The sequence below is a fragment of the Lissotriton helveticus genome, chromosome 5_1, assembly GCF_964261635.1.
Source record: "Lissotriton helveticus chromosome 5_1, aLisHel1.1, whole genome shotgun sequence".
Taxonomy (NCBI): Eukaryota; Metazoa; Chordata; class Amphibia; order Caudata; family Salamandridae; genus Lissotriton; species Lissotriton helveticus.
This window is the reverse complement of record NC_136065.1, coordinates 2082219357-2082363535: the sequence shown is the minus strand read 5'-3', so window position 1 is coordinate 2082363535 and position 144179 is coordinate 2082219357. Positions and strand designations below refer to the sequence as shown.

General features: G+C 47.3%; 1 protein-coding gene across 2 annotated transcripts; it reads left to right on the top strand.

The window, feature by feature from the left end:
- Nucleotides 1-28315: 28315 nt before the first annotated feature.
- Nucleotides 28316-109100, top strand: LOC144756331 (decapping and exoribonuclease protein-like). Of its 2 annotated transcripts, none has more exons than XM_078646048.1 (8): nt 28316-28450; nt 56438-56810; nt 68276-68481; nt 69732-69942; nt 75251-75383; nt 92615-92632; nt 93146-93240; nt 106004-109100. In XM_078646048.1, exons 2-8 carry the CDS (start codon nt 56455-56457, stop codon nt 106122-106124), a joined length of 1140 nt encoding a protein of 379 aa, XP_078502174.1. In that variant the 5' UTR covers nt 28316-28450; nt 56438-56454; the 3' UTR covers nt 106125-109100. The 2 variants fall into 2 exon arrangements, with proteins under 2 accessions (XP_078502174.1, XP_078502171.1); XM_078646045.1 differs by having other exon boundaries at nt 28324-28446.
- Nucleotides 109101-144179: the final 35079 nt, after the last annotated feature.

Here is a 144179-nt window from a genome sequence, read left to right as displayed (position 1 = left end):
GTGTCTCGGCGCATGTGTGAACTAGCAGGACCACGGTGATAGGATTCATTGGTCAAACAGCCATGTCTTTACGAGCCTACGGAAACTTAACAAGTTGGGTGCATTTTTGATATTTAGTGGAAGAAGGTTCCAGAGTTTTGGTACAGCCACTAAAAAGCGACGGTCTCCCCAAGTTGCCGTTCTGGTACGAGGTACAGGTAGTAGGCAAGTATTGGCAGATCTCAACAGTCTTTTGGGGGTGTAGACCTGGAATGCCTCAGTCAAGAATTTAGGTCCTATGCCGTGCACTGCCTTATAAGCAATGCAGAGGGCCTTGAAGTTGATGCGGCTCTCTACTCTAAGCCAATGGAGCTGGCGGATAGCAAGAGTGGTAGGTTGGCGGCGAGGGATGTTTAGCAGAATTCTGGCAGCCGCGTTCTGTACTGACTGTAACTTCACCAGCACCTGTTTCTGGGTGTTAAGGAAGAGGGCATTTCCATAATCAATTTTGGAAAATACCAGAGTGGTAACTAAGGTCTTCCCAGCAGAGGTGGGGAGATAAGGCAGCAGTTTCTTTATTTTCTTTAAAATAAAGAAAGCAGAGGAGACGACCTTGTTGACATGGAGGTTGAATGTTAATTTGCTGTCAAAGATGACTCCCAAATTTCTTGCTTTTACCACAGGGACGGGTGGAGAGCCCAGTTGATTAGGCCACCAAGTGGGGGACCATTCTGGAGCAAGATTGCCAAAGGTCATAACCTCGGTTTTACCCGAGTTAAGCCTTAGGCAGTTGGAGGACATCCATGTACTAACAGCAAGCATGGCCTCCTGGAAGTTAGCTGCCACTGCTGTGCCGTTTTTGTGGATCGCCAGCACCAGTTGGGTATCGTCTGCATAGGAGGTTAATCGTACCCCATAGGCCTTTATTACCCTCGCTAAGTCCGCTACATAGATGTTAAATAGCGTGGGACTTAGCGAGGAGCCTTGGGGTACTCCACAAGGTAGTGCAGAGACGGGAGAATAGAAATTGCCCAACTTGACTGTCTGGGTGCGGTCGGCCAGGAAGGATGAAATGAGGTCTCTGGCCAAACCGTCTATCCCCAGAGCTGTGACACGGTCGACCAAGATAGCATGGTCGACCGTGTCAAATGCTGCAGACAAATCCAGAAGAATCAAGATGGCCACTCCTCCCTGATCCATAATGGTTCTGATTTCGTCAGAAGCTTTTATTAAAGCGGTCTCCGTCCCATGTCCCTTCCTGAAGCCAAATTGCATTTCGTCTAAGAGTTGGTGAGTGTCGACGTACTCTGAGAGCTGTTTGTTCATCAGAGTTTCGCAAATTTTGGCCGGGAAGGGGAGACAGGCAATAGGTCTATAACTGACCACGTCAGAGGGGTCCAGGGAGGGCTTCTTCAATAGAGGCTTAATCACTGCCTTCTTCCACGGGGCTGGAAAACAGCCGGTATGAAAGGCCGTGTTGCAGATTTCCATAAGTGGGTGGGAAATCACCTCACTTAGATTGGCCATCACTGGGGGGGGGACAAGGGTCCAAAGGGGATCCTGACTTAGTGATAGAGATAAGTCTGCTGATTTGATCTTCTGAAGTATCGGCGAAGTCCAAGAAAGGGTCATGATTCATATGACCCTTTCAATGAAAAGAATTTAGATCCTGAAATTGACTGGAGAATGTCCTGAATCTTTGGTAATGGATGACAGTTTATGATTATGTTTTTATTTAAGGACCTCAGGTCCACACATAACCTGATGTCACCAGTTTTCTTTTTCTTTGACACCACGATAGCGGATATCCATTCAGACTCATCCGCCTCCTCAATCACCCCTTCCTTCGTCAATTTCCCAAGCATTTCTCTCAACTCTTTTCTAATGGACAATGGTATGGTTCTTACCTTGTGCTTGCTAGGCATGGCACCTTCTTTCAGCTTGATGTCGTGGCTGAAACCTTTCACACACCCAATTTCATTTTTAAATACCTCTTTATGCTTTTCAAGAGTAGTTGTTAAATCTGCATTGTTCTCCTCAACACTTATACTATTCATCCATTCATCCCTCAAGACAATCGGGTCTTTAGCTCCAGGTATCAAGATGACACCCAGCTGGGCTAGATCTCTCCAACCTACTAATATCCTCCCCTTTTCAGCTACGTATATTTTGGTATCAATAACTCTTCCCTTAAAGTTAACCGTGTCATTGAAGTATCCTAACATATTTATATCCTTCTCCCCGAACGCTTTTGGGTTGACATCAGATTCCATTAGTTTAACATTCTGCCATTTTTCTTCAAAAAGAACATCAGAAATGGTTGTTATGGGTGCCCCTGAATCAGCAGTAAACTTTAGTTCCACCTCACCTATTTTTACATCACCAACTGGACCCTTTATCCTACCTTCCTCCATCTCAACATACAGAACAATATCTGCACACATTTCTTCGTCAAAACTACCCACCGTATTTATGTTCACGCTATTACCCATCCTTTTAGTTTTGCATAAGGTAGAATAATGTCCATACTTTTTACATTTGATGCATTTTTTACCGATTGCAGGACAACTTTTGTGATCGGCTAGATGCTCGCTAGACCCACATCTGAAACAGCTTAGTTGCTTACCTCCTATCTTCCTCTCACCCAAATTCTTTTCATAAATTTTAACATCACCCTTCCTTTTATCCTGTAAATAAAATACATTTGTGTTATTCCCTGCCACTGACAACTCTTTAGTAGATACTAGCGATCTTTCGATTCCCCTAGCAATATCTATGACTTCTTGTAATGTAGGTCTCTTGCATGCCAACAGTCTTTCTTGCACCTTTTTTGAATAGCAATAGAAAACAATTTGGTCTCTAATGTACACATCAGTCATTTCTTCGTATTCGCATTCCACAGCAAGAATCCTCAAACATGCAATATACTCATCGATTGTTTCCCCTTCTTGTTGTTTCCTCAGGGCAAACTTATGTCTAGCAACCATTATATTGTTCTCCTCATCGAACTGTTTTTCCAGCCTTTTTAAGGCTTCTTGGTATTCATTCAGTGGCACAAATGTTCCTGGTGGACTCTCATATTCGGGCAGGCTGTCAAATACATCCTGGCCAGCCTTCCCTAATAACCCAAACAACAGTGAGCATTTTCTTTCATTGTCAAACGCTTTCCCATCAATAGATACTATATAATTCTCAAATGCCCTTTTCCACTTCATCGTGGGTTTCCCAGGCTCCTCTAAAAAACGTGGAGGTGCACATATGTTGTTGCATTCTGCCATATTTCCACAGATTTTTTATTTTAATTTCCTCAAATTGGCCTCTGTGCTTATATGGAATTAAATGCTCTTGCTATCGATGTTTATATAGTGTTTTAAATGTATTGCTTACTTGGTTTCCAAACACTCGGTTTTATCCTGCAGTTTATTTCCTTTCCATGCGCCTATCGTCTAATATTTATTTTCCTTTGACAAGTATAATTTTCAAAATGGCCGCACGCAGCACACGTTTGATGACGTGTCCTGCCTTGATCCAATGATTTTACACTCCCGGCATGCTTCACGCGGCGCAGCTGAGGTGATTAACTGACTGCACTCTCAGCTGTTGCTCTGACAGGAAAGCGCGCCAAATCCATAGACAATAACTCGCCAGTTACTCCAGTGCAGTCACGTAGGATTTCCTTCAGCCGTTCGCAGATCCACGCAGCCAAGCTCACTTAATGCGCATACTTAGATTCCTTCACAACGCTCTTTTAGACTTCACTGTCACAATCTGCGCACTGCTGGCTTATTTAAATCTGCCTCGTTTATGCGCCGGGCTCTTCTTTCAATCGGCCATGCCATACACAGCTGTGTACTTACTCCGTGAGTTTTGATTCGAATGTTCTATATACTCCCTCGCTTTTAAGTTGGATCACAAGCTTCTTCAATCAAACTTGCCGATCTCGGCACTTCATCCGCAGGCCCCTTTACGGATACCACGTCCTCGTCTCCAATTGTAGTGTGGAAGCACGACAATCAAAGGTGTTGTCAAGGATAATTTATTACTTGCGTAAAAGGGCCCGCAGGAGCGGGGATAAGAACACTATACGCCACGGGAGTCATCTGTCAACTGTCAGATGGTTGCCGTGACGTCATATAAATACATAGTGAACATTCCATGGTGACACCGGATGATGTCAGGCCATGGAAAAGGAAAACATACTGTGATGTATAACCAAACACCTCGCAACACAACATTAGAAGATACAACACTCCGCTAAGTAAAAAGGGTACAATATCAAATCATACACGGTAACGTGTGGCGCCAAGTCACCACCACGCTCTGCTATGGATTAGTTCCAGAAAACTCCCAAGCTCGTTAACCCCACGAGCAGACTAGATTCCGCCTCTAGTCAAGACACGGTAATGTGCGGCAATAGAAAGACCACCGCAACATCCCGCTCTAAATATCACCAGCACCGTAGCAAATGTCGGCCAGTAATCCGTTAGCTATACTCACGGATCCGCTGATGCTGAGATTTTCCAGAGCAGCCCCAGATCCATCCGCCAGTACGTCGTCGCTCAGCCGAGCAAGCGCGGAGATTCACAAAACCGAATTACGCACATCGACCTCCGCCTCATGACGTCTGAAGTACTTCCTCTGCCCCCACTGCATCATGGGAATTTGTTGGTAGTTTGTAGTGCAATGTAGGTGCCGTCACGGAAGAATCCTGACATCCATGGCTCCCGCCACGGAATACCATCCCAGGGTCTTCCTTCTTCCGCTCCGAAGAGCACCAGGTGCAGCATGTGCGGATCTCCATAGAAACGGATATGCCCCCACAGGAATTCAAGCTAGCCTGCTTGATGAGGGGTGTTACCCCCAAAACCGGTCCCAGGATTCTTGCTTCCTGTCCAGGGAAGACCTGGCTTGGCAGGTCGGCTGGACTGTTATAGGGTGACCAGGCATCTCTGATTTGCAAGCTAATTAACAGACAAGCTACTGGATTTAAAAATGGCATTTTATTTATGTTCCTACTGCCTGTTCTGTAATTCTCTGCTGAGGCGCGCAGTCATTCCATGCGGTTGCTTGAAGTAGAATGGTAGTTCTTCTATTTTTGTGAAATGTCCCGGCTTTTGGCTTTAAAGTTCTAGTCACACTAGACTGTTCCCATGAGGCACAGCTTCAAGACCGTATTGCATATGGCTGGGTCTGAACTGGGCTGGCTAAGTGAGCTAAAGAAGGACGATGATCCAACTCAGATCTGTGACTGGGGGTGAACGTCTGAAACGTTTCAGCGCTCCGTCCATCATCTTGTGTTTGCTTTCTTTTCCCACAGCAACGGCAGCCATTGAACATCTCAGCGATGACCTCGCCCACTCCAGGTAGATGCAGCCATCCATGTGCCAAGGAGAGGGTGACTGTGGCGCTGATTTGACTCCCGCACCACATGCATGGGGCTAATTAATGCAGTCCGTGCCAGCCCGTATCACACCTGTGCCCTAGGCCTCACAAACGCTCAGGTCACAGGATGGCAGTAGGGCCCAGCAATCTTTGCCTGAAGCCCCAAATGGTTCGATTTGTGCCCCACTCTATGGCCGTCCTGGTGGGGGTCTTCATGGCCATCACAGTAGATAGTGGGCGGCAAGATGGTGCAGGATAATTATGGGCTGTCCGGGAGCAAAGAGACTCATGTCCGATTGGTCATACTGCCTGGCCATGACCTCCAACCACTTTACCTCCTTAACAAAGACTGTCAAATTCTTGGGTACGTTATAGCCAACTGACTGATGACATGTCTCGCTGCTCCATATGGACCATAATAACTAAGGGCCTCATTATGATGGCCGGGGGACTGACACCGACAGGCTGTCGGTGGCGGTCCCTCGGCCATCATAACCGGCATCTCCGTACGCCATATTACAATGGCTTCTAGATGGGTGGCGATTTGAAACACCAACTGCCATGGTCCTGTCGGACCGTCTTAATCCGACTGCCTGTCGGACCGCTCTGTAGTCCCAGAATGGTGACGATGCGTGTCAGGCACCGCCGTAGTGTGGTAAATAAATAAATAATACCTCTATTTTTGAATGGATGAATGAATAACAGATAGCTCAATAAATAAGAGTCAAGATTCGAGGTAGTAGGAGTTTGCAGGTTTAATACAGCATAAAGGACAGGAACAGGACAACCTGCACGGACAAGATCTGGAATGAGCGCGCTTCCTTCTAATAACAATACACAAGTATATATACTAAAACAATTGCATTACAGTGCATACAATAGGCGGAGCAGTGGGTGTGGTCAATAGCAGTCGCGAAAGATAAGGGTGAAAGTAGGTGTAACAGGAGGCGTATACATAGACATGTGATGTAAACGTAACAGAATATGTCATAAATGGGGCGGAATCATGGAGGGGGCTACCTAAGGAGCCGGGACCTCTAACCTAATGGTGCGCGCAAACTGACAATGACGTGTTACTAGGAGAAGCTGGGGGCTATGAACTCTGTGCTAGGAGCAGAGACTGAAGTCTGGAGAGTCAGGGCGACATGTACCTAAACCCTATCTAGTATCTGGTGTTTAGAGAACATGTTGATAGAATCCAAAAGTTATCGGGGTAAAGGCTAACAGACTCTAAGACTGGAGCATGCATTATTCTACATGTAGTGCGTGATGAAGAATATTAAATGACCATTAAATGCAGTATTTCTCTTACATGGAGACGTAAAGGCTAGACAATGACGGAAACTATTGATGCGATTCAGTAGCTTAGGAATGCAGAGAAGGAGGGCTGGACTGATAACTAGAATCATAACATACTCTTGGCAGACTCGTAGGCAGAGCCAGGCTGAGCCGGGCACTGTGAGGCAGGAAGTAAGTGAAGGGTCGGGAATACAGGTGGGGGCTGTATTGCTCCTCAGCGAGGGTTCAGGAGACAGGAGCTGAATCTGGTGTCCGGGCCCTTTTGAGGCCTAGAAACGGGGACTTTACAAATGAAATAACGTGCACACTGAGAAACGTGGCAACGCAACTTTACATAGGCCTAATACTCGTAGCTTTCAAGAGAATTGGAAACTAGTATACTAGTGATGGACACAACTGTAATTGCGTCTTTAATCAAACATGGGGAATACATATGCATATTAATCATGCACACATAACATAAGATGGAGGACACGTAGGGACACAGAACATGGCAAAATTTACTTTTCCACATTCCCTCCTTGTCACTACGTTTCCATCAGGAAACATCAATATTCATGATACCATCTATCATTTCATACAGTATCATTTGCTCGTCTCGAATTTTCTTGGAACTGGATTTAGAACGGGACTCGGGACTAGGAATACAAGAGGTAGCACAAATGCCGCAAATCGCAGGGCCACATTGTAAACAGAGGCAGCAACTGAATATGATCGCTACTGCAATACCCAGAAATGACAATACTTTCCATCCCCAGGCGGAAATTGTATTCCAGAACCAACCGGACCATGTCCAGGTGCCTGGATTTTGGTGTAACATATGGGCAATATTATGGAGTCTAGTTATAGCTGAATAAACAGACGGCGCGTTATTAGGAATGAAAGTGCAGCAACTAGATCCGATGACTCTACATGCCCCGCCCCTATCGGCCAGTATGACGTCAAGGACGAGACGATTCTGGAGCACAACAATTCTCATAAAGGATTGCTCTTCGGTTAAGTTACCTAGAGCAGAAGTAGTCTCAATCACTACTGCTTCAAGTGTTCTGGTTAATCTACGTATCAGTTTACTATTCACGACAGTACCTAAGTAGGGGAAGACACCTTTATTGATATCTATGTATTGTTCTAGAGCAGTTTCAGTATAATCGACAATCGGGAGGTCTCGCTTGTGTCTAGTATGTACTAGGTGGGAATTCCTATGATAGTCAGGTGGGGCTAGGAAAACTGGTGGCAGTAGGAAGGCAATGTAACAGGTTCCCTCCCAATCGAGGGGCAGACGAACATATGCGGTCTGACCACAAACAAAATAAGAATGACGTGAAGCTTTGAAAATAGATTTCCCACTGTCACTATACTTGACAATAGTAGTACAATCACTATGGCCTACATGTACGGAACCATTATTTCGGACACATAATTCACCTTTGACTGGTAATACTGAAATAGCAGGTAAGTCTGGAGTAGAATCAGACTGGACATTCAGGACCATAAAATTCGAAGAATAATTACCCAAATTATAAACTTCATTTTCTAGATCTAACCCTGTTCTGTGGGGAAGACCTTGCTTGTCTGGAAAACATGTACTATTAAGAAAAGACATATCTGTTGAGGATGAAGTTAACGTGGACCATGCTCCACACGAACCATTATGTGAAAATGGATAAGGAAAGAGTGGCAGAACTCCCTTCGGTGTCTGGAATGGGGGGAGTCGACCACACACCCAACAATTAGTGGCATTGCTGGTCTGGTGTGAATAATGTAACATGCGGATGAAGGAATTATTACGCATAGCAAGACGATAAGAGAGTTCATGAGGAGGCAGATCACTAAACGTGTGCTCTACTGTAACATTAGAAGACTTATTTACATGAGAAACTGGAAAACACAAATAAAAGGCATAACTTGTGCAGGAAATCATAATGCTGAAATATAGCAGAAAACATAAAATAATAGTGCAACTTTTAGAGTTCTCACTAACTCTCTCTCTGTGGGGGTCTATTTTATTCATGTCAGAAACCGGTCTAACCGTTTCACCTAGGGGAGGACTTAGACAATCAAACTGGCTGACTTATTTTACTAGACCTTAATTTAAGCTTATACTCCTGCTGCGGAGTTTTCTCTAACAGGGAAGGGTTCGTGTCAATGTCTTTTGCGGGACAGTCCTTAAGAATAGTACTTTGGTAATCTTTAGAATCCTCGGAAATGTTCTTTGAAACAGGTTTCAGTCCATAAAACTTCTTTATATGCGACAGATGCACCCAGCCTTTTCTCCCCTCCAACTTCACGGCTGTACGGGTGGTTAGGAGGACCAACTTCGGCTCCCGCCAGCGGGGCTCCAGCGGACTTGAACGATCAAAGTTCCTGACAAGAACCATGCATCCGGGAACGATTTCATGCGGTGCCACCTCGGTATTGTCTGGAAATGCGGCGGCAACCTGTGAACGACAAGAGTGTAGGGCAGACATCAAGGAAGCTAGGTAATCTGTCAGCATATTACTTGAAACATCGGTAATACGTCGGGGTCTAGGTGTACCCCACATGTTAGGGGGGCGGCCGAATACGACCTCGTACGGGGACAGACCTGATCTGGAATGTGCGACCATGCGCATATAAAACAGAGCAACTGGCAGAGCTACTAGCCAGTCCACACCTTTCTCTTTACATACTTTTGCAATTCGAATTTTCAGGGTCTGATTATGTCTCTCTACGAGACCGGCTGCTTCAGGATGGCGTACACAATGGAACTTCCACTGGTACCCTAACAAAAGTGTAAAAGGCTTACTGTAGTTTGGTGTAGCTAGAACTGGAGCTTGGCATAGAGCTTTCTTTAACTCATTAAAACTAAGTGTATGTTCAGATGTCCGAAGGAGAACAGTCGATACGGCTGCCTCCTGTGTCGTTAACTGTATCAGTGGCTTGGCTAGAAATGCATACTGAGGAATCCATTGTCTGCAGTAAGAAGTAAGGCCGATAAAAGCACGTACCTCCTTCTGGGTCTTGGGCTGAGGAAGACTCGCTATTAACTGGATACGGTCAGGTGTCAACTGCCTACCCCTCTTGGACAGTAAGTGGCCTAAATAGATCACTTGCTGGACACAGAATTGAAGCTTTGAAGGGGACACCTTGTGCCCCATCTCGGCAAGGAAATACAAGACTGTAAGGGATGCTCGCTCGCAAGCACGTTCAGAACGGGCTGTGATCAGTAGATCATCGACATACTGGAGCAGGGCAGTGTCAGTTGGCATGTGAATGTTGTCTAGTTGTCTTTTAAGTGCTTGACTGTAAATACTTGGACTTTCTGTGAAACCTTGAGGAGCTCGTGTGAACATATAGCTCCTTCCATTTAAACAAAATCCGAAAAGAAACTGGCTGTCTGGATGAATGGGGACACTGAAAAATGCGTTCTTGAGGTCTATGACTGTAAAAAATGTGGCTTCAGAATCAATGGCTGTCAATAGGGAAGAGATATCTTGGACAACTGGGTACTGGGGAATAATACATTTATTGAGTTCTCGAAGGTCAATCACTAATCGATATACTGGGGGTGCATTTGGATCAGTACGTTTCATGACTGGAATGATCGGAGAATTACATACATTGGAGTCAGTTTCTACAACTACTCCTTGAGCGATGAGCTCGTCAATAATTTTGGATAAGGCTGCTACAGCCTCAGGTGGCAATCTGTACTGTCTAATTCGTGGCAGGACTACACCTGGCTTGAGAGTCACACGATGGGGTGTGATTTGCATATAACCAACATCAGTTGGACCTTGCGCCCATAAATGCTGCGGAACATTGGACAATCTCGGATTAAAATCTCGTAATACATAGTGACCCTTGAAGTCACGTAAGAACAATCGTATTCCCTCTGGGGAGCAGCAAATAACTGCACCTAATTCTTTCAGTGTTTTAATTCCTAATAAATTTTCTGGGCATGACTTCGTAAGTAACAGATCAGTAGTGCGGGACAATGGACCTACTTCTAGAGTAACTGGCTTAGATATCTCGTTTACAATAGGCTTTCCTGAAAATCCAAGGGAAACATTTCTAGAGCCTGAGAGCGGAGCCCCTGGAACCTCGGCGTGACTGATGGTGGTCCTACTTGCCCCTGTATCAATTAGAAACTTTCTGTCTTTCCCTAATACTTGACTATGAACATAGGGACCTTCTTGGTCTACAGGTATCTCGATGAGAGGCAAGCCTACCTCCCTCTCTAGGCTGTTTCATGAATACGGTTGATACTCTGGATACTCGGACTGTGCATACTGGTACATCTGCTGTGTAACATGCTGTGTTGCAGCAATAGGCTGCGGTGCTGTAACTGTCTGTTGTGCATTCTGTGGCTGAGAAGTCTGTGAAACTTGTTCTTGTCTAGGCGGACGTGGTCTTTCTTTAGTCTTACCAGTAGCTATATTATGTTTCAGAACTGCACACTCGTTTATATAATGACCTGGCTGTTTACAATAATTGCATGCCCCTTTAACGGGAACTGCAGGATGACTGGCTTGATTCGTACCCCTCTTCTGACCGTCTTGAGGAACAGATTGTGCAACTAGTACTTTCATTTTCGTGTCTTTCATACGTTTCCTTTCATGTTCTTGCTCTTCTCTGATTCTATTCTGGTGATACTGAAGCATCTGCAACATCTGGGACGGGGTATTAGCTTGCCAGGTACTTTCGACTTTCAAAACTCGGTTCTTAACTTGTGGACTTGAATTCTCGACTAATTTAGTAACAAAAAGATGAGGGTATGACTCGCTACTTGTCTTGAGGCCACTGTTGATACTAAAGCATTTCTCGAATCTAGAATAAAAATCACTAGTGTCTTCATCTTGTTTCTGTTTACAGGCTCAGATTGCATCCCAGTCTTCCTTTTTAGTGGCTAATAATCTTGGCAAAACTTGTATTAATAGTTCTGATAATTCTTTACATTTCTCTCCAAGACCGGTACCTGGTACTCGTATCTTGTCTTCAGCTTCTAGAACTGCCCAGTCGATCTTTTTCTCTCCCACCTCCCATTCTTTTTCCTTGAGTTTTTCATATACCCCTGCGGGCAACAGGACCTTTAACATTTTAATTATATCTGGATACGTGTATTTTCCCATACGGAGCATGTCTTTTAATTCTCGGTGGAACCCTGCTGGATCTTTATCATGACAGGGAATTAATTTCTTCATCTCTAAGAGTTCCATCTTTGTAATCGGAGTGTAAACAAACACTCGTTGCATTTCACCATCTGCTGTCCTGACTGGGTGTACTTCTCGTAACGGATTCTGTCTGTCTATGTAAAAGGGTTTACTTTCTGGGGGTGACACATGAACAAAATGCGGGTTCAAAAACGTTATATATTTGTGGCGCTGTTCTAGAATGACACTAATTAAATCGGTACCTAGACCTTTCCATCTATACTGGAGTAACTCGTTCAGGACATCATGTAACGGACCTGGATCAGAATGTTGACCCTCATACAAAGTAATGAGGTGCTGGATCATATACATACCCACCAGTCGTTGCTCGGCTGGGGGCAGTTTCAGAAACATTTGTGCCACTATTTCGTCTGGAAAAGTGGTAGAATCAGTAATCCATCGGACTGCTGATCGGGCTAGTTCTTGTTCATGCATTGTACTTAACTCACTATAACCGATTCGTGATTTCAGAATGTGATCGGTAGCTTGAAATACTTGTTCTAGAGAACCTTGTTCTGGTGCTGGATGAGGAACAGTTTTCTTGTAATCTAGACGTGAATGTCGGTCGGAAAGTCTAGTTCTACCTACATACGCTATTCTGGCAGGATTTTCGTCGTCTACCTCTTCGGTAGAGTCATTTTCTTTCTCGCTTACTTGTGCTGCTTTACGTTGTTCGTGTAACTTTAGTATTTCCTTACGAATTTTCTTGTACATACTCTCTATACTACTGATAGTCTTGTGCTTACCCTCGGCTATATTATCACTCCACCTTGTCAGGATTCTCATTTCGGCCGGATCTTTGGTCGGGTAATCTTGTTCTCTTATTAAACAATTAATCAAAAACTTTAATATCATGAGCTGGATCTCAGCTTTCCTTTGAGACATGGCTTCGCCAATACTTTCTGGATCATCCCCTGTACGGATGAAACGATATATTCTGTCTAGGTCTCCTTTCATATCCGGTAGGGTGTCTAAATACCCGGTCACCCGTCTTACACGGATGGAATATATTACTGTACTATCATCACCTGCAACTGGATCATAACGGCATTCAGTAAGAGCTCGTCGGATGTCTGCAACGGACTTATATTTGGGCGTACGCTGTAACGCACATTCATGTAACTCGGCCAACGTTCTACGTTGGTGTGGCGGCGGGGTACCAGGAGGACCTCCTCCTGCGGCCCCTAAACTGGAATCGTCGACTGATGCTCTTCGTGCTGGCAGAGTGGGAAATTGTAATGTAGGCTGGACCGGGGGTACCGTAGCAGGTACTCCAAAAGGTGCCCAGGTGTCTGGAGGAGCAGGATTTACATTATTTACAGGAGCTGGCGGAACAGGATTTGCATATTCCGGGACTGTGTCGTCCAAATAGGATGAGATAAAAATATCAGCTGCGGTCGGTTTGTGACGTAGCTTGGTCGGAACTAATGGTGGCGGAAAATTACTGGATGCCTCCGGGGTCGCTTTTGGCAAGCCCTCGGCAAGAAGAGGGTACATACCCTTAATAAGGGCGTTCCTCTGTCTGTCTGACTGTTCGGTTTTAACTCGTTCACCTATCTCGATTAGTTCCTTTTCTTGGGCTTTTTCTGCGGATTCTCTACTTAATTCTGACTTTCTGATTTCTTTTTCGGTTCTTTTATGAGATTCTTTACGCCATAACTCGATGGCATATTTCTGTGACTGTCTGGCTTTCTTTTTCCATAATGCTTCTTCTACTCTCATGATGCACTCGGCATCCCACGTACCTGATACGGGCCATCTATACTTTTCTTCTAACTCTTTGGTATACTCTACCCATAAATCTAGATATAATATGGCACTTATGCCATGCTTCTGATACATAAAATGACCTGGACTGTCCCTAGGCGGGACAGGAACTGCTGCTTCTAGCAGACCTTTTCTAGTTTTTAGCTGACGTAGTTTAGAGAATAAAGGCATAACTGAACTGTAATCTAGACACAATACAATACACAATGAACACGATAATTACTCCACATTCATACCACGACATTAAAATACATGAAGAACATTTAAAATAACAGTTCGAACAGAATACTACCTGGAATACTGAAAACAGAATACATGAATCTTCTCGAGAACAGAACTGACTAGAACAGAAACTAGATGCACTGCTAAAACAGTACGAAACTTACCGGTCTCATAAAGAGACACGTCAGGACCCGCATCCACCGAAGTGGACACTTCGTTTTGGGTCTGTGTACCACCAAAACCCACGGACCAGAGACAATTAAATTGACCCTGTCTAGATACTATCCCAGCAACGGTACTCACCGGGCAGCAAGAACGGAAGGCCTCGGACTGGACTGGACTGCTTCGACGCCGGACGGACGAACTTCGGACTTCTGTTACGGGTGGGCCTCCGGATACCTCGGACCTTGGACTCTCGGCTTGGGCTCTGGTCGGGACTCGCCGCGTTCCTCCACCGCCTCGTCTGGATGCTGGACCGCCACCTCCGTCTCCTCCGTGGGCCTGAGGGATACTTGAAGCAGAAATATCTGCACGTGCACGGTATGGCTCCGTCACGGCTGCAGAGGGTCAGGGGGCCGGCGTGGCTTCACCGGCGCGTGGGGAAAGGGCAAGTCCCTATTCGGGCGCCATTATGTGGTAAATAAATAAATAATACCTCTATTTTTGAATGGATGAATGAATAACAGATAGCTCAATAAATAAGAGTCAAGATTCGAGGTAGTAGGAGTTTGCAGGTTTAATACAGCATAAAGGACAGGAACAGGACAACCTGCACGGACAAGATCTGGAAGGAAGCGCGCTCATTCCAGATCTTGTCCGTGCAGGTTGTCCTGTTCCTGTCCTTTATGCTGTATTAAACCTGCAAACTCCTACTACCTCGAATCTTGACTCTTATTTATTGAGCTATCTGTTATTCATTCATCCATTCAAAAATAGAGGTATTATTTATTTATTTACCACAGTAGGATTACAATATCCCTTTCTGACGGTCGTTCTCCGGCAGTCAACCCGCATCAAAACGGCAGGCAGAAACATATTTGGGGGCCCAAAGTGGGGTACTCTTACCATATGGGCCTGGGACAAGGGCCCCCATATCCCTGTACCATGTGGCAGGCACCACACGGTGCCTGCCACGTACTGCAGGGATATGTGTGTGGTGTGTGTTAAGTCTTGCGGCGGGTGCTGCAGAGCACAGCACCCGCCACAATACAAAAAATGGGCAATGCAACCGCCACAGTAACAGAGGGTGGTCCCAAATATGAATGGATGGCAGACAGATAAAAGTCAATCCGCAATCCTATTGACCCCCTTAATTCTGCCCAGAAATGCATTCCTGAACTTTAGACGCTTGATACTGAAACCCTTCAGGTGTGCCCCCTTGCACAGCAATTTCACTTTGCATTGAAAAAGCATTGAACAGTTTGGGGGGGATCTACCTGATTAATGTGCTAAAGAGAATGGGCCTAGGATCGGAAATCATGCAATGAATTGGGCTAATTTACTGCGTCCCGAAGGCCTGAGTCTACCTAGGTCAGAAGATTTCTGACGCCTTCAACATAAGCAGGGGCACCAGGCAAGGGTGTCCATTGTCCCCTATCATATTTGCCCTAGCTGTGGAGTCCCACGTGGGCCTCTTCCAGCAGAGGGGTCTTAGGTGGGGGATGCTCAGTGGTAACTCCTGGTAGGGCATTTTGCTATATGCAGGTGACAAGCTAATCTGTTTGCGTACTGTGCAGAGGGATCTCCCCCATGTGATGGATATACTAAAGTAGTTTGGAGTAGTGTCTCGATTAAAACTGGGCTGGCCAAAATCATGTTTGTCTTCCCTCAGGGGGTTTGTCAAGGGCCTAGAGTGGAATTCTGCCAAATACAGGACCTGAATGGCGATAAAACCCATTTAGATACCTGAGATTCAATTTATACTACACTGACGATGATCTCACGCAGGGGAACCTGGGTTTGGTGATGACAAAGGTGCATCACTCCTTGGACTTTTGGAAGTCCTTTCCTCTCTCCCCAATTGGCAGGATGGCAATAGCCAAGATGCTGATGATGCCCAGATTGCTATATCACTTTTCCTCGCTCCTGGTAGTATTGCCCAGGAGCTTCTTCAAAGATTTGGATAGTGTTCTATCTAACCTGAAATGGGGTGGCATGGTGAGCAAAAGAATGATGGATTTAACCCAGATCTCTTGACAGGGGATGAATGTTTTGATTTGTTCTGCATTCCGTCCATCAATTGTGTCTTTTGCTTTCTCTCCTGAAATGAGGGTCGGCATGAAAAGAGAGGTCTTGCACAAACTGTATAACCCCCTGGAGAGGCAAGGGGTGGTGTCCCACACTATGAGCTATGCTATGCAGCAGCACAGCTGCAGTGGCCCACTCGGTGCTGTCAAGGGCCTCCAACCCAGTGAGGACAAGCATACTGAGGGAATTAGGTGGACAACCGATTATAAGATTGTCTGGTGGACCCACAAAGGGACACCCGCTCTGCAGGCAAACTGATAGCAGTGCTGCACAAGAGCATACAACCAAAGACTTCCACTGTGGGCACTGCCAGTGTATTATAGGTGAGGCTTCCTGTTTCCGTTTTTACTGATTTTTACAGATAAATACAGACAGAAAACCATGTATTTTCCTGTCTGTATATATTTTTAAACATGGATAAAAACGGAAATTGGATTGTTGTTGAGCGATTCTAAATGCTGTCAATCATAACTGCCAGGCCAAAAGCTGTGCGGATTGACAGGCAATGGGATTAAAATAATAAGGATTTTAGGAAAGAGCCTAGGTTTGCACATCCTTGATACTAAAATTAAATTTTTTCTTATAAGTGCATATTTTACAATCTGAGTGTGTATATATCATTGAAACCTGTCAGGCGTTTAGGTACAAGTGTACATTAACTAGTTAAATAAATGCAGAAATGTACACATTTCAGCTTCTTTTTTCCCAAAACTTAAAATAAATATGGATAAATGCAGGTAAAAGTAGCAAAAAATAAAAATGGATAAATATAGACGGAAATGACAAAAATATAAATACCATAAAACCGGGAGCCCAAATTATACGTTGGTGACCGCCACAACCCTAGACCATGGATGGAGGCGGGACTGGCCAATGTGGGCGACAGGTACAGCATGCAGATGACTTTTCAAGAGGTTGGGGATCACTTTGGTACCAATGGGGGAAATTCATGACGTACAATTCTCTGATAAAAACCAATCTGAGCTGTGTAGGGACCAGATCATATAGAACCACAAACATCTGATACACTACATATTCAGCACGCGCTGAGAGATCCGTTTACCTCAGTGCTCCTTTACCAACGGGGCAACCCACTGCCGAAGAGTTCCAGAGAATCAGGGTGCCTACTCAGAGAAAAGGGGGGAGTCTGAGTCAGGGAGCCCTCACAGCTATCCATATGACAATACGGCCCATCCTCTCCAAAGCTGGAGACACGTGCGCGAAAGGGAGAAGTGTAGGGCTGGGAGCTTACCATATGCCTCCCCAAAAAGTGCAGCCCAACAAGGTCTCCAGCTACTTTGGGGCCTCCAACACAGGGGACAGTCAGGAGCCAGAGCGTAATCAGGAGGCAGGGGGGATCGCGCTCACCCGGGAAGATCTCCCGGCAACGCTTCGGGACTTTAAGAGAGAACTATGGAACAACATCAAAACAGACATAAGTACCTACTTCGACCAGAATATAAGGGTGCGCAGCCTGGAGGAGGGCCGCGAAGGAGCAGATCTGGAGGAGTACATGGTGGGCTTCTTCAACAGCGTCATTGGCGAGGGATCTCGAGAAATTCATCTGGAGCGTGTTCACAGGGTGGACCTGGCACAGCAGGGAAGGAATCAACGCCCAAGAGACATCTTGGCTAAATGTGCCTCCTTCATGACTAAGGAAATGGTACTCCGCAAAGCTCGAGAAAGCATCAAGGTAGACTATCAGGGGCGTCCTGTGCGCTCTCTCATGACATCGCCCAGGCCATGCTGATGAGGTGCCAACAGGGCACTCCCAAACCGACCCTGCTCCTGCTCACTCTCCATGCCATTTGACTCAGAGATCTTTCCATCGGCAGCTGAGACCTTGACATTTTGACTGACGCCCGGTGGAGCTACCTCGCGAGCTAAAGGGGAGATTGGCTATGGATTTCCCTCCTTGACCATCACCTACCCAGCCGGTCTTTGGGCAAACTCTCCTGTGTCTCTCTACTGGACTTTTCTCCCTTCTCCTCTTCTCCATACCCCACCCCCTCCTCTCTACTCTTCTCCTCTTTCCAGCTATTGACATTTGCCCTCACCCGTACTTGCTCATAGTTCCCACCCTGTCTATCCACTGAACTTTCTTCTGTGATTTTTCCCTCATCAGTTGAGACCTAGCTATCTGACTGATGCCTGATGGAGCTACCTGTTTAGTTATTGGGAAGACGGGCTGTGGATTCCCTCCTCAGACGTCACCTACCCAGTCGGTCTTTGGGCAGACTTCTTTCGTCTCGCCTACTTCGTCTCTCCTGCTGTGTTTTCCCTCATCCTCGCCCTTCACACTTCCCCATTCCCCCTCCTCTCTATTTGTCTCACCTTTCTTTCCTCTCCCAATTTGTTGCTTAATTTTTGACGCAATGTGTATTTGTTTTCATTCTCTGTAACAGTGCGTAGCCTAATGTAAAGTGCTCTGATACCTACAGGTCTAGCCAGCACTATATATAACTCATAATAACGTTCCTCAAAACTTCTGATGGACCTCTGACGACGCCCCCTGGGCAGTTACCAAAACTGTTTGTACTCACCTTGATGCACGAGCAACCTTGGCGGATGCCCAGTGGAGCTGTCATATGCAGCTAAAGGGGAGTCTGGCCCTGGTTTCAACCCCTCGGCCGTCACCTACCCAGCCGGACATCTGACATTATTTTGCTTGTTTTTCCCGTTGTCTATTCCCCCCTCTGCCCCTCCTCCGCCCCCTGTGACGCTTTGATTTAAGTGAAGTAACTATGTAACCTGTAACTCGCTGTAACTCATGTAAAGCACTCTGATACCTCTGGGTCTAGCCAGCGCTATATAAAACTTTTAAAATAAATAAATAAATAAGTACTTAGTCATGGTGACAATAGGAGCTCAGTCACATTGATATGTGGTGACCTTCTGGGGTACACAGATCCGACTACTTTGATTCCTCAATAAATGGGCCCTTTGCATCAAGACCTGACCGGCAGGCAATGGACATCCTCCTTGGAATACGTAAAAGGATACTGAGGAATCCCCGCCTCAAATACACTCAATTCATCTATTTACATCACACGTTGCTAACACCCAGGTGGGTCATACGTATGTTCCTGGGGATGTCCTCGATGCCCATGCCTGTAAGCCAATTTCTACCATAGGGTATGGACTTGGCGGAGGTCGCACAGTTCTGGTCCCAGACAGCAGCAATAACCGGCAGAAATAACTGGTAAACTGCAATGAACATGGACCCGGTCACATGTTCATTGGGGATCCTGTCAAATACCAAAATGAATAAATATGCCATAAAATTTATAGATTAAGCAAACGTCTTGATCAAGAGACGAATAGCGATAGCACGAACATCCCCTTTTGCCCCATTAATGAGAAATTGGATGTGCGACCTCTCCTAATGGGCCACTGCGGAGAGTTTGGGCAGGAAAAAACATTTGTGCCCCCACACGGCAGGAGATTTTCTGCTCCCACCAGGTGGGAGCTCAGGAGCCTTTCCTGCCTGAACTCTTACAGGATGGGAATCAACGGTGTCCTGGAGGATCGGGTCCCTGGGACACCGTCACTAAGCAGGCCCTGGAGGGTGTGATCCTGGTGGCCATACCATGGCTTTAGGAGGCTGGAGCCGCAAACCCTCCTCCCAATAGAAGTTTAAACAGTCTGAGGACTGGGTTCCTGGGGCATTGATAAGGCTTGGAGAGGGGGTCTCATGCCCCTATCCTCCTAACACATGACTCAGCCCCAGGGGATGGGGTGCAAGGGGGCTGGAAATGTCCCGGGGATGGGGCTGTATTCACATCTTTACAAAGGAATCTGTATCTGGAAAAGTGTCCATGGGGCTAAGAGAGGGGTCCGTACACACCCTCCCCTTCAGAAATAATCCCAACACCTTGCCTGGACCTGGCCCACCCGAAGGGCTGGGAGGGGGTTTAAAAAATGGCACATTATAAAAAAAAATTGTTGATCTGCAGATGCTCCCAAGATTTGCAGTGACGTTTTTTTTATCAATCCAGCTTCGGCCCTTCTATTTGTTTTTTTTTTAAACCTTTTTTCATGACAGGAGAAGTTCACAAGTTCCAAAATGGCTGCTGCCACATCTTTATTGATATGATAACAGCCTATCAGATCTTATCTTAAGATCTGTCAGGCCCGCCGATTCTCTATGGCTTGATATATGCATACATTTTGACCTGTACATTTTTTCAAAAACTACTGAATGGATTTGCACCAAATCACAAAAAACACACTTTCTGGATCAAGATTTAGCTTTCTGCCAAATTTGGTGTAATTCCGTTCAGCCTATTGGCTGTAGCTATGTCTAATTTTCCTATGGAAAATTGCATGGGGAAAAATCGTTTTAGGACCTTCCCTTTCTCTCAGCCCCCAGCTTGACCAATCACCCTGAAAATTTTAAGTAAGTAAAGTCAGGCAAGAGGAACCTTCAGCCTAAGCAAATACTTCTGTAGACAACAGAACAACGTGCATTCCAGGAGCTTTTCTAATGCAAAAGATTTAATTTAATGACGCTCTAGCAACCCTACGTGTTTCTGACCCACCAGACGTTGATCACGGGTAATAGTGTTGCCGTGAAACAACTCAGGTGTAATGCACAGGAAAATCACAGAAATTGAGAATGGTGCAGATATCACAACAATAAGTGAACAGCATAGGCGCCATCTTGGAATGTGCTACTCTATATCTAGAAACAATACATATATGATCTAATGAATTCATAAATTGTAATTCAGATAATAAACAAGGCGTTCCAAAAATAGTGCCCAAATAAAGTATTGCAATTAAATCAAACTTATGTGAATATGATGTGTCATCAAGGAGACACTATTCCAAAATAGAGCTAGAACTAAATAGACAAATCATATAGTTCATGATGGTCTGGCCATATCACAAAAGAATTAAACAGACAAGTTACAATAATTTGTCATCAAATGAAATATCTAAAAAACACTTTTTTCAGAAAAAAGTTTTGGCAGAAGAATATTAGCATCTTCACGAAAGTCAATATAGATCAATGCTTTTTCACAATACCCGCCCAAGTGGGCAATAGTTTGCAGACACAAAACAATATCATACCAAGAATAAATACTCAAAAACAAAACCCAAATGGCAAGACATAATTAATATTATATAAGAATAATCAAATAATAAAACAACTCTTAGCTCTCAGTCATCTCCTCTCAATCTTGGTCCGTGGACCTGTGTGGATTAAATACACAATTAAAAAAGGCATAAACAACCAAACTTAAACCAAACAAACATGGGATTGAAAAAGACGGAAGGCAATAGCAGATAAAAAGAGACAACTGATAGCTTAAATTAGAAATTTATATATAATCAAGGTGTATTTTTAGTTCTTCTTCCGTATTCAAACCATGTGGAATTTTGGATTCCTGCATGTAGGGCTGTCTCCCTGGGCACTAGTTCTAATGCGGTTTTAAACCAGCTTAATTTTCGTGAACAAAAGATTCTTCTCTGGTGTTCTTTGAAATATCAATTATGTTAACATAATTGATATTTCAAAGAACACCAGAGAAGAATCTTTTGTTCACGAAAATTAAGCTGGTTTAAAACAGCATTAGAACTAGTGCCCAGGGAGACAGCCCTACATGCAGTAGAGCTGCAACTTAAACATTTGTATTTACACTTCCGGTGGTAAGTGAGTCCCAGGTGCACAGCAAAGCAGTAGAAACGTTTTAAGGAATCACATAGGCAGTGCACGACTTACACCAAGTAATTTGAATTTTGGATTCCAACAGTGGAATATGTGTACTATTTTACTTTTCTTCTTGCATTCTCCGAGGTAGGAAACCGCAGTGTTCCCTGCAGTGGGATGGGATTGCATGACACTGTGATTCAGATTCTGAGGATAGAGGATAGGGTCCCCAGAGCCTATCTTGGGGGAGGAGGGCCCCTTGCATGCAAGTTTTTCCCAGTGCGTAAATTAAAGGTTTAAGTTATAACTATAACTTTATAATTTCTGATGTTTGTGTAGTTAAGTTATTTTGTATAAAATAGTAAATCAAGTTTTCTCAACTATAACTAATGTAAAACCTTTGTTTTTTTCATTGGATTTCAAAGTTTGATTTTTAATAAAAATGTGTTTCAAATCATAGTGAGGAGTATTGTCAAGTGAAGTGTCATAGAATACAGTGGAGGAGAGTGTCGTGAAGTGTTGTACAGTGGAGTGTCATAGAGTGTCATGTCGTACAGTGTTGTGGTGTAAGTGTCATGACGTAGAGTCTTGATGCGTACAGTGTTGTGATGTAGAGTGTTATGGCGTATAGTAGAGAAGTGTAGACTAGAGTGGCCTAAATTTGAGTGGTATAGTGTGGAATGGAGCATCGTAGAGTAGAGTACAGTGGCGTAGAGAGTAGTGGGTGTCATAAAGTAGAGTGGAGTGGTGTGTCATAAAATCTTATGTCAGAGGTTGTCTTAGAGTAGAGGGGTGTAAAGTGGAGTGGCATAGAGTGGAGTGGTATGTCGTAGAGTGGAGTGGGGTGTCGTATAGTGGAGTGGCATGGAGTTTCATTGAGTGGAGTTCCATAAAATGTAGTGATGTTTCATAGAGTAGTTGGCGTGCTTGAGTACAGAGCAGTGTCATGGTGTAGAGCATTGTGGCATAGAGTGGAGTGGCATACAATGTTGTGGCACAGATTGGAGTAGTGTGGAGTGACATAGAATAGAGTGGCGTAGACTATAGGAACATAGAGTTGCATGTCGTACAATGAAGTGGCGTGTCGTGGAGTGGAGGGGCATAAAGTGGCGTGTCTTAGAGTGGTGTGTCAAGGAGTGTCATCGATTGCAGTTGCCTGTTATTCAGTGGTGTGTAGTAGAATGCCTTACAGTGTAGGAGCATACAGTGGAGTGGCATATCATAGAGTAGAGTGGTATATCGTACAATAGAGTGGCGTGGGGTGGAGTATCATAGCGTGGCATGACGTATTATACAATGGAGTGGTGTATCATAGAGTGGACTGGCTTGGCATGGAATGGCATGGGATAGAGTATCGTATAGAGGAGCACAGAGTGGAGTAGAGTGTTGTAGTGTGGAGTTGCTTACAGTGGGATGGTGTAGAGTGGATTTTCAAACAGTGTTGTGTCGTACAGTGTTGTTTTGTAGAGCGTTGTGTCATACAATATTGTGGCATAGAAATTGCGGTGTAGAGTCTTGTGGCATAGAGTGGAGCGACGTAGAGTGGAGAAGCATAGAGAGGAGTGGTACAGAGTGGAGTGGATTGGCATGTTGTAGAGTACATTAAAGTGGCGTGTTGTAAAGTAGAGTGGAGTGGCTTGTCATAGAGTGGCATGTCATACCGTTTTGTTTGTGGTTTGGCACCTTTGCGCACTCAGCAGCAATTAAAATGGAGAACCATGGACTCTGCTCACAGACCAGGAGACATAAAAGAACCCACACGTCAGTCACTACAGAAGAGATTGCACTCAGATAAATCAGCAAAGTAATCACCTTCATCAAGGATTTCAGATCCTTTTTCAACCTGCAATTTTAGAGAAAACACATTGTCCAGCAGGCTGGAGAATGGCAGTAACACTGTTGCATACTAAACAAGCACTGGCATTGCCAATAGGTCTCGCAGTAGGAAAGTTGGAGCTATTGGTTTTGTAAATGACAAAGCCCTTTATGTTTTTAAAATGAAAAAAAAATAATAGGCATTGTTATTTGCAATTGTAATAGCTCCAACTTTCCTACTGCGAGACCTATTGGCAACGCCAGGAGAGGGGTGAGGGGATGAGTACGTTACACATGGTAAATTACGCATCTGAGCGTGCCTTGCGTAAGAAGTTTTCACGATACCGTGACTGGCACTCCCTTGAGGCTAGTTAAGGCAGCATCCTCGGCGCACCACCGCGTGGTGGCGCTATTCATGAAGAAAAGGCCCGAAAACTGCCCTTTAGTGGTTGAAGAGCGCTGCAGCGGCAAGGTCGTATTTTGCCTGGCGTGATGAACACCTTGGCTCTGTTCTTGCTGATTATATTCCTGCAGCTCTTTCCTAAGAGACCCGCCTTTTCCATGAAACGTAGGCATATGTACAGTATGCACATAAAACGCGCCCGTATGCTGAGACAATGTACGCAACGCTTACCTTGCACATGCCTAAGTTCATTACTGGTGCAAGCTCACACTTAAAATTCAAAAAGCACAATAAATCTGTTACGTAGACCCTTTTTAAACTCGATGAATCAATGCACTTCATTCCATTACCCGTGGTATCGTTGCCAGGCCCGGGCCACCATGATATATTTATTTATTTATTACGGGAGCTATGTAGCGCCAACATCGTCACTTGGGCAGCTCAGCGCTTTACATCACACATGGAGAAATGAAAATCGCGGACCGTAAGAGAGAATGAAGGCGTTAAGCGGGCTTCATTTCTGCATCGGGTTTCTGAACCGTGTGAATGTTACAGAAGCATTTGTCACATGTTCGGCCTTGTATTTTTGCTAATTATTGCGGCGCACTTATGTATTTATCAGTTCACTTATTTCTGAAGCACATCTTTACAGCACTGAGTTGGGGAAGCAGCTTAGTTGTTCCGGATGTCTGTTATTCGACTTGCAAGTAATGAAGTGCAAGCCTCAGTGTTACAAAACGGGAACTCTACCTAAGAAGACTTTAGCTGTTGGTTTACCCACAGTGGCAGGGAGTAATACTATACGTGAACCACTTACTGGTGGGGAGTGGCTGATCCCGTGCACGGGATTGGCAAACAGTAATCGGTTTTGCATCTCGCATGACTCGAAACAACAACATCTCGTGCTCATTTACGTCGCTGACGCAACTTCTTAGAGTAGCACGGGGGGAGGAGAATGAAGACATTACCTTAATGCACATTGCCTGCCACATGATGTTTTCTCGGCGGTCTTGCCAGACGTACATGGGCAATTCATGGGGGAGAGAGCGGAGGGGGATGGTGTGTGGGGGCCGGCCTGCCTGTCGGCCAGCCATGATTAATTAGGGGAGGAGAAGCCTTAGGGGAGGAGAAGCCGCAGAGCGCTGAGTTGGGGAAGCAGCTTAGTTGTTCCGGATGTCTGTTATTTGACTTGCAAGTAATTAAGTGCAAGCCTCAGTGTTACAAAACGGGAACTCTACCTAAGAAGACTTTAGCTGTTGGTTTACCCACAGTGGCAGGGAGTAATACTATACGTGAATCACTTACTGGTGGGGAGGGGCTGATCCCGTGCACGGGATTGGCAAACAGTAATCGGTTTTGCATCTCGCATGACTCAAAACAACATCTCGTGCTCATTTACATCGCTGACGCAACTTCTTAGAGTAGCACGGGGGGAGGAGAATGAAGACATTACCTTAATGCACATTGCCTGCCACATGATGTTTTCTCGGCGGTCTTGCCAGACGTACATGGGCAATCCGTGGGGGAGAGAGCGGAGGGGGATGGTGTGTGGGGGCCGGCCTGCTGGCCGGCCAGCCTGCCATGATTAATTAGGGGAGGAGAAGCCTTAGGGGAGGAGAAGCCGCAGAGCGCACGCTGGGCGAAGCCCTTTGATGTGCTGTGCGGCCGTGAATGCGCGTGCTTGTTTGCTCATGTGATTCACATGAACTTCAAGAAAACCGCAGGAACGAAGCCCGTGGTTTCACGAGGATTTTGAGCACTTGAATTCTCGCTCCCTCAATGCGCTTGCGCGCATTGTAGGTCACGAGACCTAAAAAGTTGAAGAGGTGGGGCCAAACGGGCAGAGCTTGTAGGTGATGTGGCTCCTTTGCATACTCAGCAGCATTTAAAAGAGAGAACCCTGGACTCTGCTCTTAGACGAGGAGACGACAAAAAAGAACCCATTCATCTAGGACAGTTAGTATGGAAGAGATTGCGCTCCAATAAATCAACAATGCTTTCACCCCCATCAAGAATTTCAGATCATTTTTCAACGTGCAATTGTAGAGAAAACACACTGTGCATCACTGAAAAATTGCATGTACACTGTTGCATACTAATAACGTGAAAGGACGGGCCAAACGGGTGGAGCATGTAGGTGATTTGGCACCTTTGCATACTCCCCAGTAATTAAAAGGGAGAGTCGCGGATTCTGCTCTCAGACCAGGAGACGTCAAGAAAGAACCCACACTTCTTGGACAGTCTCTCCAGAAGAGATTGCGTTCCATTAAATCAACAATGCATTCACCTCCATCAAGGAGGCATCGTTCTTCAATAAGCAACTGGAAGGGAACAAAGTGGCATACTACTAACTGGAAGGGGCGGGGCCAAATGGGCAGCGCCTGTAGTTAATTTGGCACCCTGAAATAAAAGGGAGACTCTGCTCTCAGACCAGGAGACAGGAAAGATCCCACTTCTTGGACAGTCACTACAGAAGAGATAGTGCTTCAATAAATCAATGCTGCAGTCACCCCCATCAAGAATTTCCGATCCTGTTTCAACTTGCAATTGTAAAGAAAACAAACTGTCCATCATTAACAGGGGAGGGGAGCCATGCAGCCCCCTTCTACGAGCCGTTTTCGTTCCTGGGGGCCCCATCACCTGAGGCCCAATATGTTAATTAAAGGGAAGGAGGGCAGTGTGGGCCCCCTCCTCAATCCTTAAAAATGCCCAGGAGACCCCATCCCCCAGGGCCATTTTCTTAAATTGGTGGTGCCCTGGCGCCCACCTAGGGCACCTACAAGCAACAGGTTGTGGGCTGTGGGGGGAGCCAAGTGAGACAAGAGGGCCGTACCCCCCGCTGCCACACCTGACTCCCTGCATACTGCAGTAGCTGACATTGCTCCTGCCCACAGGGATCAGCTGCATATGCTGCTCGCTCTGGTGAGGAGCAATAACTTGATCTGTTTCCCTGCCCGCATCAGGGTAGACAGGGAAACAGATATTAAGTCTGCTCCCAGCTGGCAGGAGCATTTTTAAAGCTCTCGCCTGCTGGGAGCAGACTCTTTTTCAGACGGAGCAAACAAAGGTTTCCTTGTTCTCGCCAGTGCGGGCAGGGAAACCACTGTGTCCCAAAGGTTGGCACCCTGGGACACAATATGTGAGCTGACCATGGGCAATAGGGTCCCCGGGGCCATTAACGCATCAGGGAGAGGGGACGCATGCCACTTCTCTTTTGTATTTAGTCACAGCCCTTGGGGGCCCCAGTGCATTTTTTATGATTTGGAGAGGGGGCCACAAGTTATCACGGTCGTTATCACGACTGCGTTGTGATTCCACATACCATTACTCCGCAAGTCTGAACAACGACCTGCGGAGGGAGAGGTGTTGGATTTAAAATCCATGCACCTTCCCTAGTGTCCGCACAGACTGGAGTTGGAATAGTAAATTATACTATTCCAACTTCCAGCGCCCCCCGCTCCGCAAGTGATGACTTGCGGAGTAATGGGATAACGACCGCGTTGTGATTCCCTGCGGAGAAAAAGAATGCGGGATTTCAACATATATTAATTTTTTCCCCATTTAAATGGGTGGTCCGGCTTAGCAAAATTGTTCACGGATTCCTTTTACATATAACATGCTTCGTTCGCCTGTTCGTTGTGTTTTTGGCTTTACAGGTTACAACTTGCAAGCCACAACAGGTGCGCTGTATCTGCCCTTTCAGCGGCGGCAGCTCAGGCCAGTTCTAGGGAAGGTGCAAACTCGGGCGATGTGGCCTCTTTAATTTGCGGCAGTGCCACCGCGCCCTTCTCAATGACAACTCCGTCTCCACAAAGAAAGAAGGAAAGAGTCCACTCCCCGGGCAGGGTATTTATTTAATTAACGGACTTGATACAAATACGTTAATAATAAATACCTGTAATTCTCAAAGCGTTTCAGACTTCCTGGACCTTTATATATATTATAGTAGGCAGATGTTATTTATTTGTATGTGCGTGCGTAACCATAACAAATGAAGATAGAAAGATAGATAGATAAATAGACAGACAGACAGACAGACAGATAGATAGCTGGCTAGCGAGATAGATTGATTGATTGTTTGATAGATAGGCAGACAAACAGCCGGCCGGACGGATGGACGGACGGAGGGACGGATGGATGGATTTTTAAATTCTACTTTCCATGGTTGTCCTGTCCCGGTTTCTGCTATTAATAATCTGGACGCCCTGACCGGGAATAGGGTGTGTCGGGGGGAGGAAGGGGGGCGTAGGGAGGTGTGTGTGGTGGGGGGGGGGGGGGGCGATAACGCCATTGCTAGCGGGGTCGGTTTCGATTCTCTGAGAGAAGGTGGGGCTCCGGTGATCCTAGAGCAGAGAAATGAAACTCAGCTTGGAAGAGTGGGAGGGGGTATGTGGGGGCAGCAGACAGCCCCCAGCATGCAGTGCCTGGGGCTGGGCTCAGAAGAGAGCCCTGCTGCGGAGACGGAGCCTCGGAGCCGGACATCTCTTGTAAGTAAGTGGACCCTGCAGCTCCGGAGCGCCTCGAGGCACACCTGCCATAGAACAGGTGCTGCCGCCTCTGAGCGCTTCGAAGCCAGTCAAAACCCTTAGCACCGCGCCCCGAGGCGAGTCTAGTATGAAGTTGACCCCGGATGCAACCCCCGAGTGCCTTGAAGCCATCCAATCTACAGAGATAACGGTAGAACCCCCTTAGCGGCTTGAAGTCTTTCTGGCGTGGTAGAGCGGTGTTCATTCAAGAGAAAGGACAAGGCGCCGAATTTATTGGCAGGATAAAGAACTCCCCGTGCACGAACACTAGTGAGCTATACTGAAGTTAGCTGCTGCTGCTACCCCACCCCCACCCTTTGGCGGTATCAAGGGTGAAGGTGATAGGAGGTTAGGACTGCACTTGGTGGGTATGTGCGAGAGGTTGCACTGGGTGTGTGCGTGAGAGGTAGCATTGGGTGTGCTTTAGGTGTGTGCGTGAGAGGTTGCACTGGGTGTGCACTAGGTGAGTATTTGTGAGAGGGTGCATCTTGTGTGCAGTAGGTGAGTATGTGTGATAGGATGCATTGTGTGTGCACCAGGTGAGTGTGTTTTGAGAGGATACATTGGGTGTGCACAAGGTGGGAATATGTGAGAGGGTGCTTTGGGTGTGCACTAGGTGAGTATGTGCGGGAGGTTGTATTGGGTTTGCAGTAGGTGAATATCCGCGGGAGGTTGCATCGGGTGTACACTACACGGCTGAGTATTTGTGAGAGGGTGCATCAGGTGTGTACTAGATCAGCATGTACGAGAGAGGATGCATTGGGTGTGCACTTAGTAAGTATGTGTGAGAGGATGCATCGGGTGTGCACTAGGTGAGTATGTGCGAGAGGGTGCATTGTGTGTGCACTAGGTGAGTATGTGTGAGAGGGTGCATTGGGTGTGCACTAGGTGAGTTAAGCGAGAGGGTGCATTGTGTTTGCACCAGGTGAGTGTGTGTGAGAGGGTGCATTGGGTATGCACTAGGTGAGTTAAGCGAGAGGGTGCATTGTGTTTGCACCAGGTGAGTGTGTGTGACAGGGTGCATTGGGTGTGCAGAAGGTGGGAATATGTGAGAGGGGGCTTTGGGTGTGCACTATGTGAGTATTTGCGAGAGGGTGCATTGTGTGTGCACCAGGTGAGTGTGTGTAAATGTGATGTAAATGTAGTGTACTTGTATAGCGCACGAATCGACCCCAGCTGGGATATCTCGGCGCTTGTACGAATAACGCTGTGGAACCCTTCCTGGCTTTTCCCTGTGAAGTGCCCACTCCTGGGCACCCCTAAGGGGAAGCCAGGCATCCTAGCGTTGTGGGGGCCGTTGTGGAGATTAATCAAGCAAGAGGGTGCATTGTGTGTGCACCAGGTGAGTATGTGTGAGAGGGTGCAATGGGTGTGCGCAAGGTGGGAATATGCGAGAGGGTGCTTTGGGTGTGCACTAGGTGATTATGTGTGAGAGGATGCATCAGGTGTGTACTAGGTGAGTATTTGTGAGAGGGTGCATCGGGTGTGCACTAGGTGAGTATGTGTGAGAGAATGCATTGGGTGTGCACTAGATGAGAATTTGTGAGGGGGTGCATCAAGTGTGTACTAGATGAGTATGTGTGAGAGGGTGCATTGTGTGTGCACTTAGTAAGTATGTGTGAGAGGATGCATTGGGTGTGCACTAGGTGAGTATGTGCGAGAGTGTGCATTGTGTGTGCACCAGGTGAGTGTGTGTGAGAGGGTGTATTGGGTGTGCGCAAGGTGGGAATATTTGAGAGGGTGCTTTGGGTGTGCACTAGGTGATTATGTGTGAGAGGATGCATCAGGTGTGTACTAGGTGAGTGTTTGTGAGAGGGTGCATCGGGTGTGCACTAGGTGAGTATGTGTGAGAGAATGCATTGGGTGTGCACTAGGTGAGTATTTGTGAGGGGGTGCATCAGGTGTGTACTAGATGAGTATGTATGAGAGGGTGCATTGTGGGAAGAGGTGTGGCGCCGCGGCTAGGGCGACTGACTCCGGCTTCTGGGGATCACGGTTCGATCCCGGCAGATTAGCCCAGCACCATGTGACTCTGGGCAATAGCTTGCTTAATCTTCCCAACGGCCCCCAGCGCCTAGAGACCCTTACGGGTGATTGTGCGCTTTACAAATGTGGATTAATATTATTATTATTATTGTGTGTGCACTTAGTAAGTATGTGTGAGAGAATGCATTTGGTGTGCACTAGGTGAGTATGTGCGAGAGGGTGCATTGTGTGTGCACTAGGTGAGTGTGTGTGAGAGGGTGTATTGGGTGTGCGCAAGGTGGGAATATGTGAGAGGGTGCTTTGGGTGTGCACTAGGTGATTATGTGTGAGAGGATGCATCAGGTGTGTACTAGGTGAGTATTTGTGAGAGGGGGCATCGGGTGTGCACTAGGTGAGTATGTGTGAGAGAGTACATCAGGTGTGCACAAGGTGAGTATGAGTGAGAGGGGTGCATTGTGTGTGCACCGGGTGAGTATGAGGGAGAGGGTGCATTGGGTGTGCACAAGGTGGGAATATGTGAGAGGGTGCTTTGGGTGTGCACTAGGTGATTATGTGTGAGAGGATGCATCAGGTGTGTACTAGGTGAGTATTTGTGAGAGGGTGCATCGGGTGTGCACTAGGTGAGTATGTGTGAGAGAGTACATCAGGTGTGCACAAGGTGAGTATGAGTGAGAGGGTGCATTGTGTGTGCACCGGGTGAGTATGAGGGAGAGGGTGCATTGGGTGTGCACAAGGTGGAAATATGTGAGAGGGTGCTTTGGGTGTGCACTAGGTGATTATGTGCGAGATGATGCATCAGGTGTGTACTCGTTGAGTATGTGCTACAGAGGGTGCATCAGGTGTGCACTAAGTGGGTATGTGTGAGAGGATGCATCGTGTGTGCACTAGGTGAGTATGTGTGAGAGGATGCATCAGGTGGGCACTAGGTGAGTATGTGTGAGAGGATGCATCGGGTGTGCACTAGGTGAGTATGTGTGAGAGGGTGTATCGGGGTGCACTAGGTGAGTATGTGTGAGAGAGTGCATTGTGTGCACTACGTAAGTATGTGTTAGAGAATGCATTGGGTGTGCACTAGGTGAGTATTTGTGAGAGGGTGCACCAGGTGTGTACTAGATGAGTATGTGTGAGAGGGTGCATTGTGTGTGCACTTAGTAAGTATGTGTGAGAGGATGCATTGGGTGTGCACTAGGTGAGTATGTGCGAAAGGGTGCATTGTGTGTGCACCAGGTGAGTGTGTGTGAGAGGGTGCATTGGGTGTGCGCAAGGTGGGAATATGTGAGAGGGTGCTTTGGGTGTGCTCTATGTAATTATGTGTGAGAGGATGCATCAGGTGTGCACTAGGTGAGTATTTGTGAGAGGGTGCATCGGGTGTGCACTAGGTGAGTATGTGTGAGAGGGTGCATCGGGTGTGCACAAGCTGAGTATGAGTGAGAGGGTGCATTGGGTGTGCACAAGGTGGGAATATGTGAGAGGGTGCTTTGGGTGTGCACTATGTGAGTATGTGCGAGAGGGTTCATTGTGTGTGCACCAGGTGAGTGTGTGTGAGAGGGTGCATTGGGTGTGCACAAGGTGGGAATATGTGAGAGGGTGCTTTGGGTGTGCACTAGGTGAATATGTGCGAGATGATGCATCAGGTGTGTACTCGGTGAGTATGTGCTAGAGAGAGTGCATCAGGTGTGGTGGGTATGTGTGAGAGGATGCATCGGGTGTGCACTAGGTGAGTATGTGCGAGAGGGTGCATTGTGTTTGCACCAGGTGAGTGTGTGTGACAGGGTGCATTGGGTGTGCAGAAGGTGGGAATATGTGAGAGGGGGCTTTGGGTGTGCACTATGTGAGTATGTGCGAGAGGGTGCATTGTGTGTGCACCAGGTGAGTGTGTGTGAGAGGGTGCATTGGGTGTGCACAAGGTGGGAATATGTGAGAGGGTGCTTTGGGTGTGCACTAGGTGAATATGTGCGAGATGATGCATCAGGTGTGTACTCGGTGAGTATGTGCTAGAGAGAGTGCATCAGGTGTGGTGGGTATGTGTGAGAGGATGCATCGGGTGTGCACTAGGTGAGTATGTGCGAGAGGGTGCATTGTGTTTGCACCAGGTGAGTGTGTGTGAGAGGGTGCATTGGGTGTGCAGAAGGTGGGAATATGTGAGAGGGGGCTTTGGGTGTGCACTATGTGAGTATGTGCGAGAGGGTGCATTGTGTGTGCACCAGGTGAGTGTGTGTGAGAGGGTGCATTGGGTGTGCACAAGGTGGGAATATGTGAGAGGGTGCTTTGGGTGTGCACTAGGTGAATATGTGTGAGATGATGCATCAGGTGTGTACTCGGTGAGTATGTGCTAGAGAGAGTGCATCAGGTGTGGTGGGTATGTGTGAGAGGATGCATCGGGTGTGCACTAGGTGAGTATGTGCGAGAGGGTGCATTGTGTTTGCACCAGGTGAGTGTGTGTGAGAGGGTGCATTGGGTGTGCAGAAGGTGGGAATATGTGAGAGGGGTCTTTGGGTGTGCACTAGGTGAGTATGTGCGAGAGGGTGCATTGTGTGTGCACCAGGTGAGTGTGTGTGAGAGGGTGCATTGGGTGTGCACAAGGTGGGAATATGTGAGAGGGTGCTTTGGGTGTGCACTAGGTGAATATGTGCGAGATGATGCATCAGGTGTGTACTCGCTGAGTATGTGCTAGAGCAGGGGTCTCCAACCAGTAGCTCGGGAGCTACTGGTAGCTCACCAGCACCCTCAAAGTAGCTCTCAGAGGTGAAGCCAAACCAAGCCAATCTCAGAGATTCTGTGTATATTAACCCTTTAAGTGCTGCCGTCGGCCAACGGTCGTCACGGGCACTACCTCCCCAGTGCTGCGTGCGACCGTTGGACGTCCATTCAGCACTGGATAATGGACAGCGCAGCACTGGGGAGGTATATTTACGAAGCTCCTAAGGTGTTAAAGAAGGCAGCACTGCTCATTTTACTACCCATAAGAGTTACAGACAGCCAAACCAATGGCAGGGCCTGTTGATAACACTCAAACACACACTGTGGTAGCCTATCAATAAATCAATCCGGGATTTATAGAGCGCACTACTCACCTGTGAGGGTCTCAAGGCGCTGGGGGAGTATGTGGGGGGATTTGGGCAGCTCAGGTCATTCGAAAAACCAGGTCTTAAGACTCTTCCTGAATGCTTTCAGTGTGAGGCTTCATCTGATGCTGAGGGGGAGTTTGTTCCAGCTCTTGGCTATGATGCAGGAGAAGGTTGTGCCTCTTGTTCTAGTTCTGTGGATGCAGGCGATTTTAGCCAAGGCCTGGTCAGCGAAGCGGAGGTTTCTTTTGGGGGTGTTAAAGGAGATTCTTTTGTTGAGGTATTGGGGTCCGGTGTTGTGGATGGCTTTATAGGTGTGTGTGAGCAGCTTGAAGGTCACTCTTTGAGCCAGTGGAGTGCTTGTATATGCAGGGTAATGTGGTTGTGTCGTGGGATGCTGAGGATGAGACTGGCTGCGGCGTTCTGGACAGTCTGAAGTTTGTGGAGTAGAGATTTGTTGATTCCGGCATAGAGGGTGTTCCCGTAATCCAGCCTGCTGGTGATGAGTGCATGGGTGACAGTCTTCCTGGATTTTGGGGGGGGGGTCCATTTGAAGGTCTTGCTGAGTATGGGGAGGGTGTTGAAGCAAGTGGAAGCTGCAGCATTGGCCTATGGGTCTGCCACATGAACCACCTTTATCCACTTTAAATCTGCCTAAGAAGGAGATAGGCCATGTTATCCGCCCTGCTCGATCAGTCGCACTGTGTGTGACATCAAAGAGTAGTAGCAGCAGTAACCAGGGCTGACCCATCAAAGGGTGTGACTGCAAGAACTAGAGTGAAAATGTGTTAGTTGGGAGCATGATCAACCAAAGAGCTGAGGAGAAGAGAGTATGCATCCAGGGCAGAGAAAATTAAAAGCATCCCATTAATTTTGTTTGTGTGTGTGACATTGTGTCCTTCCTAAATAAACAGTGTTGATTCCTTAAAGCTACTCCTAGCGTCAAGGACTGCCAAATATGTATGCTGGTCTCCATCATAAGAGTATTGCGCCCATTCATGGTATAATTGTTCCATAGCCATAACATTTTCGTCCTTGACTATTTTGGGCATACAAGTCTAGTAATTACATACTTGCTGCCATCACTGACATATTAAGAGCATGACTGGCCTGCTTTTAGCCATTCCTGACAGAGTGGCAACCACTTCTCCCATAACAATGGCCATTACTGATATATGTTGGGCATCCAGCTGTGGCACAGTGGTAGCCCTGGTTTAATGGTGGGCATTATTGGCATAACAGAGGCTTTCTTAGTGTTATGGTGAGGAAGCATGCCCTATGATTCCAATACCATGGTATTTGAAGCATTATTTGTCCATGAGAGGCATTTTTACATGGCGGTACTCAATGAAAACAAAGAGCTGATGTTTACGGCCTGTGTATTTTCTAACAATGAAAACTGATTTCATTTTTAAAGGAAAAAAAATATGCTTTTTCAGAACAAGTTTTTGTTCTGGAAAATTGAGTTTGATTGCTCAAAGTGGAAAGGGATTTTGATAGAAAAATATGTATTTTCAAAAACAAATATGCTAATGGCGACAAAATATCGCAATTCTACAAAACATTTAAAGTTGTTAGCTGAAGGATAATTCAATTTGAGTTGGGGAGACTTACTGCTGTGGTAATACCCTTTGTGGCACACAACACGTGATGATTTGAATTTTACTTGATTACAAGCATTTAATATTGATAAACGTTTTCCTAGCATTCTGCTGATAAATTCACCTTGAAATTTTGGGTGGTTAATACTGATAATCGTGCTTAGGGTGGTCATAGTGTAATGTTAATAATACATATCATCAGCATTGTACAGTGATAAAATATGCTAGTAGTTCAGCAGGACTTTCCTTGAGAAGAAGTAGCTCTCACTACAGAAAAGGTTGGAGACCCCTGTGCTAGAGAGAGTGCATCAGGTGTGGTGGGTATGTGTGAGAGGATGCATCGGGTGTGCACTAGGTGAGTATGTGCGAGAGGGTGCATTGTGTTTGTACCAGGTGAATGTGTGTGAGAGGGTGCATTGGGTGTGCAGAAGGTGGGAATATGTGAGAGTGTGCATTGGGTGTGCACTAGGTGAGTATGTGCAAGAAAGTTTATTAGGTGTGCACTGGGTGAGTATGTGCAAGAGGATGCATCAGAAACTAGGTGTGTATTTGTGAGAGGGTGCATCAGGTGTGTACTAGATCAGTATGTATGAGAGGTGTTGGACACGGCCTCGTGGCGTGGTCCGACCCCTCCCGCATGGTGGGCCCAGGACGACATCGGCCCTCCATCAACCTACTATCAACCACCTTGATACGAACATTCACGAGCCCTCGGCAGGGGCAGCCTCCCCGGCAACCTACGGCTCTCCCCCTTCCTGGTACCCCGGCGGTCCCCGCTCAACAACGCTGCCGGACGGCCGCCCATGCCAGACCACCATGTCCGGCCGGCGCCATCTTGGGGCCATCACGTCCCGAGCACGTGGCCGCAGCCTTCCCTGGGCCCGGCCCAGCAAGCCCCGACATCGAGGCACCAAGATACTCCCAGGTGGTAGAGTGGCCACTTGGCGGATTCCGGAGAAGGGGAGTTTCGATGGGCCTCCGGCCGTCCCCGGACGCCTGGTATCAATCGCCCTCCAGCCTCCCTGGGTGCTGGCTCCACCCCCCTGCTGGGTGTCTGGACACCTTCATCCCGGCCCCTCTGACCCCCAGGCGCGAGGGTCCGGACATCAAAGGACTCCAGTCCTATATCTGGGCCAGCCCTGGATTAGGACTTCAGTTGTATCTTGGAGTCGAAACCCTGCTGACCTCGTCGCGGCTGATCCTGATCCGAACTCATGCACCTGGAACCTTCGAGGCCCTGCTGACGCTGTCGCGGCCTGACCGAGCTGAACTATCATCGAGGCCCTGCTGACGCTGTCGCGGCCTGACCAAGCTGAACCACCTTTGAGGCCCTGCTGACGCTGTCGCGGCCTGCCCAAGCTGAACCACCTTCGAGGCCCTGCTGACGCTGTCGCGGCCTGACCAAGCTGAACCACCTTCGAGGCCCTGCTGACGCTGTCGCGGCCTGACCAAGCTGAACCACCTTCAAGGCCCTGCTGACGCTGTCGCGGCCTGACCAAGCCGAACCACCTACGAGGCCCTGCTGACGCTGTCGCGGCCTGACCAAGCTGAACTATCTTCGAGGCCCTGCTGACGCTGTCGTGGCCTAACCGAACTGAACCGCCCTCGAGGCCCTGCTGACGCTGTCGCGGCCTGACCACGTTGAACCACCTTCGAGGCCCTGCTGACGTTGTTGCGGCCTGACCCCTTGAACCACCCATGCACCCGTTGGTGCCGAGACTGTCCCGCTACCCCCTATCCCCGAAACCAAGACTTTACGGATCCCTCGATCCTTGCCTGCTATCCTGCCAAGAACTTGCCTTAATTATATATAAAGATTCTTGTGAATATTCCTCCTGTGTGGTGTCCATCTGTAAGTAGTGTGATTGCTCTGCTGTTACGATTGTAGGAGAGGAGCCTCACCAAGGAGGCCTCCCTACGGCGCTCGGCCTATTCTATACCGAGAGGTGGGTCTCGGGGCGGGCAGTCAGACACCTTCTGTCTCCCCTGGGATCGCCTTTCCAACATTGGTGGCAAGCGACGGGATCCGAGCCCGCGCAAATCGTACAGCGAGTAACACGTCACTACTAACAGAGACCCACAACCACGATGACTACTAAGGAAGCCGGAACGACCACAGAATTCCAGAAGGAACGATTAGAGGAGTACACCCATAAAGAACTTAAACAATTTTGCAAAGACTTGGGTATCGCTACCACCGGACTAAGCACCAAAGACGATTTCAAAGAAGCGCTGCAAACATGGGTGGAGGCCGGAGCGGCCACCCCCCAAACGAACAATGACATTGTCCTAGAAGTACCCGTGAGTACCGTCATAGCCCCCGTACAAGAAAGAACCGACAACAGAGAACCGGGCCTCTCCCACGAAGACGCCCGGGAGCGAGAGAGGAGTCGGCTCCATGAACTAGAGCTCGCCCGACTCCGGCTGGACGGAGAACTCCAATTAGCAGAGAAGAAAATGGCCCTTGAACAACTGCGGTTAGAGGGAGATCTGGAAGAAAGGCGAAGGCAAAGGGAATTGGAAGAAAAGAAGCTCACGTACGAGCACGAGCGTGGCCTCAAAGAACTAGAGATCAAAGCCAAGATCGAAGAGGCTGGCGCCGCGGTAGCCCGGAACCCTCCACCTCCTGCCGACCCGAAGGTCCACATCCCGAAGGATATCGTCAAGGAGTACTACAAGAATGACGATATCCAGCAATGGTTCAAGGCGTACGAAGTTGCCATGACCGCGCACCGCATCCCGCGAAAAGACTGGGGTGCCGGCTTATGGGGGAGATTCGTCAGCGAAGGAAGAGACACCCTGCTAGATCTGGCCGAGGATGTGATGTCCTCCTATGACCACATGAAGGACGCCCTGCTCGTCCGGTATGGCCTCACCCCCGAGATGTACCGGCAGAGATTCAGAGACTGCAAGAAAATCCCCGGTACCACGTGGGTCGAGTACGTGAACTTTTATAGCAGGGCCCTGGAAGGATGGATAAAGGGCAGCAAAGTGTCCACCTACGAGCAGCTGTTCGACCTCATCGTTTGGGAGCACCTTTCCAACAACTGCTTCGTCGAGCTCAGACAGCATCTACTCGACAGCAAGCTGACCGAGCCCCGAAAACTCGCCGTCGAGGCTGATCGATGGGTGAGCACCCGGGTGCCCCGGACCACGATAGGAGAAACAGGACCGAACGGCCGGGGGCACCCCCGCCAGCGAGGCGGCGGAGGAGGCCAGAACCGGAGCCGAGACTTCCCGCCGGCCCCGGGCCGGAGTCCACCTCGGGGGTCCCCCCAGAATAACACTTCACCGTCCCTGATCAGGAGGGGGACCCCCCCCGCACGGCCGGGGCCCCGCCCGAACATTACTTGCCACAGATGCCAGCGGCCAGGTCACTATGCCAGTGACCCCCTCTGCCCCATGAACCAGCGTCCCGGCACCACTGGGCCTCCGACCCGCCAGTGCGCTGCTGCAGCCCTGGGAGAAGGGGGGGAAGAGGACGAAGAGGTCTACGAGGAAGATCAGATAGAATATGAACCAGCCGCCATGGCCCTAGCCTGCCTGGGCCAAAGAGACATGGTCCCCCAGGCCCCGCTACCGAGCAATACTCGAAAATACCGTCAGGGGGTCCACATCAATGGGCGGCGGACCGAAGCCCTCCGAGACATGGGAGCCAGTGTGACGGCCGTCCGCTGCCACCTGGTGACCCCCGAACAGATCATACCAAACGTACGATGCCCCGTGAGGGCCGCCGACAACTCCGAAACTCTATGCCAGATGGCCCGAATCCCCTTCGAGTGGGGGGGAGTGTCGGGCACCCTCAAGGTGACCATCCGGGACGACGCCCCCGTGGACTGCCTCCTTGGAAACAACCTCGAGAGCTCGCCCTGGGCCCAAGTCGAGCGGAGAGAGCACCTCGGAATGATGGGACTACCAGAGTGGGTCTGCGCGACGACCCGATCTATGGCGGCTCGAGCCCCGGCGGCGCCCGAGGCCGCCCCGACCGAAGAGCCGGAGTGGCCCGAGCCACCACCCCCTGCAGTCAATGAAGAGTCCGACTCCGAGCCCAGGCCATCGGAGCCCGGAAACAGCCACGAGCTTAGCGACATACCCGAACTAGCCCAATGGCGCCAAGAGGGTGGCCCCACCCGAGAACAGTTCCGGCAGGAACAGAAGACCTGCCCTTCCCTCGAGGGGACCCGCCAGCAAGCCACTGCCCAAGCTACCGGGGACACCTCGGGGTCCCACTGGGTCTACTGGGACCCCGGCCTCCTATACAGCGAACAGAAAATTGCCGAGCTGCGGGCCAGCCGAGTGTTAGTGGTCCCCCTACGATTCAGAGACTTCCTTTTGAACTTGGCACACGATGTGCCCCTCGCCGGGCACCTGGGGCAGGACAAGACCTACAGTCGCCTGGTGACCCACTTTTATTGGCCCAAAATGCGCAGCGATGTGCACAACCACTGCCGCACCTGCCCGACCTGCCAAGCCAGCGGAAAGAGCGGGGGGAAGGGGAAGGCCCCGCTCCAACCCTTTCCAGTAGTGACCACCCCCTTCGAGCGAGTGGGGATTGACATTGTGGGGCCTCTGGACCCCCAAACATCGCAGGGGCATCGCTTCATCCTTGTCCTGGTGGACCACGCCACCCGCTATCCAGAAGCCATCCCCCTCCGAACCATCACGGCTCCCGTGGTGGGCCGAGCCCTGATGGGGATCTTCTCCCGAGTGGGGTTCCCCCGAGAAGTCGTGAGCGATCGGGGCACGAACTTTATCTCAAAATATATGCGATCCCTGTGGCAACAGTGCGGGGTCACATATAAGTTAACCACCCGGTATCACCCCCAAGGGAATGGACTTGTGGAGCGGTTTAACCGAACACTCAAGGGGATGATCCAGGGCCTAGAAGAGCCCCTCCGCCGCAAATGGGACGTTCTGCTGCCGTGCCTCTTGTTTGCCTATCGGGAGGTACCGCAGAAGTCGCTGGGGTTCAGCCCCTTTGAGCTCTTGTACGGGCACCCTGTTCGAGGCCCTCTCAGCCTGGTCAAGGAAGGCTGGGAAACTACAGTCCAAGACGCACCGCCGGATGTCTACCGGTACCTCCTGACCCTCCGAAACCAAACTCGGAAGTTCCGGGCCCTTGCGGAGGCCAACCTGGAGGCCAGTCAGGAGGACATGAAACGCTGGTATGACCAGAACTCCTCATCCATCGAGTTCGAGCCGGGCCAGCAGATCTGGGTCATGTCCCCGGTCGAACCATGTGCCCTCCAGGACAAATGGTCGGGCCCCTTCAAAGTGATCGAGCGCAAGAGCCCCGTCACCTACCTCGTGGACCTGGAGTCTCCCCGGAACCCCCTCCGGGTTCTGCACGCCAGCCGGCTCAAGCCCCACTTCGCCCGCACAGAACTAAGCCTGCTGCTGGCTACCGACGATGGGACCGAAGACGACTCCGAGCCCTTGCCCGACCTCCTAACGTGCGCTGAGAAGGACGGCTCCGTCGAGTGGATCTCTCTCTCCCCCGACCTGACCCCCGCACAGCGCAGGGATTGCCAAGAACTTTTGGGACAATTCACGGACCTGTTCTCCCTCACCCCCGGGGTTACCCAGTGGTGTGTCCATGATGTCGACACCGGGGACAGTCAGCCAGTACGACACCGGGCCTACCGAGTCCCCGACCGAGTTCGGGCCTGCATCCAAACAGAAGTTACCAAGATGCTGGCCCTGGGGGTGGTCGAACCCTCCGACAGTCCCTGGGCCAGGCCGGTTGTCCTGGTCCCCAAGGCCGCCTCACCTGGCAACCCGCCAGAACTCCGGTTTTGCGTCGACTACCGGGGACTGAATGCTGTTACCAGAACCGACGCAAATCCCATCCCCCGGGCCGACGAACTAATCGACCGCCTGGGAGCCGCCAAGTACCTCAGTACCTTCGACCTCACCGCCGGGTATTGGCAGATCGGCCTCACCCCTGGCGCCCAGGAGCGATCAGCCTTATCCACCCCCGATGGTCACTTTCAGTTCAAAGTTATGCCCTTCGGCATGAAAAACGCCCCGGCCACCTTCCAGAGACTAGTAAACAAGGTGCTGGCGGGGCTGGAAGAATTCAGTGCCGCCTACCTAGACGACATTGCGGTGTACAGCCTCCACTGGTCCGAGCACCTGAAACACCTCTGGGAGGTCCTGACGGCCCTCCGACGGGCCGGACTAACTGTGAAAGCCAGCAAGTGCCAGATAGACCAAGGGTCCGTGACCTATCTGGGACACCAAGTGGGGAGCGGCCAAGTGGCTCACCTCCAACCAAAGATAGACGCCATCCGGGCCTGGGAGCCCCCGGTCACCCAGACCGCCGTCCGAGCCTTCCTGGGGCTCACTGGATATTATCGGCGCTTCATCAAAAACTATGGGAGCATTGCGGGGCCCCTCACAGAACTGACCTCGAAGAACCGGCCACAGAAAGTGCAGTGGACACCCGCGTGTCAGGTGGCCTTCGAGACTTTGAAAACAGCCATGTGCACCGCCCCTGTGCTCCAGGCCCCTGACTACAGCCGAGAGTTTGTAGTCCAGACCGACGCCTCGGAGCACGGCATCGGGGCGGTCCTATCTCAGATTGACCCCGAGGGGGTTGACCATCCTGTGGCCTTCATCAGCCGGCGGCTACTGGCCAGGGAGCAGCGATGGAGCACCATCGAGAGAGAGGCCTTCGCCGTCGTGTGGGCCCTCAAGAAACTCAGGCCCTACCTCTTCGGCACCCACTTCCGGGTGCAGACAGACCACCGGCCCCTACGGTGGCTGATGCACATGCGGGGCGAAAACCCGAAGCTGTTGCGATGGTCCATCTCCCTCCAAGGGATGGATTTCACTGTGGAGCATCGCCCTGGCAACGGCCACGCCAACGCTGATGGCCTGTCCCGGTTTTTCCGCCTCGACGAAGAAAGTCCCCAGGAAGATGGGTGACTCTCCCCGCCTTCAGCTGGAGGGGACGTGTGTTGGACACGGCCTCGTGGCGTGGTCCGACCCCTCCCGCATGGTGGGCCCAGGACGACATCGGCCCTCCATCAACCCACTATCAACCACCTTGACAACCTACGGCTCTCCCCCTTCCTGGTACCCCGGCGGTCCCCGCTCAACAACGCTGCCGGACGGCCGCCCATGCCAGACCACCATGTCCGGCCGGCGCCATCTTGGGGCCATCACGTCCCGAGCACGTGGCCGCAGCCTTCCCTGGGCCCGGCCCAGCAAGCCCTGAAATCGAGGCACCATGATCCTCCCAGGTGGTAGAGTGGCCACTTGGCGGATCCCGGAGAAGGGGAGTTTCGATGGGCCTCCGGCCGTCCCCGGACGCCTGGTATCAATCGCCCTCCAGCCTCCCTGGGCGCTGGCTCCACCCCCCTGCTGGGTGTCTGGAAACCTTCATCCCGGCCCCTCTGACCCCCAGGCGCGAGGGTCCGGACATCAAAGGACTCCAGTCCTATATCTGGGCCAGCCCCGGATTAGGACTTCAGTTGTATCTTGGAGTCGAAGCCCTGCTGACCTCGTCGCGGCTGATCCTGATCCGAACTCATGCACCTGGAACCTTCGAGGCCCTGCTGACGCTGTCGCGGCCTGACCGAGCTGAACTATCATCGAGGCCCTGCTGACGCTGTCGCGGCCTGACCAAGCTGAACCACCTTCGAGGACCTGCTGACGCTGTCGCGGCCTGCCCAAGCTGAGCCACCTTCGATGCCCTGATGACGCTGTCGCGGCCTGACCAAGCTGAACCACCTTCGAGGCCCTGCTGACGCTGTCGCGGCCTGACCAAGCTGAACCACCTTCGAGGCCCTGCTGACGCTGTGGCGGCCTGACCAAGCTGAACCACCTTCGAGGCCCTGCTGACGCTGTCGCGGCCTGACCAAGCTGAACTATCTTCGAGGCCCTGCTGACGCTGTCGCGGCCTAACCGAACTGAACCGCCCTCGAGGCCCTGCTGACGCTGTCGCGGCCTGACCAAGTTGAACCACCTTCGAGGCCCTGCTGACGTTGTTGCGGCCTGACCCCTTGAACCACCCACGCACCCGTTGGTGCCGAGACTGTCCCGCTACCCCCTATCCCCGAAACCAAGACTTTACGGATCCCTCGATCCTTGCCTGCTATCCTGCCAAGAACTTGCCTTAATTATATATAAAGATTCTTGTGAATATTCCTCCTGTGTGGTGTCCATCTGTAAGTAGTGTGATTGCTCTGCTGTTACGATTGTAGGAGAAGAGCCTCACCAAGGAGGCCTCCCTACGGCGCTCGGCCTATTCTATACCGAGAGGTGGGTCTCGGGGCGGGCAGTCAGACACCTTCTGTCTCCCCTGGGATCGCCTTTCCAACAAGAGGGTGCATTGTGTGTACCCTAGGTGGGTGTGCGAGAGGGTGCATCAGGTGTGCACTAGGTAAGTATACGCTAGAGGGTGCTTTGAGTGTGCACTAGGTGATTTTACGAGATTTTGCATTGTGTGCACTTGTATGAAAGAGAGCGCTGAGTGAACAGCATTGAGTGCCAGTGTGAAGGGGTTTGTGTAATAGTGTGGGAGAGCATTATGCACACAAACTAGTGTCAGCGTGTACATGGGATATTGTATACATTCATAGGTAAGTGTAAGTGAAAGAGAGAATTGAGTGCACTGATTAGCCAAATTCATGTGTGAGTGGCCATTCCAGCCCAGTTTGTTTCCCTTTTCATCGGGATACCTGCAACCCTGTTTGTTTAAAGGGACTACATTTCCCATAATGCTACATCTGGATTGTAAGAGCATCTCAAGTGCGGACCTGGGGAACTTAACTGCTCTGCTGCTGTTACCATAAGTATATCTGCGAAGGTACACCCTTGACAGGCCGAGCACGAGAGGGACTTTCAGTGCACGTATGTCAATGCGGGTGTGCAGTGAGTGCCCCCATGTGGTGTTAGTAACCACGAAAAAAACCCTATCAAGGTGAACATGAGCGAGCTAATGACTTCACCTTCATCAGTGAGAGTGTGCAGTGAGTGCTAGCGGGCATTCACTGCACTTACATCTGTGCGAGTGTATGCGTGAAAGGACACTGAGTGCACTCAATGTGAGTGTATGTCAGAAGGTTGATTCGCCCACACCAAAAGGAGTGTATGTGAATGTAATTTAGTGCACTCATTTCAATGTGAGCAAAGAAATGGCAAGGTGAGTATGGGGGGCATTCCTTGCACTCATGTCATAGTGATTTGAATGATTGTGTCCATGGCCAGGTGTTTACGAGAGGGGCATTCAATGCACTTTTATCAGTGTGTGTGTGCAGTGAGCGTGTCCATGGCAAGGTGTTAACGAGAACGGCATTCAATGCACTTTTATCAGTGTGAGTGCGCAGCGAGCGTGTCCATGGAAAGGTGTGTAGAAGTAGGCATTCAATGCACTTTTATCAGTGTGAGTGCGCAGTGAGCGTGTCCATGGCAAGGTGTGTACAAGTAGGCATTCAATGCACTTTTATCAGGGTGAGTGCGCGGTGAGTGCGTCCATGGCAAGGTGTTAGCGAGAGGGGCATTCAATGCACTTTTATCAGTGTGAGTGCGCGGTGAGTGCGTCCATGGCAAGGTGTGTACAAGTGGGCATGCAATTCACTTTTATCAGTGTGCGTGTGCGGTTAGTGTGTCCATGGTAAGGTGTGTACAAGTAGGCATTCAATGCACTTTTAACAGGGTGAGTGCGCGGTTAGTGCATCCATGGCAGGGTGTGCACAAGTGGGCATTCAATGCACTTTTATCAGTGTGAGTGCTCGGTGAGTGCATCCATGGCAGGGTGTGTACAAGTGGGCATTCAATGCACTTTTATCAGTGTGAGTGGTGAGTTCAATGCACTTTCACCACTGTGAGTGCGCAGTGAGCGCGTCCATGGCAAGTGTGTACAAGTAGTTATTCAATGCACTTTTATCAGTGTGAGTGGTGAGTTCAATGCACTTTTACCACTGTGAGTGCGCAGTGAGCGCGTCCATGGCAAGGTGTGTACAAGTAGTTATTCAATGCACTTTTATCAGTGTGAGTGCGCAATGAGTACGTCCATGGCAAGGTGTGTAAAAGTGGGCATTGAACCAGTCATGTATACTCAAGTTGTTAAGTAGTAGAGGTATAAATGTGTCATCCCCATGCCCCCATCGAATGATGGAATCTGACAGATACTTCACGCCATCCGGGCACTCCCTTCCCCCCAGAGTAATTTAGTAGCCATAGTGTCTATCTCCCGAAACCACACCCGTAGAAACAGAAGGTTTTTTTTTGGAAGAAGTAAAGAAATCTGGGAAGAATCATCATTTTAAACAAGGCGCCCCACTTTCCCCCCAGGTGTTAAAGGGCAGTGTCTGCCATCTGTGGAGGTCCGCCTTAGCTTTCTTTACGAGCGGGTTGATCTTAAGGGACCACCTCAATTACGGGAGGAGAGCAACCCAGATCTCAAGATATTTAAAGGAATGACGCCGCAGCGGTATCATGGACTGCCAGTCGAAACATTCTCTGGAGAGATGGAACGGGACCAGGACCGACTTATTAGAATTCATTTGGAGGCCGGAGGTTTGTTCAGAACGTAGGATCTGGAGACAACAAGGACCTGATTGGGCGGGATCGGTTAAGAAGAGCAGGACATCGTCTGCATAAAGAGCGATCTTATCCACTTCAGAGTTGGGCCACTCCCATCCCCGAACGAGACTCTCGTACTCATCAAGGTCGCTAGAGACTCCATCGCCAAGGCGAAGAGAAGGGGCAAGAGGAGGCAACCCTGTCTCATTCCCCTTTGAATGGGGAAGGCGTCAGAAAGAACCCCATTGACCAAGACGCACGCTTGAGGCCAGGTGTACAGAACCACGACCAGCTGACGGAAGCGAGGGCCAAAACCCATTGCCGCCAGCACATCATCTAAATACGTCCAATCCACAGAGTCGAACGCCTTCTCAAAATTCAATCAATCAATCAATCAAGACATTTGTAGAGCGCGCTACTCACCTGTAGGGGTCTCAAGGCGCTGGGCGAGGGGGGGAATTGATGAGAAGGAGTGCCAAATAAGGGGAAAGCACTTGGCGGTGAGCCAGGGCCAGGTGCAGCCGTCGGAGACAATGTCTGGTGCCTCGCTGGGTCATGAAACCACATTAGTCCGGATGGACCAATGTGGTAAGGTAAGGCTTCAGCCGTTGGGCAAGAATTGCAGCATATAATTTAACGTCTGTGTTAATAAGGGAGATGGGACGATAGTCAGCACAGTGGGGAGATGGCGGTTGTGACTTTGGGAGGACTACAATGGTGGCCATGTCTGTCTCGGGTGGGAAGGAACCTTTCTCCAAGGCCTCGGCATACAGGTCAGCCAGGCGGGGCACAAGGACCTCGTGGTACCCTGCATAGTATTCCTGGGGGTGGCCGTCCGGGCCAGGAGTCTTACCTGACGAGGTGTAAGCAATAGCCTCATTAATCTCGATGTGCAAGATTGGGCGGTCAAGATCTGCTTGAGCAGTAGAGTCCAGCTGAGGGAGGTGGGCACCCGTCTCGTCCATCAGCTCACAGAGCGACGGCCTCGGGGTCTGTTTGGCATAAAGTTGACGGTAGAAGGCGTTGGCCATAGCCACCGGGGACCGTTGTGTCGACCCCTCCTGATCCAGTATCTCTGGGATAATGCGGTTCGCTCTGGGGTACGTGGCAAGCCTATGTAGGATTGTGCCGTTTTTGTCACCCCAGCCATAAACTCTGGCCACAGAAGATCTCCACAGGAGCTTAGCTGCCTCCAGCGAGAGTTGCTTGATTTCATTTCGAATGCTCATGAAGCGCCGCTCTTGAGCCGCGTCGCCATCCGTGGAGGGGAGTGCTCAAGGAGTAGAGCCTGCGTCTCCAGTGAAGTGATCTGCAACAGATGGGCCTGCCGTTGCCATTGCCGTTGGACGTGGCCTTTGGCAAATCCATGAATAGTGGCCTTGCCCGCCTCCCACAGGGTACCCCGGGAAGGAACCGACCCCATATTGGTGACAAAGTATTGCTTCAGTTCCAGTCCCACTGCCTTCTTGAATTTCTTATCCTGAAGAAACGAGGCATTCAACCGCCACATTGGGCAGGAGTGGGAGGGAGGGGGGGTAGTCCCTGTACTAAGGAGCTGTGGGGAATGGTCAGAGATACCTCTCGGGAGTATGCCGACATCTTGGATTGTGGTGGAGTCCATAGACGGAATAAAAATTGCATCTATACGCGCCTGTGTGTGGTGTGCAACGGAGGTGTGCGTGAACTGTTTAGCGCGTGGATGCCAGATTCGCCATGCGTCGCAGAGGCCAAGGGATTCAGCCCAGTTTGTTAACTGTTTTGCTTGTACCAGCCTGGAAATAGATGGAGTGCCTGTCGTGTCAAGACGTGGGGTGGAGACCGCAATAAAGTAGCCCCCAATGACAGTGGACCCCAGGGGGAGGGTGGGCAGCAGAGCGGTGGATTGTTTTAGAGTCGTGATGAGCATCGAAGGTGAGTACATGAACACAAGGTTAAGGGGGATGCCCCCAAGTGTACTGCAAATGATCACAAACGTGCCCTACGGGTCGTGAATAACTTGTGTAAGCACAAAGGGAAGGGTGCGCTTCAGTATTATCGACAAGCCATGAGAACCTCGGACGAAGCCCGAGTGCCAAACCCTATCCTAGCCGTAACACGCTAGAAAGGGGCATTGATTACCCTCAGGTGCGTCTCTTGAAGCAAAAACACTTCTATATTGAGGCGCTGTGTGTAGCGCAGTACGGCTGTTTCTTTGTGGCGGTCTAAGAGGCCATTAACTTTTCAGGATAAAATATGGAGGGCTGCTTCGGAGATGGTGTGTCAGTCATGGGGGCTGGCGGTCGTTACAGTGGCTTATCGAACCCTGGAGAGCCGACAGCAAATGCAGGGCCTGGAGCAGATGTGAAAGCTCGCTGGTGGGAATGATCATGTGTATTGGACCCATATAGCAGAGGATCCGAGTGTCATGTAGGTGTTGGTGCAGCAGAACAACAAAAACAATACTAAACCTTAGGAGCAAACATTCCCAGGCCCCAACAACAACAAAGGAAAAAAAAAACCTTTCCAAACCCCTGTACTTCCCCCTCGCCCACCCTGTACTTCGCGAACGGAAGCATCTGTCGACTCCCCATTGAACTAGACCAAACTAAAATGTTTGGATTGGTTGCTTGGAGGACCCCTCCAGAAGAACGGATAATCAGTGCATCGGCAATAACATTGTGAATGAACATAAGGACATCCCAAAAGTCTGATGACTGCCCCCCCCTCCCCCGCTGGTGGACATACATCTGAGTCTGACTGCATTGCCGTTAAAGAGTGGGAATGCGGGAAAGGTCTGAGTCCACCTCCACCTGGGCCATCGGTAGGGACGCGCTTGTTAAATTCACAGTGGAGCGATGTCTGTTGTGTGGCGGAGAGCCTGACTGGCTGGAGGAGTCGTGAGGATCTGGAGCTGCCACACTCAAGGATCTGAGTGCTGGTGCTTGTGAGGGGACGCGCCTCCGTCAGGCATGTCCATGCCGCCTGGGGTGAATCAACGAATTGAGTCTTGCCTTGAAAAATGACCCGGAGGCGTCCCGGGAATTGGACCAGGTATTGTAGGCCCTGGGCATGCAGCTTTTTCTTGACTTCCGTGTAGGAGCGCCGGAGGTCCTGGACCTCCCTGTTGTAGTCCAGGAAAATCATGATAACGTAGTTTTGAAACTTGAGGGGACCAGCCGCCTGGGCCACCCGCAGGATGGCGTCACGGTCCTTGAAGTTGAGAACTTTGAGGATAATGGGGGGGTGGGGGGGTGGGGGGGTATGCGGCACCGGGAGGAGGCTTAGGCGCCAGGGACCTGTGAGCTCTTTCTACTACACACCACGTCGACAGGGCCTCTCCAGGCATCCATGCCTTGAACCATTCTACAACAAAGGTGGCAGCCTGGCCTGCCTCCACCCCTTCGGAAAACCCCACAAGACGGAGGTTGTTGCGACATGCCCGGTTTTCCGCGTCCTCGGCCCAACTGTGGAGCTCCTTGGTGTGAGTGCAAAGATGGACTACTTGCTCTTTGAGTTGTGCGATGTCGTGCTTGGCCGTGGATATGCGGGATTCGGCTTCCGACACGTCTATCTTAATTTCTCCAATCTTCCCCTCAACTGACATCTGTGAGGCCCTAATAGCCTGAAGGATGGTGTCAAGGTCTCTGTCTTGAGGGGTCAGCCCCACCCCACCCGTGGCTCCCCCCGGAGGCTCCTGCTCATAGGTGGTAAACTGGTCCATTTTAGTTTGCATGGGGGCCGGTGTAGGCTTGGGACCCCTGTCCCTCCCTATGGCCGGGGGAAGCTTTCAATGTCACTGTGTCCGCAGTGAACCCGGGGGAGGACTGGAGACCGGCGCGGGCGCCACCGACACGCAGAGGCGAAGGCCGTCCGCGAGCAAGGCAGGAGAAGCACTCAACACGCACAGCCGAGCTCACCCAGAGGCCCAAATAATGGAAAACAACCCTTCTAGGACCAGCGTACAGGGAGCACTCTGCCACCCGAGGAGATGGCCGACCCTGCCCGCTGTGGGGGTCAAGCCCCAGCCACCACGCCAAGCACCGTCCAGGCCCCACAGAACCAGGCACTCCAAAGCCAGGAAAAGGGGGACTCCACACAAGTCTAAAGCAAGAGAAGCGGAGGCGCCCGATAGTGCAGCCAGTCTTTGCCTCGGATGCTGGAAGAGGGGAAAAGCACCCCCGGACAGTGCCAAAGAGGCTCTCAGGCAGCGCAGGGGCCCCACCCAATGCCACCAACTCCGCGGGTCCGGCCTCAGGCCTGCCACCCATGGCACCACGCTCAGATCCTTCAGGCAGCCCCGGTATAGAGCAGAGGGGCAGAGGACCCGCAAAGCACATGGAAAATGGAGTGGGGGGAGGGAGGGAAATATCCGGCACCCACGCTGCTGCCCGAACCGACAGCCGGTCCCCCCACTCACCTTAAGGATCAACTGCCCGGCCAGGGGCCCCCCTCCAGTCCGGTGTCCCAACACCTCCTCCATTCCAGCGCCGGCCGAATTCCCGCCAGAGGCCTCACTACGTCACTGGGCCGTTCCTCGCCTCCGGAGTGCAGGCCCACCATGGACCAGGAGCAGCAAGCGCCGTCCACCAGTCCCTTGCAGCACCAATAATCTCCGGTGCCTCTGCCCCACTGACTAGGGCTGCGCACACAGGGACATCCAGGCCGCGACAGGCCGCAAACCCCAGGAGGTCGCGTGGTTTGTAGACGGAGGTAGTGATCTGCACCCTCCGCAAACCCCAGGAGGTCGTGTGGTTTGTAGGCGGGGGGTAGTGATCTGCACCCTTACCACTGCCCAGACCGGCAGCAGGCCCCCCCGCTCACCTCAAGGATCCGCTGCGATACCCACAGCCAGAGGCCTATCCAGCCTCACACCCTGAAGGCCGTCTTCGCCGCCTTTACCTCTGTCGCCCCGGTGCCGGCCGCCACGCCGGACGATCCCAGGCTGGGGCCGCCACGCCAGCCGATCCCAGGCTGGGGCCTTCAAAGCCTTGCAGGGTTGATCTCGCTCCCGGTAGCAGGCCTCTCAAGAGACAGGAGCAGCAGGAGCCGCACGGCCTCCTCAGGCTCCGACAGCTGCTCGACCACCTTCAGCACCACGGATCACCCGGCACCTCGGCCCCGCTGGCTAGTGGCCGCACCCGCGAAGCAGGCCTCAACAGGCCACGAACTACAGGAGGCCACAGAAGCCGTGGTCCGCCACCAAAACACCGAATGAAGAGCACCACCAGTCAGGGAAGCCACAGCGGTCAGGTAGGAGGTCCAGATGGGTGCCGATGAGCGCTGGATTCGAGGCAGATGATGAAGGGGTCCGGAGCACTCTTAGAGTGCGACCGCCATCTTGACGCCTAATGCCATGCCCATCAAATATCCCATTTATGGAGGAAGCAAATGCCATCACATTTTAGACACAGAGCACATGCACTTTAGCACTGGTCAGCAGTGGTAAGGTGCCCAGAGTCCTAAAATCAGGAAAAAAGAAGTTCAGCATTAAGTCAAAAACAAGTGGTCAGAAGGCAAAAAGACAGGGGAGATCATGCCAACCGATGCCTGGTATAATATGTGTGTGTCCCCCGCAGAAAGTGAGGAGAACTATCCAACCTCTTGGGAGTTCTCCTCACTGAGGCGGAAGAGCCTGGAAAGACCATCAGAGTTGGCGTATTATGTTCCATGTGTTCCACCGTAAAGTCCATTCTCTGTAGGGAAATGGGCCACCTCAACAGTTTAGGGTTCAAACCTCTCTTCTGCATTAACTATCTAAGGGGCCTGTAGTCTGTATGAACCCAGAAATTAGTCCCAAAAAGTAGCTTCTCCAGCGTCCTGACCACAGCAAAAGCTTCCCTTTCTATTGCACTTCACTTCTGTTCTCTGCAAAGTAACCTTCTACTAATGAAGGCTACGGGTTGATCCAGGCCCTCTTCATCCAGCTGTGAAAGCACTGCCCCTTCGCCATGCTCTGTGGCGTCAGTTTGCACCATGAATTACTTGGAAACTTGGGAGTCGCGCCGCGGCACATGGCTTCCTTCAGGTAGTCGAAAGGGTTCTGGTACGCCTCGGTCCAGATTACTTGACATGGCTGCTTCTTGGAAGTCTGCTCTTTCAAGGGGGCAACAATGGTGCTGTACCCCCTGTGGAATCTCCTGTAGTAACCGGTGAGACCTAAGAGAGCTCTCACCTCTGTTTAGATCTTACGGGGTGCCCAGGCCCCCCCACTTCAGTTCCCTGGGAAGTAACCTCCTACTAATCAAGGCTATGGGGTGATCCAGGCCCTCTTTGCTCAGCTGTGAAAGCACGGACCCCACATCATGGTCTGAGGCATCAATTTGTACCACAAATTACTTGGAGAAGTCAGGAGTCCAGAGCACAGGCGCCATGCACATTGCTTCCTTCAGAGTGTTGAAAGAGTTCTGGCATGCCTCTGTTCAGATCACCTGATGTGGCTACTTCTTGGAAGTCAGCTTTGTCAAGGGGGAAACAATGGTGCCGTACCCCCTGTGGAATCTCCTGTAGTAACCAGTGAGACCTAAGAAGGCTCTCACCTCTGTTTAGGTGTTAGGGGCTGCCCAGGCCAGAATGGTATACATTCTTGGCAGCAGGGGCTGCTTCTTGCTGCCCCCTACTTGGTCTCCCAAGTAAACCACAGTCCCCTGCCGGATCTGGCACTTACTTGCCTTGAAAGCGAGACCTGCGCTCTGCAGGGCCCTCAACAAATCCTCCAGGTGGTGCCAATGGACATCCCAACTGGAGGCTGAATACTACAAAGTCATCTAGATAGGTGGCACTTTAGTTTTCCAACCCAGCCAGGACCTGATTGACCAACCTCTGGAAGGTGGCAGGGGTGCTCTTCAACCCAAAAGCCTAACCTGTATCTGGTAGTGTCCTTCTGGCTTAGAAAACGTTGACCTCTCTTGCGCTCTCTCCATTAAGGCAATCTGCCAGTACCCAGATGTATGGTTAAATGCCCTGAGAAAGTTGGCAGATCCAAGCCTATCAATGAGCTCAACAGCTCGCAGGATGAGGGGCGCGTTAGTCTTAGTGACCACATTAAGCCCGCGGTAGTCCACACAGAACTGGAGCTTGTGTGCCACACCAAGTGGAGTAACCTAAGGAACTGGAACCACTGGACTGGACCAATGGTTGTCAATAACCCCTAAATTCAGCATCTTAGAGACTTCCACCTTAATGCTGGCCCTCACTCGTTCAGCCAACCTGTACGTTTTATGCTTAACAGAAGGGCTGTTCCCAGTATCGATATCATGAGTGCACCAATGGGTGACTCATGGAGTGAGTGAAAACAGCGAAGCAAACTGTCCCAGCACCTGGCGAGTCGCTCAGCTGCTCTGGGTTCAGTGTCGGGGAGAGGTTCACATCCTCCACTGGAAGACAGGAGGTCGGGTTAGAGGCTCAATCTCCTCTTCCACCCCATCATCTGTGACCAAGAGCATGGTCAACTCTGACCTCTTGAAGTGTGACTTGAGGCAGTTCACGTGCAGGACCCTCACAGAGTTCCTAGGAGTCTGCAAGTCCACCAGAGAGGTGACATCACTTTTGCTTTTTCACCACAAATTGGCCAGACCAGCGGTTTTGCAGAGCTTGGGGTTCTGCGAGCGCCATCACCCACACCTTTTGACCAAGCGGAAATTTAACGAGTTGTATTATGGTCATACCAGTGTTTCATGTCCTTCTGGCTAGCTTCCAGATTCTCCTAGGTAAGTTTCTGGAAGAGGGCTGTTTGGTTGTGGAAGGCCAGCATGTAGCTTAAAACATCCTGGGGTGGATTCCTAGGAGTTTGCTCCAAGCCTTCCTTCACCAAACGGAGAGGTCCTCTCACAGGGTGCCTGTACAGAAGTTCAAGAGGGCTGAAGCCAGTCCCCATTTGCGGTACCTCCACGTAAGCAAATAAAGGGCATGGCAAGAGGGCGTCCCACTTTCACCTCATGGGTTCTGAAAGACCCATAATCATGCCTTCAAGTTGGACCTTTCAACCAACCCATTGGTCTAGGCGTGGTACGGGGTGGAGAACTTGTAGGTTACTCCACACGCCTTCCACATGGCCTTCATGAGCAAGGACATGAAGTTGGTACAGTGGTCAGATACCTCCTCCTTGAGGAAACCCATGCATGTAAAGATCCCCATCAGTGACCTGGCCACGGTGGGCGCAGTCACTGACCTCTGAGGGAAAGCCTCACGAAACCGGGTGGCATGGTCCTCCAAGACCAAGCTAAATCTGTTGCCCATGGCTGTCTTGGGATGAAAAGGACACACAATGTCAATTCCCTTTCGCTCAAAAGGGGTGCTCATGACAGGAAAGGGTAGCGGGGGAGCCTTACATCTCCCCCCGGTCTTGCCACTCGCCTAGCAGGTAAGACAGGTCCTACAGCACGCATCTGATGCCTTTCTTATTTTGAGCCAATAAAATTGGTTGACAAGCCTGTCAAAGGCCTTATCCTGCCCCAAATGACCTGCCAATGGCACATCATTGGCCAGACCCAGTAGGAAGGCTCTGAAGCGCTGGGGTACCACCAGCACTTGGGCTGCCCCAGGCTCAGCAACCTTAGGCTTGCTATACAGGAGATCATTCTCCCAATAAATCAGGTGAGTAATTAGAGGTGTCACCAGCTGCCAGGGCCTTGGCCTGCTTCCGAAGACCCACAAGGGCAGGGCACTACTTATGCGCCACACAGAATTCCTTCCTTGGGGGGACTCCTTCCTACTGCCAATAGACCAGCTCAGGCAGATTCCCCAGTTTGGCCACGTCTTCACCTGTCGGTACCAGGGCGTCCCCCACAGGTCCAGCCACATCCTCAACCATGGGAATTTCCGAAGCGGGTTTGCCACGCCCCTTGCCCTTCTTCTTTTTGGCAGAAACCTGGGCCACTCTTTCAGGCTCCAGGTCCTTCTGATCACCCTCCTGGGCTGCCATAGACCGTGTGTTCAGGCCCACCCACTAAGGCAATCTCAACATCTCCAAGTGTAACCTGAGCTCCACCTCCTTCCAGGCAGTATGATCCATGCCCAGCAGACAATCCACGGGCATGGATGGACTCACAGCTACCCTCAAGGAACTAGTGACCCCTCACTCAAAGGGAACCTGAACCACCAAACACTGGCGCTCACTGTTGTCTACAACTACTCAGTGGACCACATTAGGGGCTACCTGCTCTGAAGACACCAGATGACACCAGTTGGTTGTCATTCTGGCTCATGTTTTTCTTAGAGCCTCCACTCTCTTTCCATCGATGGTCACTCACTGCTTGTAATTCCTAGTGTTGTCAGACATGAGGGTTCTCTGGAACCATCTCGCTGTCACCAAGGGAATCTTAAGTCATCTCAGCCGGCCCCAACCACTAATTGAGACAAACTCCTCCTAAAACGCTACTCTCACCATCTCCAGTGACTGCTCATCGATGGGGGCTGTGCCTGCTTGGGACACTTGGGATTCCCCTTGAAGTGTCCTTCCTAATTACACAGGCACTTTAGCTCTGGTCAGCAGTGGTAAAATGCCCAGAGTCCAAAAACTAGTAAAAACAAAGTTCAACACATAGTCAAAAACAAGAGGTCAGAAGGCAAAAAGACAGGGGAGATCATGCCAACAGATGCCAGATATAACAGTTTGGTTATTCCGAAGAGCAATATGGACCTCTTTTGCAGATATAGCCTCCCCTTTGATGTTCTTTGTGGTGTTCTGGAGATCCATATATATCTCTTCTGTAGATGTGATATTTGATGTTATATTCTTCCTGACATTCTGGAGATCCATCAAAGACCTCTTCTGTGGTTGTAATCTCTTTGATGTTCTACATAATATTCTGTAGATTTCTAAAGACGTGGCCTTCCCGTTGATATTTGAAGGGTGTTCTGGAGGTCCGTAAACCTTTTCTGCAGATGTGATACTGTCTTCAATATTCTTCATAGTGCTTTAGAGAGTACAAGTCTTTTTCTTGTGGTTGTGATCTTCTATTTAACATTCTTTGGAGTGTCTGGAGATCTATAAGGGCCTCTTCTCTTGATGCAACCTTTTCTTCAATATTCTTTGCCTGTTCTGGAGATCCATGAGAACCTCTCCTCTTGATGTGATCTACTCTTTAATGTTCTTCGGGTTGTTTTGGTGATCCATAAGGACCTTTTCTCCGCATGTGAACTTTTCCTCGATATTCCTTGGGTATTATGGTGATTCACAAGGACCTCTCCTTTGATGTGACCTCCCCTCAGATGTTCTTTGTGATTTCCAAAGAGTCCTCAGTAACGCTTCTATAGATGCGACGTCCCTTTGATGTTATTTGTGGTGTCTGGAGATTCTTCAGTACCTCTTCTGTAGATGTGACCTCCCCTTTGATGTTCTTTGTGGTGTCTGGAGATCCTTCACTACCTCTTCTGTAGATGTGACCTTTAATTTGATGTTCTATGGATCTTGTGGATCGTGTACGTCCATAGTCAATCCCACGAGAAACTAAACTCTCTTAATATCTATCTGTTGGGAGGGTGTTGAAATAATTGTATGAAAAACAATTGGTAAGTCTCTGGTGTCTCAAAGTTAAAACAAAATATATTACATGCGCCATTACAATTAAACAACACAAAATAAGAATTAAACATGGCACAAAGGATGCTGTAATTATGATTTTGACTTAAAAAAGAGTAGTAAAGTGAGAAACACTCATCGATAACATTAATGCAGATGTTTCTGGGTCAGTGGTTAGTATAATATTAACAGCTATGTTTAGTGTCTAACATTCATTCAGTTTGTACTATGCAATGTGTAAATTGTGCTAATTTTTTATTATTCCATAGGGTTTTAAATTGAAGCCATGTATTCTTTAGACTCCCAGTGGTGGCCCTCATACTGTGGGGTACAGTCGACCCTGCCGACAGCGCAGCAGCTCTATGATACCCCCTTCAACTTTGGCAGCTACAATCCAGAGGAGATTGGCTGTCTGTCCCGCACCGCAAGTCACACCTTCCCCAACGACAGTCGGAACAAACATTATCTGCGGTCTGATGCTCAGTGGATGAGCGACGTCCACTTCGACCTTCTGGAGGGGTACCCGGAGAGGTACATCCGGGCCACTACCGAGAGGCGTGATCGGTCTGTGAACCACATATTGGCATGGTTGCTGAAGTGTTGGTCGCAGCAACAAGGCGCGGGGGCTCTGTCCTCCACGAGGTAAGGTATAGCCAGTGCTCCACATGGGCAGGTACTGTCCAGTACTGAGTGCCGGCACTTTTATATTTTATATTATTCACGGCCTCTACGGATGATACCTATTCTGTACTCCTGGGCATCCCCCAAGAGCTGATACTGCATGCCTACTTGTATAATATATCTACCTGTTTTAATTTTTATCCCACATGTAGCTTGGACTTTAGACTGCGTGTTTTTCCTGTATAATGTATCCCCTATCTTTCCAATTTTGATGCCTCCTGTCCTTATGCTTCGCATAATACCCCTTAATCCTGTAAAGTGCTCTGATACCCTCACGGGTCTGGTTCGCGCTCTATAAAACTATAGAATAAATAAATAAACAAATGGAGAGTACCTGCACTTCTCCTCACTGCTGCAATACATTTAATGGGAGAGCACCTGCACTTCTCAGAAGGAAACAGGTACTCAAAATAGTGGGTACCTGCACTTCTATATTTTCATTTAAAATCCTGGGTATGCACACATGCTGACACAATTTCTCCCACTACACTTCTAAAAAGGTGTTTTTTCATCGCTGTGTTTTTCACGTCTGTTTCGTAACACTATTATTTACTTAAGCCAAAAAGTCTTCTTTGGTATAATTTGAGGACTCTGAATTTGCCAACCAGCTGCTTTTTCTGCCCAGTAGACGTGTCACTGCTTAGTATAAGATACATACTTCTGTCATAATATAATGTGTTGGTTGGGTTGCATGCACTGACCGAGAGTCGTTTAAAAAAGCGTGGACAAGTGCTGGATTTGATTGAGAAAGGGTAATAGAAACAGTTCTGAAAGAAGAATGGTTTGAAACAAAAATTAAGAGATTAGGCATGTGGACACCACCTGTCTTTAAGAGAATTTTAAACAAGCACTGGCAAAGCCAATAGCTCTACGCTTTAATTTGTCACGTTTTTTTGGATTTGCCAATGCTTGTTTGAGCCAGCAGGCATCTTGTGGGCAGGTAGTTGTAGGGTGGTCTGGAGGAAAGTGTGCATCCTGACTGAAATAGGGTACAAACCCTGCCTAGGCCTTGCATCAATTTTAGGTGCAAAAATCTATTTGCATGTGTTGGACCTGTTAGCCTTTGGTGTGGTCTTCCCTCTAACTTTTTGCCAAATCCCCTCCAGTTTGCTGAAATTAATTTTTGTTCTGTACTTTACCGCTAACCAATCATAAAATCTGCTCTATCCTTTCAACATGGTAGAATTGGCTTACACCCAATAGGCACATTTGTTATGTTGTTATGTTATGTTAAGATAAATTTGTAAAGCGCATGTACACCAGGGAGGTATCATGGCGCTACTGTGCTTAGAACCCAAGTCCAAATGCGCAATTGAAAGGCCTGATGGAATAGCCAGGTTGTAAGACGGCCTCTAAAACTAAGGAGAGTGGTACAGAGGCGTATTTCGGAGGTAGGAGAGTTCCAGAGCATGGGGGCCAGAATGGCACCACTACGCTTTAATCTAAAAGAGGGGGTGGACAGAAGTAACTTATGTGCTGAGCGAAGATTTGGCATGTGAGCGTGCTTGTGGATCAAGTTGTTCACAAATTTAGGGCTTTTCCCATTGAGTGACTCAAAAATGAGGCACCCAACCTTAAAGGCACGACACTGGATTACCGGTAGCCAATGAAGTTGCTTCAGGAGAGGAGTAACATGAAGGTGTCTGGGTTGAACAAGCAAACGAGCCGCCTGGTTTTGAACCAACTGTAGGCGTTTTGATAGATAAAGGGGAATGCAAAGTAAAGGGAATTGGCGTAGTCAATGTGAGACATGACCATGGCAAGAATCACCTGAATCCGAGCTTCGTAGGTGAGAAACCTGCAGATCTTTTTTATTTTCCTGGGTTGAAAAAAACAGGTAGAAATCACTGACCCTATCTGAGGCTTCATCGTGAGATCCTGGCTGATGATTACCCCAAGGCTCTTGGCCAAATTTGATGGAGAGGGGAGCTGGCCTAGGGCCAGATGTAGGAGGCCATTTACCGACCGGTAACGGCCGATTTCGGCCGTTACCGACCGGTAAATGGGTATTTGGGATGTAGGGGCATCATTTTACAGATTCGGTAAATTTACCGAATCGGTAAATTTACCGATTCTGTAAAATACCGAATCGGTATTTTTACCGATTCGGTAACGGCCAGATGTAGGTGGGACTCTTCAGAGTCCCTAAAGCCTTACAGATTCGGTATTTTACCACCCAATCCAATTGGGTGGTAAAATACCGAATCCAGGTGTGCATGCACATGTGTGCATGCACACCTAGCCATGTGACAGACAGACATGCACTTAGGGCATGTCTGTGTGCCACGTGGCACACATGCCCGTCTTTGGGGTGCTAGAGGGTGTCAAAGTGACACCCCCTGCACCCTTGCTGAAATCGGTATTTACCGAATCGGTAAATACCGATTCGATATTGCCCATTGATTCCTATGGGCTTCAAGGCCCATAGGAATCAATGGGCATTACCGAATCGGTATTTACAGAATCGGTAAATACCGAATCTTAAAGATTCGGTATTTACCGATTCTGAAACACCTACATACCCCCCCCTCTATATTACCACTTCTTAAATACCGAATCGGTAAAATTCGGTATTTAAGAAGTGGTAAAATAGTATTACCTACACCTAGTTCCCTGGGCCAAAAGTGAGGGCCCCAGGGATTCTTAGTAATGCCGCCAGTTAGAACCAACTCCGTCTTGTCCGCATTGAGCTTAAGATGATTGCTGTTCATCCACTGACTAATGAACAGCATGGTGGACTGAAAGGCGTGGACCGACTCCGGAGAGTTGCTAATAGGGTACATGAGTTGAAAGTCATCAGTGTAGTTGAATGGGCAAACTTGGCGCTCTTTCAGGGCTCGGACAAGAGGGAGAAGGTACAGATGAATAACAGGGGAGAAAGCGAAGAGCCCTGAGGGACTCCGCAGGAAATTTTCATTCTGGGAGCGGTAAACGGCGCGGTACTAACTGCCTGCGACCGGTTTTCTAGAAAGGAGATGATCCAGCCAAGGCGGGTCCCATGATTCCTGCGTCTCTGACACGATCGACCAGAAGATTATGGTCTACCGTGTCAAAGGCCGCGGAGAGATCAAGCAGGACAATGGCCCGAGGGGAGCCACCATCGACCTTGTCGCGGAGAGTGTCTAACACTGTGAGGATCACTGCCTCGGTGGAGTGATCCGGGCGGAACCCTGCTTGATGAGAATCAAGTAATTCAGATTCTTCCAAAAAGTCAGTAAGACATCTCGTGACATAAGCATCTAGGAACTTCGGAAGGTAAGGAATTTAATTTACATATAAGCCCCTAGTAAAGTGGTACTACATGTATCCAGGCCCTGTAAATAAAATGCTACTAGTGGGCCTGCAACCCACTTAAGTAGCCCATTGAAACATGACTCAGGCCTGCCTTTGCAGCCTGTGAGCAGTTTTAAACTGCCATTTCGACTTGCCAAAATAAACCTTTTGCCAAGCCTAAACTTGCCTTTAAAATACATATAAGTCACCCCTAAAGTATGTCTGTATTGTAAGCAGGAATGTTTTTGTGCAGGGAGGGGCACCTTCCTACTCAAAACAATTCCCTGAGGCCTTTCCATCTTTCTATGTGTGCTGCAGAAAGAGGAAGTAACAAGGAGAGATAAAGATATTTCTCCTCATTACGCCTTCCCTGGGAAGGCATAGCATTCTGATGCATTCCCAGATCTATCAGTATTAGTAAATTGGTGAGGGTTGCGTTGCTATTGCACCCGTTGCGCTGTGCAAAAAGCGATGCAACCCTATTATAACTATGCCCATACATATCCTGGTTGTGAGAAACTCTTACATTTGTTTTTTACTACTTCAAGGCCAACTTCTCACATTGGATACATTTGTTTACCTTATTACATTTAATACGTGCTAACGTTTGATTGGGAAGAGGTAACAATGTCAAGTTTGGTCTCAAAAGAATTGTAACTCAAAATTCTCTTTAATGGTAAAGTCTGATTTTAATTCACAGGTCTGAAAAGGCCACTTTTAGAAAGTTTTTATTTTCTTTTTCTAAACATTTGGTGCCTGCAGCCTGTGTCCTGGGTCTCATGACTGGGAATAGAGTGTCAGTTGGCCTCTGAGTATTCCTCCCATACACTAACACAAAGGAAGATTTGTTTTTATAAATCTTTTTATTAAACAGAGAAAAATGACATTTCTGAATACAAAAGTAGGAACAATATACCAATTTTACATAGACATCATTCTGTTAATGAACCACAGCGGTATGACAGGGAAAGTGGGGACTCAATGCGTTAGAGGTTCTTTAGGGGTATGGACAGTAAGTGGGATGCAAATGTTCCCCCTGTATTCATTCCATTTGTCCCAAATTGCAGACCACTTTTTTGGGACACCCCCGTGCAACTTACACTGTCTTTTCCCTAAACATGCACCAATCCATGTCTGCCTTCCAGGTAGTCAATGTAGACAACACTCCAGAGCCCCACATCTGGGCGATGTTTCTCTTAGCCATCATCAGACCCAAATTTTCCCTTTGCTATTTAAATCGGTAGGTTCCCAGACATTCAATAGACATCGCTTGGCTTCAAGTCTGAGTCTTACTTCGAGCACTTCATTTATACACTCATGTATCCCCTTTCAATAAGTCTGAATAGCTGCACAGTCCCATTATATGTGCATTAATGTAAAGTCCTGCCCACATTGCCTCCTGCTCAACCCGTCAGACACTCTCCCCATGCTAATGAGCCCGGACCCTGACACATAGACCCTATGTAAAATCTTCAACTGAACCAGGCGGAGTCTAGAGGAAATCACAACTTCTCTCGGGTATGCTACTGCTTCCTGCCACTCTTCATCGTCAAGTTCTAATCCATCTCTCTCCCACCGCCCCCTGGTCAAAACGACAGGATTGGAAGTGTTGTTTATTAGTTTCTTGTATTGTAAGGGAGATCGCTTTTGTGGGCATGTATCCATCCAGCAACCTGTCTTCATGCGGCGAGGACTCTGGGGGAGATTCCCCCTTGGGCAAATTCGATATTAGTGCATGTCACACCTGTAAATACCGGAAATATTCTGTAACAGCTAATTCGTATTCTTTTTACAGGCTGGCAAATGACACCATCTCCCCCATATCTCTGATCTTTGAGATCCCAATTAGATACTATTTGTCAAACCCTTTCGATGCCCACAGAGTTCCCAAATGCTCAGTGTCCCACAAAGGAGTGGCCCGTGTGAGCTTCCGGTCCCACCCCAGACTTTTGTTCACTGCCTTCCAGACTTGTAAAGAGTGTCTGCTTGGCCCAGTAAGTGCTCACTTTTTAGTTTTAGAATAGATGGCCTGTAGAAATTGCCTCCTGTAAGCAGCCATTTGTCCATCCTATACACTGGATCATCCCATCACCTAAATGTACAGTGATTGATTGCAGCCAGATGAGCAGCCCAATAATATTTTTTGATGTCTGGGAGAGCTATCCCACCATCATACCATGACAGTACTAGCTTTTGTATGGCTATGCTTGGTCTGCCTCCCAGAGTAACTCTCTTTGGAGGCCTTCAATTTCTTTAAAATATTGCGCTGGGATTGGGTTGGGGTGTTTCTGCATGGCATACAAGAAACAGGGCAAAGCCATCATTCTAAAAAGCTCTGCTCATCCCAGCACAGATAGCCGGAGCGTCCTGCATTGCTCAACATCTCGCTTCAAACTCTGGAGGCGGGGAGCAGATTACGATCGTACTGCGTTTTTGGGTCAGTTGAGATGAAGATACCCAGGTATTGGAAGCCGTCCTGGGCCACCGGAATTCTTACTGAAAGCTGTAAATATGTTGATGACTCTATGAAGCAAGGTCTTTGGGGAGGCAATATATAAAAGAATGTCATCCGCATATAAGGAGATGCGGTCCTCCCATGTGTCTGCCCACTTGAGGCCACAGATTATGGGATGTTTACGGATCCATGCCGCTAATGGCTCAAGGGAGGGTGCAAACAATAGGGGGGACAACGGACAGCCCTGATGTGTCCCGCGGTCCAATGCAAACACCTCCGACTTCTTGTTGTTGACCACTACCTGTGCCATGGGCTTGGCATGCAACAGCCTCACCCACCCAATAAATTTGGATCCGAAATCTAGCTTTGTCTGGACTGCAAAAAGATACGACCATTCAATGGTATCAAATGCCATTGTGGCATCTAGTGATACAACCATTGCCACCTCCTGAATTGTTTTGATTCTGCCCAGCACGCCATGCAGCCACCGTAAGTTGTATTATGATGAGGCATAAAGCCTGATTGATCAGGGTGTACCAGCTTACTGACAATCGGGGTCAAGCGACTCACCAACAGCTTGGCCAAGATCTTGGGTTCTGCATTTAGCAGGGAAATCCGTCTGTATGACAAGCACCTATCCCTGGGCTTACCTTCCTTATAAAATGTCACTAAGGTAGCTACCCGCCGGTCATCAGGAAGCATTCCCTTCTCTCTACTCTGCACAAACATTGCTCATAGGTGTGGGGCAATGGAGTCAGGTTTTAGTTTGTACAGTTCTATCGGCAAGCCATTTGGGGCTAATACCTTACTGGAGTGGAGGTTTTTTATCACCTGGGCAACCTCATCGTTTGTGAAATCGCTATCTAAGGACTTCCGTTCATCAGGCGACAAAGCAGGAAGTCGGATGTCTGCAAGCAGCGCCCGTGAGTCCTCCTCTGACAAGACAGAGGTTGTTCGGTATACTTGGTGGTAATGTTCAGCAAACTCATTGGATTTCGCCTACGGGTCCGCTATTACCCTCCCCGTGCATCTACAATTTCTGGAACAAGGCGACTCGCCAGGTCCCTCCTGTCAAGTCAGACGAGGAGTCTGCCCGCTTTGTCACCCAAGTCGTATACCCTGCCTTCTTTTTCCCTGCCTAGTGTTTTGCCATATCAGTGGCAATGGACCTGTATTCCTCCCTCTTGAGCCTGAGTTCATGCAGTTTATCTGCTACACCCTCCCCATCACTCTCTTCCTCAAGCCGGAGGATATCTTTTTCCACTTGAACCAGGTCTTTCACCTTTTCTTTCTGAACTCCTGCTATAAGCGAGAGTGCTTGTCCCCTCAGTACCATTTTAAAAGCCTTCCAATAGAGTTTGGTGCTATGTGACTGTGCCTGTATTCTCCAAGAAGTAGCAATCCATGGCCTGAAGGAAAGCCCTCTTGACCACCGGATTGCACAGGTACCAGGGGTTGATTAGTGCAATTTTACCCACCCTTTTTTCATTCAACACTAATTCAGCCCAGATGGGGGTGTGATCAGATATACCCCACATTAAATTTCGTACTTCCTGGACGCAACAAACCTGGGATGCTGCACAAGAAGGTAGTAGGATGAAACAACCTCCATACATCCGCCAGGCCGATCGCGTCAATAAAATCTGGAAGACATCTCTGCGAGGGGCCAACGGCACGTGGTAGATGGTGTTCAACCGTGCCTGATAATACTGAGTTGAAATCTCCACCCGCTATGAGGTGACCCTCTGGGAACGACAACATTATGGCCCCCAAGTCCTTGTAATTATGGCCCTGTAGCCCGGAGGGACGTAAACTGACATTAGTGTTGATGTTCTGCCCTCCCACTGCCCGGAGATAGCTGCATACCTACTCAGCTCATCCATCCAAGTGTGCTGTATCAAGAGTGGAAAAGACTTTTTAAGCATAATGCCCACCCCCCTGGAACTGAAAGTGAAGCCCGAGTGCGCCACCAGTCTGTACCCCCACCTATTCCTGGCCTGACAGGAGTTGCCTACAAGATGAGACTCCTGGAGGAACACTATGTCCGGGGAATGCCTTTTAATGTGCTGTAAGACAATACAAGGCTTCACTTTATCCCCCCAGACCGTTGACATTCCAGCTCAGCAGCCTAAGGCTTTTATTCCAGTGTGTGGGCATCTGCAAACCTGTGGACTATTAATTCCTCCCTCTGGCTACCGAGAAACAATGCCTTCATCTCTGAACTTTGAAAAAACAACAACACCCCCCAAACCCAGCTCCCCCCTCCCTGGTCCCCTGCACTCTGGGCCTTGAACTGCACATCAAACAAACCATGCAGAGTGCCTGTCACCCTAACATTTAACTAAAAGAAGTAAACTGTGGGGGTGAAAGCTCCGCCACCTCGACCCCCATTATGATCAATTCTCTATACTCTCCTTTTGTAGGGTCGCGCATCAGAAATAAGACACCAACGGATGGCATGTGCCACGGCATTGTATAGATATGAGACAAACATCCTCCCCACACACCCCCCATCTGTGGCGTGCACACAGTTAGTCTGGGTAGGCCAATCAACAGTTCCCCGCACCCCAAGACCGAGCGGGTGATAAACTTAGTCTTGGGCGCCACTCATCTGGCATTGTGTTCACAAAGGAAGACTTAATGTTGGAAGGATGGGTAATGCTGTCAGGATGTTCTCTGCCCCACTTACATTTCAAAGGGGCTACCGCAGCACATACACAAAGAACTTGACACAAGCCTTTTGAGGCCACAGACTTTCTGGAGCCCTAGCATGGGAAAGGAGAGCTTCCAGCAACAAATGGTAGAAAGGGCATAGAAGTTTCTCCCACTTCAAAGGCTTGCACCAGGTATAAACAATGGGTCCTCAGAATCCTCCTTCAGTTCACTCTTAGACAGAAGCTCAGAAGGCCTGCCTTGTATTCTAGAGGGCTACCCTGCTGCTTGAAGCCTGCCTTGTACCCCCAGAGGACTGCTGTGCTGCTTGAGACCTTCCCTGCTCCTTGAACCCAAGACTACCAGAGTGACTCCAAGGGTTAGTTGGCTGGCCTGCTCTTCTGAGTTACAGGGACATGACAGGCTCCAACATTGTTGAACCATGCACCTGGTCCCTGCCTGGAGTTAGTCCTGACCTCCAAGTGGTCCCCAATCAGTCCTAGGCCTTTGGAATTGTGGCTAAAGGTGTTAAACCTGCCTAACCCTAAAACCTGAGACTTCAAAAATTGTTCACCAGAAAATAGCATGAGAACCAACAGGAGACCTGGACCTCCCTGCTCGTCAATAAGCATGAGCGCAAAATCCGCTCCGATCGCGGATTTTGCGGATTTTCGGCAAATCCGCGATCCGCGAACTCTCGCGGATTTGCCGAAAATCCGCAATCCGCGATCGGAGCGGATTTTGCGGTCAAAAGTTCAAGCGCGCCTAATTAACGATGGCGCCGGCAAGCTGCCAGCGCCCATCCTGCAATAGTTACTTTATTAGCTTCAACAGGAAGCTCTAACAGATAAGATACAGCAGGGGCTCGAGCGCCTGCTTTATTTTAGCAGTTGGAGCTTCCTGTTGAAGCTAATTAAGTAACTTTTGCAGGATGGCGCTGGCAGCTTGCCGGCGCCATCGTAAATTACTTCAACAATGGTGTGTGTCTTCTTGAATAAATATGAAGGGCAGGGTTCATTCGGGCACGACGGTCCTGCACAAAAAAATAAACACACACACAAGAGGCATGCTCGCATGGACGCCCCGTCCGTTTGGCCCCGCCCACACACTCGAGGTGTGCACCGTCTTCTTCCCGCCATTTACCCACTATGATGGACATTTCACTCAAGGGACCCCTGCGCACTTCGGCGCGATTGCATAGTGACACACACTTGGTCGCTGGAACTAGTTGAAGCGCAAATGCAGTGACTCATTCAGCAGCCCAAAAAAAAACGTGAGCGTTGGGAGGCTGGGCATCTTTGACTTTTACGAGCGCAACCCCCGTGCTGTTCCTGTGACCAGGGGCTTCTGTCTCTTAATCTGCTGCTCTGATCGGTCTCTGACCTTTTAGACACACAAGAGGCATGTGCGCTCGCGTGGAAGCCCCGTCCGTTTGGCCCCGCCCACACGCTCGAGGAAGCCCCGCCCCCAAATCCGCAAATCCGCTGAATCCGCGGATTTTGCGGATCCACGATCCGTGAATCCGCTGAATCCGCGAATCGTGGATCCGCAAAATCCGCCCATGCTTACTCGTCAATCCATCCAAGATGCATCGCCGGTCACCCGGGCACTCCCAGGAAAGGTATCCAGCCTCGTAAAGCCTTCATAGGCTGCAGCCTGCAGCTTCATCACACAGAGGATTTTTAACTCTGAAAAAAGAGACTAAGTCCGAATATAGAAACCTTCACGGCAACTTTGACCAGCAGCTCCCCGATAAAGACACCTCCTCCTCAGACACTGCCGGCTGCTTGCCCCACTGAATGTTAGTCTGGAGGTAAGCGAAAGATGGGCCCAATCCACTCCATGTAGCCAAAACTGCGCTCCAGGGTGGTAGGCCTTAACTTTTAACTTTGGCCCAGTTTTGCAAAACCAGATACCCGATTTGCTCTTTTTGGCGCTATTTTTCACTGTAAACGTAAAGAATTTTAACTCTAGTTCTACTGATTGGATTGAATTTGTTGTGGTGTCATTTTATTTATTAAATTTTATGCTATGTTTCTAATATGGGTTGGAACGTTTCTTGTGTTATGTTTTCTGATTATGTGCTACATAAATACTTAACACAGTGCCTCTAAGTTAAGCCTGACTGCTTTTGTGCCGAGCTACCAGAGGGTTAAGCATAGTTTAATTTATTGACTGGTTGTGGTTCACCCTGACAGGGATTATATTTATTGCTTGAGTAGTGTTCACACCTTCCTCAACCAAAAATCTCACATCATGCGAAAGTAGATTGATGCTATTGTTTGCTGCACATTGCATTGTATACAGAGGCATAGCTTCAGGGGGGGGGTTTATGGTTTTACACGTCCCTAATAAATGTATTTTCTGAATAATAGTTGGGTACAGGTACTTTCAGTCAGCTGCGGTAAGCTATCTGTCGGATTTCAACGGTAAATTTACATACACACCGACAAAAATGCACACATACTCCCTCTCGGTTTTGAAAGTCCTCAAAAATATTGGTCATTTTATGAAATATTGTATTTTCTCTCTTAATACTCCTACCATGTCACTTTCCTCTCCATTTCCAGTGCCACTTAAGCCCCTCTCATGCACTCTGCTTGTCGTATAATGTATTGAAACATTATATGCCCCCGTGATTGTTGGATAATCTAAAGGGCTCCCCCCTCAATATTACTGACCAAGGTACGCCTCTGATTGTGTAGCATGCAGTGTGTGCACAAGTATACTTCAGCACACTTAATTATATAGTACAGTTGAACCTTAGTATCAATCCCTTGTATACTCAGTCTCTCCCACATTCTGAGCCAGGGAAATCATCTTTGCTGGTCTTTTTAAAGTCACGGTTTGACACAGAGTTTGGAACCTCTCAAACCTCCTTCCCTCCTCCCATCCATTTGGGTAAGGCAACATTTCCTGCAACATTTGCAGCTTTTAGGGTAACCTGATCACCATTGGTGTTTGACACTCTTTGCATCTGTCTAGTCTAGTCCAGTACCTGCCATTCTCTCCTCTCATTTAATTTATTTTTCTCCTTCACCTCTAGGCCTGTAAACTTTGACTTTGTTGTTCGCCGGGGGCACTTGGTCAAGGTTCTCGTCACGCCTCATGTCCAGAATGGCTGGAAGTTGGCAGTCACCCTGTTTCGTGGGACCTACTACTTCCTCGAAATTGAAGATAATGAAGACTTCTCTGATGCCGGAGATTGCTGCGACTACATGGGGCACAAGTTTGAACAGTACATGACCTCAGGTACCAGACTGCGCCTTCTAATGGAGGCCGAAGGCGGGTGGACCTATGGGTTGGTCTTCTGATAGGATGGCATCTCTAAAAAGCTGGCAGGGCTTAGCTAGACCCATCTATTTGAGTACTTTTCTATGTTGACTAAAATAAAATTCTATTTTACTCCACACACAAAAGCAACCCAAAGCTCTATTAACTTTTCAGGTGCCCGTAAACTCAGCTGCTCTTGATGCCCCTGCCTGCTTGTTTCTCTGGGTACCCTGGAGGTCCATGAAGTTTATTTTTAACTCTAGCCCTGATAATGTGGAAGTCATTATAGTGATTGGCAACAGCCTCTACTCTTACAAATACAGCCTGTGCAGGTTCAATTGGATATGATGCAAGAGGGGCCAATTGCCTTAGCAAGATATGGCAGATGATGCGTATTCAGCTCTGAAGTTGCTACATATAATAATATAGTGTGGTGCAGTGTAGTGTAGGTGTTCAGCAGAGTATGCCACTATTCTGCTGGTCCTGAAGTGTAGTGCACAAGATAAGGCAGGCCTGGGTGATATCAATTAAAGAGTGGTGGGATCAGCTAGTCTCATTCCTCCACCCTCATAGCACAGCTGATAAGATAGCACCTGCAGGAGAGTCACTGTGGTACTTAGTGTAAACTTTGTAGGTCTGAGGTTTTTACACAGAGTACCACTGAGTTGTTTCCATATTGAAAAAGTGATATCTTTGTTATTAATTCAAACATACCTCCAATGCTAGTGCAGGTACTAGTGAAGGAGAGGGGGCTTCTGGCCTGTAGGATACGCCTCCACTTAGTTACTTCTCACCACCTTTCTTTTGCGTGAAGGGTCACTAACCTTTTTGTAGAGAAAGAGGTCCAGATGCAGCGTTTTTAATTTCCAAGGGTATGGGTTGCACGGACAGGAGACTGGTATTGCCCCCCTCCACGTCACTTTCACCCATGTAGCCTCCTGTGCACCTTTTGTGATATACTTTATGAAGGTCACTCTTGACCTCGAAAGTGGAATCCATATCCCGAATTTTGAAGACCTATCTGAAGGCAAGAACCTAGAGACAGTACGAAGATGTCCAAAGCACCTGTCATTACTGGTCGTGGTCCACAACCAACTTCCAGAGGCACAGTACAACATTTCTGCTAGACCATATTGACCAATACATTCATACTTACTAAGGATAGAATGCATAAAATGAAAGCACTATCTTTCAAACTTCAAACTTGTTTTCTTCTTCTTGTCTTCCAGATAGTCCAGGCCGAGCCCCAAACCCCTCACAAGTTCTGGATGTCAATGAAGCATTTTACTCCCTAGTGAAGGCATCTGTCAAGAACCACTCCATACTCCTGAGTGCTGAGGTGGACTCTGAGGACCCCTTAGTGCGTCACCTGAAGGCACCTGCCTGTTATGTGGAACTGAAAACCACCCTAATGCGAGGAGACCCCGGGACTGTTTCAAGGTCAGATTTCCATTTATAACGTGTAGATGAAGGGGTGTATGTATGCTGTCCACCCAAGGTGGGAGGACAGAAAAGCTACAGAGTATTGCTCAAACCAACGGTGGGTTTGGGGTCTCCGGTGATAATCTTCTGGAATAATGCTCTGGGGTTTGAGGGTCCTGGGTGGTGCTAGAAACACATCCCTTTGGGGATCTTGTGAAATGAAGTGTATTTAAGGCATATGACATCCTTGCTACTCCTCTTCTTGATTTGCTTAAATCGCCCTCCATTTAGACAGCTGAAGAAAGCAAGGCTCAGAGAGAGGGGAGAGGATGTGCTGGTGCGGCCATAGCGGCCAACTGGGGAACCAGGGTCAAGTCTTGACATCAGCTCAACATCCTGTCAGAACAGTGCATAATCTTCCTGTGCCTACAAATATAAAAATAAGAACTTGCATGAAACAAATGTTACATTTAAATTCCATAAGCAGCACAGTCACAACGAAGTAGATCGAAAAAAACACCATGCATGCTCATAGTTAAATAACATAGAAGATCATGCGGATGGAAAGAGTATTTCGGCCTTGGGACACTGATAAGAAGACGGCACGGAGAACAACAGGGAATGATATGCTATAACCAATAAAAACAGAGGAAAAGTAAGAGGCAAGCACATGGACGAATGATAAGGAAGGACGGGATGTAAGCCCCTTTTAAGATTTATATTAAATGCAATAGATTTCACAAGCACAGTGCCGGCGAAACCTGAAAAGGAAGACTTGGGCTTTGCAATTGGGTTTAATGGCAAAATTAAAACTGCTCTGCCAGCCAGCAATGGCAGGCTGGGAAGCAAACTTTTGCTTTGCCATAATTGTGGTGGCACAAACAGTGCTGCAGTCCAGAAAAGGCACTTTAACTTACAGGCCGTAGCTATCCATGGTACCATATACTAGGGACTTAAAGTAAGCTAAGGTATGCTAATTGGGGATAAGCCAATTACACATATACTTTTAAAGGGTCAGAGCACATGCACCGAGGCCTGATCAGTGCATTTCAGAGCCATTACGTCAATACCTAGGGTCAAAAGGGGCAAAAAGTGGGGGTGAACCTGCACCCTCACACCCCTCCACACCAATCAGTCTTAGATAACTAAGCAAAGTGGGTTGACGACTGTCCTGCTTATGACTGCTGTTGGAGCTATTTTTAAGTTGGCCAGCATGTATATGATCCTTAAGTCAGGCCCGCAGTCTTCTCCCCTGTTCATACATGTATAACGTTTGATCTCTTTACACTAGAAACAATGTGTTGCATGTATTGTTGTAGATACATATGCTCTGCTTACTCCTGCTATCTTGTGTTTGGCTCGAATGTTTGCAAGATGTTTTTCTTCAAAGATGTTTTTTGGGTTATGAGGGAAAGCGACTCCTTCCCTAGATGGCAATGCAAATGGGCAGCGAATCCATGTTAATAGTTTTTTTTATCCACTGTCAGGTTCGAATGTGTTCCAAAAGGGCTCTGTGTTTTGTGACTTGTCGTGCGTTCAGTCGCAATGGGCTTGTTGATTGAGTTTGCTGTGTCATCTGCTGTGTATGATTCTTTTACCCCAATGCCTATGTGATGTCTCCAGTGCAATGTACAATTCCTTCGAGTGTGTGCAATCTCCTTATCCTTCTGTTTGAGACTCCGAGGGTGACAGGTCTTGGGTATTTAAAATGTCTGCCTGTGTGTATGTTGTCTTGTGTATCATCCCCCTCTCATAATAGTATTAATTTTAATAATGATAATAATAATCATAAGAAGAAGAAGAACAAAAATGCTGATGATCCCCCGAGTATTGCATAGAACACACAAATAATACTAATAGTGCTCTGTGTATTCTGGGTTACAGGTTCATTCCAAAGTAGCAGAGCTCGGTGATGGGTTCACTCTGAAGCAGTGGAGCTGGGTGACGGGTTCATTCTGAAGCATCAGAGCTGGGTGACGGGTACATTCTGAAGCATCGGAGCTGGGTGACGGGTACATTCTGAAGCATCGGAGCTGGGTGATGGGTTCATTCTGAAACATCGGCGCTGGGTGACAGGTTCCTTCTGAAGCATCAGAGCTGGGTGACGGGTTCATTCTGAAGCATCAGAGCTGAGTGACGGGTTCATTCTGAAGCATCAGAGCTGGGTGACAGGTACATTCTGAAGCATCAGGGCTGGGTGATGGGTTCATTCTGAAACATCGGAGCTGGGTGACAGGTTCATTCTGAAGCATCAGAGCTGGGTGACGGGTACATTCTGAAACATCAGAGCTGGGTGATGGGTACTTTCTGAAGCATCAGAGCTGGGTGACGGGTACATTCTGAAGCATCAGAGCTGGGTGACGGGTACTTTCTGAAGCATCAGAGCTGGGTGACGGGTACATTCTGAAGCATCAGAGCTGGGTGACGGGTACATTCTGAAGCATCAGAGCTGGGTGACAGGTACATTCTGAAGCATCAGGGCTGGGTGATGGGTTCATTCTGAAACATCGGAGCTGGGTGACAGGTTCATTCTGAAGCATCAGAGCTGGGTGACGGGTACATTCTGAAACATCAGAGCTGGGTGATGGGTACTTTCTGAAGCATCAGAGCTGGGTGACGGGTACATTCTGAAGCATCAAAGCTAGGTGACGGGTACATTCTGAAGCATCAAAGCTGGGTGACGGGTACTTTCTGAAGCATCAGAGCTGGGTGACGGGTTCATTCTGAAGCTGGGTGACGGGTACATTCTGAAGCAACAGAGCTGGGTGACGGATACTTTCTGAAGCATTAGAGCTGGGTGACGGGTACATTCTGAAGCATCAGAGCTGGCTGACGGGTACATTCTGAGGCATCAGAGCTGGGTGACGGGTTCATTCTGATGCTGGGTGACGGGTACATTCTGAAGCATCAGAGCTGGGTGACGGGTACATTCGGAAGCATCGGAGCTGTGCAACAAGCTCACTCTGAAACAGCAAAGTTTGGTGACGGGCTAATTTCAAAGGATCTAAGCTGGGCAATGGGTTCATTCCAGAGCGGCAGAGCTGGGTGACGTGTTCATTCTGAAGCATCAAAGCTGTGCAACAAGTGCACTCTTTCCCTCACTCCCTAAGTTCCCCACACACCAGCCCTCTCTTTCCACCTGAGTCTCTGACACCGAGCACTGCAGAAGCTTGGGGTCATGCTTTCTCTCTCATCTACTTTAACTCTCTCCCACTGTTCCTCTACTGCCCCCTTCTACCGCTGCTCTGCAGCAGTTCCATGCTGGCATTTGTTATTGGGTTTGCCAAAGCTGGATGCTTTAAAACTGCAAAGAGGGAGATTTTGAGAAACAAGTCGAAAGAATTTATTTTCCCCGTTGTCTAACATTGTAAAAGAGGTAATTTGAGGCAGGAAACAGCTCAAATAAAGCTGTCTTGGGCTTAACAAATGGTGCGTTTCCCAACCGAATCGGGTCTGCAGGCAAAGCCAGTAGCAATGACTGGTCACCTTATAAGTGTATTTTGTATACTTTTAGCATGACCACCTTGATGTGTGATGCAATATGGCATGATGCACCGTGGTATCCACCTTGAAAATATACAAATGGTATTTTCAATACTTTCAAGATGGCTGCCACATTGTTTGATGCAATGGGAAACATCCTTTACCCTGCATGCGTTACTTCACATGCCATTACCCTGCATTTTTTACACCGCAAAATCAGGGCCGGACTGGGAACCAAAACCGGCCCTGGCAAAGTGCTCGGCTGGCCCCCCTCCCGTTGTGGGGGGTTGGTTGGAGGTGCCGCCGAGCTCTTTGCGGGGGCCGGTTTTCGGCCGATTGGACCCTGTAACAAAATCGGCCCCCAGGGGCCCAAAACCGGCCCCCACCCATGTGGCGCACCGGGGGATTGCCCGGTGCCCGCTACGGCCAGTCCAGGCCTGCGCAAAATCTTTTACAACGCAGGGCTTTACACCGCAAACTATTACAACGCATTCCCCAAAGTAACGCCCCGCGGAATTAGAATAGTAAATTGTGTTGTAATGGGGAATGCGTTGTAATGAATTGCGTTGTAAAGCCCTGCGTTGTAAAAGATTTTGCGGTGTAAAAACTGCAACGTAATGGCATGTGGAGTAAAAGTACGCGCGGTGAAGTGTCCTATTCATTGCAATATGGCAGCTATCTTTATAGCGTAAACATTTTATTTTCTATACCTTCAAGATTGCTGCCTCTTTGTGTCACACATCTTTCAGGATGACCTATTCCAGCACAGTTTTGAAAGCATTCGCAAACAATCATTGGCAAAGCAATTGCACTAACCAAAAAGCATTGACAAAGCAAGGCTCCCCCACTTGCCTCTTCTTCCTACATCAGTCCATGTTTCGTTTGACAGCTGTGATTGTCTATCCTTTTAAATGTGTGAAATGTTGCAACAACAATATATGTTCTCTTTGACAATCCTTTTGCAAATTTACAGTTACTGGTTTAATTATTATTATCTGGTGAGCTATTCATTTTGCAAAGTCCTTCATACATACATTGTTTAAACAAAGTATCTGTTTGTACCTATTGTTTGCTCTTTGGCGCTGTCTTTGCTTCCCCTACTCCTAGGGTTTATGAAGGGAATTAACAAGAAAGTTAATGGCTGTAGAAATCTAATTAACCTGCTTACTTGCTTTAGTTTATTTTCTGTGTTTTTGTGTCACTTCAAGCCATTCAAGTGACAGCAGAAAACAGGAATTCGGTGTAATAATTTGCATTACATGGATATTGCTCAATCAGTGAAGACATGTTAATGTTGAGTGGCCCAGCTCGCAACCCACACTCTAGACACCAAGTCAATCAGAAATATGAAACAAACAAAATAAACAAGCTTCCATTTTGGACAAAGTTGCCACATTCTTCAAATATATGTAAAATGTCCACAACATATTAGATTGTCTGTGGCTCTCCAGTAAGTCGAGAAAATAAGTCCTCCATAACATTTCCAGAAAAAGTGTCGAATTTTGCCACACTTTTGCAAAATTTTGCAGTTGAGAAGACAACGCACAGCAGGTAAATCTGCAGGAAGGCATCGAACATTAAAACAAGGGTTACAGGTATGCAACTTTTGTGTCTGTAATTTGAAAAGCATGCCATGCCTTTTCACTCACAGCCAAGCTCTTAAGTCCACAGGACAGACAGCATGGAGGATACATGTGTGTAAATGCCTCATCAGTTTATTGTGTTGGTGCATTTGTTGGAGAGCAGGCCAAGGTGCATGAGTAGATGCTCTGGGGTGAATGCTGTACTTTTTGCCTTTTGTTGCACTCACACTTACCTGTTGCCACCCTTCACCTCGTTGCAGTATTAAAAGGCTCCATTATTGGGCGCAGTCCTTCCTCGGAGGGGTCCCGCGGATCCTCGTGGGCTTCAAGCGCGACGAACGCACCGTGGTGAAATGCAGGACGTTTGACGTCACAGCGCGAGGCCTGACTCAGGTTGGTAAACCAGGGAGGGGAGAGGATATAGTGCGCATGTTCATGGGATGGGGAGCCTGCACCAGATCATTAAGTAAGGTGCGGTCGAATAATTGCTAAAAAGGTGGACTCTAGGCACTGTGACCCAGCTTTTTGTTTGGGGGAGCCTGTGAGCTGACACAATAAGTATTTCTTCATTTATACAATTCACTCCAGTAGCTATGTGTCATGTACTCCTGATACACCATTTCTGGGTGGCTGGCCTGTCCCACAAGGATGAATGGTATGTGGGTCCTACAGTGGCGGCTCCTCTAGGGAGTGCTGTGGGTGGTGAGATGGGGCAGGTGAGGGGCAGTGTGGGAGGTAGTATACTCTGGCATACAGCCGAACCGAGTTAAGTACATAAATAAACAAATAAATAAATAAATAAAACAAATACTACCCCCCACATTGCCCCTCCCCTGCCCTGCCCACCGCCCCACAGGACTCCATCGAGGAGCCGCCACTGGGGTCCTAATGGAATTTGAAGCTATTGTGTTGTGACCACAACATGAGACAGGGTGTAGGGTTGAACAGCAAGCTTTATTTGAGTAAACAGTAGGACATCAGCGCGCACTTCTACACAACTACCAACGCAGACGCAATCTCTTACTGTTTTCCTGTTGCGCTTGACTTTCCCTCTTTTGCTTGAAGGCACACTCCCGTCCGCTAGTGAAGGTTTTGTTGCCTTGCCTCTCACGCCTCAATATTCGCTGTATGTCCTGCTCCTCGCTGATTACAGGCTGACCTCGTCGCCAAGAACATGTTGTGACCACAACATGAGACAGGGTGTAGGGTTGAACAGCAAGCTTTATTTGAGTAAACAGTAGGACATCAGCGCGCACTTCTACACAACTACCAACGCAGACGCAATCTCTTACTGTTTTCCTGTTGCGCTTGACTTTCCCTCTTTTGCTTGAAGGCACACTCCCGTCCGCTAGTGAAGGTTTTGTTGCCTTGCCTCTCACGCCTCAATATTCGCTGTATGTCCTGCTCCTCGCTGATTACAGGCTGACCTCGTCGCCAAGAACATGTTGTGACCACAACATGAGACAGGGTGTAGGTTTGAACAGCAAGCTTTATTTGAGTAAACAGCAGGACATCAGCGCGCCCGCCGCCTGCAGTCAGCCGGTGACAACTGACAGCTGGCGTCCGGCGCTCGGCATAGAACCCTCGGCATACCAACATTCCACGGCGGCGCGTGGAGTGGAATGACGTCACAACATATTGCCTAACTGCTCTAGGCACATAGCTTGCTGCCGTCAAAAAGCATCAGAGCTCTGCCCTCATCTTCTCCACAGCAGTGTTACCTCATAGTTAGCACAGAACTCTTTACCATCCTGCACAGGGGCCAGGGGGAGATCTGTTGGTGTGCAATGGGAATGGTTTGGGGGGGCAAAACTGGACAGTGGCCACTAGGCTCCAACTGTATCCACTGCAGTACTCACCATTTCAGCATCACAAGGCAGTGAAGGAGTACTCAGAGCACAGGCAAAGCTAAAAACACAATGCTTTGTTCTAGAAAAAGAAAAACACTTTCTTCTACTCACAACAAGACACTGCACACGCAGAAACACAGAGTATCTTCTTAGCTCAATATGGGGAATTTGTGAATCTCTGGCTCTGTGACCCCTGACTTTGTGTAGACAAGCCCAACTCTCAATGTCATTTCGCTTCTGATGTTAAGAACCCACCCCCACCCCCTGATCAGGACTGGCTCTGGGGCAGAGGCTACTCTAGGGCACCTGACATACCTTTACCTTTTTTTAGTTTAAGCATGTTTTATTGAAAGAATAATCATAAATAGGGAGTAGAATACTATTTAACATATTAACAATTGTACACTAATGTTACAGAATATATCGATATGAGTAAAAAGAAAGAAGCAAAATGTAAAGTAAGTGGGTTAAGAGGTTCAATACAACATTGCAAGAAAAAGACAGAAAAAGAAGAAAGAGGGGAGAAAAGAATAATATAAAATTAGATAAAAGACTGAAAAAGAAGGCTATAAAACATGACGCTGTGAGCACTATAGATAAGCATTATTAAATCCAATTCAGGGTAAGTCTATAGATAAAAGAAAAAAGGAACAATTCAAAAAGGCTTGGAAACCTCTACAGCTAAAATATCAATCGATTTACTTTTTGGACTTAAACTATCAGGAAACATTGTTAAAGGTGACCACATATGTTCTCTCTTAAGAGTTAAGGAAATAGGGCATACATAGGCCCTAGCTATTCGATGATTGAAGCAAACTGCATGCCACCAGGATTTATAAGAAGCATGCATATTGTTTTTCCAATTAGAGGTTATTTTGCTGAAAAGTTATAGCTATCAATGTGACTAGTAGCTTAGGAGGACGTGTTAGAGAAGAACAAACTGGGGATAGGCTACCTAAAAATAAGGAATTAAAGGCATTTTCAGCATTTTTCCTTTTACCTTGAACATAATGAATGATAAATCTGCAGAGGCCTTAAAGGAGTCCCATAATGTATGCATTGGAAAATCCTGGGATTCATTAAGTATGAAAAACTCATTGGTAAAGTTGCAAAATTGCTTATTAAATATGGGCTTTAAAAAAGAAGGGAATTATTGAATCTCCTTCATCGTAGGGGGTAATGAATTGGTAATAAATCAAAGTCAGCAATAGTGGGAGCTTGATCAGAAATCAAATATAGAACCAATTTCAGCATTTATCATGTTTTGAGCTAGTAATGTCGAGGTAAAAATATTATCAATCCTAGATTGAGAGCCAAATATTGGGGATAAGAAGGTATACTCTCTGGCAGTTGGATTAGCTATTCTCCATGAGTAAATCAGAGCTTTTAGCATAATGGCTGAGCAAAATGTTTTGTGCCTTTTAAAGGTATTAATTTAACTTTAGAATGTCTATATAAAATTAGAACAACTATTTGTTTACAATCCTCTCCCATGACAAAATATTCAGTAGTAATATTCAAATGTTGTTTGGTAAGATCAAACCAAAAGGAGTTGTTTACTACTGGGGGACCATACACATTAAAAATTGCAAGGCGAATGTTGTCAATTAATAGATCCACTATATTCCACCTATCCTCTGTAACTGCAGAGTGCTAAATGGTAGTAATGTTAAACTTCTAATGAATAAGAATTATAGTACCATTTTTCTTCTGTACCACAGGGTAGATAAATACATGACCAACCCAATTTGTTTTCAACTTTAACACTTCTGTTTCAGTGATGTGAGTTTCTTGAAGGAGAGCAATATCCATATGTAATTTAGATAACTCTTTGTTGTTTAATTGGGTTAAATAAACCCTTAACTTTCCAAGTAGTTACCCTGAATGTTGACAATATGAAATTGGTAGAGGAGAAGAGTGCTTACAATGAGCAAACAATATTTTGGGATATAAAGAACAAACTGTAGAACTTCTGAAAATATAGAAAATGTAGAGAGAAAAAGAAGATACAGTCTAAAAGAAAGAAGAAGGCAAGAGAAGAGAATAGCTCAGATATATAACAAACAAGACGAAAGAGACTGTACATGTCATAAAACTAACAATTGTGAGACATACTTAGGGGAGGAATATCCATGTGAGCATAGGGTGCACGGGGGAACTCCAGATATTCATAAAATCCGTATAATATGTCAAGGTTTGGAGAGGTGCTGTAAAGGAAAGACTATATTTATCAAAAGAAAAGATATGCAAATAACAATATTAGAACAAACAATCTATAAAAGTCTTGGAGAACAGACAATGCTGCAACTATTCCATTGAAACTTTTCTACATTGATGAAGAAAAGAGTTCAACTTTGCAGGATCATCATATGTCATTATGTCATCTTCGTAGGTGACTTTGAAATGGCAAGGGGGAATTAGGCCATATCGAGCGTTAATAACTCTGAGCTGTGGACAAAGATCTAGAAATTGTTTACATCTGTCTGCTGTAATCTTCACAACATCATGAGAAAAGTCAAATTTATGGTTGGACCACGTTATTTGCTTCTTCATTTTTGCAGCATTAATGACTTTTAAGAGGTCCATGTGTTCCAAGAACAGGATGCTTTAACCTCTGGGATTAGAGGTAGACCTGGGACCGAGCCTGTTTGCATGCTATATGTTGAGCAATGTAGAGACAGGAAGATCTAGAAACTGTGGAATGAAAGCCTTGAAGAACTGTAGAGGGTCATTACCCTCCACATTTTCTGGTAAACCATAAATTCGGAGGTTATTCCTACGGCTCCTATTTTCAAATTCCTCAGTACGCCTTTTCAAATAATTTACTTCCAATTGCATCTTTTGAATCGTGGAAGTAGAGTCTTGGCTATCATTGACCTGTTTCTTGAGGTCAGAGACACCTTTGTCCATTAAACACCATTTATCCTCAAGTTTGTGGAGTGCCCTATTAGTCTCTTACATGAAAGGTTTCAACACTCTTATTTCTTCTAATATTAATTCTATAGATATAGGAGATGATTTAACTGGAGAGGGAGAATCGTTCTTTGGGTGTTTATGCAAAGTAGATGCAAGAGATTTGGTAGAAGTTTTAGTTTTAGGGATTTCCACAGGTGCTGGGTCTGTCATGCCAACTTGTGCTTCTGCCATTTAATATAGACTTGTTTTTGATGATAAAAATTGGCAGCGTTCTCACGAAAAGGCAGAGAAAGAGATATGTGCAGGTTTCCAGTGATGTACACGCCCCATACAATGAATGATACAGCAATACTTGATTATTAGTATTCCACTGAGAATGTTATTAGGAAGGAAGAAACATATAAACAAAAAGCAAAATTTCACAAGAAAATATACAATATTACGTCATCTGCAGTGCTGTATTTATGGAGGAATTATAGGTTGTAGACTGAACAAGCTATGCAATGCGTTCATAGTAGGTACCGTCTTACTTGAGTGAGTAATGGCTTAAAAGAGGCAATGGGTAATAAAGACATAGCAGCAACGCACAACATAAAATAAAAACTTCTTAAGAGTCACTCAGCTAACATGAGGAAATGGTAAGGAAATACTGTATGAGAGAAGATGAGGAAGTTCGGAATATCCACATATAGTAGTTCCAACGATTCAAGACTGTCTCCGTAGTCTAGAAAAAATTGACGTTCAGCAGACAGATGGAAAATAGCAGGCACTCAAAAAAGCTAAAATTATCCAAATTCTAAAAAAGCAGGACAACCCAGGGATGCAAAAGCTGGGTAATCGCTGAATGAAGCTTTTAAATATATAGTAAAGCAGGAAAGACATAAGAAGGAGGCCATTTGCGGTAGATGTAAGTTATATTTCCAAGTATTCCACAGAAGAAAAAGGCTAAACAGGTTCCAGGAGGACAGAGCAGAGACTTGCCTCACTTATGTTGCCAGCCAGGTCAATTGTAGCCCTTCGATAGGGTGCACCAGCACAACCTAAGGAGATTCCATATGGTGCAATACAAGGAGCACAAAATGGCAGCTGTCATAAAGAGAATACAGGGCGACCAATCAAAAACTGTCAAAAATAGACCGAAAACGGTCAGGGAGTTGCTCAAACGCTCCCCACCATCTTCCCGGAGGAATTTCCTTAATTTTCAACAGGAAGGTGAGGTGGTCTCCCCTGGAATTTCGTAGTCGTTGGGACTGTATGCTCAGTGGACCACAGCTACAGAGCCATCTTGTAGGTGTCCAAGCCATGACCCTCATACCTTTACCTTTAAAAAGCAGGGTCTCCCATCAGTATCCTTTTCTCCTTGGTTTAATGACGAGCTGCGAGCTGCTAAATGCCATTGTTAAAAGCTTTAAAGAGCTTGGCGCTACAACTATTCGCAGGAATTTAAAACTGATTACTCTATGACTCTGAAGAGGTATTTGAAACAGATTAAAACAGCTAAGGCTGAATAGTTTGCAAAGGAAATTCTGTCAGATTCTCATCCGACCATGACGATGTTTTCCATCACATGCTCTCGGTCTAATCCTACTTGTGTGTTACATCCGCTGCTCCTAATCAATCGCTTTCTGATGATTATCGATATCCTTGCAATATTCCCTTCTCAATCAAATATGTCATGTTCAGCTTCAACTCCTCTGTTGGCACTGGATAGTGGTTTGGTTTCTCCAAGTGCATGTTCTTCTCTGGTGCTGCCGGATCACCAAGGTTAACTCTCAGCATGGGAGCCCCATCACTTCCGGTTCACCGCTGGACTCACTACCTCCCAGGGTATGAAAACTTCTATCTGACTATGGTGCTCCACCTCTGGCCGCCATATGTAATCCATCTCTGGAGATGGCTATGGTGCTTCCAGAGTGGAAAAAGGCACCAGTGCTTCCTCTTTTAAAAATACTTCTGCTGATCCAACAGTGATCCGTAACTACAGACCCGTTTCCTTTCTGAAGTTTCTTTGTAATTCTGGAGAACTTTGTTAATAAAAGACCCTCTGGATTTTTGGGGAACCATACCTTATTTGATGTGGACCAGTTTGTGTTCCGCCCCTCCAGCAACTGGAAGGGGCTTGGTTACGGCAATTAATGATCGCATATTGCAGATGGTGGTTGATAAGGGCCATCAGGAAGTCTTAGTACTACTTTGCTTGTCCGCATCATGGCACCCTAATCGCAAAGCTGGCTGAGATAGCGGTCAAGGGAAGGGTTTTCCTGCGGCTGGAGTAATTTTTAGAAATAAGGATGCAGGTAATCCAACTACTCCCTTTACGCTCCTTTGTCAGAGCCGTAGAGCAGAGGGTTCCTCAGGGCACTCATTAAAACCCTCCATTATTTAAAGTGCATCTAAGACCAGTGCCCAAACTAATTAGGTCTAATGCCATAAACACAACTAATTCTTGCGCAGGACTGCACCTTGCAGTGGCTCAGTGGTAACTTTCTTAAATTCAGCAGCGATAAGACTGAGGTCATGAGCTGCTTTTCTGGGGCCTTGTTGCATCCTATGGCAGGAGACTTTTGGCCGCTGGAGGATAACACAATTCCGATTACTTTGTTGCCTGTTCGAAATTTGGGAGGCTACTAAAATAATGAATATCTCTCTCTATTCATGCCATTAGATTTTCCTGAAAATGTTTCAGCCTACAGGGGCACTTTGGAAAATGGTACTTTTGTTGAAAACTTGTTTTGCTCCTGTTGTGGTGCAAAACATCATTCTGGGCAACTTGGACTATGGCAATGCCTTGCTTTTAGGTGCACCAGGATACCTTGTTCAGCGCCTGCATCATATACAGGCTGCAGCAGCTAAACTTTCTTTGCCACGTCACTCCTCTACTTCAGTTGCTCTCGATTCTCTTCAATGGCTCTCTGGAGCCAATCAAATGCAGTTTAAATCATTGTGCATAGTGTACATAGCTTTTAATCATATCAGGCCTTACTTGCTTCAACATAAATTACAACACTACATTCTGCCTAGATCTCTACACTGATCAAATGCTAATCTTTTGAAGATTCTCAAATTTAAATAAGTTCAGATTTGGGGCAGAGCGTTCTCTGAGCAGGCTGCAAGTCTTTGGAGTGGCCTGCCCATCTCGCTCTGCTCTATCACCAACCTCAGTACTTTCAGGAAAGCCCTGAAAACCTGGCTTTATATTCTCTAGGTACTTTCACTTGCCTTATCTGGTCTCTGATAGCTCAGCACTAGGATGCCTTTCTAGGTAACAGTATGCGCTATGTAAATATTTTTAATAACAGTAATAGTAAGCTGCCCCGGTGCACCCTGGGATTTGTAGTCCTATAGAAGTACCCCACTTGGGGTTGGTTCTGCACCCACTGTGAATCCATCTTCCTTCTCTCTGGGGTCAGCTAGGAAGATCCACTAAGACCGAATCAGACCTACCACCCAAACTGATCGAAGAGCATATCAGATCGAGGTTGTCCACTGTGACGTGAGAGCCACAGACGTCCGATGGGATGTGTCTAGAGATTGATGCCTGCTGCTCACACACTGAAGTCCATGTATCATGGTGGTGCAAAAAATGTGGAGTGATGCACTACCACAAGTTGTGGTCTGAGTGACCTCTGTCACTGGCAGTGTGGCTTCTTGAGCCACAAGCGTTGGGGGAACGTGGCCAACATCAAGTATACACTCACTGTGGGGCCTCACCCAGAAGTAGACTTTGGACCTTCAGGCACACACGGCTCGGCTGGCACCAGCGATGGCAGAAGCCGCAGCCGGGTCACCACAAATGCGGGAAGATAGCTCCATCCTAATCAATTACTTATCTCGGTGCTCTCTTCAGTCCTTCCTGCACAGCTACTTCTTACTCAAGGAAAATGTCCTGTGGGTTCTTTGAAGAAGCAGCCCCTCCCCTTAGAGACCCTCTCATTCCTCTTTCACTTTCATTACCTCTTTCACCCATCTAGCTTGAGTGGGGGATGATACTGCCTTATGAAGTGATCTATAGGATAGTAGGAATTGATCTGTGTTTCCCCTCAGGGTCGCAGTCTTTCTCTCATAAGCCTGTAAGCATTTCATCACACAAGAATATCATTCTGAGGGAAAAAGGGGTAAAAAATAGAGGTTGCCATTGTCTTGGTTCATCTTTTTAAGTAAAAGCAAACCCCTTCTGGTTGGAAGGCCCTACTGTTAACGTGTAAGCCTTTAATGTCTGAAGTTCGTCTAACAGAAACCAGGCAGAGTAAAAGTGTGAGTTTGAAGGATAATTGTTTTAGGGAAGAGTTAGATTTTTCACCCTAATTTACTAGAAATTGAAGAACATCTTTTACACCCCACAGAGCGGCGTATTTTGCAAAAGAGGGTTTAGGAACCACATTCTTCGCATCATTTTTTGGGTTAGTAAGTTTTGTCCCACAGAGGCTCCTTCTACAAGGCAATGGCCTGCTATAATCGCAGACCTATAAACATTAACTGTTCTGTAAGAGAGTCCTGAAGTGAAAAGCTTGGATAAGTAATTTAATACATGAACTAAATTAGTTGAAACAGGATTGTAATTCCGTTGAAGACACCAACGAATCCATTTCTTCCAAGCCAGTCTACACGCTTTTCTTGTGCCTGGTGCCCATGACTCAGATATGAAGCATCTGCTGAAAGGCCTGCGATTTGCCACTGTCCCCTGAAATCTTCTAGGCCATCGATGTCAGACGCCCCTGCTATACTACAGGGTGTGTCTCTCCTTGGTTTGTTAATATTTTCTTGAATGTTGGTATTAAAATCGGAAAGTCTAAGCTCATTTCCAGTAGGATTGGAAACCATGCTTGAGATCTCCAGAGGGGAGTTATTACCATTGTAATTTCTTTGTTCCTGCGGGCATGCACCAGTAGTCTGGGTAGCATGACAAATGGAGGGAAAACATAAGGTGTTAGACCTTCCAATTCTGAAAGAAAGCATTCACCCCCAATTCTTGAGGGTCTGGTTTCCAGCTGAAGAATTTCGGTTATTGAGGGTTCAATCTGTCTGCAAAGAGGTCTACCCCGAAAGGCCCCCACATTGATGGTAAGGAAATTTTCCTTGTGTAACTTCCAATAGCTGTAATCTTTGAAATTCCTGCAAAACCAATCCGTGACCCCATTGCTCATGCCTGGAATATGTTCTGCTATTACTGAGATGCCTTTGTTCGAGCAGTAACCCCGGAAGAATTTGGCTAAATCTGTCAAAACTTTGGAGTGAGGGCCCCCCATCTTGTTGACATATCTGACTGCAGATATGATGTCCATTCGCAGCATGACAGACATTTCAAGACGGATTGCAAAGGAGCCTGCTAGTACCTCTAAACAGTTGATATGTGTAACTCCTTCTCTTTTTCTGTCCAGCGGCCCCCAGTTGTTGAGTTGCTGCATTTGGCCCCCCGATCCTTCTAAGCTTGCATCTGAGTCTATCACTATGGCTGGTGCTTCCCCGAAAACCGCTCTCCAATTCCATGCTTCTGCATTCTTTAACCACCACCTTATTTCTTTCCTTGAATCCATGTCCAGAGTTATAATTTGGAAGTAGGATTGGGCTGCTCTTAACGTTTTGGCTTTGAGTCTTTGAAGAGCTCGATAATATAGGGGACCTGGGTAGATAGCTTGGATCAAACAGGGCAGGAGACCTAGAATCCTTGCAAGGGCACTCAGATGGAATTTTTCTTCCCTAATAATTTCCTCAATTCTTTGCAAAGTTTTCTTTGTTTTTCCTTAGGTCATTTTAATTCCGCTTGTGTTTTGTTTATAACAAAACCCAGGAACTGCGTTTCCTGGCATGTGGTTGTGCAGGATTTGTTCTTGTTTATTATGAAGCCTAAGTGTTCTAACAGTTTTATGGTAAGGTCTGAGTGAAGAGATACTTTTTCTCTGGATTGGGCCATTATAAGGATGTTGTCTAAATATATTGTGAGTCTTATTCCCCTTGATTTGAGCCATCCCACTACTGGGTGAAGAACTTTGGTGAAGCACCAAGGGGCTGAGGATAGCCCAAATGGGAGGCTGCAGAATTGCCAAAGTTTCCCATCCGAGGTGAATTGGAGGGATTTTTGATACAGTGGCCAATTTGGGATGGTAAAGAATGCATCTTTGAGATGGGTTAGCCATTCCTCTTTCCTTAATACGTCTCTTAGAAGGTGTACTCCCTTCATTATGAGGTGGTAATAGACCATCCATTCGTTTAGTTCTCTTAGGTTTATTACCGGTCTTAGCCCTTTGTCTTTCTTTTCTACTAAGAAGATATTCCTTACGAAACCACATTGTGTCCCTTCTTGGATTGCATCTTTGGTTAATAGTTCTGCTACCTCTTGTGATACTAGGATTAAGTTCTTCTGGGAGGAAAATATTTCTTGGGGCATTCTTGTTTGTAATGGGGTACCAGTGAATTTTATTTTGTATACCCTCACTGTTTCTAAGACCCAACGGTCTTCCGTCACCACATTCTAGTTCCCAGAGAATTGGGCTAGTCTCTCTCCCACCTTTAGAAGGATATGTAAAAGGTCTTTGGTAAGTCTAGCCTCTTCGTTTCCTTTCTCCGATGAACCCTCCACCACAAGCTCTTTGCTTCTGCAGGTGGAAGGTGGAGTATGACCCGAAACCTGACTGAAATCTTAAACCTTGTCCAAAATAGGGTCTTGAACTGCTTTGTCCACGTCCGGGGAACTGACCCCGTGTTCTCCTGGCCCTCCCAAAAGTTCTGTCCTGGAATAGTCTTATAAGATCCTCCTGGGATTTTTGAATGGAGCTGAATGTCCCTACATATTTAGCCATGTCTCGGATGAAGTCATCCCTGAAGAGAAGCCCTTGAGCTGACGCTCCTCCTTCTTCGGAAGCCAACTCTACCAGTTTTGGATCTATCTTAAGCAAAACACTCTTCCTTCTTTCGTTTGAGAGTACCGTGTTGGCATGTCTAAGGAGGCAACTTGCTCTTTGCACCCATTGGTGTATGTTGGACCTGGCCCTCTTGGCAGGGTCATCCCTAAACTTTTTGCCTTCCTCCAATACTCTCTCTGACCTGTTTTTGTTGGTGTAATGACTCTGGGCACTTTACCACTGCTGACCAGTGCTAAAGTGCATATGCTCTCCCTGTATAAAGTGTAACTGTGATTGATGTCCATGATTGGTTCATTGGATTTACTGTCAGTCCCCAGTAAAGTGCACAAGGAGTGCCAGGGCTTGTAAATGCCAATACTGCTAGTGGGCCTGCAGCGCTGGTTGCGCCACCCACAGAAGCAGCCTTAAAATGTGTCTAGGGTCTGCCATTGCAGAACCTGCGTGCAGTCTGGTACTGTCATGCTGGCTGGGCAAGTGCACACACTTGCCAGCCCCTAAACCTTCCCTTAACTTCATATTAGTCACCCCTATGGTAGGCCTGAGGGCAGGGTGCATTGTAAGTGTAAGGTAGGACATGCTCTGATGTGTGTGGCATGTCCTAATAGTGAATTACTGCCAAATTCGTTTTTCACTATTGTAAGGCTACCTGCTCCCTTTAGGCCAGATGGGCTGCTGGAATTATTACACTCTATAATCCCAGCAGGCTCAGGGAACATGGTAGAAATTAATGTTTAGTATGCCTGAACTCAGAATGATAAAATACTTCTTTTAGTAAAGTTTATTTTAATATCCTGTGTTTGCAAATGCTACTTTTAGAAAGTTAGCCTTTGCTTGCCTAACCATTTCAGCCCGCCTCTGCTTGGATGTGTATCTGACTGTCTGGGTTGTGTGAGTGATAGGGCTGGGGGATGACAGGTGGTGAATGGGAGGATTACACCTTAGTGGGAGGTGGGAGTTTCCCTGGACTATGCATCAGGCTGTGCTCTGCCACCACAATGCTGGCTCCGCCCCCCTGGGGAGCGACGGATGACTCAGCCTGCACCTGGCCCAGGAAGGGCGAAGCCTGTCAACAAACTACTCCTGGCTGCCCCTGCCCACACAATGCTGGCTCCGCCCCCCTGGGGAGCGGCTGATGTGCCTGCCCTCACACTGATAGCAGAAGCCAGAAGTACCCCCAACAAGTGCTCAGAGGCTGAGAGCAGTTATGCAAAGGCCCCCCTGGCCTGTGAGAACAAAAGAAACTCTGTATAAAAGTAGGAGCCCTGCTCCTTGTAAATTAGAATCCTGTTTTACCACGAAGGACCTCTGCCCGACTAGAAGGAGAAGAGACGCTGGGAGGACTGGCCTGCTGCTTGCCTTGCTGAGAAAGGAGAGGAAAAGACTTGATGAGAAAAGACTTTGCTGCTTTGTGCTTTAAACATTCTCCAAGGGCTTGAGTTGAGCTTGCCCCCTGATCTGGACCCCAGGACTAGTGGGTCCTTGGTGCTTTGGCTCGTCCCCTGCCTGAGGCCGAGTATTTCCTCCCGCCGGAGGTGAAGTCTGCCCCCTCTCGCCCCCTCCTAGGGCCGTGGTACCCGGGAGCCAGCCTGCCCTCTTGCCCTTGAGAGCCTCGCTCCACTCGGAGTCGCTCTCTGCCCCAGGGCTAAGGCCGGCCGCCCCTCTACCTCTGCCTGCTTCACGGAGCCCTTGAGGAGACTTCAGCCCCTCCCGCCGGAATCCCGGGGACTCGAGCAGCCTGTAGCCTGGACGGCCCCCGTGCATCTGATTGCACCCGGCTGCCCTGCCTTGCTCTGCCCCCCCAGGAGAGGCCGCACCGCACTGTGAAGGGAGCCCCCCTCAGGGCTCCTGTGCTGTGCCTTGCCTCCCGGAGATCCTCCGATTTGAGAACGGACCCCTCTGCACTGATAATTCCTGAAAGAAAGAAGCATTCCTGAAGACGACATCAGCCTTCCCTGTGCCTTGGCCCCAGAGGCTCCTCTCACCCCTCCCTGCTCCTCACTGCAGCTGAGAGCCCCCACCTCTGGAAAAGGCCCGGGGTTCCTCTCATCGCCCGATTGCTGCTCTGCTCCGCAGCTCAGCCCCCACCTCCGGAAAAGGCCCAGGGTTTGGCAGGCCCCTCTCTGGTCTCCATTCCAAGCATACCGCGAGATGCGTGAGCCTTGGTAGGGCCCGGGGTTTTCTTCTGTGTGGAGCACAGAGGAGCGCTGCGAAGGCCACAGAGGCGCTTGGGAGCGCCATACCTTCCAGGAACGGGCAAGAGGCCCCAATTATTGCATAACTGGAACTGAGAGAACTATTTACTAGTGAGTTGAACAAGACAGAAGATACATTTGAACTGTAACCTAAGAAGCTTGCCTATTTACAACCTGTGGCCCCACAAAAACGTTATTGGTCTTGTAATTAAGTCTGAACTGCATAGATATATATATTTTTACATAAAGAAGCGTATTTTTATATATTCGCAGCCTGGTGTCCATTTGTGGGGGGATTGGTACATTTTACTGTGTGTGTGATTACAAATGCTTAACTAAATAACGCCTGAAGAATAGCCTTGGCTGCTCACGCCACGCACCTAGAGGGTGAGCAAGGGTAATTCTAAGGGGTCATCCTTTGCCCTGACTTAGAGGAGAGGGTCCCTGCTTGTCACAAGTGCATACTTGCGCTAACCAGAGACCCCCAATTCTAACAGTGTAACTCCTTTGGGTCAATTAGGGAATCATCAAGGTAGGCCCCTTTGGCCATTTCTAACATTTTCATGAGTGGTCCACTCAGATCGAGTAGTCTGTCTTGGCATGATTTTAGGCCCTTGTCAATATCTTTCCTTGGGTCTTTTCTCCCTTTTGCGATAATCGCTACAGCTTTTGAAACTAGTTCTGGGGTTAAGGCTACTATGTCTGGTATGTAGAGGCATGGGCATTCAGATTTCAGGCATGAGGTGACGTCTTTGGGTATCTCTTTGCAGAGCCAAAATGAGAGAAATTCCGCAATTTGTTGGTGAGCGGTCCACTCTGGGAATAGGGGATGTTTAATTAAGAAAGGGTCGAACATACTCTTTCTGAATGGGTCCCTAATGCCCATCTTCGACTCATCTTGGTGCCTCGTCATTAATTTCAGTATCGTCTTCCTCAATATCTTCAATGTCCGCATCTAGGTCGGAGGAGCAGGACAGATCTATTTTATCCCCTATATCGTTATCGCTGATGATGGGGATAGGACTAGGGCCCTTTAGTTGCCCTTCTGAAGTGCCCAAGGCACCATCAAGTTCACCGCCAGCGCGTGAGGTCAACGGAATGGAGCGATTTGATTTTTTAGCCCTTTTGAAGTATTCTTCCCAGTGCTACTTTTCCTTTGGGCCTTATTTGCCCCATATTCCCCTTCAGGGTGTCTTGAGGCAGCGGTTGGCCAGCCTGTTTGGAAGAGGGCCTCCAATTTTTTCTTTATTGTGTCATCGAATGACCCAATTATTTTGCTAATGGCCTTGTTTATTAGTCCTTCCATTTTCTCCTCCAAGCTACTCACTGATGGTTCAAGGGACATACCGGCAGGTAAGTATTTGTCAGTGTTGCTTTGTAGAGATGGTTGTGACAGTTAGTTAGACTACAACTGCAAGAATTCATTTAGTCTCCCAATCTAACAAAAAAAATTCTTTATTCTTCCCAAAACAATCAAGTGACATTACAACACATACCCCTAAAAAAAGAAACACATATGCAACCCAAATTAAGAAGAAAGAAAAAACATAAGATACAAGAACGACACAGTTACAACATTATTATCACATCTTCATCAATAAAAGAGCTGATGCCAAAATGAGAAAACAAATGATTAAAAAAAACACATCTGCCCATATGTCTTAGTCATGCAGAACATAATCAATGCGGAGCAATGTAGCATCATTAGGTCGTCATGTCAAATTCTCCCCCCCTTGCCCTTTCATCATTATTCTCTGAATCTCTTATGTACACCCACCTACTCAGCTGCATCCACCCTATTCAATAAAAACACCTGCAGCGGCTCCCAGATATCTCTCGGCCCTGAAATTGTTGGCAATTCTTCTGCATATTTCCAGATTTTCTTTACAATAAACTAAGTCCTTTAGCCAATGTTCTAATTTTTGACTATGTCTTCCCCCCATACAACCGCCAGTCTGTGCGCCGCCATCAACAAGGACAAACGCACAAATTTCCCAGTCACTCCTCGGCACACAACAAAGCAAACAAATTAGCGGAGTGCACCCAATTTCCAAAGCCACCATTGTCGTTAAGTGTCTCACCACCACTTCCCAGAATTCATAAACCTTTCTACAGCCCCAAGCTAAGTGCAAAAAATCAGCACTTCCTTGACCACAACGAACACAACAATCAGACTCACGCAACCCGAACCTATATAGCCGCGCAGGCGTATAATATACTTGGTGTATATATTTAAAATGTATGATGCGCAAATTACCATTCATAGTAAGTGTTCCTGTCAGTTCACAGACATGCCTCCAGTATCTTTCCATGACTGGCTCAGGTATGCTTATATTCCACCTCTCCCAGCTCCTGTCCGGTTCAGCAACGCATTTATCTTTAATCGACTCATATAATCTGGAAATCAATTTTGAGAGTTGACAAACACCCCCGCTTCAAGAGTGACAATAAAATTAAGTTTTAGCACCTACCACCAGCTCATATTTTACCTCCCATCGACCCAAAAATAGGATTGAACTCAGAATTTATGGGGTTAGGGAGGGGGTTGGGTGGGGTGTTAAAATCATGCATTCAAAGAATTAATTCGAATTGAAGGTAAGCTAAAAGGAGAGTGTACTGATCTCTGAGCAGCAGCAACAAAGAAGGGAGAATGCTACATGTTGATGGACTTTATATGCTACTAGAATGTTATTGATGTCCTCCTCAGGACCACAATACCTCCGGTCCAGATTTGTGCGTTATCTACCTCCGCGGAGCCTTAGATCATCTAACACGAATCTATTAAAACCACCAGCTTTTAGATATGTCTCAAAAGGAGGAAAATCACTTGCAGTGATCGGCTCCAAAGCATGGAACCAACTTCCCAACCACCTCCGTCATATCCAATCTGAAACTATCTTCAGGAAAGCCCTAAAAATCTTCTCAGCCTCCAACGCCATATGCAGAGCACTTATCTAACTCCTCTTTTCACCCTCAGATACCCAGTTTCTGTTCCAATTTAGCTATCCACCTAGTGCCATGATGCTCCACGGAGTGACAATTGCACTTTACAATTGTCCGATTACATTACATTGAAGTTCTGGATTTCTTCAATTGTTGAGCTGCTCAATAAGGGAGATAAAGGAGATTTGCTTAATGTTAGCCTCCGTGTCATGCCATAAAATCCTATCCCAGCAGATGCTAATCCCAACTCATGCCAAGCTTTCATGATGTTATCTTTTTTTTGTCCACTGGTGGCTTTTTTTTAGAGGGAAGGGGTGTCAATAGGGCAGAATGGAATGATTGCAGGATTAAGGATAGTATGGGTACCCTAAAAAGTGTAGGGGGAATTTCAGTTGCCCTCAAATGGAACTTAATTGTGCAATAGCGTGATCTGGACAGGATCTCTGATGGTGCAGGAAGTAATGGATACTACAGAGGAACCGTGAAACAAAGGGTGCACCCTGTCTTGAGCAGCAAATGAAGCACCTTGCATGGTTTCAATGCTCCTGCCCATGGGTGAACCCCTTCTCCTTCCACTGTGCCCCACAAGCGGACCATGAACCCGGCCAGCCCCCTTCTGTGAGCTCCCACTTGTACTCAGGCACAAAATGTTTCAGGCACCCTAAAGTGGTCAGGAGATCTTTGTCCCCCAGTGCTAGTCTGCCCTAGAACGAACGCTTTGGTTCATTGCACAGTTCCCAAGGTTTGCTCAGGAGTCTTGTTAAAGTCTCAATAATAATTTCCCATGTTTTCTCCTCTCACCAAGAATGCATGGGTATTACTTTGCATAAGCTTTTTAACACCATTTTATTTCTCTTTTTCAGAGAGCACCAACATCTGCGGTAAGTCTTTGTATTTTCCATGTACAGATTCGTGTCTTTTCTTGTTTCCCCCTGGTTGTTGGTAACCTGAGTGACTCTCAGTTAGTAACCCTGATACCCTCAGTGCTTGGACCTCTTGCTGGGTGGGGCTCAGTGACAAGGTTGCACTCTCGTTCTGTGCAGTTATTAAGAAGCACACACGCTCCTGGGTATCTGCATTGCCCATGACCTGTTTCCGGCTAGGACCTGGCCTCTGCCAGGCTGTCTTAATTTAAAGACCCAACTGCTGTTTAATGTTGCACCTATTTGGGTGTTCTGTTTCCCTCTCCTCTGAGAGTAAATTATCCCACAAGGGCACCAACCCATCTATCAGTTTAGTTGGGGGAGGAAAGGGTATATGTGGTCGCCCTAAATAGGTGCTAATGGAAATAAAGGCGCTCTGAGACCAATAATGCTATGTATGGATGCATCAGAGCACATAGACGTGGATGGGTGACCCTCCCAGGCGCTGATCACTGCCTTGTGCCCCCACAGGAAGTCCCCGACTACTGGAAGCCACAAATCTGCTTTAACTTCCTCGACGCGTTCCTGTCCTTCGTCAAGAAGGTGGTGACCGAAGACAACCACGCGTGAGTAGTGGTGGGACCTGCGAGCCACCAGTGTCTATGGAAATGTTCTGTGTACTCCCTTCCACCCTCCGAAGGTGGGCTGCAGTGCCCCAGGAGTGTAGGGCCATGTCTTGCATGGTCTGAAGGGCCCTGATGGCCCCTGTAGACAAGGCAGGGGGGGGGGGGGGGTAGAGGAAAGAGACCAGCTGGCTACCAAGAAAGAGACATTTGTATGAGAACAACAAGGGGGCCCAATAAAATCAACCAAGGACCTTGGGATCAGTTATATTTTGACAACAGTGGTCCTTTGGAACGAAGAGATTTAAGGAAACAATAAAATATAGACAGAATCGTAACTATATTGTCATTTTGTGTTGAGTGGGGTACAGGACTGTGCCCTACCTTGTATATTACTGTAAAATACTTTTGTTATTGATTTAAAAGTAAACATTAGACCTCTGTCCGGCTGGACAGGTCAAAACAAATATAGTTACGATTCTGTCTATATTTTATTGTTTCCTTAAATCTCTCCGTTCCAAAGGACCACTGTTGTCATAAGATAGAGACATTGACACAACCTCCTGGTTTCATAAGGGTTGTGGCCTCCAGGGCATGCGGAGTCTGACTGGGCAGGGGAGCTGGAGGAAAGAGACCAACTGGCTGCCAAAAGACTTTGATAAAACCTGGGCTCATGGATTCATAAAGGTTGGCCTCCAGGGGCCCAGATCCTTAAGTAAAATGATTGCAGTAGGTTAGGAGAAATGCTTGCAGGAGGCTTGTGCCCTTCCACCAGTGACTCTGGACGCTCCTCATTCTGCTAAATAGTTCTGAAGAAGTACACTGATGTTGAATTTACAAGATTTTCATATTCACAAGAGTATTAATGCGGTTAATATGATAGGTCCCCATAGTTCTCATCATTGCACACTAAAATAATGACCATAAAACAACCAGCATCAAATAAATACACATAAAAATAAAAAATATAAAAAGAACTAATGAAATTCCCTAAAATATCTAAAGTTGAAAGGGAGTTAGGTTTTACTAATATGTTAACAGTGGCTTCACCATAATTTCTTTTTTTTTAAGTTTTGACATTAATGAGTGAAGCTGCTGTCTTCACCTTGTGTCTCACCCACACCAATCCTTTAGGGAATAGATATTTGTTTGTGAAGCACTGATGTTAAATCAACAGCCTACCACGTGCAGGGTGGTGACGGAGATGGAGAAGAGATGGTCGAAAAAGAACTAGAGGGGATCAAACAGGCAGAGGAGAGGATGCAGAATCAGAGGGGTGGTCCGGGTTTTGTGAGGCGGCCAGGTCTGGAAAAAAACGGGGATCCTCGCGGTGTCCTTCATAGAGGACCCTCAGCTTTGGGGAACACTAAATGTGTCTTGAAAGTTTTGAAGTGGATGAGTTGTAACTTCCACATATGAATCCTTCACAGCCAAAATTGGCAAGCTTAGATTGTTTTATTTTTGTTATTTATTGGGGCTATTTACAAAGACCCTGGAGTAATTGGGGAAAATTGTCCCTCAAGCTTAAAAAGAAAACTAGCAGCAAATTCTATTAAATATGGTTAAGGGAGCATCTGGAAGTGAATTAGATCAGCTCAAGGTACAAATGGTTTGTAGCAGGTGTGGCTGTAGATACATGTACTCTACATACTTCTGCCATGCAGTGTCGTTTTTCCCTCAAAGAAAGGTTTTCCAATCTTGGGATGCACTGAGACTCCACCCTTAGTAGGCAATGCACGCGGGCACAGACAGAATCTTAGATTTTTTTTTTCCACCATCAGGTTTGGATGTCTAACGTCGTGGCTCCAAGACCCAATGTGTCCACTATGTTTCTTCGGGCCGCGTGGTGACTTGGAAACCCCTTTGTTGCCTCTTGTTTCTTCTCTCGACAACACTATGCAGAGACCCACGCAAATGCTCAACTCTCTCAACGCCAGGGACACAAGACCATTCGCATCCCAAAACATCCACACCAGAGAGTTTAGAGCCCACAGGGTGATGGAACGGACGCCTTCCAGTACTGCCATGGCGCCATGCCCAGTACCCGTGATCAGATCACCATGAGGTTTGCAATCTCTGTCTCTCCTCGAGCATGATGACTCCATGTGTGATGCTTGCCTCATCTTCTGGTCAAAGAAGACTCTTGATACCGAAGAGAGAAGAGGTGACACACCCAAGATGCACCAGCAGTCTGCCTCCTACACACCCACGCCTCTGCGGCACCAAGGCAGGTGAGGACTCCGGGTTCTTCCGGCATCCCACCCCATCAGCCATCATCATCCCAAAGGTCCTTTTTCCAACGGCTCCATGTAGATGGCTCATCCTTTGAATCCTCCAAGGTGCCAGTCTGGATCCGGTAAACTTTCTATAGCGCCTGCATGCGGCACCATGGGCTTCAACCAGCAGATCTGATCTTCCTTCAGACACGAGGACAAGGAGCTGGATAAAGGCATCATCACTGTGAATGGGACCTCAATTCAGAGTTCTTCTCCTCAGTGTTTACCACATACTATTTCAATTTTGAACACACTTCAGAAAGTTTTTGACACTAAACAGGGTTGTGGCCACTGAGGATCACAGGTTTGAAAATTTGAATCTATGCTGTGCGCTTCTATAGCAGAAGTCGGCGACAAAGCTGCACAATGTCTGTCTGTGGTGCCTGGGAGGCAAGCACAAGTCCAATCCATGAGACAAATTGGCATTTGAAGACCATGAAAAAGCAGGTAGCAGGTTGTACCAAACAGGCACCCGCAATAAATGCCTAGGGTCACTCCAAAACTGTCCCAGGTCACCCTAAAACCTCCTGACTCTCAGTACAACCCAAAAGACACCTCTTTCCCTCCTCAGACAATGGGTTGATGGGATTGATGCTATGGGTAAGAAGGCCTTTTCTTTCGCCATTCTGACCTCGCGACCCTGTAACGTCCCCGCTTCTTGGCCACTGCGCTGTGTGTTCTATGAGACACTCTCCAGCACACTTACATGCACCTTCTGCAAAAACTGTTCATGCAACCAGACATTTTGTAGTCCAGTATGGACTTTACGTACTCCATTGTCCATGCAGTAGGTACCAGCATTCTCATTCACAGAGATGCCTGGATGCATTCCACTTGGTGTCCAGTGGACATCCAGGCCTGTCTTAAGGATGTGGCTATTAAACGGCACTTTGGATTCATAGCCATTTCTGAAATGTAACGTTTCATGGTAAGCCACTCCACTGTGCTGGGTCTATCATCCCTAACACCAATTTCCTCAGGAACACCAGAAACAAGGGGACTATTCCAGGACCCTTTTATTCGGCTAAAGCAGTACTTTGTTTGAGCTGGTGTTTTACGATGCACTGCACCGGCAATTTATTGTCCAAACCTGAACTTATGACGGCCTGACACATGGTGGTGCTCTTTGTCTAATTTTGTGATGAGCACAACAACAGTCAGTTAATAGTTCAAAATACATTAGAATGACGAGTATCTGCCTCCCAAAGCTATAAGAATAGCTTGGGCGGCAGGTAATGGTCATTGTTAATGTATATCAAAAGTCTGAATTGTCAAACTTGTAGGAATGGGATGGTTAGTTGTGCTGGTATTGTCAATGGCAGCGATGGGCGGGGGGGCAATGGGTGGTGCAACCTACAGAGGCCTCCTGAGAGGGCCCTGGCACACATTTCTTTTTATTTTTTACAAATTAAGCACTACCCTAAAGGCGACCTCACAGCTGATCCAACAGTTTGTGCAAAACATCTGCAGGTTCAGAGGCAAGTGGTGCCAAAGACAGAGGGCAGCAACAACAGCTACCTTCCTCCTCTTCTGCCGCCACCAAAGCAAAACATCTTTCCATCTCCGTTAGGTTAACATGAGGCACTGGCGAGAGAAGGCGCATGCGCCAATGTCCGGAATGTTCCAGATCCATCACATCAGGCCGATGGGTTCTTTAGGGGCACATCAGCAAGTCGAGGCGATAAAATTATCGCCGCTTTAGCGTCCGTTTTTGGACAAAAAGTAGCGATAATTTTATCGCTCTATCAGCATCGACACGCTAACGCGTGAATCCATGCCTTAGCGCCTGTTTACCGAACGCCCAGCTTTGCATCTCTAATGAAATGCAAAGTGGGCGTTCCGTCCAGAAATAACTGGAGAAATGTCGCTAACCGACATTTCTCCAATTATAAAGTCAATCATTAACAAGCATAGCGATAAGAAAATTAGTGCTAACCTTGGTTATCGCTACTTTCCTTATGCCTGCTTTTCCTTTTACTAAACAATTTTAGCCAATGGGTGGTGGATTATAGGGCTGAGTCCACCCAGCCCTATCAACAAGGATATCGCTGTTTTCCATGGAAAACATCGCTATCACAGGAATAATTATTGCCATTGCACTATGCGTTGGTAATACAGCGCTGGCATGGCGATAATTATCTGCGATAGCCGGCGATAAAATTCCTCACGGTAAGGGTGGCCAGCAATAATTATCGCTGCCGCTTGTTGATATGCCCCTTAGATCGTTCATTTGGGTCACGCCCTTCCCTTTCAAGATGCTCTCCAACATATCATAAGTGTTTTGAGGGGGCCACCAGCATGTTAACTATCACAATTAATACATACAACAGCAACACTTGCACAAATCATCTATTTAAAGCCTTTCTTTACTGTTTTAGGATGGTCTTTTATGTTCCCAGCAGAGAGAGACACGACCTCCACATCTGGAGGTACAGAATGAAAAAAGTTATAAGTTATAAGCCCAAATGGCGACCTCACAGTGGGTCACAGCTTAGACTGTGTAAGCACACAAGAAGACTATACAGGACACCACAAACACTTTGCTGGCCAGCACAGAAAAATTACTCAGTGAAACACAGCACCAACAACCAACCTATAACAACTTACACAATACAAAATCCAGGGCAGCTAAGGGTTGAATTTCCAACTACAGATCAGCATTTCAAAACTTTCAAAAATTCCTCAAAACTTTCCTTTTTTCCAATTAAACCAGCAGACCCCCAGAAGCACGCAATTATAGCGCTACAAGGCCTTTGGGTAGTAATGCGCTTTACAAAACCCATTTTCATTTCATTAATTCATTTCACAGTATTTTAACTGCTAACATACTGTTTGCACCACTTGTAATTGTGAATACACATACCCTGCATACTCCTGCCATCTAGTGTTGGGTGCGGCCATTTTCAAGTTGTTTTTCTTCAAAGTAGTTTTGAGTCACGAGATTCCTTGTGACCGTCCTGACTGGCTCAGAAGCGGTCGCTCCCTGCACTGGTATCGTAGCGCCCCACTGCGTGTGCTCCTCAGACCTCGTAGCGCTTCCCTGCTCCTGAATTGTTTTGTCAACCTATCAGTTATTGTAGCCCAGTTTCACCGTAGCGCTTATCTGCCTGTGCATTGAAATATTGAATTGCAGCTTGTTTACATCGTAGCGCTTATCTGCCTGTGCATTGAAATATAGAATTGCAGCTTGTTTACATCGTAGCGCTTATCTGCTCGTGCATGTAAAATATCATTGTAGCCTGATTTGATCGTAGCGCTGACTTCATAGACTTCATTGTTTATTCCTGCATAGCCCTGCTTGTGTTGTTGTTTTCGTGGTCGAGTTTGTGCTGCCACCATTTTGTTGCTCTGCCTCTCAGCCCCTCTTCCCACCCCGCCCCCGCCTCCCAGCTGACCCCACCTCCCACGGATAGTATTAGCAGGACCCGCCAGACCCCGCGCTGTGACCGTCCTGACTGGCTCAGAAGCGGTCGCTCCCTGCACTGGTATCGTAGCGCCCCACTGCGTGTGCTCCTCAGACCTCGTAGCGCTTCCCTGCTCCTGAATTGTTTTGTCAACCTATCAGTTATTGTAGCCCAGTTTCACCGTAGCGCTTATCTGCCTGTGCATTGAAATATAGAATCGCAGCTTGTTTACATCGTAGCGCTTATCTGCCTGTGCATTGAAATATAGAATTGCAGCTTGTTTACATCGTAGCGCTTATCTGCTCGTGCATGTAAAATATCATTGTAGCCTGATTTGATCGTAGCGCTGACTTCATAGACTTCTTTGTTTATTCCTGCATAGCCCTGCTTGTGTTGTTGTTTTCGTGGTCGAGTTTGTGCTGCCACCATTTTGTTGCTCTGCCTCTCAGCCCCTCTTCCCACCCCGCCCCCGCCTCCCAGCTGACCCCACCTCGCCCCTCCCCCTTCTCCATCATCCTTATATGTCAAACACCTTAACGCGCAGCGTTTACGCGCAGCGGTCGCGCCCTAGTCGCGCCGAAGGTGCGCCAAAGGTAAGCCCGTCTACGCCCATCCGCGCCTGGACCGCGCCCAGCGCCATACCCCCTGGCCCCCGCGCTGTACCCTCCACCCACATCACATATGATCCCGCCACCCTCCTATCCCTCAACCCCGGACGCACCCCTCATTGTTGCGTAGCTGCCCCCGGACACACCCACGGACCATTCGCCTGCTACTCCTGCAAATTTACCAGCTTCAAGACCCACAACACTAACCCCAAACGCAGCTCCGACTCCAACCACCTGAAGTGCATCCTGCTGAACACCCGCTCGGTCCACAGACACGCCACCGAACTCTGGGATCTACTCGACACCACAGCACCGGACGTCGCCTTCCTCACTGAAACATGGATGAACGCATCATCAGCACCCGACATCGCCGTAGCCATCCCAAACAATTACAAGATTATCCGGAAAAGACCGCGCCGTCCAAACGGGAGGAGGCCTCGCCATTGTCCATAAGAACACCATCAAAATCACGACCCGCTCCGACGATAACCTTACAACCGCCGAACACCTCCACTTCCAGGTCCACACTGACCCTAGAACAACACTTAGAGGCACCCTCATCTACAGGCCTCCAGGAACCCGTAAACAATTCAGCGAAGACATCACCGACTTCATCAGTCCACATGCCCTCACATCCGAGAACTACATCCTATTAGGTGACCTCAACTTCCACCTGGACAAGAAAAGCGACTACAACACCACCACCCTTCTTGACAACCTGTCCAATCTCGGCCTCAAACAACTTGTTGACACCCCCACCCATGTAGCCGGACACACGCTCGACCCAATATTCACCTCCAGCAAACACATCTCCTTTGACCGCACCACAGCTCTCCACTGGACAGACCACAGCTGTGTTCACTTCAGCTACAAAACAACCTCGACCCACAACCGCCCACAACCTATCCCCCGAAGAAAATGGAACAAAATCACCACCGACCAACTCCTCACATCGCTCAACCAAAACACACCCGCCCTTTCATCGGACCCAAACCAAGCTGCCATCAAATTCAAACAATGGATCAGTCACAGCGCTGATGAACTAGCTCCCTTGAAAAACCATCTCACCAATCAAAACAATATCAAGGCCCCATGGTTCAATGATGACCTTAAGAAATCCAAAAAACTATGCCGCACGCTGGAGAAGACATGGAGAAAAAACAAAAACTCCGACAACATGACCACCCTCAAGGCAGCCACCCGCAAACACCACCAGCTGATCCGATCCACGAAGAAATCAGCATTCAAGAACCGACTTGACAACAACGCCCATAACAGCAAAGAACTATTCAACATCGTCAAAGAATTCACCAACCCCACTGCAGACTCAAACGACATCACTCCCTCCCAAATGCTCTGTGACTCGCTATCCTCCTTCTTTTACAACAAAATTGCCGACATGCACAACAGCTTCGAAAACAGCTCCAACAGACAACCCTCTCCACCCCCCTTAGAACATAAACCGTCCTCCAACTACCTCAGCGCCTGGAACCCAATGACTACTGAAGACACCATCCGCCTCATGAACTCTATCCACTCTGGATCACCAACCGACCCATGCCCCCACCACATCTTCAATAAAGCAGACTCCATCATCGCACCCCATCTCCGTGATATCATCAACTGCTCCTTCATCTCTGCCACCTTCCCAGAAAGCTGGAAACACGCCGAAGTCAGCGCCATCCTGAAAAAACCCACAGCAGACCCATCCGAACTTAAAAACTACCGCCCCATATCCCTCCTCCCATTCCCGGCCAAAGTCATTGAGAAAGCCGTCAACAGCCAACTCGCCACCTTCCTCGAATGCAACAACTCCCTCGATCCCTCACAGTCCGGCTTTCGAACCAAACACAGCACCGAGACCGCCCTCATCGCAGCAACAGACGACATCCGAACACTACTGGACAACGGAGAAACAGTGGCCCTCATCCTACACGACCTCTCCGCCGCCTTCGACACAGTATGTCATAGCACACTCATACAACGCCTCAACAATGTCGCAATACAAGGAAAAGCCTTGAATTGGATCATCTCGTTCCTCACCAGAAGAACCCAGAGAGTCCACCTCCCCCCATTCAAATCAGAGGCCACCGAAGTCATCTGTGGTGTACCACAAGGATCTTCACTCAGCCCCACCCTCTTCAACGTATACATGAGTCCCCTCGCATCCATCGCACGCAAACACAACCTCAACATTATCTCCTACGCAGACGACACCCAACTGATTCTCTCCCTCACGAAAGACCCAAACACCGCCAAAACCAATCTTCACGAAGGAATGAAAGAAGTAGCCGAATGGATGAAGACCAGCCGTTTAAAACTTAACTCGGACAAAACAGAAGTCCTCATCTTAGGATCATCCCCCTCTGCCTGGGACGACTCATGGTCGCCAACGGCCCTGGGTACTGCACCCATACCTACAGACCACGCACGTAACCTGGGCTTCATCCTAGACTCCTCCCTCTCAATGACCAGACAAGTCAACGCCGTCTCATCTTCCTGCTTCAACATCCTTCGCATGCTCATAAAAATCTTCCGCTCGATCCCCACCGAAACAAGAAAGACTGTCACCCACGCACTGGTCACCAGCCGACTGGACTATGGAAATACCCTTTACGCCGGGACTACAGCAAAACTACAGAAAAAACTCCAACGCATCCAAAACGCCTCAGCCAGACTCATACTGGACATTCCCCGGCATGCTCACATTTCCGGTCACCTAAAGGATCTCCACTGGCTCCCCGTCAACAAGAGAATAACGTTCCGCCTCCTCACCCACGCACACAAGGCCCTCTACGACCTAGGACCCGAATGCCTCAACACACGACTATCCTTCTACGCATCCACAGATCCACCATGGGGGGGAAGATCCTTCTCCTACTTAGCGGCCAAGACCTGGAACTCTCTCCCCACTCACCTCCGACTTACACAGAACCACCTCTCCTTCAGAAAACAACTAAAAACGTGGCTATTCGATAAGTAATGCACCCACCCTCACTCAAGCGCCTTGAGACCCTCTGGGTGAGTAGTGCGCTATACAAATTCATGAACTTGAACTTGAACTCCACCTTTAGCCCACAATAAAGACTTCACCTCAGATTGTTTTTTTCCGTCATTGAGTTTGGACATTTTATTGCCACCTCCAGGACAGATGTGTTTTTTTGCCAGGACCTACAGCTCCAGCTGTGGAAAATTCAATCTCAGTGATGGGACAACTTCAGTGGACACTCACCGCTGTCAGTGCCCTGCTTCGACTACTGTGTTGGAAGAACTTTGCAGGACATCGACTGCAAGGACTCTGAGCAGCTCCCTCAAGGAAATCAGTTGCATTGAAAATGACTAACATGGCGGCGGAGAGTATTATGCCAAATCCATCCTTGATATAACTCAAAACCAGGCCTTGACTCGCAGTCAATTTAAGAGTGGCCCGATTGAATTAGAGTTCCCAGAGGTGCTTTATTTCGGTTAAAAAAACACAATATTTACAGTAGCATCCTCCCCAGCCTGGGTACAGGCGAATGATCACACCACACACCGAGCTTGGAATTACACGTCTTTATTTACCAGCGTGTAACATTTAACTGAACATTCTACATCATGAAATCCATTCCCACACCTTAGCACTTACGTCACTGTTCTACACAGTCTGTAGGAGCCAATAGTGTCCCATCATTTCTAACTCACAAGACACTACGGGGCATATTACTAACAACGGGCGCTAAATATCGCTATGCGTGAGTAGTGTGATTTTAATTATTGCTGGCTATCGCAGAATTTTATCGCCCGGGTAGCGCGTTATTAACAATGCTTATCAACCAGGCTATAAAAATCCAGTGATAGCCGGTGAAAAGCAGGAATATCGCTGGAATTCCAGCGATATTCCTGCAGCGATAGGGAATCACTTGTAAATAGCAAAAAACACAAGATAATGGACGGAATGTTGCACAATGGCAAAACATTCAGCCCCAGTCACAGATCTGGGTCTAATCCATCGTTATTTTGCTCACCAAGCCACCCCAGTTCAGACATGACCATATGCAAATCAGTCCTGACCCTGTGCCTCATGGGAACAGTCCAGCCCGAATTGCCAAGCCATGTCTTCCCTGGACCGGAATCAAGCATCCTAGGAACGGTTTCAGGCTATCAGCTGTCTTCAGCTAGGATAGCTTGACTCCAGTGGTGTGGAGAGCACGGGACCCACGTCTGGGCATACCATTCTAACATAGGGTGAACAGCAAAACACACAAGATGATGGACGGAATGTTGCACAATGGCAATACATTCACCCCCAGTCACTTGTAAATAGCCCATTGTGGTTGTAGCCTGAGATTCCACCCCCCATTACACATATTGCTAAGTCTGAATTACAGCAGACCTTAGCTTTCAGCGATAACCGCGGTCAGCGCAGGTTTTGACACCGATGTGTGTGTCAGGGTATGCCTTGTAGCTTGTGCGGTTAGTGACTTATTCCCTGTGGTTTTGCTCGGGAACGCCTACTTTGTATCTCATTAGAGATGCGATGGAAGGTGTAAGCAAAACTGGTGCTGATACTGCAATGCCATTATCGCTGCTTTTTGGAAAAACACTAAAGCGGCGATAATGGGCTTGTAAATATGCCCCTACATCTCTCCTCTGTTAAATAAACAGTACAAATAATACATGTGTACATCACAATTCTTCAATAAGTCATTTTGGTGCTCGAATCAGTCGCTCAGAACTGGTCATGTGAGGTTGCGGAGATACAGGAGAAGTATCCATGACTGGCACTGGGGACAGAGACACTGGTACAGTCACTGGATTCTCCGGATTCTCAGGTGGTTAAAATTCACTTCTGACATCTAGAGGTGGTGATGATATAGACTTCTGCTTGAAATGTGAAGAATTTTGCATAATGAACTCTCCAGGACCATGTGCCCTTTAGTAGTCACATCTCACAGTGGGTCAGCGCCAAAAGGACCATCCGACTTGTGTTTCCGTTTTTGCCTGACAATGACTTGGTCCTCTCTTTTGAACAAAGTGTTCTGACTACATCGGCGTCTGTCCACACAGGTCTTCATTTTTCTTTTTGAGATGAGTCAATAATGCAAACTCTGTCAATGTCAATAGATCTGTCATTGGTCCATTGTGGCAAGTTGGTACCTATGGCTCTCCCAAAAGTCAAGTTGACGAGGCTTTCACCTGTGGTAGAATGCAAACTTATATGTATGCACGGAGTGGAGAATGAAGAACTGATTGGAGTTCAAACTTTTCCTGCGCAACGCACTGAACGGTCTTCTTGATGGTGCTCATAAATCTCTCGACCACACTATTTGCCTGATGCTTCACATTTAGATGAGTGAGAAAGTCTTTAAAGTCTTGACTATTAAAGGGTGGAACATTGTCAGATTTCAAAATCTGAGGAACATGCCATGTTGCAAAGATACTTTCTAAATTCTAAATGACTCTGTCATGAGTAGTCTATGACTGATGTTTCACAACAGGAATATTCACCAACAATTACTCATAGATGATGTCTGTTTTCAAAGGATTCAAAGACAATGAGTTGCACAAATGACAGGTCTTCAATTCGTAACCCTTTTGTTAAGACGAGGGAACCACACTCGATTCCGTAGAACTCATTTAGTAGCAACAATTCCACAATGTCCCTCATGATCCAGTTCAATAACTTGTTCTCTCAGACTCTCAGGTATGACAATTCACCCTTTTAAGATCGCACCGTCCATTAGCCTAGTGGGTGGAAACATGTTTTTTTTAATTGAAGGTGGGACAAGAGGTTGCTGGGTGGGGGTGGGAGAGTGACCAGGGAGAAGGGAGGAGAATTGGGGAGCAGGGAGGGGAAATAGTTCCTCGCAGCCACTGCAAAGCAAGGTCTGATGTCAGCATTGGAAGGATACATCATTAATTGAAGCACTATGAGACCAAGATGCCTCTGGGCAGGATAAACACTAGAATAAAGAGGAACGTTATTGAATCAGAAATGATATAACAACAAAGCCATCCAACCATAAGCAAGGTTGAGAGGAGCTGGCCTAACGGCTAAGGCGCTCGACCTCGGACCTGGGGAACTCGGTTCGAGTCTCGGTAACGACGCCAAAAAACCCCTGTGATTCTGGGCAAATCACTTAAACTCCCCGTGCCTAAAAAATGAAAGTAACTGGTGCTATGTAAAGCGCTCTGATAACTGATTCGGTTCGGTTCAAGTTCGCGCTATATAAAACTCTCCAAAAAAAAAAGGTGCTGATCAAACGCCCACTTTAAGCATATGTGATGTATTGGAGACAATAAGCTTTGTCAGGAGACAGCTAAAGCTGTTTGTATCCAAGACCTAAAATGAATCTGTGCAATTTATGTTGCATCAATGACATATGTTCTGATATCCTCTGTGTCTAGGACTATCTGTGTTGCTTTACTATTGTTAGTGCCTTAAAACGAAGTTGTAGGTGTTCTACCTCTTACAATTGCTATTTTCTTGTTCCAGGGTTGTGTACGTCTTCTCCTGGAACAGGGGTGATGATGTGCGCTATCAAATCAAGAGAGGCCAGGAGCACTGCTTCTTGCTACCAGAGTTTGTTCAACGCTTGACGCAGCAACCGCGCTGAGCGCAAGAAAAGACAGCCAAGCGCACAAAAGGATAAGCAAACTGCTTTAAAAAATTTATTTTAAAGTTCTTATTTTTAGCAAATTGCAGCAAAATTGAAGGTGATTTCTGTGTTGCAAACATACCTTCTTTTAAATGATTATTGGTACAGCTTTGTACATTTTTATTGTCTGAACTCACCACTTCTTTAACACTGCAAAATGCATTTCAATGCTGTTCCATGCATTAAATTGCAGAAAGCACTGCATGCAGGTACTCTCTCATTCGCACTGTGATGAATGACTTCTCCTTGAGGTCTGGTGTTAGCTAAGACCTTTTGATTTTACTAAAATAATACATTCATACTTATAGGTGTTATCAGCCAGTGTTATGCCCACTGGTCTGTTGTTGTGGCATTCACATTTGAATTCTACCCACTACTGGATACAGTGTGTGGCAGTGGGTCATACCATTTCAACCATTGGTTGAGTTCACTGTGAGTGGCAGCATTCTGCCCTACCACAAGCAGAATGTCAACACACAAAATAGTTCCCTTCAGTGCCAGGGGCTACTAATGTTTTTAAAATATTGGTGAGGTCCCAGTAGCTCCCCCAACAGTAATGCTTTACAATAGCCACCAGAGATTTTGACTTTGCCAATGCTTGTTTTCTAATTAGTTTTGTTATCCCTTAGTCATAATCACTGGGTAAATTTTTAGCATGGTCGTATGATTTCAATTCTACACCAGTGCTCTATACTTAGTGACGTATACATGTGTTGTTTAGTGTCTTGCAACCCTGCATTTTGACCCTGATCTAATGTCCTAGCAGATAGTTCAAGTTGTAAGTTATCTTGTGTGTACCTTGCCATTATGTTTTGTAAATGAGACAAACATTGAACAAATACGGTTGTAGTCCCGTACACTCCTCTTGGCAACCTGCACAACCTAGCATACATGCCAACATACCCAAACAGGAGACTCACAGTTTTTGAAGCCTAAAGATTGTGTTATTTTGCTGTTTACCACCTAGAATTGCCTCTGCTTCAATAAATGTCAATGGGGGAAATGCATTCCTCTGATTATTTTTTTTTAATCTCCCACTCTCCTCTACTAAAATGTTGGCATGTATGGGCTAGTTAATCTCCAGCTGTGCCAAGCAGCCAAGGCAGCTGTGACTCTGGACAAGCCATTTGCATCTTTGTTATTTGCCTATTTTTAAATAATTTAAATTGAAAACTCCCTAGTACCACTAATCCCTAACCCTCCTCGTGAGTGAAACCTGGACTGCAAATCCCAGGAAAATGAAGATAACCCTGGTAGGACGTCCTTTTATGAATTCAGCTTCCATGACTCCTAAAATCTGCTTTTAAAGCATTTTACCTATTCTATGTCATTTTGTTGATTATAACAATTTCCAGCAGCCATGAGCTGTCCTCTCCTTGCTCTAAAGAGGGCTTGAAAAAAATGAACGAGAATTGTGTACAAGCTCCCGTTGCTTATGCTGTTTGCTGTTGTTATGAGGCATGACAAGTAAGTAAGTAAGTAAAATGTGTATTGCACAATTATTTAAAATCATTGCAATATGCACGTACAGAAAATGACCTTTTAAGTAAAAAAGATGTATTCAAGTCTATTAAAAAGACAATAAAATTGATGGGTAGGGTAAAGGGAAGGTAATGCAGAAAAGCCAAGGGAATGTCACTTAGGGGGGTTAAAGTTCAAGCTTGCTCGGATGATAGAGTCGAGGAGTTAATTTCTGTAATGAATTTTACAAAGGCATGACAAGGCCAGTGCCCGGTCTCCATTATAGCTCCATGTTTTTGGCATGACATTGTTTTTCGGCTGTGATGTTTAAAACGCTTTGCTCTTACATGATAATGTATTGAGAAATCATTATATACGCTGCTCATTTCTTAGCAAGTCTCATTATCATGTTTATTCGTACACTCTGCCCAAGGCTAGATGTACATGGAGCGAGATACCCTTGTCTGTCTGGAGACAGCTCTTCAGCTCTAGACTAACCGCAGCATCATCTTTGCACCCCTGACACAGTGGGATTGGAAAAGTGCTTTAATTATTTAAACCGGCTCTGCAACATAGCCTAACGGCTAGGGCGCTCGACCTCGGACCTGGGGATCTGGGTTCGAGTCTCGGTAATGACGCCAAAACCTCCTGTGATTCTGGGCAAATCACTTAATCTCCCCGTGCCTAATATGAAAGTGTGTCTTCATGTTACGTAACTGGAAAATATGTAAAGCGCTCTGATACCTGATTCGGTTCGGGTCAAGTTCGCGCTATATGAAACTAAAAAAAATAAAAAAAATAAGGTAAACAGCCATGACAACGCGGGCTTTACCCCGCGCTGCCATCACAACGCAAGTCGTTACAACGACTTGCCCTGGAGGGCGCTCTTGGTAAAGGAATAGTTTTATTTTCTATTCCAACACCTTCCCTACTGTTACGTGGGCTGGAGTTGGAATAGAAAATTAAACTATTCCACAAATCCACCGCCTACAGCGCAAGTTGTTGTAACCACTTGCGTTGTAATGGATGTGTCGTAATGGCAGTGCGGGGTAAAGCCGACGTTGTCATGACATACATCCGCAACATAATGGGCTGAGGAGCACTTTGGCTAAGATTGTTTTGTAACGGTATACACTGTGACTGAGATGCAGTCCTGCTGACACTGACCCATATCCTGCTACAGGCGATAGCCTGGTCCTGCACACGTCGGCTTCCTGATACATCGCAGTCAGGTATAGGGGGTTAGACTTCCTCTGGCAGAGGGTACCCCTGCTATGCTCCCGATAGTGTAGGTAGCGCTAGATAGGAGTATAATTACATTATAATCATATAATCACAGTAACGCTATAATGTATGAACTGTTCATCCTGATTAACATTTTTGTAATGCTGGTTACAATGCTTAGTTTCTTCTGCCTAATAAATGCAACACACTCTATGTAAGAATGTGATTTAATAAATGTTTTAAAACTTACTCTGTATCTTTCTTGTGTTACCCTGGGAATGCAAAAGTATAATAATGAAAGGTTGATGTGTTTTTATGATTCCTTGAGAAATTATAGTGGTCATGTTCGAGGTTGTTGATACCATCTGTCACACTGATAAGGTTAGAGGTTCAGATGGGGCACTGTGAGCCAGCTAGGAACTGGGCCAACATTCTCTGACAAATACTTGTGAACAGAGTTCTGTAGTTTGAGGTCCATGTTGTCCAGATACACAGCCCTGTTCAATTGGTAGGAACTGTATAACACTGTATAATCATTATTTTTATACTTTTATCGTTTTGTGGGATAACCACTACATAAAATACTTTGTAAATGGAAAAGAAGTGCTGTCTTTAGTTTTCAGATCATCATGTGGAGAGGAAAGTTCCGTGCCCAATTGCACCAGGAAACCAATCTCTAGGAAATTGTGGAGTGCAAGGGGCTGGAATCTTTGATTCTGGACAGTATCCCTGCAGACATTGGTCACCTGCTCAGAGCAAGCTGAAAATATCAGCAGGAGAGTCTCAATGGTCAGGGGATGGTAGGGGCACTCTGGGGAAAAGTGGTCCAGAAATCGAGCGTTGTATGTAATGTACTCCCACCCCCAGCGCCTTGAGACCCTCACGAGTGAGTAGCATGCTTTATAAACCCCTGATTGATTGATTTGTAGAGCTCTGCATGTTACCCATGAGGGATATCCAGGGGCTGTATAGGTCCCCTGTCTTGTGCGCTGGACAGGATGGCAGGAGAGTTCACAGGGCTGTGAGCTCTGTCATTGACCCTTGGCTGTTCTCCTGAGCAGGGCTCAAGGAGGGATCCTGGGCCGCTTGGGGGAGACTTTGCATGCTCTCTTGTGATGCTACCCGCACCGGTCTTTGCTCCTGCCGTCAACCCTTGCTCCTGCAGCAGTTTCACCAGGTGAGCATCCAGTGAAATGAAGCCCTCTGTGTCAGGCCCTCTAAGATTTGAGGCCGTACAGAATTGAGAGTGGTGGAATCAGATGCAAAATTACCTCTCCAGGTGGAATGCTGACACTTGAAGTAATGGGGTTAGAGTAGCGAAGGGGAGGATTATCAAGACAGTGTGTGGGCTGTAAGTTGTAGCTATAACAATAAGAGAGCATGCAAAAGTGTGTGCCCCAGTAATAAAAAGTTCAAGTAAAAGATATTTTCTCCCAGCCACGACCGCTGTAGTTAAAAGCGGTGTGGTGATGGAGCCGGCTGGGGGGGATTTCAAAAGATGACCATGAGGGGAAATTATTATTTATGTATTTTTCCCTTGTGCATTTTTCCCTTGTGATGGGGCCGGCTGAGGGTGGATCTCGAAATCCACCCTCAGCCGGCCCCACCGCTCTCAACTGCCGCGGCTGCTTTCTCCTCCACATAGTCTCCACCTTTCATAGAGACATTGGCGTTCCAAGGGGGGGTGGGGGGGCGGTCTGCCCCAGGCGGCACAATTTTGGGGGCGTCTGTACGGCACTGGTGGCCCGTTGCGGACGCAGTGATCTTTATAATTTATTTGGGGACACTGTGTCCACAAATAAATTATAAAGGTGGCCGCAACGGGCCAGCAGTGCCGCGCGCGGCCCAGTTTGAAAGTGCGTGCTGCGCGCACCTGACCTGCTGACTGTTGTTTACTCCTAGTGCACCAGCGGCAGTCACACACGGCCAGATTCATCAACGTAAAATCGGCTCGCAAAGGGCCAGATTCTGAGAATCCGGCCTGAAGCCCCATTGTGGCCAGTCGCATTGTTTTATTTAATCATTGACCATTGACATGCTCTAGTTTCAGGCCTGGGGACAGATGTGAAATCATCAGGGATAGTAGCTGCTATGATGTGCAAATGAACCGCACAGCCATCCTGAACACTTTCACTCACTCACACTAAAGAGGCTGCAGGCTTCAATCACAAGGTACCTAGGAGTTGCAAAAAGTGATATGACAGAAACGCTTTGCAAAAGATTTCCTTTTCCCAAAAAAGTTAGTGAAAATGTGTTTATAATTAGCATATAGATTTACTCAGGTTCTAAAAAAAATTTCTGCCTACTGTGAGGCCATTACTAACTTGCCGTATTACATAAAAAGAAATAAATGGCAAAAGTAAAACAAAATTATGTTTTATCTTTCCATTGGCTAAATGAAAAAACATTCTACTCATCATTAATTCACACCACAATAATTTGTATGTCGATTGTTACAAGTGATAGAGTGATTCCTTGAGCAGGGACCTAGGGGCAGGGCTACTGGAATTATGTGATTATGCAGGCCTGGCATTTTTCGCATAGCTATGGATTTGCCGCATTTGCCACATAGTCCATTATCTTCTGCATAATCTGCAGATTTTTAAAGAGGTTGTTTTTAGCTCAAATGGTTCAAAAGTTATAAAATTGCATTGACATGTGGTGGCGCTGAGTGGAAGGTTCTTTCCTAAGGTTGACTGGGCACCTTCTGATTGCTTATTGCTATATTCAGGTGTTAAACTGGTCCCAATGAAGTGCAATCTATGTCTAGTGTTAGCAAGCGTAAAAATATAAAAATAATGAACTAATACTATCACATAATGTGCCGCATTATGCTGCATAGTTTTCTTTTTCTTGTTGCACAATTTAGTCAACAGTAATGCATAATTTGAATAAAAGCTTCAGCCTGAATTTTCCGCATCTACATTTTAAGGTTGCGACAAGCAAAGTCCTTCCCCTTTCCCGAAGCTAGAAGGGCAACAGAGAAAGCGAAGTCAGTAGCTCTTTAGGTGGTAGTTATTGTCTTAAAAATGTCATGTATGTGCATGTAACGGTATGCAACGTTTACAACGAAATTTTTACAACGCACTACCATTACAACGCAGGTATTACCATGCATACCATTACAACGGATTGCGCTGGGGGGCGCTCTAGGGTAAGTAATAAGTTTAATTTTCTATCCAACACCTTCCCTGGTGTCCACGGGGACTGGAGTTGGAATAGAAAATTATACTCCAAAGTCTTTTTTCCTGGTATCAGGCCACCAGACTACTGAGATCTTCCTCCGCGTTCTTAGTGACGGTTCCTAGGATCAATAGAGTGAGGATGGGTGGCCGTGCTTTTAGTTTCACAGCTGCTACTCTTTGGAACACCCTCCCGCTGGCGCTGAGGAGTAGACAAGATCTTATTTCCTTTAAAAAGGATCTCAAGACCTTTCTGTTCCCTAAAGTAATGTAATGTGGTCTATTGTGGGAATGATGTGGTCTCAGCGCCAGGATACCCTTTGGGTGGCAGCTGCGCTTAATAAGCAATAAATACAAATACAAATACTTACCACTATCCAGCACCTCTAAGCGCTATGCGTTGTAACGGTATTTGTTGTAAATACAGCGTTGTAAAGGTATGCGTGGTAAAAGTATGCGTTGTAACGTCATACATCCGCATGTAACTTGCATGATCGAGGTAACTATTAGCGGCGATACTACGTGTCTCTCGGACCTCTTTCAAGTGCTCACCATCCTTTTTCGCCAGCACCCCCCCCCCATGGGCGGCAATCTGAGGGATAGCCCCGGGTGCCACAAGCTCTAGCTATACCTCTGCAGAGAGAGAGAGACATCTTTTCTTTCTTTGTCGCTAAATTTCTGAATAATGCACCCTTGATCTTCATGTTCTAGATGGAACCTGCCCAACTTTGCATCAATCCTCAAGGGGATTGGAGAGAGTTTGATGCTCAGGGTGATTGTTGAAGGATGCTCAGAGAGTCTGACTCCTGTGTGATATGCGTTGTAATCTGGGTCACCAGCGTTCCACGGGATGGTGTATGGCCCTTCAGCCAGTTCCTGAAAGCCAGATGATCAGTGGTGGTCCTGAGTTCCAGGTCCGTGGGGTGGTCGATGGCTGAGGCTCAATTTACCGCGAGTCCATTTGTCTTTGGAGACATCAGTGTCGGAGCTTCAGTTGTTGTCTTGAGAAAAACATTCTAGAAATTTGGAACGCATTCCATTTTTGGGAAGTCTATATGCTACAGAGTTTGATTCAGTTTTATATTTGTAAGTTTGAGAAGAGCAGGTGGTTGAGGTTTCTCTTCAGATTCTGGACTGGAGTGTTGAAAACCAGAAATGTTCAAGTGGAAAAGATCTGCCCATCAGCCAGTTTAAGATCACTTTTAAAGATCCACAGCTGGAAGTGATTTTCTTGGTACAATGCCATCTGTGGGTATCTTTGTCTGGTGCTGAGTTATGTACATTGTTTGGCTTTTCAAGCGTGAAACTATCAGAAAGGGGCTTAACTAATGCATGGAACACTAACCCTTGGATTATTTATCAAGTTAGATCTGTTTGCCAACCAGGTAAGAAAATTGTTTTTTATGTAAGTCTTTATTATGATAAATTGATCTTTGAATTTAAATTGGAGCTGAATTTAAAGCTGTGGGTCATTTGGTGTTGTGTGTTGCTGCCTCATCAGTAGCTAGTCCTGGTTGTGGGAGGTATGGGCTAGTTGGCAGCCGGGATCAGTTTCATGGCCGTCTAGAATCAACGAGTGACTCAAGGGGCACCGCCTTCGGAAGATGCGGGTTAGGAGGCATTTTTGAACTGGTTGGGCAACAGAAGGGTTTTAGTTTGTTCCACAGTTTCAGGCTGCTGTTGAAGAGGCCTCTGCATTTCTGAATTTGCTGGATAAAGGATTCTGGAGTTAAGTAGGTCTCCCTGGGACTCTGTCTGGAGACTACAGTCGTTGGTGTGAACATCAGAGGCAGCTGGGTCAACCGGCAAAGTAGTCTGTGCTTGTGCTTACACACTGTAGACCTACTACAATAAAAGCATGTGTAATGTCATTCTGTCTAAGCCAGGCCAGTAATGCAGTTTTGATAGTGGGAGGCTTCTGGTTAGCACTTGCATGATTTTAATCCTTGGTAGCCCCTGTGTGTTATCTGTACTATACCAAAGTTCTGAGTGTGTGAACACAACAGGTACTCTGCTCTCATCAAGACCTACCTGTAAGTTTAGAACATTTTTCCTAATCCCTACAATCTAGGCAATGATGCCAAGGTCTTTTTGCAGTTCTCCTTGCAGGGTGGAAGAGCATCGTCCATGGCTTGGGATCATTGGGGAAGGTTTGCCGGTTAGGTGGAGTAGATGCGGCACCTGGAGAAAGTAGGCAAGTAGAGTTTCTTCTACAGATATCTAAGTCAAAACGACCGAATGGATCTTAATGAAAAGTAAACAAATTTGCTGAACTCAGAGCCCAACTTTGATGACGAAAAAAACAATCTAACATGCAGTCTGTGCCAATGCGTATTGCCAACTAATGGAGGAGTCACCGTATACCTTGTGACTCTATAGACATCCCGGTAGAAAAATAACTTGCAAATATCTGAGCACACACTAAATGGCAAGTGTATGCAAAGCACGTGAATCTACAATAGTGCACAATACACATACAGATGACTCACCATCCTGGATATAGCTGCCTTTTCTGTTGCAGGATGTTCCGCGTTGGATGCCGCATAATTACCTTCAACTAAACCAGCCCAAAACCTAGTTACTTTGGTACCACGGGTAGACACTCCTCGCAGTCCTATGCAATGTTCAATATCTGGAGCTGAAGATGATCATCATGCCAACAAGTAAAGTGGAAATATAGGCTTTATTGTTAACAGTGAGGGCTCCCTCAGCCCTCAGATTCTTGCAGCTGATGCTACTTCAGAAGACTTGGATTAGTTTTGCCATTATTTCAGAAGGGCTCTCTGGCAGTGAATTCTCCTCTGGATTATTGTAGTGCTCTGATTTGGGGGTGGATATTCTGCAGAGGGGCCAGTCTACATCAGTCTGGGCCATCTTTGAACTGAGCAAAAGGATCACGTTTATGAGGCCTGACATTCTCTGCATAGGCTCCCAGTCCAGGATGTGCTTCATGTTTAAAATCTGGTGCATTGGAGCTTCACGGGCATCCAAGATGGTCACGTGAGCACAGAGCTCCCCGGACCCGCGCCGCCCTTCGCAGATATCCTGACTACATCCTGATTTTGAAGACGGGCTTTTGTTCGCACATCCTCGCTGATAATAATATTCTTTGAAAAATCGAATTCGGACGCTGGGATCCTCTTTTACATCGCTGCTGATTTTTGCGGCCCGCCCCAAAGCGGACTGGGGGCTCAGTTGCTTGGCAGGCCTGGGAGTAGTTAAACAACAACGGCTGAGGGGATCCCCTTCGGTCGACCCCCTTTTGACTTTCACTTTCGTTTTCTACTCCCGGATTGATGGAAGTGTTGCCCTGATCGGTCTCCGGCGGGCCTGGTGTCTCTCCACTGCTTTGTGCTGTCCCTGCCGAATGCCCTGACTCTAGCGTCCTTGACGTTACTGCAATCTCGGTCTGGTTTTGTTGTCTGTCTGGCCACTCTACGACCGGCCATTTTTACCAGGTCGCGGGGACCCCTTTGGGGTCCCTTCTCTAATATGGCCGCCAGACCCGATCCCAAGAGGCGCAAGATCAAAACACCTCTCCACGGGGGTCAGACCCAGACGAACATTATGGACCACTATGCTCAGATGAAGGGGTCCCCAAGCGGTTCTGGTCTCACTTCAGACGACCCTAAGACTGTTTCAGTAGCGCCTTCGGACATATCGTTGCAGGACGTCATGGGCGCCATTACCAACATGCAGGCCTCCATGGGACAACAGTACGAGGCCCTCGCCTCCAAGATTGACACGGTGGCCGTCGACATCACGCTGATTAGAGCGGATTTGGCGAAGACCAATGAGAGGGTCAAGTCATTGGATCTAAAGACTTCCAGTCTTATTACGGATGTCGCGGATGCTCAGACTGAAATCGGTAATTTGCGTTCCTCACATGACATGATGGCCCGTCGCCTTGAGGATTATGAAAACAGTCCGCCGCAATAATGTACGCCTTATTGGTGTCCCTGAGGGTCCCGAGATGCCTACGGTCGACCTTTTGGTGGAAGATCTGGTCACAAATTATCTTGCTCCCGCCGGACTTAGCAAATTCTTTGCTGTTGAACGCGCCCATCAAATCCCAGGCGGAAAGGCGAAGTCGGGTGTACCCCCGCGGCCTATTATTGCCAGATTGTTCCACTTTAGGGATCGTGACGCTTTCCTTCAAGCCTCGAGAGACAAGGGTCCTGTGAAATTTGAAAATGCCTCTGTGTCCTTTTATCCTGACTTTACGCAGCTCGTTCAGAGGCAGAGGCTGGGATTTCAGGGAGTAAAGAAACGGTTGCGGGACTTGAGCCTTAAGTACGCCATGTTGTTCCCGAGACTTCGGATTGAATATGGGGAACGTACATTTTTCTTTGATCGCCCGGAAAACGTGAGTGACTGGCTTGACTCCCTGCCCAGGAGAGACGATCGTACTGGGCACCCCGGTGGCGCCGAAGGGGGCGCGCCAGAGTGAAAGTTGCATAGTGGATCCTGTTGCCTGAACTTTTCTGCTTTTTCAGCTGAGTCTGGACATTGATCCTCGTGTTTTCAAGCCTGGTTTAGCCTGGGGGTGGCGGGGGGTGAATGGGGACTCTTCCTCCTCCTGGGTTCTTTGCGTAGATTAGTTTATTGATGGGGCGACAGGCACACTGCAAGTTGGGGTGGCTTATGAGTCGTACGCAGGGGTGCATGGTGGGGGGTGTTGCAACGGGTTTAAGTTGGGGGGTGGCGGGGGGTTGGGTGTGTGTTTACTTTCATTCACGAGGCATCGTATTGTATTTTTCCTTTGCTCTGGTCAGTGTGTCTTTTGTGGGTTTTGCTCTGCCTAATTCCTGGGGATGGGGGGTGGCGAGTTGAGACTGCTATCCTGGAATGTCAATGGGTTGGGTGACAGGATAAAGCGAGGGATCGTATTGCGGTTCCTAAGGCGTCATTTGCCCGATATTGTCCTTTTGCAGGAGACGCATCTAATAGGTAACGCATGTCAGGCCATGAATAGGCGCGGATATCGTCTGGTGGCTCAGTCTGGGTTTACTTCTGGTTCCAGGGGGGTGGGCATTCTTGTCCGGTCCTCTCTCCCTTTTGAAATTGATGAGGTAAAGCTTGATGACAGAGGGCGCTACGCGGCGCTCACTGGTAGATGGGAGTGGAAGACATTGTCCATACTCTCTGTGTATGTCCCCCCGGGCCTACAGGCCTCGACTTACGCTGATCTCGGCAGGGTTATATTGGAACTCCCTGAGGGCCTTTTGATTCTGGGTGGGGATTTTAATTCTGTTGTCTCCGGCACTTCTGATCGTCATCCTCCTAGGGACCTACCCAGGGCCCAAATGTGGCTGAGTGACTTGCTTGACACCTTCGGGTTGGTGGACAGCTGGAGATTACTGCAACCCACACAATTACAGTACACTTTCCACTCCGGGGCCCATGGTAGTCTCTCCAGATTGGATTACTTCTTAATGCCATCGGTCCAATCCTCTTCCATTAGAGAGATTCGTCACCTCCCTAGGGGTATTTCTGATCACTCCCCCTTGTGGCTTAGTTATGAGGTTGGGGCGGGTAGAGTTGCCCCTATTAATCCCTGGTACTTCCGTAATCCCAAAACCCGCTCTGAACTTGTGAAAGCTATTGATCATTATTTCGATGAAAATGTGGGGTCTGTTTCTTCTGCTGTTTCATTGTGGGAGGCTTTTAAGACGGTTGTACGTGGGCAAGCCCTGTCATTGATTGCCGCCGATAAGAGGGCTGCAAATGTGGAACTTGTACGATTGGAATCCGAGATAACTGCACTTGTAGACGATCTTGAATCAGGAGTCTCTAGTGCAAAGCTGTACTCCCTTGGTTTGAAACAAGCTGATTACAGAACTCTTGTTACTAATGCGGCGAGAATAATGCATCGGGAGCAGCAGGGCAGGTTGTATGATGTGGGAGACAAGGCTGGTAAATTGCTTGCGTGGTTGGACAAGAAAGAGAGAATGAATCGTGTTGTTCCGGTGATTGAGAGGCCTGATGGTGAGAGTGTTACTGACCCAGTGGGGATTGCTCAGTGTTTCGTAGACCACTTCAGGACTGTGTACACCTCGGTTTGTGGTAGAGATGAGGAGGACTCTCGTTTGCTGTTGCGTTTGCTGTTGCGGGATATCGCTTTGCCCTGCCTTTCTGATGCAGACAGGGACCTCATGGAGGCTCCTCTCACAGTGGACGAAGTCGCTGTGGCTATACGTTCCCTCCGTTCTGGCAAGGCAATGGGCCCCAATGGTTTGCCCATTGAACTGTACAAGCTGCGACCCGACAAATTGGCGCCCTACTTAAGGGACATGTTCCTTGAGTCTTTTGAGTCTGGTTCCCTCCCCGCTGATCAACGACTTGCTACCATTGTAGTTATCCATAAGGAGGGTAAGCCGCGGGATCATTGTACTTCGTACAGACCCATTTCTTTACTCAATGCCGAACCCAAAATTTTGGCTAAATTATTGGCTAATCGCTTGGTTACTGTGATCGGAGACTTGATCCATCCAGATCAATCCGGTTTTATCCAGCACCGCAACACTGCTCTGAATCTTCGCAGACTCCACGGAGTTCTCGCGAGAGCTGGGACGCTCACTGAACCGGCCATTTTGGCTGCCCTTGACGCTACCATGGCCTTCGACACAATTGAGTGGCCCTACCTTTGGGCGGCCCTCTCGAAGCTTGGGTTTGGGCCGGGTTTCATCGCCTGGGTGAAACTCCTTTACGAGATGCCCCTGGCTCAGGTGGTAGTTAATGGGAAAGTGTCTTGTGTTTTCACACTTGGGCGTGGTACCCGGCAGGGCTACCCGCTGTCTCCATTGCTTTTCGCCATTGCTCTGGAACCTTTGGCGGAGTGGCTCCGTTGGGAGCCTTCAATGCGGGGTATTCGGTGGACTCCCGAGGATCGAATCTCGCTGTACACGGATGACATCCTTCTCTATCTCACCTCCCCTCGCAAATCCTTGAATGTCCTTTTCGATGTCCTGACCTCCTTCGGGAAGAACTCGGGTCTCATTATTAATTGGGCTAAATCCTGCGTCTACGTTTTGGCGGGAGATCTCCCTCCACTGCCTCGTAGATTTCCGATTCAAGTTACTGAGACCGGTTTTAAGTACCTGGGGATCTACGTCTCCTTGGACCCTTCCATGCGATATGAGCGTAATTTGCTACCCCCCCTTCAGCGGCTCAAGCGTGATGTTGCGCGCTGGCGTAGGTTGCCGTTATCGCCACTCGGTAGAGCACTTCAGAACTCCTTTGACCCGATTGCCTCGGGTTATTTTCGTGAAGTGGAGAGCCTGCAGAGACGACTGGTCTGGGATGGGTGTGCCCGTATCGCTCTCTCTAAACTCACGCTTCCGTGGTATGACGGCGGTATCGCCCTCCCGGACATCAGGCGTTATTACTGGGCTTCTCAGTTGAGTGCGATCAACCATGCGACCTACGCTCCAGGCCCTGCCCCGGCTTTCTCCATGGATAAATTTATTTTGCCCGGAGGGACCGTCAACAGAGCGTTGTACTCCAAGGGACTCTATGGAACACTGACCGGTCCCCCTAAAATTGCTGTGAGGGTGTGGCAGGACGCGAATGCGGCATTGGGTTGGAGTGGTAGATTTACCCGGGCGACCCCTTTGTATGATTCCGAGTGTTTGGGACATCTGTGGAGAACGAAAGGCTTCAACAAATGGCATATGATTGGTATAAGCAAAGTTGGTGACCTATGGACGAAGGGTACCGTCAAGTCCTTTGATGTGTTGAAAGCGGAGTACGAGCTTGGTGACACGGAATTCTTTAGGTATGCCCAGGTCCGTCACACTCTATTATCTGTATTCGCTGTGGGCGATGATATTCCTGAATCCTCCCCCCTGGAGGACCGCATTCTGGATGGTCATGTGCCCGACAGCACAATATCACTGATCTACAAGAAGCTTATTAATAATAGAGCTGATCTGCTGGTGCGCCTTAGGGCTTCGTGGAGCGCTGACGGATTAGAACTGGATGACGAGGACTGGCAATCTGCTTTGTCCTCGCCTAAGGAAGTTGCTATTCCTGCCCGCCTTAGATTCGTCCAGCTTAAGATACTCCATCGTGTCTATGTTACTGGTCCGAGTCTGGTTCATATGGGTTATTCTTTGGATGGGTTGTGTAAGCGTGGCTGCGGAATGTCTGGCACCTTCCTCCACGTATTATGGGAATGCCCGGAGGTGGTTGAATTTTGGTCCCGAATACATGTGGTGATGGAGAGTGTCACGGGTGTGTGTCGCTGCTGCCCGAGGCCAGGCGTTGTTTGCTGAATGTCTGGGAACCCAATGATTACAACACCGCACAGATCAACTGGGCAACCCTTGTTAATATGGTCGCGAAAAAAGACATTGCTCAGCTTTGGGGATCTCACAGGCCGCCCACCATATCCGGATGGAAAGAGAACATGGACTGGTGCATGTTCCGGGAGAAGACTGTGTACCTTTCCCGGGGCCGGCCCAGAAAATGGGGTAGGATATGGTCCCAATGGAATGCTTATCGTGGGAATATATGTACTCCTCCACAAGATGTATACCCTGACGTCTCCACGTCCCCCTAACTGACATTCAGCTTTCAGTCATTGATAATGTATTTGCTTGTTTTATTGCCCACCCCTCCTTCCCCACGCTAATTGAACGCACTGTATGCACTTTCTATTGGAGCTTTGCCTGCATGGACACGTGATCATGTTTCATTGTATTCTTGCCTTGTGAGTTTTGTTATTTTGTACGTTTGTTTGTTTTCAATAAAAAAAATGTAAAGAAAAAAAAATCTGGTGCATTACATTTAAATTGTTACATGAGCTGGTGTCTACCTGTCAGAAAGCCAAAGTCAAACACCAAATAACAGAGCATGATGCAAGAAGCAAGTATCATTAAGTTGAAGGTGGCCAATTAGCTGTGGGGATAGCACACATGCAACCTCACTATGGAATGCTCTGCCTTTACAGTGAAAGCTACCAACCATTCAGTTGAGCTCCAGGAAAAAGCTGAAGCACCACATAGCAGTGTTTAGAGTAGTGCCAAGACACCCTATTCATGGTGGTGGGCAATATATTGATGCAGTCATTTAATTAATCATTCGCTGAGATGAGAGATACTTTCAGAAGAAGGATGGTGAGGCATACATAATTAAAGTTCTATACCTGCAGTTTCTGTTATCCAGGACACATGGCCAAAGTGTGTCTGCACCTGGCAGTCCAATCCAGACTTTGAGGATGGATGCACGTGGCCCATAGGGTCCTTTCATAAGTAGCCCTGTCAGCCTAGATAGAAATGCAGTGTTAGTAAACTGTGTTGCTGTAGGTGATGTTTGCCATCAGTGGGCCAGTTGAGCAGATGATGCTGTTGGATCTCAGATCTCAAACCTGAGAGAGGAAGCCACGCATGATGTGTAGTCAGGACACCAGTATTAACTCCTAGAGGGGAGGTGTCAGACAATGGTTAGGGTGCAGTGGATGGTGGAGTTAGCAATGGTCTTTCCTTCCACCACCATCTTCTCCCCCACTTTCTTACACTCTCCTGAAAGGTGTTTAATGAGCTCCTGCGTAACATCCCAATGTGCTCTATCATATCTGGGGAGCAGGCCGACAGAGTTGGAAAATCTCCTAGGAGTGGCAGTCCCTTCAGCTACAGCTATTCTCTAACCAGCGGCATCTATCTTCTTGCTTTCCTTATAGGGTGGAAGAGGTTCGCCCATGGCCTGAGCATTGGCCCGCTTGTGCTTGTTCGCAGTATGGCCCACAAGGGAATATGGAGGGGCATGAACCCTGAGGGAAGGTGGATCATTGGGGAGGGTTTACCGGTTAGGTGGAATAGATGCGGCATCTGGATAAAGTAGGCAAGTAGAGTTTCTTCTACGGAAATCAAAGTCAAAATAACCAAATGGACCTGAATGAAAAGCAATACAATTTGCTCAACTCAGACTCTAGTTGGTACACATCCAAATTTAACCGTGATGGTCAAAAAAACAATCTAACATGTAGTCTGTGCCAATGCGTATTGCCAACTAAGGGAGGAGTCACCCTATACCTTGAGACTCCACAGACTTCCTGGAAGAACAATAACTGGCAAACATCCTAGCCCAACACTAAATGGCAAGAGTATGCAAAGCATGTGATTCTACTGCACAATATGAACAGATGCTTACAGGGTAAGTAACATTTTCCTTATGATGTGAATCAAAGCCAGGTTGGCAGTCATTAAGAAGGTATTTTTGAATGTTGGTTGATCAATGATTTTTCTGGGACTTTTCCGAAGTCTGGTAAGTTTAGAAAAGTGACTTGGTAAGGCCCAGTGACTCATTTAGTCTCAAATAAAAAAAAGTTTTACCACGTCTCGCCCATACTGAAAGACCTACACTGGCTTCTGCTAGAAACCTGGATCACATTCAGAATTGGATACATGATCTTTGAAGCACTTCAGACTGGCTAACCAAGCTCCCTCTTGGACCTACTGAAACGTTCAGGTGGAACCAGGCAATCCCAATCCCGCCTACTAGAACCTCTGAAATTCAAACATTCTTCAGCTCAAAGACAAACTTTTTCCGGTGCCACTCCCACATTTTGGAATTCCTTACCCCAAAAAATTAAGAGTGGTACCTGACATCCTTGCCTTCAGGAAACAACTTAAAAAGTATTAATTCAAAACCCACTTCTCATCCAATTTTTAAGAGAACTATCCTCTACATTAACTTGCTTTCCCTGATCTCAGGAAAGATATCCACCTCCGTGTATGTTCTGCTCTTGGATAGTATACGTCACCTTCGCATTTCCCCTCTTCCCCTCCTGCTTCATGTTTATTGTATTGATCTAATCTGATGTTAATTTTATTCGTATTACATTTTTGTACTAGGTAAATATACTGCTGGGCTCGAAAATTCCACTCGACCGCTCGCATAGTCGAGCTAAATTTAACAAGGTCGAGCTGTTTTTAGGTCCTACTCGCCCTTTCTGGCGAGTAGGACAGAAACTAAGAAAATGGGCCAAGATAAGATTTAAAGGCATTTTTATTGCTCACAAAGTTAATGAGCAATAAAGATGCCTTTAAATCTTGTTATCTTGTCACATTTGCTCCTCTTTCACAGACGGAGGTCAAGTAGGTTGCAGTTAGGTCGAGGACATTTTTTAAGGTACTAGTCCTGCAGGACTAGTACAATTTGTTTTATTTTTCGAGCCCTGTACTGACACTTTAAAGCGCTCTAATGCCACTTGGTGAAGCAGCGCTACAGGAAAGCACAGTAAATAAAAATAAAACAAATGTAGGATAGTATTGATTTCTTGCCAAGGGTTGAAAAGGCAGGCGCACTGATGATGGTGGGGTTTGTGTGACTTTGGTGGTTTGCACTCCATTGACCCTTGCAGTACCTTGTGTAGTGAGGCGAGCTGATAGGTTTGTGTTAGCTCGAAACCAGTCCTAGGATGCTTGTTTCCGGTCCAGGCAAGACATGGCTCAGCAGTTGGGGCTGGACTGTTCCCAAGAGGCACTGGGTCAAGACTGATTTGCATATAGCTATGTCTGAACTGAGGTTGAGGAGTGAGCTAAAGAATGATCATGGATTCAACCCAGATCCATGACTGGGGGTGAGTGTCTGAAAAGTTTCAGCACTTCGTCCATATCTCCTTGTGTTTGATAGGTTTGCGTAGGCAGTAATGCAATGAAAAACTTTGTGACTGGCAGCAATATTGATTCTGTTTCAGATTTAGGTGCAGTGAGGGTAAAGCTGTCAATCTAATGACCACCACATCCATCAGCAGCATCTTTCTTAAGGACTTTAACCTCCCAGGAGATAGTTTTAGGATATTAGAAATTGTTTCTCTTGACGTTTTAGTAACATATACACAATACACTTTTGGTTCAACATTTCTCATTTAACATTATTGCTTTTCTACAATTTATTTTCAGGTTTTCCAACAAAGTAGTATAAATATGGCCACCCCACCCAATCTAGTAAAGTATCCACTGTTGTGACACCAGTTCAACTGGGCTTTGCGTGCTTGCGACAGAGATTTTCTGCACACCTTAGGTTTTATTGGTGATATACATTAATACATGTTATGGTTAAATCTAATAATTAAACACCTCTACCTATGGTCACCACTTTTTTCCACTACAACCCCATTCTTCTTTACGTTGCAGTTGTACCCATCAGTATGTTTCAATGGAGACTATAAACTTACATACCAAATACAGAGATTTTTAATTCTTAGATCTCACCCTAATATTCCTCCACCTTAACAGAAGATTAGTTACCGAGTCTTGAAATGACACACTTGTTCAAGCAGTTAAACATTCTTCAATGTAGAATGTGGTGATTTAAAAATATATATTGAAAGTTCTTGAATTTGAAATGTAACTTCTCAAATTCTCATAAGTTATTCAGCTTTACTACTATGAACCTTGGATGAACAAACGCTGAAAAACATTTCCACCCGATTTGAACATCCGGGTTACAGTTACAAACCACTAATGCCTCTGCTCAGGCTGTTTTTTGCAGTTTCTATCAGAAAAGGTTTGCAATCACTTCTGCACATTTATTGATGTTGCAATCCAAATATCTGTAGATTTTAGAAATACAACTAAGCTACTGAACCGAGGTTCACCGAAAATACAACTGGAAGAGGTCTCAATTTACCCATCTAACCTAGTGTTATTCTTTTTAAGTATTGTTTTAGTGTAGCCTTTGAGCTCTCCATTTACCTAGCAAATCTGGTGTTATTCTTTTTAACTATTGTTTTACTGTAGCCTTTTCCAAAGAATTGACATACAATTTCGTACCCAGCCTTTTCCTTTTAGGCTTTACCTAAAACTTTTTAGTTGCTTGGCAATTCGGCATTAAACTTTTTCTAGAATGTACAAAATAAATTAATTTTTTTGTAGATTCTGCAAATAATGCAAAGTTTTTACCTGCCAACTTGTTATACCTCTTTTCAATATAATATTTTAAAATAAGAAATTTTACTTTTCCAAATAAATCAAATACAAATAGTTAAAAACAACACGTGACAATTCAAAAAGTGCCTTTCCTTTGATTTAACCATTTTGACCATCACTGCAGAGGGGAAAGTGCTGAAGTGGTGCTGCGTTGGTGCGGAGTTGCTGCTGAGGTGGGGCTGCGTTGGTGGTGGTTCACTGATGCTGAGATAGTGCTGTGCTAAAGCTAAGATGGTGCAGTGCTGATGTTAAGGTGGTGCTTCGCTGGTGCTGAGCTGGTACTGCGCTGATGCTAAGTTGGTGCTGCACTGGTGGTGGTGCACTGATGAGGAGGTTGTGCTGCGCTGATGTTGATGTTTTGCTGAAGGTGATGAGGAGGTAAGGCTGAGTGTTGCGGATTCCTTCATCACCACCACCCTTTAACAGTGTCCCTTAAGGCTCCATAACCACTAATGTTCAGATGCATCTAATTAGTTATAAAGTGCCACTCATACCAGTGTAGGGTGTCAAAGCACTGTGCATCACACACAAATCACATAGAGGCAATCAATCATATGTGCATAAATTAGTGTAAAGGAAATGTTACATAAGACAGAGGAACACAGGGTGTAGGAGTCACAAGTCATGCATATCGGTAGACAGCCTTACTAAAGAGGGCTTGGGCTACAGAAGCAAAAACTCAGAATTGAAAACAGCACACCATAGTTGGGGGTTCTCCCAAATAAAAAGAACTGATTTCCACCCAGATAAACCGTTTTTGCAACATTCATATCTGCTCTGATCTATACTTTGCAGTGCATGCAGTTCTTTGATGGACGTTATACATTCACTGTTCTAGGTTAGGATTTTAACGTATAAGGTGCAAGTAACAGAAAAACAGTAACCCACTGACTTATTTACATTCTATGAATTTTGAGTTCTGTATGGTACACTTTATTTGCAGCTGGGGTGTTAACCCAATGCTACCTTGTAATGAGTCAAAACTTCTTCCACTATGCAACTCCATCTCTTCAGCAAGAACATTATTCACTGGAGTCATCTTGACATATTTATTGTCTGGATTTGCCTGAGGCTTGGAATGTGTCAGTGAGTGCTTTTAAAAGCAAAATGAACTCGGAAACATGGCCCCTGTACTCTGATGTTATCCAATGCGATCACACCACCCTTGTGCCAGCCCTGCTTTCTTGTTCTGCATTTATTTAATATACTACATTAAAATGCACATTTACAAGGGACTTTCTTCTAGAAAGAAACATTTTGGCCTCAGCCCTAAATCAAGAGTAGAGACGTCTAACCCCTCTGCCAGAAGCCAAGCACAAGTCCTGGAGGGTAGGCAAGAACACAAGCAGCATGCATATTAAAGTACCATTTGAAGGGTTGATTTAATGGAACTGAAACAATGGCTATTTTTAAGTAGTGTTTTAACTTTTTTACATGATTTAGAGCTGCAGTAGCTAGATGGCAGACTGTTGCAGTGCTTTTGTGCCTGTTTTTAGAGGAAATTAAAGGAGGCAGACTTAGACTTAAAACCACAATAATTAATTGCTTGCATTCCAAGCCAGCCTGAAAGCTGCCTTCAGGAAGAATACAAAAGAATGCCAGCTGCATGGAAGGTACTGAGAGGGTTAATGCTGCAATGACATGTAAGCAGCTACGGGTCTTAGCAGCCACAGTGTAACACGAGGTTGAAAACATAATAAAGTAGTCCCCCCACGAAGCAGATCAACAGAACAAAGCGAATGATATTGTACCAAGTCCCAGCTCCTTGGAGTAAAAAGGAGGGACAAAGAGGCAGGGCTGCCCAATAGTAAGCAAGGATTTTTAAAAGACATTGAAACAAACAAATAAAAAGCAAGGAATGCATTTGGCCCACAGAGATATATGTATTCTAAAGTACACAAGAGGTTGTATGTTTAAGATCAACCTAATAAAAAGAATCCATTAGTAAAGGTGAGAATGAATAGTTTTTAGTGAGCATGCTCCCAATAACTTGTTTGATTTGTAATACTCATTATTACAGGCATGGTATAAATATACATATAGAGTGTATTATGAGGTAATATATTACAACAGCATAAACAGCACAGCTTTCACCGTTTTCATAAAATTCCTCATTAATAGCCAGTAAACTTTGTATCACAATGTCTTCCTTATTAAATGATACTGGTGTGATAGCAAGGTCCTAGGTATATTAAGCAAATATCTTGCTCAACTTATATTAGCTAAGTGTACTTTAAAGCATGACTTGTATCTAAAAATATTTTAGAAAATGTGTCAGAATCTAAACACAATGTAATCATTGATTTATTAAAGTGTTGAGATAGTTGCATGTGTGCAAGTGGTGATTATTTTTTTTGAGGACACATGTTTGCAGAAAAATGCAATATTACTATGAGACAACTTTGATTTTACAAGCATTTCATATTATAGGAGTTTATTTGTGTTGTAAATGTTGTGTATGATTTAATATTGAATTGTACAACTGAATAAATAATATCACAATAGTTAGCTCTGTAGATTCCTTAAGTTAGTCATTCATTATTCAATATTCAATATTCAAAACCAAAAGCTGTATGATGAAATGATTACATGAGCAGTGACAGTACTGACACACAGTGGAATTAGACTATCAAGGTGAAGACACACAGTGAAATGAGTAGGATTCAGGAGCACATATGATATTTACTTTATATGTTTTGCATCATACCATCTAGGTCTGGTGCATTTGCCAATTCTGTCTGCATGGCAATCTAGCAACACTGTCCTTTACTCAGAATATAATGATGTCATCATAGTGTATTACAGAGTGGGTGTTGCATCTGTGACATCACTCCAAAGAAGGACTGCAAGACATGGCACACTTGGTAAGAGTATTTGTCCGTTACTGAGGTAGAGAAGATATGACTCAAGTGTTAGTCGGTTCCTGATAGCAGATGGTGCATTGTGGGAAGGTGGACCCCGTTTTGGAGGCAGAAGGGGGGCTTGGAAGAAGCGTCCAACAGCCATATGAAGCCCAGTCCTGGAGTGAAGCGGGGCTTGCAGAATAGGCAGGTGGCTCCTGCAGTCTGTGGCTTGGCAGGAACAGAAGCTGGCATGGAGTACCCTTCAAACACCTGAATGCCACAGGGGGCGGGGGAGGGAAGGAAGGAGAAAGATAAACTCAATCATTTGATTTTAACATTTCACAGCTGCCCCCTTCATCCCCCGTCCCTTCCAGTTCTATGGGCCCAGATGCAAGCAAAACAGGTTCCCCAATGCCCATTTGGTAGTAAAAGGCCACCAACATTGGAGTGCTGGTACCCTGGCTCTAGTGGCATTTAATGGTAGCTAGCCCCTGACTCTGTCCAACGCCCCCCCGCCAACATGAACCCTCCTCCTTCAGTAATATCATTTATGGGGTGGTAACCTACTTCTACAATCAGTAGGGTTTACAAGATCGTACATCTCATGGAAAACTCCCTACAGATGGCAGCTCTGGTACCTACTGCTGGAAATTAATGCAGACACCCTACCCCACCCCACCTCAACCTGCCCAAGAGAGCCCACATCACCCAGCACCTGAAAAGATGCCATTTCAAGCTCTTGTCCATGCACCTAAATATAAAAAATCATTAGATAATGACGAGTTGCTACTTCTATGTGTGCTGCACAATGCAGCACACATAGAATATAAATATCCATTTGAGATTATGTGCAGGAAGGGACACCTTCCTGGACATGAACAATAATTCCCTGCAATGCAGACACACCCTTGCACTATGGTGCAAGGGTGCCTGTGTTGGCGCTAGGCTAGGTGAAACAGGGGTGCGCCGCATTCTTGTGAATACGGCTCATCCCTGAGTTTTTAAACAGACGATGCGCGGTGTTAGCAATAATGGAGCTACACAGCGCTCTGCCAGTTTTTTGTAAATATGCCTGAGCGATTACAGTTGTGGTTGAAATTTTACAATAACAGAAAGAAGGCAAAGTTATTACTAGGATTTTAATTTGGTTTTCAGTTGGGTTATGAAGGCTCGAGGTGTAGAAGATGGGCGGAGGACATAAATTCAGTGTAGATAGACCAGAGGAACCTAGCGAAGGAGATAAGAGAAGGTAGAGTGGAAGATCCACTCGAATCATGGCGTTTGGAGAGTTTGATTGTTTTGCCTGTAGGGTTGTTCTGGAAAAAGAAGGGCAGTCTTCAAATTATACAATACTTGTCCTATTCTTAGGGACAGCCCATTAATGACTTCATATGGGAAGAGGGAAATTCTATGGACTACTCTTCAGTGGGTGTGGCTATCGAATTGGTACAGACGGCAGGTGTGGGGGCATAAATGGCAAAGAGTGACATCGAAGCTGCATGTAGGCTGTTGTTGGTGCACCCAGAGGATTTTGAGCTGTTGGGCTTGCAAGTTGGGTGTTGGTGGTTTGTAGATACAGATGGACTGTGTCGTGCATTGTTTAGAAAATGTGTGTCTTGTTCACCTTAGTAACAGGAGTGACTTCTATTACACACTGTTTGGATGATTTCATTTTTGTGGGGTCGGCTGACCCGACAGACTGCCAGCACACGCAGGTAAGTTTTTAAGTGTTGATGGAAGACATGGGGGTAGCACTGGCACTGGAAAAGACAATGGGACCAGACACAGTTTTGACATTTTTGGATATTGAAGTGACTCAGTGAGGATTGAGTGGAGATTACCAGAGGACATGAAGAGTTGCAGTTACAGTTGTTAGTTGAGATGTTGATAAGGAAAGAAAGCAAAGGTTTGTGTCATCCATGTTTGGCTAGGCCATTCCAAATGTTGCATGCAGAGTGGTTAAGGCTGGGAGGACATGCAGCAGGGGGCTTGGTGTAGCCTTGGCAGGCTACCGCTTACCGCGCCATAGAGTGAGATTGCCTGCATTAGTTGAGGACAGATATGGAGGTTTGTTAAGTGTTCTTACAGAAGGTGTTTAGCATTTTTCTGTGGGGACTGGGTGTGGAGATAAAGTGGTCTAGTCCATTCAGATTCTTTCAGATGCAGCATTGGGAAGTGGTTTTGGGCTTATAGGCTATTTTGGAAAGGGAAGTGATGCTCTGGACAGTCGGCAGAGATTTCAAAAAATGAGGGTTGCTGTATTGTGTTTTGAGAATTTTATCCACTTGTAGTGGCTCTGGCATTGTGGGATAGGTATTCTAACAACAAGAAGGTGTTCAGTGGTGGCCTACATGGCATTTAACATTACTAATAGACACTCTGACAGAGATGTGAAGTTGCTATAGCTGTTGAGGGTGTTTGTGCTTGGATGCTTGCATCATAATATTAACTTTAAGTCGAGACATGTCCGTGGACTTAACAAGGACATTGCAGATGGGTTGCTTCATTCGCGGTGGAGGAGGGTCCATGGGCTTGTGCCAGGAGCCTATTTGATGAAGACACATATGTTTCAAGAGCTCTGCAACCTAGAAGCAGAGATTAATTGACTTGATCAAAAGATCTTTGTCTGCTTCCCAGAGGAAAGCTTATTCGCAGGCATGGGTGACGTTTATGAATTCTGGAGCAAAGAGAAGAGCTTTAAATGACAAAGAAGGTGAGGGATGATGGGTTGATGTAGTTACATTCATTATGAGCTTGACAAAGGATGGCCACCTGTTACCATAGAGGGCAAGCTGGCTGGGATAGCATCCTATGGTATGTTACTGAGGTGTAGTAAGCTGGGCAAGAGAGATGGGTGAAGGTTGAAAGATAACAAGGCCTACAACTTTAGCTTTGTGGTAGTGAGTGTTCCTGGCAAAGCCAAGGGTCTGCAGAAATGGACTGGAGGTGGTACTGTTTTCAATGGCGATGGTATGTTTGTTTCTTCGGGCGTTCCGTGTTTCGCACATATTAGGAATCAGGAAAGGAGGCAGTTTATGGTGGGAGGAGGTGGTGGTGAGGAAAGAGGGAGTGGAGCTTTATGTGAAATAGCCAAAAACAGATCAGAGGCAGATGCCTAGTTTGGGTCTTTGCCCTGTATACTGGTGGAAGGTCTAGGTGCATTGTGGGGTGTCAGGGAGAGAATGGGTATTTAGACATCCAAAGATTACTACCTATCAGCTTTTGATGGTACTACTTAAAGCGCTTCATTTGTGGATTTTACCAGCTGAGGAGTTTTGGGCTAATTCATTCAGCAATGGGGTGGCTACTGAACCAGAGGTGAGAGATGCCCAGAAGATGTGGTAAGAGCAGGAGATATGTACGCCATGAGGATTGTTCTGCTGAAGCCATGTTTAACCTGTTTTTTTGTTGAGGGTTACTAGCAGGTTGTGTTGCTGTTATGTAGATGGGTTATGTGGTCGTTTGGTATGTGGTTATTCTTTTGTGAAATGGGCAGCAAGACAGGTGGAGCTGAGGAGATACTAAAAGCAACTAGACTTCTGATGAAACAAGAATGCAAGTCAAATGCTGGTGGGGGTTTGGGAGGGGATGAGGCAGGCTGCTACCTACATTGCTAAGGATTTCCTATACGTGAATTTGATACTGTAACTAGTTTATCCTGGAGAAAATTATATTGGGCCCGATTCACAGAACTAATCTGAGACAAAATCCTACATTTACTAATTTTGGTATTCACAGAATGCACTTACTACTTTTGGTATTCACAGAAGGCATTTAGTAGTAGTAAACTAACTTTACTACTAATAAATGCTGTCTTTGAATACCAAAAGTAGTAAGTTTAACCAAAAGTAGTAAGTCTAACCAAAAGTAGTAAGCGCATTCTGTGAATACCAAAAGTAGTAAGTCTAGGATTTTGTCTCAGATTAGTTCTGTGAATTGCGCCCATAATGTAGATGATGGGTTTGGCTTCAATTAAGGACATGAAGTGAGACCTGAGAGAGTTTAAAAGAGCGTGTCGGGTTAACCAAAACTATAAAACTAATAAACTAATAAAGGCGCTCTATCTTTTTTTAAATTGGGTTAAATTGGGTTCGAGGGACTCTCGCGAGAATCCCTCAAGCCCAACCATCCAGATAGGCAAATATTTTTGAAATTTAATATTTCAAAAACTACTTAAAGGATTACCCCAAATCACACACAGCATGTTTTCTAGACCAAGATCTAGGTTTCTGCCAAATTTGGTGTAATTCCTTTCAGCAGGTTTTGTGGTATTGCTGTAGAAAAATTAATCAGGAAAATGTGTTTAGGGACCTCTCCTTTTTGTCAAAGAGAAAAAAATGTATGTATATATCGCACTTCAGACCCTCCACTTTGTTGGGTGCTCTGGGTGGTTGGGTGCCCCCTGGGGTGGGGGGATTGAGCACCCCTGGGAGACTTGGGAGCCAGGCACTGTGCCAAAACCCTCGGCATGCATGGGATTGGGTTCCCTTGGGGGTTGGTCAACTACCGAGGGGTTGGGAGCCCCCAGAGGGGTTGGGCACAGGGCCTGGCCATGCCCTACTCCACGTTGCACAAGGTGATGAAAAAAAATAGAAGCTCACTGAAAAAAACAAAGGTTAAAGGGAAGCAATTGTAATAATCAGGGGGAGCCACCACACCTAGACACAGATATTAGGGTGCGTTATAAATCTAATTTGCATTTAATTTCATAATATCTTACTGCATATTAAAATTCACTGAAAAAACAAAGATTAACGTGAAGTTATAGTAAGTTATGGTAAGAAGATCTTACTTGGCATTAAAAAAAACTTACAAATTCACCCAAAAAAAGGTAAAATGATGTTATAGTTAGGTATTATAATAATACCTTACTTTTTATTTTTAAAAAGCAAAGGTTAAAGGTATGTCAATAGATAGGTGAAAATGTCACTTAACACATACCATTTGAATAAATAAAACCACTGAAATTCATCAATTATTTTTATCTCAGGTGATAACTCCCGCCCTACAGTAACTATAACTTGCACCCACACCATATTACATCACTCATGTCATGTTCAATGACATTATTGATTAAATCACTGCAGCATCTGAAACAACATAATTGATAACAACACTGTGGCTCTTATAAAAAGGTCTGGTGGCGCTAGGGATCCTCTAAAGACTGTATACTGCAGCCACTGTTCTACATGATTAACACATGTCAGGGATTTTAACCCCCATCATTAAATGAGGGCACGGTTTGTGTGTCCTTCAGGTTACAGGACAAGTCCCCGACCTATTCATGTCAGAGACAGGCCTCTGAGCACATGCTAGATTAGTGTGATGCCAGGGCCAGAGATCAAAGGTCAGGATACCAGATACACACAATAGGGCACTCAGGGCAGGGAGCAGAACTGTACACCATGTAGGGGTCATTGCCGTCCCAGCACAGAGGCATCTTAGGTTCTCTTCAAGGTTTGGCACAACCCTTCAACGTGAGAAACAGAACAAAGTATTTGTACCTGCGCAATAGAATTGTGTCACCTGAATAGCTTAGCCCTTTAACAACCTCTAGATTTCATATGCAGCCACCAGAAGGTGTTTTTGGGAGAGCCTGGCAACCCAGATCAAGAAGGAACCTGTCCCTGTCTATGCTTTCTCTGGATGTATGTCATTACAACGCGGGCTTTACACCGCGCTACCATTACGATGCAGACATCACAACGCAAGTCGTTACAGCGACTTGCGCTGGAGGCGCTGGATTTAGGAATAGTATGATTTACTATTCCAACTCCAGCCTACGTAACAATAGGGAAGGTGTTGGAATAGTAAACCATACTATTCCTTAGTATATAGCGCCATCCAGCGCAAGTCGTTGTAACGACTTGCGTTATGATGGCTGCGTCGTAATGTTAGCGCGGTGTAAAGCCTGCGTTGTAATGGCTGTCTCCCCTTTCTCGAAGCCCAAGTGCTCAGGGTTCTGTTTGGCAGAAGAGGTGCAAAACTTCAAACTTTCTGGAGAAGGGTGCAATGAGAAAAAGGTATGGATCAGAAGGTGCAGGTCTGTGTCATTTCTGAATTGGTCTAGGGACTGCCAGACGCAAGAAGACTTTTTCCCAGGCTGACAACACTCTGGTTCCTGAAGCATCTTGATCAGCAGTAGTAGTTCTAAGACAGAACAGGATAGTTGTTGTATTTGCATAAAAATGTTAAACTTCATCTCAGTCTGACTCGTGGCCAAGGAAAATTCCAAAGCTTCTGCTGTTGTTAGCACCAAAGAAGAGAGTGAATGGAGTGCTTCTGAAAGGGCCATGGAGGAGTAAGGGATAAGATCTTCTGGGGATCAGCCAAGGCCATGGATGAGTATGGGATGTGATCTTCTGGGGATCTGTCAAGGCCACGGATGAGTACGGGATGCGATCTTCTGGGGATGTGTCGAGCAACAGAGGAGTAAGGGATGATATCTTCTGCAGATGTGTCGAGGCCACGGAGGAGTAAGGGGTGTATTCTCATGGAGATGTGTCAAAGCCACAGAGGAGTAAGGGATGCGATTTCTGGGGATATGTAGAGGCCATGAAGGAGTAAGGGATGTGATCTTATGGGGATGTGTCGTGGCCACGGAGGAGTAAGGGATGCGATCTAATGAGGATGTGTCATGGCCACAGAGGAGTAAGGGATGCAGTCCACGGAGGAGTAAGGGATGTGACCTTTTGTGGTTGTGTCGAGGTCATGAAGGAGTAAGGGGTGCAATCTTCTGTGGATGTATTAAAGAAATGAAGGAGTAAGGGATGTGATCTTATGAAGATGTGTCATGGCCACAGAGGAGTAAGGGATGCAATCTACTGGGGATGTGTCGAGGCCACGGAGGAGTAAGGGATGTGATCTTCTGGGGATGTATGGAGGCCATGAAGGAGTAAGGGATGTGATTTCCGGGGATGTGTCGAGGCCAATGGAGGAGTAAGGGATGTGATCTTCTGAGGATGTGTCGAAGCCATGAAGGAGTAAGGGATGCAATCTTCTGGGGATGTATTGAAGAAATGAAGGAGTAAGGAATGCGATCATATGAGGATGTGTCATGCCCATGGAGGAGTAAGGGATGCCGTCTTCCGGGGATGTGTTGAGGCTACAGAGGAATAAGGGATGCGATCTTCTGGGGATGTATCGAGGCCACGGAGGAATAAGGGATGTGATCTTCTGGAGATGTGTTGAGGCCATGAAGGAGTAAGGGATGCAATCTTCTGGGGATGTGTTGAGGCCACGGGGGAGTAAGGAATGCCGTCTTACGGGGCTGTGCCGAGGCCACGGAGGAGTAAGGGATGTGATCTTCTGGGGATGTGTCGAGGCCATGAAGGAGTAAGGGATGCAATCTTCTGGGGATGTATTGAAGAAACGAAGGAGTAAGGAATGCGATCTTATGGGGCTGGGTTGTGGCCACGGAGAAGTAAGCGATGCCGTCTTACGGGGCTGTGCCGAGGCCACGGAGGAGTAAGGGATGTGATCTTCTGGGGATGTGTCGAGGCCATGAAGGAGTAAGGGATGCAATCTTCTGGGGATGTATTGAAGAAACGAAGGAGTAAGGAATGTGATCTTATGGGGATGTGTTGTGGTCACAGAGAAGTAAGTGATACGATCTAATAGGGATGTGTCGAGGCCAAGGAGGAGTAAAAGATGCGATCTTCTGGTGATGTTTCAAGGCCATGGAGGAGTCAGGGATGCAATCTTCTGGAGATGTGTCAAGGCCATCTGCATTTTGTAAGTTCATGTAAAGGTCTGCATCTGTTTTGTAAGGTGGGAGGAGGTTGACAGCATCCGAGTGATTATCCTCTCAGCAACCATATAAGAGCAGGTATGAGAATTTCCTCCATGTTTCTACATTTTTGGGCTCTAGGAAGGTGCTGTGCCAGGGTTCATCATCAAAATCCACACAAACCTTTTCTGTCAATGGTCGGATAAGGTCTGCATACTTTGAAGATGGAAATAATTCTGAAATCCTATTCGAAGGCAGTGCTGGTCGAAGTCTGTGCTGACGGCACAGGGCTTGGCACAAGGTTTGCCACCTTCAACGGCACTGGCTCCTCTGATGCACTGCCAAGGGCGGAGCTTGTGGAAGTGAGAATATAGGAGGCATTACGGTCGGTGGTACCCGGTATCGTCAAACTCACATGAGCAGGCCACTCTTTGGCTGCAGGTCAGCCGGAGGGTAGTGAGGGCGTCCTGAATATGCATTCCATGACTTGTGAAAGGTCTCAATTTCCACGGGTTAATAGATGGAGTTAGATCATTTCACCTTCATCTTCTCTAATGCTAGAATCCGCTTCCAAGTCAAGGAAGAGACCTGCATTACAACCAACATGAGGGGTATATTTATGAGAGTCTTGTGCCGCTGGAGCGTCACTTTTTTCTTTGATGCTCAGCCGGCGCAAGCCTCCCCATCATATCTATGACGCAACGCAAAGCCACTCTGCATGGTTTTGCATGGCCTCATAGATATGGAGCAAGACAAATCAGTGCAAGTCTCTGCGTTGCCTTGCTCTGTGCCAAGGAGGTGTTCCATGGGCATTGCGTGGATTTTGCCATGCAACATCCATGGATGGTGACGCTGCCCCAAATTTACTTAACCCCTTGCATGCTCATGACGAGCACAGCTCGTCATGAGGCACAGTGGAGCTGTGCTCATGACGAGCTGAGCTCGTCATAACTGCAGCGGCACTCCCATGCGCAGCTAATTCCCCACCTGTGCGGGCGTTCTATTGGAGTGGGTAGAGTCGTGACGAGCCCAGCTCGTCATGAGCACAGCTCCACTGTGCAGCATGACGAGCTGGGCTTGACACAAGCTCCGTGGTGCCGTGCACGGCCGCTCACCCCCGCACCACGGGGGAATTAGCCCAGCGTGGAAGGGGTTAATCATGTAAACCTCGGCAAGCGCTAACATCTTATGCCTCCCCAGAGCAGGCATAATGAGGAGAAATATTTTTCTTTCTTCTCGTTTTTTCCTCTTTCCATGTGTGCTGCATTCTACACACATAGAAAGAGGAAGCCACCTCTCTGTGTGCACCTTCCTGCAAATAAACAATCCTGCCTGCAACAGAGGCCTCCTTGTACCATGGTACAAGGGTTCGTACGATGACCCTAGGCAGCAAATTGTGCGCCACCACAGGAGGAAAGGACAGGAATGCACCATATTTCATAAATACTGGACAATCCTGCCCTTTCACATTCGCGTATGGCAGCAGACCAAGATGACTTGCGGCTCTGCCCTTCGCCAATTCCCCGTAATTGAGGGCCCGAGTCTGCAAACAGTGCTAGGAGCTGGAACATTTCCTCAAGGAAGAAGACTTCTCCATCCTATGTCCTCTTTTTATGGCATGTATGTCAGGGTTTGAATCTCGAGACCTGGCAGACCTTGGTATTTGTTCATAAAAAGACACAAAGGGGTAGATTTACTAACATTTAGCACTGGGTTAGTATCACAAAAAGGACGGTAACCAGCACAAAATGTTTTTTTTCCTAAACTTACTTTGCACTGGAAAAGTACCCTGAAAGTAACCCGAAGAAGTGCTAAGCACTGCTTTATCTTCACTCAGAGCCAAGGGGGCGTTGCATGGGAGTTCCCAAGCTACCACCCATGTCTTTTGACACAAAACCATTTCTACAAAACAATAGTAGACAGAGTTTAGCATCAAATGTTAGCGCCATTTGAAAGGAGGCGTTAAGAGGAGAAATGTTTTTATTTTTCCTTTCTTTTCCAACTTTGCGTGTGTGGTACACTGTACAGCACACATCAAAAGTAGGAAAAGTTTTAAAGTGTGTCTACGTAAAGGGTACCCTTCCAGTACAAAACCTATGGCAGACTCACGCACACACCCTAGCACTATGATGCTACGGTGTGTGCCCGGTGCACGGCAGCTCAGTTAAGCACCATCGCTGGGGAGTAGCAGAGTGCCATATCGCTGAAGATATGGCGCACTCCTGCTCCCTCCCTGTCACGCAGCACAGCATTTTTGGCTACTGCGTTACGTGACTTTTTGGTAAATGTGGGCCGAAGAGTAGGGTGGTGAAGAAAGAAGCAGGAGGTGGAATCGAGACCAGGCAGCCTCTGTATCCTGCACCCAAAGCTAGAGGTGGGCGAGCCGCTGAAAGCTTGTGCCTTAAGACTGGCTCTGGCTCAGCTCGACGTCCCATTGGAACCTTCAGCCCATAACGAGCCACGCTTCCATGAGGCATCTGCGTCCCACATCATGCAGAAAGAGGTACAAATAAAGCATTAACATTTGATGTATAAAGAAGAGACAACTTGATACACATTTAGTGGCTAATTTGTATAAAGTGAAACCATAAATCCTGGATTAATCACGGCTTTCCTGTTTACCCAAATTGTGTGATCTTAGGCACCGTCAAATGCGTGAGTACACAATACCAGCTGCACCGAAACATACTGTTGTTCTAAAGACAATAATCTGGGCCACATACAGAGTCACAAACGAGCAGCGACACTTGATTAGGTGCCGGCCCACGCATTTGTTTGAACCAACTAATCAACACACATGTGGTGTGTTCATAGCTGTGCGGGGGGGGGGGGGGGGGGGAGGCACCTAATCAAGTGTCGCTGCTCGTTTGTTACTTTCTTGTGACACCCCAGTCAGGTGGTGATCCCCCTGGAGCACGCAACAGATTTACAAATTGAACTTTATCGACAGGGTGCGCACCCTATTACCTTTTTGAACCACATAAAGAGTCCACATGACCAGTGTCATGCTTCCTAGTTCACTAATGACACTGTCACCAGGGCGGGGACTGGGGCTGGAAGGTTTCTAAGATCATGTTTAAACAAGCATTTACAATGCAATGGTCTCGGCAATATTATAGGTAGAGCTATTGGCATTGCTCATAATTTTTTTTTTTGTATCCCTAAATAAATGGCATTGGCATTTATATTGGCAATAGCTTAATTGCTTGCATATGCGAGACCTAATGCATTAGCAGAGAGAGAGTGAGGTAGTGAGATAGAGAGAGAGTGAGGTAGTGAGATAGAGAGAGAGAGTGAGGTAGTGAAATAGAGAGAGAGTGAGGTAGTGAGAGAGAGAGTGAGGTAGATAGAGAGTGAGGTAGTGAGAGACCGAGAGAGTGAGGTAGTGAAAGAGTGAGGTAGTGAGGGAGAGGGATGTTCTGAGGTAGTGAGATAGAAACAGAGAGTGAGGTTGTGATGTAGTGAGATAGAGAGAGAGTGAGGTAGTGAAAGAGAGTGAAAGTGAGTTAGTGAGATAGAAAGAGAGAGAGTGAGGTAGTGAGATAGAGCGAGAGTGAGGTAGTGAGTTAGAGAGAGAGAGTGAAGTTGTGAGGTAGTGAGATAGAGAGTGAGGTAGTGAGAGAGTTCCACTTTGTGGGGCTCATCAAATATCGGTCACATTTTAAGATTCGCATTACTGTTCCATCCTGGAAGATCCGTACCTTATAGCGAGTATTTCAGGCTCAAGAATCCAGAAAGCGCCCCCCTCCAATGTCCGCCCTAAGATTGATGACCCCCTCGCACAACCCTGGAGGCAGATGCGGCCGGGCAGGGTGGAACCAGGGGGAGAGGGCCTAGGAGCAGGGAGAATAAACAGGGGGAGGGAGGGCCGTGCACGGAGAAAGAAGAGCGTGTGGAGAGGGAGAGATACGCGATGGGGAAAAGGGGAGAGAAATGATGAGGGAAGTAAGGGCAAGGGCGAGGCGAAAGGCAGAAGAGAGGAGGGTGTGGCGCAACGGCCAGATCTCACAACGGCCAGAGCTGGGGAACCAGCTCGGCGTCTGCACAACATATGTGATTCTGGACAAATCACTTAATCTCCAACTATCTACGGTGCTGAGAAGAGGCAGTTGCGGCCGGGCAGGGTGGAACCAGGGGGAGCGGGCCTAGGAGCAGGGAGAATAAACAGGGGGAGGGAGGGCCGTGCAACGGAGAAAGGAGAGCACGTGGAGAGAAAGAGATACGCGAGGGGGAAAAGAGGAGAGAAATGATGAGGGAAGTAAGGGCATGGGCGAGGCGAAAGGCAGAAGAGAGGAGGATGTGGCGCAACAGACAGAGCTCGCGACTTTGGAGCTGGGGAACCAGCTCGGCGTCTGCACAACATATATGATTCTGGACAAATCACTTACCGCTATATGTATCAAGCTATTTAGCATTCGCAAAGGCCGAAATTCTGCGAATTTCGGCCTTTGCGAATGCTAAATAGACAAATGGAATGTATCAAACAAGTTTGATGCAAAATAAGGATTAGCAAAATTTGCTAATCCTTATTTTGCGATTGCACTTAAGGAATTGCAAATTTTGCGATTCCTTAAATGCAATGTATCAAACAAATATTATGGAAAAAATGCCATTAAGGATTAGCAAATTACCACCAACTTCTAGTTGGTGGTAATTTGCGAATTCTTATCAAAAAGCTTTTTGGAAAATATCCAAAGGTGCCATATGACGCCCATACATGCCCTTAGGGCATGTATGTGCGCCATATGCCCCCAAATGTCTTTTTCAGGGGTGCAGCAGGGTGTTCTTGAGACACCCCTGCACCCTTGGAAAAATCCCTAATTTGCGATCAGCAAATTGCTAATTGCAAATTGCACTTTCATTCCTATGGGCCTCCTGGCCCATGGAAATGAAGGGGTAATTTGCGAATGACAATTTGCTAATCTCAAATTAGGAATGCTAAGGAATCGCTATTGGAAAGCGATTTTGTACATACATACCGTTTTGCATTTCCTAAATAGCGATTCCTTAAAATTCGCTATTTAGGAAATGCAAAATGGTTTGTTGATACATATAGCGGTTAATCTCCAACTATCTACAGCACTGAGAAGAGGCAGATGCGGCAGGGCAGGGTGGAACCAGGGGGAGCGAGCCTAGGAGCAGGGAGAATAAACAGGGGGAGGGAGGGCCGTGCAACGGAGAAAGGAGAGCGCGTGGAGAGAAAGATACGCGAGGGGGAAAAGAGGAGAGAAATGATGAGGGAAGTAAGGGCATGTGCGAACGGCAGAAGAGAGGAGGATGTGGCGCATCCCAATCACGTTGTTTTGATTAAGTTTGCCGTAGTGGTGGTTTCTCCGGCCTCCCTGCCCTGCACCGGCAGCTGCTGCCTGCTGGGATAAGATACATCAATATTCCACTATGGCGGTTGCTAATCGGGTTCAAAATACAGACTTTAGGATCCTGTTTTTATTTCAATGGGACAGCTGATAATCGTGCATAGAACGCTAATTATAGGATTCCATATCCTATTTCTATTTCATCATGGCAGTTGCCAATCGGGCATAGAACAACAACTATAGGATCCCACGTCCTATCTCTACTTCAATCGCCACTCTTGCGGACCAGAAACGCGTCATGTAGCTAAGACGCGAGGGTCCTTTAATAAAAACGGGGATGTTTCTCCTGCCGTTCGTGGATGCAATTTACAGGCCGGCTGTTCAGAATATGGCAAACTTGTGAATATAAAGGTTGGTGCAAAGAAATGGTTGTGCCATTTTACTTTATTTTACGGTCTGGGAGATGTATACCTAAACCATATGTCTGGTTAATGTACTCAATTCCTTACATGTATATCTTAATTGGGGATAGCCGGGATGCACAGAAAACAGCAACACGAGAGGGGACAGAAGGAGGGGGCAATGGGGGGACGGACACAAGGACACAAGCACAACGAGGAACGGCTGTTTTGATTAAGTTTGCCGTAGTGGTGGTTTCTCTGGCCTCCCTGCCCTGCACTTTATGCCTTACCTCCGCCATAGTTGTCGTGCCGAGGGTCACATTGCGGGTCATCGGGAGAGCCGGGATGCACAGAAAACAGCAACACAAGAGGGGACGGAAGGAGGGGGCAAGGGGGGGACGGACACAAGGACACAAGCACAACGAGGAATGGCTGTTTTGATTAAGTTTGCCGTAGTGGTGGTTTCTCCGGCCTCCCTGCCCTGCACTTTATGCCTTACCTCCGCCATAGTTGTCGTGCCGAGGGTCACATTGCGGGTCACCAGGAGAGCCGGGATGCACAGAAAACAGCAACACGAGAGGGGACGGAAGGAGGGGGGAAGGCTCGGACTGCCTCCGCCTTCTGCACGGGTCTTCCAGCGCCGCATCTCGTGCCGAGGGTCACATTGCGGGTCACCGGGAGAGCCCGGATGCACAGAAAACAGCAACACGAGAGGGGACGGAAGGAGTGGCAAGGGGGGGACGGACACAAGGACACAAGCACAACGGGGAACAACGAGGAACGGCTCACCTTCATTGCGGGTGAAGAAAAAATGGCGGCCGCAAGCTTCCGAATTTTTCAGAATAGGGGGCGTGGTTTTGTGGTTCTGAGTGACAGACTACGTCACTGTCTAAAGAACAGCAAAACGTACGCCCCCGAATCCGAAAGAGACGGGGCTAAATTAGAGTGACGCATATCTCCTCCAATGGCTGGCCTCCGTTTAGGAAGCCAGCCAATGGAGGATAGACGGGGCAGGGAGGTGGGTTAAACCGCACTACTAAGAAACATTAAATCTCCGACCCCAGACTGCGCAAGCGCAGCCTTTAGGTCCTCGACCTAAAAACGAGCAGTTTTTATAAGTACTTTACAGAGCAGCGCTATAATGTGAAGAATTAATGTCAGAGCTTCCACGTGTTGAAGAATTACAAATTTCTGAATTTTGACAACACTTTTTCAAATTTCTTGTGATGCCTTTTGTAGGATTTAAACAGCAAATATTTTCAGGGCTCGGCTCGTGCCTAAGAGTCAGGCCAGTCTCTTTTCTCGGCTCTGGCTTGACTCGCCCTGTTAATTTGTTGGCTTGTCCACGTCTACTCATAGCATTGGACATCAGTGCCGGACTGGCCGTAGCGGGCACCGGGCGTTTCCCCAGTGGGCCGGTAGGCTGGGGCCGGTTTTGTTACCGGCAGTCGGCAGTATCGGCCCCCTGTAACAAAATCAGCCGAAACCAACCCTAGCAAGCAGCTCAGCCGCACCCCTTCTCACCCCTAGGGGTGGCAGCCGAGCAGTTTGCCAGGGCCCTTTCAGTTCCCAGTCCGGTTCTGTTGGACATCACCAGCCGCGGGCTCCTACGGAATCGTTGGTCCCTTACACGTATTTATTTTTACAAATGTAAAGCGGTTACTCCCTGACAGCAGGGAATCATGGAGCCCAAACCCCTGCAGGGGACTCAGGGGGTGTGGGCGAGACCACCTGAAAGAAACACGTGGCAGGCCAGAATACTCAAACAGGAGCCAGAAGCTGTACCTTTGCCAGACCAGTGAGAACTTCTAACAATGCATCAGACATATCAGCAGACCTTCCCTGATGAACTGTCCTATTTCCCTTGCTATTCTCCAGTGAATCAGTTTCTATGAATATATACATTTATTTTACCGGTGCGCTCCTCTCGGCGGTACCCCACCCAGCTCAGATTGGCGGCCAGGAAGATGTTCTGGTCCAACAGGAGACGGAGCTGTGTTAGCAACAGAATGAGGAATAACACATTAATGACAATAATATAATTTGTTTCTACAGTAGATAAACTAACTCATCTCATCAAACTTTCAAAGATGAACTGTTGAGTAGGATTAGCAGGCACTCAGGGGCCTCATTTACTATATTTTGATGCACAGCAGCGCAGCAAGCATTCCTGCTGCTTTGCTGTGCATCAAAATAAAAGGGCAGGAATGCACCGTATCTACAAGATATGGTGCATTCCTGTCCTTATCCCCCGTATCTACGAGATATGGTGCATTCCTGTCCCTATCCCCCGTATCTACAAGATATGGTGCATTCATGTCCTTATCCCCTGCGCCGGCGCACAAACAGCCGGCTTGCGCCAATGCAGACACCGTTGCGTCATGTTGCAAGGGTGCCTGAGTTGCAGGGATGATTGTTTTTGTGCAGGATGGGCGACCTTCCTGCACAAATAAAATAATTGATGCCATTTTCCTCTATCTTCTGCAGCCCAAATAGAAAGAGGAAAAAACGAGGAGAAATAAAAGTATTTCTCCTTGTTGCACCACTCCCGCGCCTCCCGATTCTGAAATATTGCCAGTTTTGAAACACTTTGTAAGTCTGGGAATGTGTCTAGATCCATGGATGTTGCGTGAGAAGACCCACAGCAACACTCATGGAATACCCCTTTCACGCAGAGTAATTCTTGAAAGGGGCCCATATTTACAAAGCCATGAAAAGTCACGCAGGGTGACTTTACGTGAGCTTGTAAATATGGGGAAGCCCACTGCACTGCATCGAGCGGCACTATGGGCTTGTAAATGAGGCCCAGAGTTCTTATCTGTAGCAGGTGTGGTAACCCACTGAGTTAACTTACTAGGGTTCAGCCCAGTGCCTTGCAGGATACACCCGTAGCTGCCACGTAGTCCCATGTTGTGCCTAACAG

Bases quoted from the DNA above. Each gene is read 5' to 3' on its own strand.
- LOC144756331 (XM_078646048.1), top strand. From the start codon at position 56,455: ATGTATTCTTTAGACTCCCAGTGGTGGCCCTCATACTGTGGGGTACAG. The intron at 68,482-69,731 runs GTACCAGACTGC...CTTGTCTTCCAG, and splicing joins TGAACAGTACATGACCTCAG to ATAGTCCAGGCCGAGCCCCA. The intron at 93,241-106,003 runs GTGAGTAGTGGT...TTCTTGTTCCAG, and splicing joins GTGACCGAAGACAACCACGC to GGTTGTGTACGTCTTCTCCT.